We start from the raw sequence: 144,179 nt of genomic DNA, 5'->3' as shown, positions 1-144,179 counted from the left end.
TCTGTAGTTTCTGTTGTTATGACCCCCTTTTCATTTCTGATTCGGTTTATTAGGCTTTTCTCTCTCCCCTTCTTTGTGAGTTTTGCTAGAGGCTTATCGATCTTGTTAATTTTCTCAAAGAATCAGCTCTTGGTTTCATTGACCTTTCGGATTGTTTTTTGGGTTTCCATCTCGTTAATCTCTGCCCTGATTTTTATTATTTCCTTCCTCCTTTTCGGGTTGTGCTCCTTTTGTTGGTCCTTCTCCAAGCTCTTAAGCTGTGAGGTTAGTTTATTTATGTGGGCTCGCTCCTCCTTTTTGAGGAATGCTTGTAGAGCTATAAACTTTCCTCTTAAGACAGCTTTTGCTGTGTCCCATAAGTTTTGGTAACTCGTGTCCTCATTTTCATCCCTTTCTAGGAATCTTTTGATTTCCTCTTTGATTTCCTTTCTAAGCCACTCGTTGTTCAATAGCACACTGTTTAATTTCCAGGTGTTTGATTTAGTTTTCTTCTTTTGTGTGTGATTTACTTCTAATTTAAGCGCATTGTTGTCTGAGAAGATCTCTATCTTCTTAATTTTATGGAGGTATGTTTTGTTACTCAGCATGTGGTCTATCTTGGAGAATGTTCCATGTACACTTGAGAAGAATGTTTATTCAGCTTTTTGAGGATGAAGTGTCCTGTATATATCTACTAAGTCGCTTTCTTCCATTGTTTCCCTCAAATGAAGTATGTCCTTGCTAAGCTTGAGTCTGGTTGATCTATCCAGAGGTGACAAAGCGGTGTTGAAGTCTCCCACTTGTATTGTGTTGCTATTGACGTCTTTTTCCAAATCTATGAGTAGTTGTTTTAAGTACTTTGCTGGTCTCTCATTAGGTGCATATACATTTATTATTGTAAGTTCTTCCTGTTGTACAGATCCTTTGATCACTAAGAAATGGCCTTCACTGTCTCTTATGACCTTCTTCACTCTGAAATCGATGTGGTCTGATATTAAGGTGGCTACCCCAGCTTTTTTCTGGGAGCTGTTTGCCTGTAGGATTGTTTTCCAGCCTTTGACTCTGAGTCTGTGTTTGCTTTGACTATTGAGGTGTGTTTCTTGCAGGCAGCAGAATGTTGGGTTCAATTTTCTAATCCATTCTGCCACTCTGTGTCTTTTAATTGGTGTGTTTAGCCCATTGACATTGAGAGAGATTATTGTTATGCGATTTTGTCCCATTGTTCTGTTGAAATTAGGTGTATTTGAGGAGCCTGTCCTGTCTTAAAGTAGCCCATTTAGTTGTACTTGTAACCATGGTCTTGAGTCTATGAAGTTCCTGAGCTGTTGTTTGTCTGTGAAACTGTGTGTTGTTCCTTCTATTATGAATGAGAGTCTCGCTGGGTAAAGTATTTTTGGAGAGGCATTTATTTCATTGAGTTTTTTCACTATGGCCCACCACTGTTTTCGGGCCATGAGGGTTTCATCAGAAAAATCAGCTGTGAATTTTAAGTATGCTCCTTTGTAAGAGATTTCTTTCTTCGATCTTGCTGCTTTCAGAATTTTGTCTCTGTCTAAAGTTATGGTCATTTTGATCAGGATGTGTCTTGGGGTATTTTTGTTCGGATTTCTTCTAGCTGGTACCGTTCGGGCCTCCTGAATATGGTCACAAGTTTTCTTCAGCTCTGGAAATGTAGCAATGATGTCTTTTACAGTTTTTTCTTCATCAGGGTTTTCTTCCTGTCCCTCTGGGACTCCAATAATTCTTATGTTACCCCTCTTGGCTTCATCAAGATCTTCTCTTGCCATCTGTTCCCGAACTGTGGGTCTCTTCCATTTTCTGCTCTTTTCTGGCGAGTCTCTGAACTTCATCTTCGAGCTGGAGTGATAGCACAGCGGTAGGGCGTTTGCCTTGCACGCAGCCAACCTGGCCGACCCGAGTTTGATTCCTCCGTCCCTCTCGGAGAGCCTGGCAAGCTACCGAGCGTATCTCGCCCGCACGGCAGAGCCTGGCAAGCTCACCGTGTCGTATTCGATATGCCAAACACAGTAACAACAAAATCTCCAATGGAGACGTTACTGGGTCTACTCGAGCAAATCGATGATCAACGGGAGGGCCTTTACTTTTACTTTCATTATGCGGCAAGTTGTGAGATGAGAGTCCTGAGCGCTTGATGTGAGTGATATAACTGGGGTCGCGTTAGCGGCCACCGGCCGAGGAGAAGGCCACGCCCACTTTAAGAGGCCACGCCCCTTTCCTGGTGGCCACGCCCCTAGCCCGTCCCAGGCGACTCCCACCCAGGATCCTGGAATGGAGTAAGTGTGGTCGACAGTCTCCCCGCTGGGCTTCAGGCCGGAATCTGAGGCACGGCTGGGGGGCAGGAGCACTTCCTGGCTGGACGCCCCCTACCCACCTGGAGGGGAGGGGCCGACGGACTGGTGGGCCGTCCCACGGAGCTGGACGGGCACTCTCCCCACTGGGCTTCAGGCGGGAATCTGAGGCTTGGCTGGGGTCCAAAAGTTTCTTATAACACCATTCATACTTCACTTTTAAACTTTTTTAATGAATCACTGATATACCCTTACAAAACTGTTCATGATTATATTTGAGTCACACAGTATTCCAACAATCATCCCTCCACCAGTGTATATCCCAGTACTAGTGTCCCAGGTTCACTTCCATCACCTCCCACCACCTGCCAATATGGCAAATATGGCAGGCACTTTTCTTTTCTGTCTCCCTCTCTCTTTCCTTTTGAGCATTGTGGTTTTCAATAAAGGTACTGAAAAGTTATTGTGCATGTCCCTTTACCGAATTCTCCCACTCAAATCTTGTCCAGCGTGATCATTTCCTGTTATTATTGCCATACTATCTCTTCTTTATCTTACTTATCCTCAGCCCCACCCACTCTTGTGGTTAGTCCCAACCATTGACCAGTCCTCCTAGCTCCTGTTTTCCCTAGCCATGGATATTAGTCTTCTATTCTATATATTTTATATAGCACAAATGAATGCAATCATTTAATATTTGTCCCTCTCCTTTTGACCCATTACACTCAGAATGGTACTCTCCATGTCCATTCATTTATAGGCAAATTTCATGACTTCACATTTTTCCTAACAGCTACATAGTGTAGATTCCATTGTGTAGATGGGCCATAGTTTCTTTATCCATTCTTCTGTTCTTGGGCACTCAGGTTGTTTCCAGCTTCTGGCTATGGTGAATAGTGCATCAATGAACATAGGAGTGCAGATGGTGTTCCTGCTGTTTTTTTGGGCCCTCAGGGTATATTCCCAGGAGTGGTATTTGTGGGTCAAATGTGAGCTCAATTTCTAGATTTTTGAGAAATGTACATATTGGTCTCCATAAAGGCTGGTCTAGTTGTCATCCCCGCCAACAATAAGGAGAGTTCCTTTCTCCCACATCCCCTAGTACAAGCACTAGTTTTTCTTGTACTTTTGGATGCGTGCTGGTCTCTGTGGTGTGAGATGATATCCCTTTGTTTTTTGATCTGCATCTCCTTGATGATTAGTGATGAAGAGCATTTTTCTTGTGCCTTTTGGCCATTCTAATTTCTTCTCTGAGAAAGTTTCTGTTAATTTCATAGCCCCATTTTCTGTTGTGATTGAATTTTTTTTCTTGTAGAGTTCAACCAGAGCTTTGTATATCTTTGATATTAACCCCTTATCAGAAGGGTATTTGGTGAATATCCTCTTCCATTCTGTAGGCTATCTTTGTACCCTGGTCACTGTTTCTTTTGAGGTGCAGAAGTTTCTTAGTTTAAGATAGTTCCATTTGTTTATCTTTGTTTCCACTTGCTTGATGAGAGGTGTTTCATCTTTGAGATACCTTTAGCTTCAATATCATGGAGGGTTTTGCTAATCATTTTCTTCAATGTATCGGCCTATAATTTTCTTTTTTTGTGGTGTCTCTGTCTACTTTTAGTAGTAGGGTGATATGTGCCTCACAGAAACTGTTTGGGAGTGTTTGTTTCTTTAATTTCCTGGAAAAGCTTGAAAAGAACTCTTTAAATATTTGAAATAATTCACTAGTGAATCCTTCTGGACCTGGGCTTTTGTTTGGGGGAAGAATTTTGATTACTGTTTCAGTTTATTTGATAGTGATAGGTCTATTCAGGTATTCCAAATCTTCATGGTTAAGCCTTGTGAGGTTATAGGAATCTAGGAATTTATCCATTTATTCTAGGTTCTCTCGTTTAGGAGCATACAAACTTTCAAAGTAATATTTGATAATCATTTGAATTTTGTTGTTTTCTGTTATGACATCCCCTTTTCTTTTCTGATTAGGTTTGTTAGGGTTCTTTTTACCTCTTTGTTAGTCTCGCTAGTGGTTTATCAATCTTGTTCATTTTTTCAAAGAACCAGCTCTTGGTTTCATTGATTTTTCAGATTGTTTTGTGGGTTTTCATGTCGTTAATTTCTGCTCTAAGTTTTATAATTTCTTTACTCCTGCCTGGTTTGGGCGCCTATTGTTGGTCATTTTCTAAAATCTCTAAGCTTTGAAGTCAAGTTGTTTATGTGGACTCTTCCTTCCCTCCTGAGAAACTCTTGCATACCTATAAATTTTCCCATTAACACTGCTTTAGCTGTGTCCCACAAGTTCTGGGAGCTCGTGTCTTCATTCTCATTTGTTTTGAGAAATCATTTGATTTCTTCCTTGATTTCCTCTCTAACCCACTGGTTGTTCAAAGTTATGCTGCTTAATTTTCAGGTGTTTGAGTTGATTCTCCGTTTCTGTGTGCATAACTTCTATCCAGTGCATTTTGGTCCGAAAAGGTAGTTTATACAATTTCTATCTTTCTGATTCTATTGAGGTTTGTTTTGTGTTCTGTGTGCACTGGAAAAGAATATGCATTTGGTTTGGGGGGATGAAAAGCCCTGTATACATCTATTAACCCTTTTTATATCATTTCTTCCTTCAGAGCAATTACATCCTTGCTGAGTTTTAGTCTTGTTGATCTATCAAGAGGTGATATGGTGTTGTTGAATTTTCTGACCATTATTGTGTTGCTACTAATGTCCTCCTTGAAGTCTGTTAACGGTTTTTTAAAGTACTTTGCTGGCCCCTCATTAGGTGTGTATATGTTTAGGGGTGTGATTTCTTCCTGATGTACATATCCCCTTGATTATTAAAAAATGTTCTTCTCTCTCCCTTCTAATCTTTTTCAGCCTTAAATCTATGTTGTTGGATACTGATATTGCCACCCTGGCTTTTTGGGGGATTTGTTTGCTTGAAGGATTGATTTCCATTCTTTCACTTTGAGTGTGTGTTTGCTCTGACATGTTTGTTCAGATGTGTTTCTTATAGGTAACAGAATGATGGATTTATTTTTTAAACTATTTTGAACACTGTCGCTTAATTGGTGCATTTAGATAAATGACATTGAGAGAGATTATTGTCATGGGGTTTTGTGACGTCTTTCTGTAGTAGTTTGTTGTGCTTGTGGAGTTTATCTTGTCTTACAGTAGCCCATTCAGTCCTTTTAGGATTGGTTTTGAGTCTATAAAGTTCCTGAGCTGTTATCTATCCATAAAATAGGGTCTAGTTCCTTCGCATCTGAGTGAGATTCTAGCCAGATAAAGTGTTCTTGGTGATGCATTCATTTCAATGAATTTTTTCACTATACCCCACCACTGTCTTCCAGTTCGGATGGTTTCATCTGAGAAGTTTGCTATAAATATAAGGGATGCTCCTTTGTATGTGATTTCCTTCATTGACCTTGCGGCTTGCATTATTGTGTCTCTGTCTGTGGTATTCATAGTTCTGATTATGATATGTCCTGGAGTCTTTTTATTAGGTTCTCTTTTAGTTGGTACCCTTCAGGCTTCTTGGATCTGGATGCCTGAATTTTCCAGCTCTGGGAACTTCTCAGCAATGATATTTTTAACTGTTACTACTTCATTGGGGTTGCCTCCCTGTTATTCTGGTACTCTGATGATTCTTATGTTGTTCCTCTTGAATTCATCCCCTTGATCTCTTACTTGCCCTTGAGCTATTTTTTGTAGGAGTACTGCTATTTATTCAGCCACTGATCAACTGATTGAATTGGGCATGAATTCCACCTTAATTTATTAATTAATTTATTTTTTACTTTTTATATTTATTTATTGAATCACTGTGGGAAAAGTTACTAAGCTTTCAGTTTTAAGTATCTGTCATACAATGATCAAACACCTCTCCCTTCACCAGTACTCATTTTTACTGCCAAGAACCCCAGTATACCCCCTCCCACACCTCCAAATGCCTGTGAGGCAGATGATTTCTACTTAACTCTTCTCTACATTGATTACATTCATTATTCAGACAAAAGATGCACCATTATTATTTAGAATTTCCCCCCAAACATTCAGAATTGCTGAAAAGGCATTATGAAATATCTTGTTTTCTATAGCTGGTTATGAGAATCATATAATGTCACATGGCCATGATTTTGGATGTCTGCAAAGAGCCAGATAATTATGAGATTGGTTTCTGTGTGTCTGGCGTTATAGCTGTGCCGGAGAGCCGTTCGTGGGGGGTAACTCGTGATCTCGATATCGTTAGGATGTGAAGGACGTGCTGGTACCATCCCCCTTCCCATGAGACTGCAGTTGCCCCATCACTGCCGGCTTGTACCTGGCTTTCTTTTAAGGTCTGAGGCGGCGGCCACCTTGCTGACAGGGGGGAAAAAGGTGGAAGGGAGCAACACCCTTTCCCTCCTGGGGAGGCATGATGCCGTAGTTTAACGCATGGTCCATTCACTTTTCTGCCGCAAGCTGCCGGGTTCTGGATTAAGTCCTTTTGCCTCTGGAGCCATGGCCATGCCAGAGAGCAGCTTGTGGGGGGCAACTCGTGACCTTGGTAGGGCGTGAAGAATGAGCTGGTACTGCCCCCCTTTCCATGAGACTGCAGTTGCCCAGTCACCGCTGGCTCATACCTGGCTTTCCAATAAGCTCTGAGCCGGCGGCCACCTTGTATGCAGTCCAGATGCATTTCTGCCAAAAAACGCTGGGTTTCAAGATTTGTTTGAGTCTCCGGTATCCTGGCTATTATCAGCTTGATCAGAAGAGTCCGTTTGTAGGCGGCGACTCTGGGTCTTGTTGGGATGGGGAGAAAGAGTCGGCTCCACCCCCATGTGGTGAGGCCCCGTGTGTCTCATCACTGCAGGCCCAAACATGACTGTCCAGTGGCCTCTGGATAATGGTGGTCACCAGGCTGCCAGGGGGAACAGGCCAAGGCACGAAACCTATTCCTACCTGGAGTGGCCCAGCCCCAGTAACCTACTGCAGGAACAGGACACTTTTCTGCCAAAAGCCTTTGGGTTCCGAGATTCTTTTCTGAGACTCTGGGATCATGGCCATTAAGCATTCGATCAGGAACCAGAGAGGCCATGCCTCCAATTATATAGCTGAGCCAGAGATGGTTTGTGGGTGTGTCTCCCACATACCTAACTTTTGGTTGTTTACTTTCTTGGTAAACTTTCCCCCAAGTTTTTGGGGTGTGGCCAAAGGCACAGCAGAAATTTTGGGTATCTGAACGTCTGACGTTGCCATCAGGCTGCTGATGCACTCACCTCACAGGTACAGATTGACCTGCTGGCGGTACCATACCCCCGACCTTGAGCTATTTTTTTTTATTTATTTATTGAATCACTGTGGGAAAGGTTACAAAGCTTTCAGGTTTATGTCTCAGTCATGCAAATATCAAACACATTTCCCTTTACCAATACTTATTTTTTCCCATGAAGAACCCCAATAAAACCCCACCCCCCACCCCTCCCCGTCCCTGTGAGGCAGATGAATTCTAGTTAACACTCTATCCGCTTTGATTAGATTGTTTCAATAAAAGATTCACCACTATTATTTAGAGTTTCCCCCCCCCCCCCCCAAATCAGACATGCTGAAAAAGCATTGTGAAGTGATTTGCTTTCTACAGCTGGGTTCAAGAATTAAATGTTGGTTTTGGATTTCTGCTATTTTACCTATTGACCCTGGAAGTATTTCTACTGAAAGTCAGATAGTTAAGAAATCGGTTTCTGTGTTCTGGAGTCGTGGCCGTGCTGGAGAGCCGCTCGTGGGGGGCAACTGGTGGCCTCGGTAGGGCGTGAAGGGCGGAGCGAAACGCCCCCCTTCCCATGAGGTTTTAGTCGCCCCCACACTCCCGGCTCATACCTGCTGTCCACAAGGCTCCCATGTGGCCGCCATCTTTCTTTCCAGAGAGACCTTGAGCTATTTTAAGGTCCTTTTCCATTGTATATTGTTGCCTGTATGCTTTATTTATTTATTTATTTTTGGCTTCTTGGGTCACACCGGGCAGTGTTCAGGGGTTACTCCTGGCTTTGCACTCAGGAATCACTCCTATTGGTGCTCAGGGGACCATATGGGATGCTGGGAATCAAACGCAGGTTGGCTGCGTGCAAGGGAAATACCCTTCCCGCTGTGCTATCACTCCAGTCCCCGATTGCCTGTATGCTTTCTGCAGTTTATCTTTGAACTCACTGACTTTTTTCTTGGTTGTTATCATTCTACTGTTGAGGGAACTGACTGAATTTTTTATTTCATCTACCAAATTCTTTATTAGTGACTTTTTATTGTAACTTTCTTATTTCTGTTCTCATTTCTTCCTGTACATTATCAGCTGTCTTTTCCACTGTTTCTTTCATGTCCTTCTTTAATTTACTAAGTGTCTGTTCCACCATTTCTTTGAGCTCTTTGAACATCCTCAACATTTCATCTCTGTATTCGTTATCACGGAGATTTATATGTGGGTATTCCCTGTTGAGGTTTCAAGGCTCTTTTCTTCATCCACTCCTCGTGGTGAGTATTTGTGCTGTTTCGCCATTCTGCTCTAGTAGTATGGTAGTGGATCCCTCCAGTTCACTATCAGTGTTCCCCTCTCGCTGCGAGGGAGGAGTCTGGATGAGCTTAGTCGATGGTGGTTCTCCTTTTCCCCTTCAAGAATACTAAATTCTGGGGCTGGAGTGATAGCACAGTGGGTAGGGAATTTGCCTTGCATGCGGCTGGCCCGGGTTTGATTCCCAGCATCCCACTTGGTCCCCTGAGCACTGTCAGGAGTAATTCTTGAGTGCATGAGTCAGGAGTAACCTCTGTGCATCGCCGGGTGTGACCCAAAAAGAAAAAAAATACTAAATTCCTCTTTAGTGCTCCTGTGTGACTTCTGTGGGACCTCTATCCCAGCTTCAGGGGATGTGTTCTTTTACATTAGGCTTGTTCAGATTTTTGTGTTCACCATTATTTTGGGAGGGTTTTTTTTTTTTTTTGCTTTTTGGGTCACACACGGCGATGCACAGGGGTTACTCCTGGATCTGCACTCAGGAATCACCCCTGGCGGTGCTCAGGGGACCATATGGGATGCTGGGAATTAAACCCGGGTCGGCCACGTGCAAGGCAAAAGCCCAACCTACAGTGCTATCACTCCAGCCTTTTTGGGGGTATTTTGATTAGAATAGGATAGTGGATTATTTGCCTAATGTGCTTGGGATATCCTGGCTGTGGGAAAAGGACCCCACGTTGGTGCAGGTCCTGGGTTAGAATGCTATTTTTTATGTAGAAGTACTGCTATTTATTCAGCCACTGATTAGCTGATTGAATTGGGCGTGAACTCCACCTAACTTTTTTCATAGTTTTATTTATTTATTTTTCTTTTTATATTTATTTGTTGAATCACTGTGGGAAAAGTTACAAAGCTTTTAGGTTTAAGTCTCGGTGATACAATGATCAAACGCCTCTCCCTTCACCAGTACACATTTTTCACCACCAAGAACCTCAATATACCCCCCACCCCTCCCAATGCCTGTGAGGCAGATGATTTCCACTTAACTCTTCTCTACATAGATTACATTCATTATTTCGACAAAAGATGCTCCATTATTGTTTAGAATTTCCCCACAAACAATCAGAATTGCTGAAAAGGCATTGTGAAATACTTAGTTTTCTATAGCTGGTTATGAGAATCATATAATAATTTTGGATTTCTTCAAAGAGCCAGATAATTACGAGATTGGGTTCTGTGCATCTGGTGTTATGGCTGTGCTGGAGAGCCGCTCGTGGGGGGCAACTCGTGACCTCGGTAGGGCATGAAAGAAAGCCAGTACCACCCCCCTTCCCATGAGACTGCAGCTTCTCTGTCACCACTGGTTTATACCTGGCTTTCCTATAAGCTCTGAGGAGGCGGCCAGCTTGCTACCAGGGGGGAAAAAGGTGGAAGGGAGCAACACCCTTTCCCTCCTGGGGAGGCATGGCACTGTAGTTTAACGCATGTCCATTCACTTTTCTGCCGCAAGCTGCCGGGCTCTGGATTAAGTCCTTTTGCCTCTGGAGCCATGGCGGTGCCAGAGAGCCGCTTGTGGTGGGCAACTCGTGACCTCAGTAGGGCGTGAAGGACGAGCCGGTCCGCTCCCCTTTCCATGAGATTGCAGTTGCCTCGTCTCCGCTGGCTCATACCTGGCTTTCCAATAAGCTCTGAGCCGGCGGCCAGCTTGCTACCAGGGGGAAAAAGGCGGAAGGGAGCAACACCTTTTCCCTTCTGGGGAGGCCTGGTGCAGTAGTTTAACGCATGGTCCATTCACTTTTCTGCAGCAAGCTGCCGAACTCTGGATTAAGTCCTTTTGCCTCTAGAGCCATGGCCGTGCCGAAGAGCCACTCGTGGGGGGTAACTTGTGACCTTGGTAGGGCGTGAAGGATGTGCTGGTACTGCCCCCCTTTCCATGAGATTGCAGTTGCCCTGTCACCGCCAGCTTATACTTTTCAATAAGCTCTGAGGCAGCGGCCACCTTGTATGTGGTCCAGATGCATTTCTGACAAAAGCCACTGGATTTCAAGATTTGTTTCCGAGTCTCTGGGATCATAATCATTAATCAGCTTGATCAGGAGCCAGAGAGGCCATTTGTAGGCTGCGACTCAGGGTCTCGCTGGGATGGGGAGGAAAGGGCCGGTTACATCCCCATTTGGTGAGGCCCCGTGTGTCTTGTCACTGCAGGCCCAAACGTGACTGACTGTCCAGTGGCCTCTGGATGATGGCGGTCACCAGGCCACCAGGGGGAACAGGCCAAGGCACAAAACCTATTCCTGCCTGGAGTGGCCCAGCCCCAGTAACCTACTGCAGGAACAGGATGCATTTCTGCCAAAAGCCTTTGGGTTCTGAGATTCGTTTCTGAGTCTCTTGAATCATGGCCTTAAAGCAGTTCAATCAGGATCCAGAGAGGCAATGCCTCCAATTATATAGCTGAGCCAGAGTTGGTTTGTGTGTGTGTCTCCCACATACCTAAATTTTGGTTGTTTATTTTCTTGGTAAACTTTCCCCCAAGTTTTTTGTGTCTGGCCAAAGGCACAGCAGCAATTTTGAAGTATCTGAAAGTCTGACATTACCATCAGGCTGCTGATGTACTCGCCTCACAGGTACAGATTGACTGCTGGTGGCACCATATCCCCTAGAATTCTATTTCTGATGCACTCCTAAAACCGCAGAAGTGCCCTCTTGCCTAGGTGCTCATGTGGACACCTTAGCCAAGAAGGAGTATTCCAGTTCACTGTCGCTCTTTACTTGGCACACCGAGGCAAGGCCACATTCTTTACTGCAACTGTACATTAGCTAAGGAGAAGTCTTCCCATACTTCATATTTTTATTTTTCATGTATTCTCCGACACACTCCATTCAATCTATGCTGACTTCTATGTGTTGTTGGATATCTGCTCAGTGCTTAGCTCATTACTGAAGCATTACCTCCTTAGATAGGTTTTTTTTTATCATCCTTAACTATTTCAATAGGATTATCGTGCTATTATTCCCTCCTACCATGTCATGTATATTCCCTGCATGCTACATATAATCCCAGATGCCTTTGTTCTCTATATTCTTCCTCTGTAGTTGCACTCTTAAGGGAGATACATTTTAGCCATATGACTAAGGGAAACTAAGCATTTATAACCATTATAAAGTAATGGAAAAGGTATTAAATGCACACAGTCTATCCATGAGTTAAGAAAAAAAAGATGAAAGCTATTTCATTGGTAATTTGCTTATATAGATGACCTGGTGAAATGCTAACAGAATGCCTGTCTAAGTTTATATAAAAAGATAAAGAATGTTAACTTGTTAATGTATCAATTACCTGCTGGTGTAAATGCTGCGTTTAGAAGGTTTAGTAAATAATGACTCAAGTGTAGTGATTTTTTGTTGCAATGCAAGCAATCTGCAATTTTAAGAATGTATAGGAAAAATAGTGTCAGACTAGCACTTAGCACTGTCCTCCCGTTGTTTATTGATTTGTTTCATCAGGCACCATTAACATCTCACAACAAATAATGAGACTTATTGTTACTGTTTTTGGTATTTCGAATATGTCACGGGTAGCTTGCCAGGGTCGGCCATGTGGGCTGCTGGGCTGGAGCGATAGCACAGCTGTAGGGCGTTTGCCTTGCACGCAGCCAACATGGCCAACCTGAGTTCGATTCTTCGGCCCCTCTTGGAGAGCCCGGCAAGCTACCGAGAGTATCTCGCCTGCATGGCAGAGCCTGGCAAGCTCCCCGTGATGTATTCATATGCCAAACACAGTAACAACAAAGTCTCCAATGGAGACGTTACTGGGCCCGCTTAAGCAAATCGATGAACAACGGGAGGACCGTGACCGTGACCGTGAGCTTGCCAGTCTTTGCCGTGTGGGCAAGATACTCTCGGTAGCTTGCCAGGATTTCCGAGAGGGGCAGAGGAATTGAATCTGGGTTGGCCTCGTGCAAAGAAAATGCCCTATCCATTGTGCTACTGCTCTAGCTCAGTGTCAAAGTATGGACATTTTATTATTGTTTTTGTGTTGAGATGAAAATTCTGGCATTCCAAGGACTTGTCAAACAGATAATATTGTATTACTTCTACTTGGAAATGATAACAAGGTCACTTCAAAGTCTTAGACAAAAGACTATAAAATGATAAAATAGTAAATTAGTTGATAGTTTTTGTGCCACACCCAGCTGTACTCAGGGCTAATTTCTGGCTCTACACTCAGGGATCACTCCTGGCAGTGTTATGGGGACTCTATGGGGTGTTTGATTGAGCCTAAGTCAGCATGTGCAAGACAAGCGCCCTACCCACTGTGTTATCTCTCTGGCCTGAGAATTGTTCTTGTTTTCATTTGGTAACAACACTGAATTTCTGACTTAGAAAACAATGTTCAAATAATTAATATAAAATGGGTTCAATTCCTGGCATCACATATTTCCCCAAATCCCCTAAAGAGTGTTTCTTGACATAAACCTTGCACATTGTCAGCTATGGTTCAAAACAAAAGAATATAATTTATATATAAATTGCATTTATTTTATCGTTGACGAAATAACATAGGTCATTGGAAAGATTTTTTCAGAAAAAAAAACATGGTTTTTTCTTGAAACCTATATTTCTATATTTATATAAGAAATAAGCATTAAACAGTATTTTGGTTGACAAATAGAGAAAAAACAGCCATAATCTTTGACTTTAAGAGCGAATATGGAAAACAAATGTGCTATTATATATTCAAATTTCAACAATATTTAAATAGCAATGATTGAAAATAATAGCAATATTAAAATAGATGCAGCAAAATGAAAAATTACGTAGTGTAATATGAATTATGCTATAATTAATAAAACTTCTAGGCTTAAGACTAAGGTAAAGGTAAAGGCCCTCCCGTTGATCGTCGATTTGCTCGAGCGGGCCCAGTAACGTCTCCATTGGAGACTTTGTTGTTACTGTGTCTGGCATATCGAATACTCTCGGTAGCTTGCCGGGCTCTCCGAGAGGGGCGGAGAAATCGAACTCGGGTCGGCCATGTTGGCCGCTTGTAAGGCGAACACCCTACCCGCTGTGCTATCGCTCCAGCCCTATTAATATGTATATATATATATATATATATATACAAACACTGTGAGATACAGTTACAAAGCTTTTATGATTGAGTTTCAGTCAGACCAAACAACTGTCCCTCCACCAGTGCGCATTTTCTACCTCCAATGTCCCCAGTATCCCTCCCACCACCACCACCCCATTCTACCCCCTTGCCTCTGTGGCAGGCACCTTCCTACTTACACTGTCTCTAATTTTGGGCATCATAGTTTGCAATAAAGATATTGGGAGGCAATCATGTTTGGTTCTTAGTCCACTTTCAGCACACATATCCCATCCCAAACGATCTCTCCAACCATCATTGACGTAGAGGTCTCTACTCCATCTCAACTGCCTTCTCCCACAACACATGAGGAAGGCTTCCAAGCCGTGGAGCAATCTTCCTGTCCCTTGTCTCTACTGTCCTTGTGTGTGTTAGTCTCATATTATATTATTACATATTCCACAAATGAGTGCAGTCATTCTATATCTGTCCCTCTTTCTGAATCATTTCAATTAGCATGATACTTTCCATGGCCATTCACTTATAAGCAAATTTCATGACTTCATCTTTCCTAACAGCTATATAGCAGTCCATTGTGTAGATGTACCAAACTTTCTTCAACCAGTCGTCTGTTCTCAGGCACTCGTGTTGTTTCCAGATTCTGGCTATTGTGAAAAGTTCTACAATGAACATACAAGTGCAGATCTCCTTTCTTCTGTGCTTTTTTTGCATCCCCGGGACCAGAAGTGGTATTACTGGGTCATACAAAAGCTCAATTTCTATTTTATTATTTATTTATTATTATTTAAATTATTTTATTATTATATTATTTTATTATTTAAATTATTTTCCAAAAAGGCTGGACCAGTCGACATTCCCACCAACAATGAATGAGAATCCCTTTCTCCATGCGTCAGCACCAGTAATGGTTATTCTGTTCTTTTCGATGTGCACCAGTTTCTGTGGTGTGAGATGATATCTCCTGTTGTTTTGATTTGCATCTCCCTAATGATTAGCGATGTAGAGCATTTTTTCATGTGCCTTTTTGACATTTGTATTTATTTTTTGAGGTAGTTTCTGTTCATTTCTTCTCCCCATTTTTGGTGGGGTTGGAGGTTTTTTTCTTGTACAGTTCTACTAATGTCTTATATATCCTGGATATTAACAGCTTATCTTATGGATATTGGGTAAATAATTTTTCCCATTTTTTGGGCTCTCTCTGTATTTTGGTTACTGTTTTTTTGAGGTGCAGAAGCTTCTTAGTTTAATGTAGTCCCATTTGTTTATGTTTGTTTCCACAGGCTTGATCAGTGGTATTTCATCCTTAAAAATGCCTTTTGCTTTAATATCATGGAACGTTCTCCCTACATTTTCCTCCATATACCTTATGTATTCAGGTCTGATATAAAGGTCTTCAATGCATTTTGATCTGACTTTTGTTCTTGGCATTAAAAGGGGTCTAAGTTCATTCTTTTTGCATGTATCTGTCCAGTTTTCCCAGCACCACTTGTTGAAGAGGCTTTCCTTGCTTCATTTCACATGTTTTGCTACTTTATCAAAGATTACGTGATCATACTTGAAAGTCTGTGTCAGAATATTCATCTCTATTCGATTGGTCTGAGGGACTGTTTCTATTCCAATACCATGCTGTTTTAATTACTACAGTTTGAATTTCTGAAAGGTGATGTAACGCATCTTTTTTTCCCCAAGGATTGCTTTAGCTATCTGTGGGGTTTTATTGCCCCATATGAGTTTCAGGAGTGTTTTGGCTATTTCTTTGAAAATGTAAAGTGTATCCTTATAGGGATTGCATTGAATCTGTATAATGATTTGGGAAGTAAAACCATTTCACTGTCATCCTGTAGTTCACCAATGGCCTCGAGCAGGCCCCAGTAAGGTCTCCTTCGTCCTACCCCTGAGATTTTAAGAAGTGCCACATTCGAGCCTCTTTCAGTGTCAGGAGGATGAGACCCATAATTGTTACTGATTTTGGGCATATTGAATACGCCACGGGGAGTTTGCCAGACTCTGTCCTGTGGGCAGGATACTTTTGGTAGCCTGCCAGGTTCTCTAGAGTATCAACTAGATAATAAGGTGTCGTGTAGCCGTGAATGTGGTTGCACGCTCCCAGGAGCAGGGTTTTATAGTCTCTGGGTCTTGGCCGTTGATGAGATTACACAGCACTGGGGGCAGTTGGTGGGTGTAATGCCTACATACTGGAAAATGGGGAATCTGGGTGGAGGAGGCCCCAGTCCCAATTCGAGCAGGCTTGGAGATCTACACTCTGGGCCTCACACACCTGGGTTCCCCTGCCGGTTCCTTCATGCATGAGGCTCATCCGAACCTCATGTGTGGAGAGTGGTCTTAAGCATGGATGTGGCTGGAGCCGGAGGTCTTCAGCTGCCGGGGCTCTGCTCGGGGTGGAGAGGGAAACTCAATCCACCCTCCTCCAAGGAGCCCCGTTGAGAACAGCCAGGCTCAGAGTCAGGAGACTGCTCTGTTCTCTTCCGGGAGCAGGGTTTTATAGTCTCTGGATCTTGGCCGTTGATGGGATTACACAGTGCCGGGGGCAGTTGGTGGGTGTAACGCCTACAACTGGAAGATGGGGGATCTGGGTGAAGGAGGCCCCAGTCCCAATCTGAGCAGACTTGGAGATCTATGCCCCGGGTCTCACACACCTGGGTTCATTTGCCAGTTCCTTCATGTGTGAGGTTCGTCCAATATGTGGGTGTTACATCCACCAACTTCCCCTGGCGCCATGTAATCCCATCTGAGGTACTATTATGAACGGAATTGTAATTTTTAAATTTCTCTTTCATTATTCGTATATAAGAAAACCATGGACTTTTGCGAATTGATTTTGTAATCTGCCACGTTATTATACAAACCTATTATTTTTAGGATCTTTTTAGAGTCTTTCGGATTTTTTAAGTATAGTATAATCTCATCTGCCAATAGTGATAACTTGACTTCTTCCTTTGATATCTGGATGTCCTTGATATCTTTTTCTTGCCTAACTGCTATGGCAAGTGTTTCCAGTAATATATTGAATAGAAGTGGTGAGAGTGGGCACCTTGTCTTGTCCCTGACCTTAGAGGGAAGACTCATATTTTTTGCCCATTGAGAATAATGTTTGCCACGTGCTTGGCTTTGACTATATTGAGGAAAGTTTCTTCAATTACCATTTTTCTGAGACTTTTTATCATAAACAGGTTCTGGATCTTATCAAATGCCTTCTCTACATCTATTGATATGATCGTATGGTCTTTATCTTTCCTTTTATTGATATGGTGTAGTATGTTGATTGACTTTCTAGTACTGAATTATCCTTGCATTCCTGGGATGAATCCTACTTGGTCATGATGTATGATCTTTTTTTTTTCTTTTTTTTAATTAATTAATTTATTTATTGAATCACCGTGGGAAAGGTTACAAAGCTTTCAGGTTTAGGTCTCAGTCATGCAAATATCAAACACATTTCCCTTTACCAAAACTTATTTTTTACCATGAAGAACCCCAATAAAACCCCACCCCCCACCCCTCCCAGTCCCTGTGGGGCAGATGAATTCTAGTTAACACTCTATCTGCTTTGATTAGATTCATTGTTTCAATAAGGTTCACCACTATTATTTAGAGTTTACCGCCCCCCCCCCCAATCAGACATGCTGAAAAAGCATTGTGAAGTGATTTGCTTTCTACAGCTGGGTTCAAGAATTATATGTTGGTTTTGGATTCCTGCTATTTTACTTATTGACCCTGGAAGTATTTCTACTGAAATTCAGATAGTTAAGAAATTGGTTTCTGTGCTCTGGAGACGTGGCTGTGCTGGAGAGCCGCTAGTGGGGGGCAACTGGTGGCCTCGGTAGGGTGTGAAGGGCGGACCGAAACGCCCCCCTTCCCATGAGGTTTTACTCGCCCCCCAGTCCCCCGGCTCATACCTGCTGTCCACAAGGTTCCCATGCGGCCGCCATCTTTCTTTCCAGAGAGGAGAAGGCGACTGGGGCAACAACCTTTCCCCTCCGGACAGACCTGATGGCCTGGATTAACGCATAGTCCTTTCACTTTTCTGCTCCAAGCTGCCGGGTTCTGCATTAAGTCCTTGTGCCTCTGGGGCCGTGGCCGTGCTGGAGAGCCGCTCGCGGGGGGCAACTGGTGACCTCGGTATGGCGTGAAGGACGGACCGGAACGCCCCCCTTCCCATGAGGTTTTAGTCGCCCCCACACCCCCGGCTCATACCTGCTGTCCACAAGGCTCCCATGTGGCCGCCATCTTTCTTTCCAGAGGGAGGAGGGCGGAAGGGACCAACACCCTTTCCCCTCCGGGCAGACATGATGGCCTGGATTAACGCATAGTCCCTTCACTTTTCTGCTCCAAGCTGCTGGGTTCTGCATTAAGTCCTTGTGCCTCTGGGGCTGTGGCCGTGCTGGAGAGCCGCTCATGGGGGGGCAACTGGTGACCTCGGTAGGGCGTGAAGGGCGGACCAAAACGCCCCCCTTCCCGTGAGGTTTTAGTCGCCCCCACTCCCCCGGCTCATACCTGCTGTCCACAAGGCTCCCATGCGGCCGCCATCTTTCTTTCCAGAGAGGAGAAGGCGACTGGGGCAACACCCTTTCCCCTCCGGACAGACCTGATGGCCTGGATTAACGCATAGTCCGTTCACTTTTCTGCTCCAAGCTGTCGGGTTCTGCATTAAGTCCTTGTGCCTCTGGGGCCGTGGCCGTGCTGGAGAGCCACTTGCGGGGGGCAACTGGTGACCTCGGTAGGACGTGAAGGACGGACCGGAACGCCCCCCTTCCCATGAGGTTTTAGTCGCCCCCTCTCCCCCGGCTCATACCTGCTGTCCACAAGGCTCCCATGTGGCCACCATCCTTCTTTCCAGAGGGAGGAGGGTGGAAGGGACCAACACCCTTTCCCCTCCGGGCAGACATGATGGACTGGACCAACACATAGTCCATTCACTTTTCTGCTCCAAGCTGCTGGGTTCTGCATTAAGTCCTTGTGTTTCTGGGGCCGTGGCCGTGCTGGAGAGCCACTCGTGGGGAGCAACTGGTGACCTCGGTAGGGCATGAAGGACGGACCGGAACGCCCCCTTTCCCATGAGGTTCTAGTCGCCCCCACACCCCCGGCTCATACCTGCTGCCCACAAGGCTCCCATGTGGCCGCCATCTTTCTTTCCAGAGGGAGGAGGGCGGAAGGGACCAACACCCTTTCCCCTCCGGGCAGACATGATGGCCTGGATTAACGCATAGTCCCTTCACTTTTCTGCTCCAAGCTGCTGGGTTCTGCATTAAGTCCTTGTGCCTCTGGGGCTGTGGCCGTGCTGGAGAGCCTCTCGTGGGGGGCAACTGGTGACCTCGGTAGGGCGTGAAGGACGGACCGGAATGCCCCCCTTCCCATGAGGTTTTAGTCGCCCCCACACTCCCGGCTCATACCCGCTGTCCACAAGGCTCCCATGCGGCCGCCATCCTTCTTTCCAGAGAAGAGAGGGCGAATGAGGCAACACCCTTTCCCCTCTGGCAGACTTGATGGCCTGCATTAACGCATAGTCCTTTCACTTTTCTGCTCCAAGCTGTTGGGTTCTGCATTAAGTCCTTGTGCTTCTGGGGCTGTGGCCGTGCTGGAGAGCCACTCGTGGGGGGCAACTGGTGACCTTGGTAGGGTGTGAAGGATGGACCGGAACACCCCCTTCCCATGAGGTTTTAGTCGCCCCCACTCCCCTGGCTCATGCCTGCTGTCCACAAGGCTCCCATGTGGCCGCCATCTTTCTTTCCAGAGAAGAGAGGTCGAATGGGGCAACACCCTTTCCCTTCCAGACAGTCATGATGGCCTGGATTAACGCATAGCCTGTTCACTTTTCTACTCCAAGCTGCTGGGTTATGCATTAAGTCCTTGTGTTTCTGGGGCTGTGGCCGTGCTCCAAACTTAACTATGATTTTCAGAGAGAAACGTTGGGTGGTTTACTTCCCATGGATCACTTTGTATATAGAGAGATGTCACGCGGTCGCCTAAGCGGCTGCGCGGTTTTGAGGAAAAGTCCTAGTTCCCGCATACTCGAGCTGTGGTTGTAGAGGCTTCTGGTCACCGGGGTTCCATCTGGGGGAGGCGGGATGCGGTACCTACCCCATCTGGGGCTTTCCGATGATCTCGGCTCTTTTTGGAACCTGTTTTTTTTTTTTCCTTCGGGATCTGTGGATCCCGCACTCCATGTTGTCCTTCTCTTCGGCTGAATGCTGTAAATATGGCGCTGGGGGGCAGGCTGTGGGCGTGACTTCCGGAATCTGAGGTTACCTGGGAGTTGTAGTCCCGGCAGATTTGAGGAAAAGTCCTAGTTCCCGCATACTCTAGCTATGGTTGTAGAGGCTTCTGGTCACTGGGGTTCCACCTGGGGGAGGCGGGATGCGGTACCTACCCCATCTGGGGCTTCCCGATGATCTCGGCTCTTTTTGGAACCTGTTTTTTTTTTTCCTTCGGGGTCTGTGGATCCCGCCCTCCATGTTGTCCTTCTCTTCGGCTGAATGCTGTAAATCTGTATGATCTTTTTGATGAGTCATTGGATTCTATTTGCTAATGTTCTGTTGAAGATCTTTGAATTTGTGTTCATCAGGGATGTCAGTGTATAATTCTGTGAGGTCTCTGTCTGCTTTTTTTGTGTTAGGTTTTCCTCATAGAAACTGGAAGTTTTTCTGTTTATTCAACTTCCTGGAAAAACTTGAACAGGTTTGGGAGTGGTCCTTTTTAAAGGTTTGGAAGAATTCACTAGTGAATCCATTTGTGTCAGGGCTTTTGTTTTTCAGGAGACTTTTTATTGCTATTTCAATTCCCTTATAGTGATAGATCTGTTCAGTTATTCCAAGTCTTCTTGAGTCAGCTTTGGTAGATTATAGAAGTCCACGAATTTATCAATTTCTTTGAGGTTCTCTCGTTTTGTGGAATAAAGATTGGCAAAATAATCTCTGATTATCCTTTGAATTTCTGTGGTTTCTATTGTGATGTCCCTCTTTGCATTTCTGATTCTGTTTATAAGGGGTTTCTCTCTCTTTCTTTTTGAATCTTGCTAGTGGTATATCAATCTTGTTTATTTTCTCAAAGAAACAGCTCTTGTTTTCACTGATTTTTGGAATAATTTTTGGGTTTCCATGTCGTCATTTTCTGCTCTAAGTTTTATTATTTCTTTCCTCCTGCTTGGTTTGGGCATTTTTGTTGGTCATTTCCCAAGATTTTAAGCTGTGAGGTTAATTTACTTATGTGAGTTTTGTCTTCCTTCATGAGGAATGCTTGTAGAGCTATAAACGTCCCTCTTAGCACTGTTTTTGCCATTTCCCCAAAGTTCTGTTAACTCAATTTTTCATTCTCGTTTGTTTCCAGGAAGTTTTAAATTTAATTTTTGATTTCCACTCTAATCCACAGGTTGTTCAGCAGTAAGCTGTTTAATTTTCAGGTGCTTGATTTGAATTTCTGGTTCTGTTTGTGATTCACTTCTATTTTAAGCGCATCATGGTCTGAAAAGATCATTGATACAATTTCTATCTTCTTAATTTTATGGAGGCATGTTTCATGGCCCAACATGTGATCTATCTTTGAGAATGTCACATGCACACTTGAGAAGAATGTGTATTCAGCTTTGGGGGATGAAATGTCCTATATATATCTACTAAAACCCTGTCTTCCATTTCTTCCCTTAGATAAAGTATATCCTTGCTGAGCTTGAGACTAGTTGATCTATTAAGAGGTGATAAAGTGCGGTTGAAATCTCCAACTATCATTGTGTTGCTATCAATACTTTTATTTAAGCAGTTGTTTTAACTATTTTGATTGTCCTTCATGAGGTGCAATACATTTAGGAGTGTGAATTTTCCCTGATGTACAGACCTTTTTATAATTAAGAAATGACCTTCACTGTCTCTTGAAACCTTCAGACTGAAATCTATGTGGCATGGTACTAGTATGATCACTCCAGCTTTATTGAATAAGTTGCTTGATTGTAGAATTATTTTCCATCCTTTATCTTTGAGTTTGTGTTTGCTCTGACTGCTCAGATATGTTTCTTGTAGGCATTACAATGTTGGGTTCAATTTTCAGACCCATCCTGTTACTCTGTGTCTTTTAATTGGTGTGTTTATCCCATTAATATTGAGATAGATTATTAAGAGTTTTTATCCCATGTTTCTGTAGTAGTTTTATGTGTTTGGGGGCCTTGTCCATTTAGTTTTTCCAGCAGCCATGGTTTTGAGTCTATGAAGTTCCTGAGTTGTTTGTCTGTGAGGCTGTGTGCTGTTCCTCAAGTATGAATGAAAATCTATCTTGGTAGAGTACTCTTGGTGAGTCATTCATTTCATTGAGCTTTTCAATATATCACAGTCTTTGTACTCAGAGAGTTTCGTCAGATAAGTCTGCTGTAAATATTAAGGATGCTCCATTATAAGAAATTTCCTTATTTGATCTTGCTACTTTCAGAATTTTATCTCTATATTTTGGTTTTCATCACGCTAATAAGGATGTACCTTGGAGTATTTTTATTTAGATTTCTTTTAGCTGGTACCCTTCTGGCCTCTTGAATCTGCGTGCATGTGCTCTCCAGCTCTAGGATCCTCTCTACAATTAGGTATTTAACATTTTCTTCTTCATTAGGATTTTCTTCCTGTCCCTCTGGGATTCCAATGATTCTTATATTAATCCTCTTTGCTTCATGCCAAATTTCTCTTGACATCTGTTGGTTTATTTTGAGTCTCCTTTCCGTTTTCTGCTATTCTCTGGAGATTCTCTGCACCTCATCTTGGAGCTCATTGATCCTGTCCTCAATAGCTGTTACTCTGCTGCTGAGGCCTTCCACTGAGTGTTTCATTTGACCTAACAAGATTTTTAGGTCTGTCATTTCTGCTTGTATTTTAATTTGCATTTTCCTTATTTATGCTCTCATATCCTCTGTAACAGTAGTGCATTCCATTGCTTCTTTGAGTACCTTATGCATCCTTAGCAGCTCCATTATAAATTCCTTTTCTGAGAGGTTATATAGTTCATTATTAATGTTTGATTCATCTGGACTAGAGACTTCACTCACAGAGCCTGGTGAGTTTCTGCGTTGTTTTACCATTATGACCTTTGCACTTTGTAGTGTTTTTCCTGTGTGTTGTTGTATGTTTTGGCCCCTGCATTTGGGCTGTCTTTGTGTGTTACTATGGTTATGGGTAGGTGAAGAAATGTGAGGCACTTAGTCCTGTATTTCAAACCATAACACAGAAAAGGAGAGAGAGAGTGTAAAAGGGAATGTGCCTGCCACAGGGGCGGTGGGGGATAGGGTGGTGGTGGGAGAAGGGACACTGGGAACATTGGTGGTGGAGAATGGGCACTGGTGGAGGGAATGGTGTTCTATCATTGAATGAATGAAACATAATCACAAAAGTTTGTAAGTCAGTAACTGTACTCATGGTGATTCATTAAAAAATAAAGTTTTAAAACTCATGGCTTCATATAAAAAATCCCGAATTAGGTCTACCTGTGTATTTATTTATGAATAAATCTATCTACATATATATATGTTTTTAGAGAAATTTATGTGTAATATACTCCCACCCCCAAAAAAAGACATATGAGGCCTGGGTTAAGTAATGCCTCAAATGAAGTAATTTCATGCAGATGCTATTGTGTCTGCACAGTTTGGGAGTTAACGATTTTATTTACTTTATTTTATTTTTTAATTTTTTATTAGTGAGACACCATGAGGTACAGTTGTAGACTTACAAATTTTTGCGCTTGGGTTTCAATTATCACTTAATCACTTAATCACTTAACTTCCCGTTAGTCGTCGATTTGCTCGAGCGGGCGCCAGTAACGTCTCCATTTGTCCCTGTCACGTGCTAGTATAGCCCAATGGCATCTGTTCGCTCCGGGAACATGAAGGGCCTCAAACCGATCGTTCATGATCTTCAGGAAGAAGTCTGACCATCTGGTAGGTGGGCGGCCACGCGGTCTCTTGACATCCCGTGGAATCCAATCAGTAACAGCTCTAGTCCAACGGTCGTCTTTAAATCTCATTACGTGACCAGCCCATCTGATTTTCGACACCTTGGCAAATGAGACAGCGTCCCTGATCCTTGATCGTCGACGGATGTCAGAACTCCGGATTCTTTCTCTCATTTGAGTGAAACGTGATATTCCAAGCATAGCTCTTTCTATTCTTCTTTGGGAGACCTGAATGGCGTTCTCATCTTGTTTGCGTAGGGCCCAGGTCTCTGAGGCATATGTTAATGCAGGAAGAACAGTGGAATCAAAGAGATGTGCCCGGAGCCGGAGGTTCTTCGTCCTCTTAGCTATTTCTTCGACGTTCTTGAAGGCGTTCCAAGCTGCTCTCTTCCTCCTGCGCAGCTCGGGTGCCAGGTCATTTGTCATGTTGACCTCTCGACCTAGGTATACATAGCTGTTGCATTCGGAGATGGTCGTTCCATTGAGAGCGAATGGGGCGTCAGGAACAAGGCTGTTTCTCATAAACATTGTCTTCGTAAGATTCAATTATACAATGATCAAATACCCATCCCTCCACCAGTGCCCATAATGAAACACCATGAGGCACAGTTGTAGACTTACAAATTTTTGTGCTTGGGTTTCAATTATACAATGAACAAATACCCATTCCTCCACCAGTGCCAATTTTCCACTACCACAGATCCCAGTATCCCTCCCACCACCATCCCACCCATCCCACCCTGCCTCTGTGGCAGGGCATTCCCTTTTGTTATCTCTTCTTTTGGGTGTTGTGGTTTGCAAAAGAGGCATTGAGTGGCAATCATGTTCAATCTATAGTCTACTTTCAGCATGCATCTCCCATCCTGGGAGGATCCTCCCAACACCCTTTATTTGGTGCTCCCTTCTCTATCTGAGCTGCCTTTTCCCCTAGCATGAGTGGCTGGCCTGCAACCCATGAACTAAACCTCCTGGTACTTATTCCGGCTATTCTTGGGTGTTAATCTCCTATTTTGTTACTCTATGTTCTCCAGATGAATGCAATCTTTCTATGTCTATCCCTCTCTTTCTGACTCATTTCGCTTAGCATGATACTTTCCATGTAGTACCACACGTATGTAAATTTCATGACTTCATCTTTTGTAACAGCAACATAGTACTCCATTGGTTGGATGTACCAGAGTTTCTTTAACCAGGCATCTGTTCTCCGGCACTCAGGTTTTTTCCAGATTTTACATATTGTAAACAGTGCTGCAATGAACAAACAAGTTCAGATACCACTTCGACTATATTTTTTTGCCTCTCTGGGATATATTCCCAGGAATGATATTGCTGGGTCAAATGGGAGTTCAATTTCTAATTTTTTGAGAAACGACCATACTGTTTTCCGGGCTGAACCAGTCGGAATTCCCAACAGCAGTGAAGGAGGCTCCCTTTCTCGCCACATCTGCACTAGCACCGGTTGCTTTTGTTCTTTTGGATGTGGGCCAGTCTCTGTGGTGTGTGATGATAACTCATTGTGATTTTGATCTGAATCTCCCTGATGATTAATGATGTAGAGCATTTTCTCATGTGCCTTTTTGTCATTCGGATTTATTTTTTTAGAAAGTTTCTGTCCATTTCGTTGCCCCATTTTTTATGGGGTTGGATGTTTTCTTCTGGTGGCGTTCAGCCAGTACTTTATATATTCTTTATAACAACCCCTTGTCGGATGGATATTGGGCAAATATCCTTTCCCATTCTGTAGACTGTCTTTGTATTTTGGTCATTGTTTCTTTCGAGGTGCAGAAGCTTCTTAGTTTAAGATAGTCCCATTTGTCTATTCTGTGTTCACTTATTCAGCCAGTGGCGTGACATCTTTGAAGATACCATTAGCTTTAATGTCATGGAGGGTTTTGCCAACTTTATCTTCAATGTACCTTATGGATTCTGGTCTGATGTTGAGGTCTTTAATCCATTTTGATCTTACTTTTGTACATGGTGTTAGTCAGAGATCTGAGCCCGTTTTTTTGCAAGTCGCCATCCAGTTTTGCCAGCACAATTTGTTGAAGAGGCTTTCCTTACTCCACTTCACATTTCTTGCTCCTTTATCAAAGAGTAGATGATCATATGTTTGAGGGGAGATGTCAGTATCTTCAACCCTGTTCCATTGATCTATAGATCTGCTTTTGTTCCAGTACCATGCTGTTTTAATTATTACTGCTTTGTAGTAGAGTTTGAAGTTAGGAAGGTTGATTCCTCCTATTTTCTTTTTCCCAAGAATTGCTTTAGCTATTCATGGGGGCTTATTGTTCCATATGAATTTCAGGAGTGTTTGCTCCATTTCTTTGAAGAATGTCATGGGTATCCTTATAGGGATCGCATTGAATTTGTACAATGCTTTGGGAAGTATCGCCATATTGACAATGCTAATTCTCCTGATCCATGAACAAGGGATATCTTTCCATTTTCTCGTGTCCTCTTTTATTTCCTAAAGTAGCATTTTGTAGTTTTCTTTGTACAGGTCCTTTACTTCCTTAGTTAAGCTGATTCCTAGTTACTTGATTTTCTGGGGCACAATTGTGAACGGGATTTTTTTTTCATGTCACTATCTTCTTGCTCACTATTTGCATATAGAAAAGCCATAGACTTTTGGGTATAGATTTTATAGACTGCAACATTACTATACAAGTCTATTGCTTCTAGGAGTCTCTTGGTAGAGGTTTTAGGGTTCTCTAAGTATAGTATCAAATCAACTGTGAATAGTGAGAGCTTAATTTATTCCTTTCCTACCTGAATACCGTTAATATCTTTTTCTTGCCTTACTGCTATTACAAGTACTTCTGGTACTATATTGAACAGCAGTGGAGAAAGTGGGCAACCTTTTCTCGTCCCTGATCATTGTATAACTGAAACCCAAGCACAAGAATTTATAATTCTATAACTGTACCTCATGGTGTTTCACTAATAAAAGATATTTTAAAAGAAATAGCTAAAGTGGTTGGATAGGACTGTAAAGGGATGAGACATTTTTGGTACTCACAGAGGGTAGTTTTATTGATGTATACATAAATAAAATTGTAAAACTGAAAAAAAAACAACTACTCATAGCCTTGGAGAAAGACATTGATAGCAACACAATACAAGTGGGAGACTTCAAGACCGCTTTCTCACCTCTTGATAGATCAACCAGACTCAAGCTTAGCAAGGACATACTTCATCTGAGGGAAAAAATGGAAGAAAGGGACTTAGTATATATATTTAAAAGACACTTGATCTCGTCCCTTAGAAGGAAGGCTCTTAGTTTTTCCCCACTGAGGATGATACTTGCTGAAGGTTTGTGGTACAGGGCTTTAACTCTATTGAGGAAAGTTCCCTCTATACCAATTTTGGCAAGGGTTTTCATCATAAAGGGGTGCTGGATCTTGTCAAATGCTTTCTCTGCATTTCTTGATATGATTATATGCTTTTTATCTTTTCTTTTGTTTATATGATGAATTATGTTGATAAATTTCCGGATGTTAAACAATCCTTGCCTCCCTGGGATGAATCCTACTTGGTCATGGTATATGATCTTTTTGATGAGTCCTTGGATTCTATTTGCTAATAGTTTGTTGAGGTTCTTTGCGTCTGTGTTCATCAGGGATATCGATCTGTAATTCTCTTTCTTTGTGGTATATCTGTCTACATTTGGTATCAGGGTGATATTTGCTTCATAAAAACTGTTCGGAAGTGTTTTTGATATTTAAATTTCGTGGAAAAGCTTAAAGAGGATTGGGAGTAAGTCCTTTTTAAAGATTTGGAAGAATTCACTAGTGAATCCATCTGGACCAGGACTTTTGTGCTTGGGGAGACTTTTTATTACCATTTCAATTTCCTTGATGGTGGTAGGTCTGTTCAGGTATTTCAGTTCTTCTTGGTTCAGCCTTGGGAGTCTACAGGAATCTAGGAATTTATCCATTTCCTCGAGGTTTTCATGTTCCATGCCATAAAGCTTCTCAAAGTACTCCCTGAGGATATTTTGGATTTCTGTACTTTCTGTTGTATGACCCCCTTTTCATTTCTGATTCGGTTTATTAGGGTTTTCTCTCCCCCTTTCTTTGTGAGTTTTGTTAGATGCTTATTGATCTTGTTTATTTTCTCGGAGAACCAGCTCTTGGTTTCATTGATCTTTCAGATTGTTTTTTGGGTTTCCATCTCATTAATATCTGCTCTGAGTTTTATTATTTCCCTCCTACTGTTGTGATTGGGCTCCTTCTCCAAGCTCTTAAGCTGTTAGTTTAGGTTACTTATGTGGGCTCGCTCCTCCTTCCTGAGGAATGTATGTAGAGCTATACATTTCCTCTTAACACAGCTTTTGCTGTGTTCCATGAGTTTTGGTAACTCGTGTCCTCATTTTCGTTTGTTTCCAGGAATGTTTTGATTTCCTCTTTGATTTCCTTTCTAAGCCACTCTTTGTCCAAAAGTGAACTGTTTAATTTCCAGGTGTTTGATTTATTTTTCTGTTTCTGTGTGTGATTTACTTCTAATTTCAGCGCATTATGGTCTTAGAGGATTGCTGATACAATCTCTATCTTCTTTATTTTATGGAGGTATGTTTTGTGGCTCAGCCTGTGGTCTATCTTGGAGAATGTTCCATGCACACTTGAGAAGAATGTGTATTCAGCTTTTTGAGGATCAAGTGTCTTTTAAATATATATACTAAGTCCCTTTTTCCATTTTTTCCCTCAGATGAAGTATGTCCTTGCTAAGCTTGAGTCTGGTTGATCTATCAAGAGGTGAGAAAGTGGTCTTGAAGTCTCCCACTTGTATTGTGTTGCTATCAATGTCTTTCTCGAAGGCTATGAGTAGTTGTTTTTTTTTTTCAGTTTTACAATTTTATTTATGTATACATCAGTGAAACTACCCTCTGTGAGTACCAACAATGTCTCATCCCTTTACAGTCCTATCCTACCACTTTAGCTATTTCTTTTAAAATTTTTTATTAGTGAAACACCATGAGATATAGTTATAGACTTATAAATTTTTGTGCTTGGGTTTCAGTTATACAATGATCAAGTACCCATCCCTCCACCAGTGCCCATCCTCCACTACCACGGGTCCCAGCATCCCTCCCACCCCCCATAGCCCCCATCCCACCCTGCCTCTGGGGCAGGGCATTCCCCCTTGTTCTCTCTCTCTTCTTTTGGGTACTGTGTTTTGCAAGAGAGGCATTGAGTGGCAATCATGTTTGGTCTATAGACTACTTTTAGCATGCTTCTCCCACCCTGGGAGGGTCCTCACAACACCCTTTATTTGGTGCTCTCTTCTCTATCTGAGCTTCCTTTTCACCTAGCACGTGTGACTTGCCTTCAAGTCATGGAGCAAAATTCCTGGTACTAATCTCAGCCATTTCTGTGTATTAGTCTCCCTTTTTGTTGCTTTATGTTACCCAGATGAATGCAATCTTTCTGTGTCTATCCCGCTCTTTCTGACTCATTTCGCTTAACATGATACTGTCCAGATAAGTCCAAGTATCATCCACAATGTCCAGTCTCCTGCCCTCGCGCCTGGCTGTCCTTGCCGGGGCCCGTTGGAGGGGAGCGGGTTGAGCTTTCCTTCCTGCCCCGACCAGGGCTCCGGCAGCCGAAGACCTCCAGGACCAGCCACCACCCTGCTGAGACCACCCTGCTGAGACCTCTCCGCACATCTGAAGGTACCAGCAGAGGGACAAAGCCACGCAGGTTCCGGGGCCGAGATCTCCAAGCCTACTCGGATTGGGGCTGAGCATCCTCCACCCAGATCCTCCAAATTCCAGTAGGTGGGGGTCACACCCACCAACTGGCCCCCTGGCACCGTGTAATCCCATCAGCGGCCAAGACTCAGAGACTATAAAAACCAGCTCCCGGATCCGCTACCGAATGTAGCCTGCCCACAAGGCAGAGTCTGGCAAACTCCCCGTGGCGTACCCAATATGCCAAATACCAGTAACAAATGATGGGTCTCATTCTCCTAAAGAGCCTTGAATATAATCTCAGGGCTAGGATGAAGGAGACATTACTGGGGCCTGATCGAGGCAATCAACGAATAACAGGATGATTTGTGACTGTGATTTTGTGATATTTTTCATGTAGTACCACTTGTATGTAAACTTAATAACTTCATCTTTTCTAACAGCTATATAGTACTCCATTGTGTAAATGTACCAAAGTTTCTTTAACCAGTCATCTGTTCTTGGACATATGAGTAGTTGTTTTAAGTACTTTGCTGGTTCCTCATTAGGTGCATATACATTTAGTATTGTAAGTTCTTCCTGTTGTACAGATCCCTTGATCAATAAGAAATGGCCTTCACTGTCTCTCTTGTGACCTTCTTCAGTCTGATATCAATGTGGTCTGATACTAGGATGGCTACTCCAGCTTTTTTTTTATAGGAATGGTTTGCCTGTAGGATTGTTTTCCAGCATTTGACTCTGAGCCTGTGTTTGCTTTGACTGTTGATATGTGTTTCTTGCAGGCAGCAGAATGTTGTTTTCAATTTTATAATCCATCCTGCCACTCTGTGTCTTTTAATTGTTGCATTTAGCCCATCGATGTTGAGAGAGATTATTGTTATGGGGTTTTGTCCCATTTTTCTGTTGAAATTTGGTGTATTTGAGGGTTCTGTCTTGTCTTAAAGTTCTTGTGACCATGCTTTTGAGTCTATGAAGTTCCTGAGCTGTTGCTTGTCTGTGAAACTGTGTGTTGTTCCTTCTGTTATGAATGAGAGTCTCACTTGGTAAAGTATTTTGGTGAGGCATTTATTTCATTGAGTTTTTTTCACTATATTCCACCACTCTTCAGTGTCACCCTCGAGAACATCATGCGACGGCTGGAATGGGAAGGAATGGGAGTGAAGACAGATGGTCGGCAACTACACCACCTGTGCTTTGCTGATGACATCGTTCTAATAACACCAAACATCAGCCAAGCGACACAAATGCTGACCAACTTCGACCTTGAGTGTGGAAAGGTCAGACTACAGCTGAATCTTACGAAGACAATGTTTATGAGAAACAGCCTCGTTACTGATGCTCCATTCGCTCTCAATGGAACCACCATCTCCGAATGCAACAGTTATATATACCTAGGTCAAGAAATCAACATGATGAATGACCTGGCACCTGAGTTGCGCAGGAGGAAGAGAGCGGCTTGGAATGCCTTCAAGAGTGTTGAAGAAATAACCAAGAGGACAAAGATCCTCCAGCTACGAGCACATCTCTTCGATTCCACTGTTTTTCCTGCATTAACTTATGCCTCAGAGAACTGGACCCTACGAAAACAGAATGAGAACGCTATTCGAGTCTCTCAAAGAGGAATTGAAAGAGCTATGCTTGGAATATCAAGATTCACTCAAATGAGAGATAGAATCTGGAGTTCTGATCTCTGTCAACGCTCAAGAATCAGGGACGCTATTTCATTTGCCAAGGCGTAAAAAATAAGATGGGCTGGACACGTAATGAGGTTTACAGACAACCGCTGGACTAGAGCCATTACTGACTGGATTCCATGGGACATCAACAAATCGCGTGGATGTCCACCTACAAGATGGTCAGATTTCTTCTTCAAGACCCTGAATGATCGGTTTGAGGCTCTACATGTTCCTAGAACGAACAGATGCCATTGGGCTACGCTAGCACGCAACAGGGATGAATGGAGACGTTACTGGCACCCGCTCAAGTAATTCGATGAATAACGGGGGATCAAGTGATCCCACCACTGTTTTCAGGCCTTGAGGGTTTCACCAGACAAATCAGCTGTGAATCTTAAGGATACTCCTTTGTAGGAAATTTCTTTCTTTGATCTTGCTGCTTTCAGAATTTTGTCTCTATCTAAGGTTTTGGTCATTTTGATCAGGATGTGTCTTGGGGTACTTTTATTCTGATTTCTTCTAGCTGGTACCCTTTGGGCCTCCTGAATGTGGTCACATGTTTTCTTCAGCTCTGGAAACGTTGTATCAATGATGTCTTTGACAGTTTCTTCTTCATCAGGCTTTTCTTCCTGTCCCTCTGTGACTCCAATAATTCTTATGTTAACCCTCTTGGCTTCATCACGTTCTTCTCTTGCCATCTGTTACCGAATTGTGAGTCTCTTTTCCATTTTCTGCTCTTTTCTGGAGAGTTTCTGGACTTCATCTTTGAGCTCACTGATTCTGTCCTCAGCAGCTGTTACTCTGCTGCTAAGGCCTTCCACTGAGTTTTTCAATTCACCTACCAGGTTTTTCATGTCTGACATTTCGGTTAGGGAGTTAAAGATTTTAAAGGTATGCCATGAGGGGTGGATGCGGGGGCGATGCTGGAGGTCCACACACCTAGTTTGAGAAGTTAGATGGGCACCCTGAGGGTGACTACTGGCAGGGGATGGCAGTTCCTGGGCTAGATGCTGGGAGGCAGAGATTCTCTTTGGGTGGGGGGGCAGGGTTCGGGCTGGGGGACGGGCGTCACTATTTACTGGAGTCCACACACACATGGTTTGAGAAATTACATCAGAATGTTGTGGGCGACAACTGGCTAGTTATGATTTTAATTAGAAATATGTTCCTGATGCTTACATTTTAAAATATTGTAATTCAATTCAAAATATTAGCAAAAATATGAAATTAATTATATTATAGCTGTGCTAAATTATACATAATTTTGTTTTAATTAAAATAACTATTAAAATTAAGTTGCTCTTTTAGTAATGTTTCCTCTGTTTTTTATTTTTTTTTGATTCATGCTATATTTCTACTAGATTCAATAGAACTGGAATTATAAACTGGATTCAATAAGCTCCCTGCAAGCAGAAGCTATTTGTGTAGTTTGTGTAAAAATTGTGCCTTTTAATTTTTTCTCTGATATTTTCACATCAGGATACTTACAGACATTTGAAGACAGCTCCTCCCAAGATTTTCTCATTCGTAGAAGTAAAAAGTGTTTGAATCAGAGGAACTTGTAAATTTGCAAACAAACCAATTTTCATATGTGTTTTAGCATCATACCTGACACTACATTAACATTTAAATAATGTGAATGAAAATTAACCACTGTCAAAAATGATATACATATGCCTCCAATAGAGTGAGTGAGAATGTACACTATCTGCTTCTGTCCTATCTTCTGTGGGTGTTTGAGGTTTGCTATTACATCTATTTAAATGTTTGGTACAATTCTTTAATTAAGTAGACATAAAAGTATAAAATTGTTTATTTTTAATATATTTAAAGCTGCGAAGATTTAGATTTATACCAGTTCTGCTAACTTTTGTGTATTTAACTACTTTGAGGTGTAATTCAAATAGTAGTATATTATTCACCCATTCAAATGGTAAAATTCTCATGTTTCTAGTATGAAACTTATATTTACAGCCCTTAGTCATTTTTTAAAAAATTTTATTGAATCACTATGAGATAGTTACAAGCTTTCATGTTTTGGTTACAATCACACAATGATCAAACACCCATCCCTTCACCAGTGCACATTCTCTACCACCAATATCCATTGTATAACACCCCCCCCCTTTCCCACCCTCCCCCTGCCTCCATGACAGGCAGTATTCCCCATACTTTCTTTCCTCTACTTTTGGGAATTATGGTTTGCAATGCATAATAGTGAGAGTTTATTATGTTTGTTCCATTATCTACTTTCAGCACACATCTCCCATCCTGAAGGATTTCTCCAGCCATCATTTTCTTAGTGATCCCTTTTCTATTCTAGCTGTCTTCTTTCCTTTGCTCATGAGGCAGGCTTCCAGCTATGGAGCAATCTATCTGTCCCATGTATCCACTGTCCTTAGGTGTCAGCCTCATGTTATATTGTTTTGTGCTCCATAAATGAGTGCAGTCCTTCTATGTCTGTCCCTCTCTGATTCATTTCACTTCGCATGATACTCTCCATGTCTGTCCATTTATAAGCAAAGTTCATGACTTCATCTCTCCTGAAAGCTGCATAGTATTCCATTGTGTATATGTACCAAAGTTTCTTTAACCACTCATCTGTTCTAGGGCACTTGGGTTGTTTCCAGATTTTGGCTATTGTGAACAGTGCTGCAATGAACATATAGGTACAAATGTCATTTTTACTGTGCTTTTTTGCATCCTCGGGATATATTTCTAGAAGTTGTACTAGGGGTCATATGGAAGCTCAATTTCTAGTTTTTGAAGGACTGTCCATATTTTTTCCAGAAAGGCTGGACTAGTGGACATTCCCACCAACAGTGAAAGAGTGTCTCTTTTCCCCAAAATCCATTGCAGCACTGGTTGCATTTGTTCTTTTGAATGTGTGCCAGTCTCTGTGGTGTGAGATGATATCTCATTGTTGTTTTGATTTGCGTCTCCCTGATGGCTAGCGATGTGGAACATTTTTTCATGTGCCTTTTGGCCATTTGTATTTCTTTTTTGAGGAAACTTCTGTTTATTTCTTCTCCCCATTTTTAATGGTGTTGGAGGGTTTTTTCTTGTACAATTCTACTAGTGTCTTGTATATCCTGGAATTTAATCCCTTATCAGATGGGTTTTGGGTAAATATTCTTTTCCATTCTGTGGGCTCTTTATGTATTTTGGTTACTGTTTCTTTTGAAGTGATGAAGCTTCTTAGTTTGATGTAGTCCCATTTATTTATGTTTCCTTCCACTTTTATGGTCAGTACAGCCCTTAGTCTTAAGCGAAAACTAATCTTTGTCTCCATAGAGATCTCCATTTTGTCATTATATATGCAATAAATAATACGCTGTGGCTCTTAGCAACTGGCTTATTTCACTTAGCCTAATATTTAAAAATATTTAAATATTTTTAATTGAATCACCTTAAGATACAAAGTTACAAAGTTGTTCACAATTGGGTTTTTAGTCATAAGATGTTCCAAAACCTTTCACCAGTGTATATTTCTCATTATCCATGTCCCCAGTTTCCCTCCCACAACTGCTCCCACCAGCCTGCCTCCCACTATTCTTCTTCTTCTTCGTCTTCTTCTTCTTCTTCTTCTTCTTCTTCTTCTTCTTCTTCTTCTTCTTCTTCTTCTTCTTCTTCTTCTTCTTCTTCTTCTTCTCTTCTTCTTCTTCCTCTTCCTCTTCCTCTCCTCCTCCTCCTCCTCCTCCTCCTCCTTCTTTCTTTCTTCTTCTCCTAATCCTTTTTCTTCTGCAATGAACAAAGAAATGCAGATGGATTTTCTGCAGTATGTTTTTGGGTCCCGGTGTATATTCCCAGGAGGATGTTGCTGGGTTGTATAGCATAACATTTTGATTGATTATTCATGTTGTCAAATGTTACAGTAAATCACACCCTTCTATATCTGTGTAATATTTCTTAGTGTGGGTATGTCTTATTTAGTTTATGCTATAATGCAGTGGACATTTGGATTGTTTCAAATTTGGTCCTGATATGACTAATGCTCTCATAAAACAGTAACTTATTTTTCATGTGTGTATCTTTGCTCTAATTTGTGCAGCATATATATATGACTCAAGTGAAATATTTGGGAAAAGATGAAATTTCTTATTTTTGCATATAACTTCAAGGATTTGATAAGATCAGACTTTCAAACATCAATTCTTTGACTTATCTCACTGCAATTATGAATTTCTCCATTATCTAAATTATGATGATCATATTCATGTATGCCTCTTGTTCATTTTTACAATTTTCCTTTGAAAATGGCTTATTTGATTATTTTCTTTCTCTTTTTAAATACATGCATATGTATTATGTATATGATCATATGTATATGATTATGTATTTACTACTGAGTTGTGTTATTATAGTTATGGATGCAAGTTATTATGAGAAACGTGTTCTACCAATATTTCTCACTATTCTGTAGGTTCAATTTTCAACTTATTTGTGGGGTGTTTCATTATAAGCATTCAGGAGGGTCAGATAATGTTACCAGTATAAGTTGGCCAATCAAATATTAAGATTTTGTGCGTAGGCCCTGCTGTGCAGTACCACTGGGGCTTGCAGTGCTGGGGATTATCACTGTCACTCCTGAAGGTGCTTGGGGGCCATCTGGTGCTGGGATTCAAACGAAGTTAAGAAATTGTCAGGAATGGACTCCATACAACAAATGAGTCATCAATCTAGCCCTATTTTTCATTTAGATTATCTTTAAAGAATAGAATTTTTCATTTTTGATAAAAATTGAAATGTCCAAATATTCTTGCTCAAGTTTTTGTTGAATCAAAAAATCCTTTGTAAAGTTCACAGTCTGAATGTTCACTTCTGTTTACATCTGCAACTATTATTTAATTTTTATCCTTTACCTTATTTTTGTATATGGTGAAAAGTGCAGTACCAATGCATTCTTTCCCTCTCTAATTATTTCAGCACCCTTTCATAAAGTTTCCCTTCATTTAGGACCACGAATCTCTGCTTAAAATTTCATCAAACCAGATCAGGAGCATACTTCTGGGTGTGTCTCACACCTGGTTGACCCGTTTCTATCTCCAGTCCACACAGTCCCTGAAACTCCTCTGGGAATTCTTTCCAAACCAAACACAAACAATTCTGTGACTAAGGACACAATGCTTTGAATTTATAATAACAATTGCATGTAGAAGACTAAGAAGGGGATATTTTCCACAGCCAGGGTAAACAGAGTCTAGGAGGACTGGTCCATGATTGAAATCAACTACAAGTGTGTGTGGGGCAGAGGATAGGTAAGATAGAGAATGGACAGGGATGATAGTAATATCTGGAAATTAACACACTGGACAATAAATGAGTGTTAAAAGTAGGTAAAGGGATATACTGGATAACCTTTCAGTATCTGTACTGCAAACGACAATGCCCAAAAGGAAAGAGAGAGATGGAGAGAGAGACAGAGAGAGAAAGATAAAGAGAAAGAGAGAAGAAAAATGCCTGCCATAAAGTAGGCTCGGGGTGGGGAGGTGATGGGAGAGCATCTGGGGACACTGGTGCTGGGAAGTGGAAGGATGGGTGTTGGAACACTGTATGACTGAAAACAAATTATGAACAGCTTTGTAAAGACCTATCTCACAGCGATTGAATAATAAAACAAACAAAAACACTTTCCTCCCATCGTTCATGGATTTGCTCGAGCAGGCCCAGTAACATCTCCATTTTGAGACTTGTTACTGTGTTTGGCATATCGAATATGTCATGGGTAGCTTGCCAGGCTTTTCCGTGCAGCGAGATACTCTCGGTAGCTTGCCAGGCTCTCTGAGAGGGGTGAAGGAATCGAGCCTGGCTCGGCCAGGCCACCTGCGTGCAAGGCAAATGCCCTACTGCTGTGCTATCACTCCTATTTTAAAATACTTATAGATTAAAAATAAGGGAATATTTGGTCACTTTAATCATCTTACAAAGGTTTTTCCATAAATAATTCTTTCCATTCTTTCCCATTCTCTAAGAAATTTCATGAAACCCAACCCATAGAATCAATAAAACTTATTTAAAAAGTTATATAATTCATATAGTGAAGGTTTTGATTTCAACCATGTTATGAAAACAGGAGACCAATATCTAAACTGAAAGAAATGTAGCCAGTTGTTGAAACTTAAAAAATGAATATTTTATGACTTACAATGCTACATAATAATCTCTAATACACTTAATTCCAACACCACACCCATCAGCAATTTATCCCTTCTTTATCCCAAGGGTTCCAAGACCCCTTCTTACCAAGACCCTCCAACTCAATTGTGTGGACCAGTTCTCCCACTATATTGCATTTGGACCTTTGTAGCTACCTTGCTGTGTATATTTAAGTTCCATACATGAGAGGTATCATTGTGTACATATCCCTTTCCTTTTGACTGATTCACTCAGCATGATATCCTACAGCTTCGTCATTGTGTATATATCCCTTTCCTTTTGACTGTTTCACTCAGCATGATATCCTATAGCTTCATCATTGTTGCTATAAATTGTATGAGGGCCTTCTTCTTCTTCTTCTTCTTCTTCTTCTTCTTCTTCTTCTTCTTCTTCTTCTTCTTCTTCTTCTTCTTCTTCTATCCTCTTTTTTAGGCCATCATAGTATTCCATTGTATTCCATACATAGTATTCCATTCCATACTACAGCTGGTTGGTCCATTTGTTTGTAATTGGACATTTTGGGTTCTTCCATATCTTGTCTTTGTGCATATATCTTTTTATGCAAATCAAAACAAAGATAAATCATCTCATACTTATGAGAATCCTTCTCAACTCTTGAGCTTATTTGCCAAAGTGGTTTGGCGCATGCCTCAGGCAACCGCAAGCGAACGTCCGAGCTCACAAAGCAGTGCACAGATGCGATCAAGGAAGACCTCAAAGAGAGAAGAGCAGAAGTGCTGGTAGATGCGGCAGAAGCCGGGAAAAGTATTCGTAACGCCCGCTTGTCCGCCAACTACAAGAACAAGATGACTGCCCTCCGACGTGCTGATGGATCTATCACATCTTCCAGAAGTGAAATGGAGAAGATTATCCATGACTTCTACTCAAATCTCTTTGATAGCCATGTCCACTTGCCGACATACCAAATTCCACAGGATGGATATGTCATTCCCAATGTTCTCCCTTCCGAAATCTGACACGTCATTTCGTCAGTAAAGAAACGAACAGCACACGGCCCAGACAAGGTCAGACCTGAACACCTGAAGAACCTGCCGTCAGTACTCATCAATACACTGGCTCGGCTCTTCACACGCTACCTGTCTGAATGCAAGGTTCCATCCCAATGGAAAACCAGCAGGACTGTACTACTGTTCAAGAAGGGAGACATTCATGACATTGGCAACTATCGCCCGATCTGCCTATTGTCTGTCGTCTACAAGTTGTTCACTCGAGTCATCCTAAATAGGATTGGCAGAACACTAGATGAAGGACAACCATGCGAGCAAGCCGGGTTCCACAAAGGATTCAGCACCATCGACCATATGCACATGATAACCAAGCTCATTGATGTTTCTCGGGAGTTTAAGATGCCGCTCTGTCTAACCTTCATTGATTTAAAGAAGGCCTTTGATTCTGTTGAGACGGAAGTGGTCATTGAAACCCTAGCCAATCAGGGCATTCAAACTCAATACATCCAAATCCTCTGTGAGCTGTATTACGGATTCACTACCAGGATCTCACCATTCTACAAAGAAGTAATCATTGATGTCAAGAGAGGGGTTTGCCAGGGTGATACCATTTCACCGAAACTCTTCAGTGCCACCCTCGAGAACATCATGCAATGACTGGAATGAGAAGGACTGGGAGTGAAGATAGATTGTCAGCAACGATACCACCTCCACTTTGCTGATGACATTGTTTTAATAACACCAAACATCAGCCAAGCGGCACAAATGCTGGCCGACTTTGACCGTGAGTGTGGAAAGGTCAGACTACAGCTGAATCTTACGAAGACAATGTTTATGAGAAACAGCCTCGTTCCTGACACCCCATTTGCTCTCAATGGAACGACCATCTCTGAATGCAACAGCTATGTGTACCTAGGTCGAGAAGTAAACATGACTAATGCCCTGGCACCCGAGCTGCGCAGGAGGAAGAGAGCAGCTTGGAACACCTTCAAGAGCGTCGAAGAAATAGCTAAGAGGTCGAAGAACCTCTGGCTCCAGGCACATCTCTTTGATTCCACTGTTCTTCCTGCATTAACATACGCCTCAGAGACCTGGGCCCTACGCAAACAGGATGAGAACGCTATTCGGGTCTCCCAAAGAGGAATTGAAAGAGCTATGCTTGGAATATCACGTTTCACTCAAATGAGAGAAAGAATCCGGAGTTCCAACCTCCATCGATGATCAAGAATCAGGGACGCTGTCTCGTTTGCCAAGGTGTCAAAACTCAGATGGGCTGGTCACATAATGAGATTGAAAGATGACCACTGGACTAGAGCTGTTACCAACTGGATTCCACAGGATGTCAAAAGACCGCGTGGCCGCCCACCTACCAGGTGGTCAGACTTCTTCATCAGGATCATGAACGATCGGTTTGAGGCTCTTCATGTTCCTAGAGCGAACAGACGCCATTGGGCTACACTAGCACGTGACAGGGAAAATGGAGATGTTACTGGCTCCCGCTCGAGCAAATCGACAATTAACGGGAAGTCAAGTGATCAAGTGAAGTGATACTTATGAGAATGGCACATAACCTAAAGTATTAAAATAACCAATGTATGCAGAGTTGTGGTGAAAAAAGAAACCTCATAGTTGGTCAGAAAGTATTCTGTTTCACCTTTATGTAAAGTAATATGGATATATATCCAAAAAATAGGAATAGACTTATCAATAGATTCTGCTGCTGAAATTTTGATGTTCATGAATTTATAAGCAAACTAGACCAGACTTTTGAACTCGAATGTGTAGAGAAAACTTGGTTAGCAAAAGCTTGTCATTTACAACTAGAACTCTGTCCTTATTCAGAGAACAACTTTTTGAGAAAAAAGGTTTTTTTTGAGAAAAATAAATGTGTTCATCTAAATTGAACATTATACTTAAATCCTCAAAGTATAGAAAGTGGGCTTTTCTGCTGAACTTCAGAAAGTGCCCATCATGCATTATCGCAGTTCACGATTCAGGAAATTCTTGGAAAATCAAAGGAGTAGAAAGGTCAGAGAGATACTATGGGAGGTAGGGCATTTTGCTTATACAAGGCCTACACAGTTTGATCTTAGTACCCCATGTAGTCCCCTGAACACCAGGAGTGATTCCTGAGTGCAGAGTCAGGAGTAAGCCCTGAGCACCATAGGGTGTGACCCCAAAACGAAGAAAAAATGCAAGCTTGTTACATTTCTTATAAAGAAACAGCTCTTTTATATAGTGGTTGATCAGACCTTAGGAGAAATTGGTATGCCTGACAGACACATCAAAACACAATTCTTAAAAATCAATGTCCTAGAAGTTTTAAGTTCTGACACAGCTAATACTGTCACACATGTTCAATGTGCTCTCTCTACACAAAACGACACTAAATATGACATAGCAAACAACAAAGGGAATTTCAAAACAAGTAGAAAAGAAAAATGGACCAGTTAGTGCCTTCAGGACTTGAGCAATGACAGAATAGCAGTTTTCTCGGTTTTCTTGTTTCTTCCCAATCATGCCACATACAGGAGAGCAAAAACCTCCAGGAGAATAAGTAAAATTAACATTCACAATTCTAAGAAAAGTCAGTTCATGCAGAAAAGGAACCAGGCTATAGGTTGGTCAGTGTAATAGAATATCTTCCATACTTTCAATTCCGCTCCCTCCGATTCCTGTTTCATATAAACAAGAAATGGAAAAATATTGTCTACAACCAACAGAAGCCAACAGTTGAATGGTCCATTCACCTGTCAGTGTAGTACAGGGGTGAGGGTGAGAGGCAGCAAGTCAAACTTCCAAGTTCATTTTGAATGAAGAGTTCTGAAAAGACAACCCAGGTTTGGACTGTACTAAGCATTGCGTTTATATTCATCTATTATGTAATAGAAGTTCAGTGATAACTTGAATATTCACATGCATTCAACATCAATGAGGTGGGGTTTGTCGAAATCCCAATGTCTCTCTCACCATTTTTTGTAAACTCTATTGATGACTGCAACTTTGCCTCAAGCTTCCATTAATACAGAACAATGAGAGGCTCAAGCGAAAGCTCAGCGGGTAAGGCAAACTGGCCGACCCAGGTTTGATTCCCAGCATCCTGTATGATCTCCTGAGCACCACCAAGAGTAATTCCTGAGTGCAGAGCCAGGAGTTACTCCTGTGCTTTGCCGGGTGTGACGCAAAATAAATAAATAAATAAATAAATAAAAAATAAAAAGACAAATTTACAGCTGCAGATTACTGAGTCAGTTCTTCAATTCTCCTTGCGGTTGTCAGGAGGCCCAAAGGAGAAAGTGATTTAAAATCTCAGTATTGATGCAACAAAATACTGTTTTCCATTGGAAAGGTATCAACAGGTTTGTTTGCTTGGTGCATGGAGAGCTGAGCAGAATATTCTCTCAACCATGAAGTAGTGTTAGTAATTCACTTCTGCCATATACACAAGAATGTGAACATGTGCCATTCATATATCTTTGTTACGTATGAAACAACTGAAAATGGAGTTGAAATAGAATGTAAAGTATCATTATGTGTGGGTTAAAAAGAACCATCATTCACTGCTGGTGGGGATGTCGACTGGTTCCGCCTCTATAGCAAGCAATATGGACACTTCTCAAAAACTAAGAATTGAGCTTCCTTATGACCCAGAATTATACTGCTAGACATCTATCTCCTGGGTCCAAATATTCAACTTAGAAAAGACATTTACATTCCCAGGTTCATTGCAGCACTATTTGCAATTGGCAAAATCTATAAGCAACACAAAAGTCCATGATCAGATGACTGGATAAAGAAACTCTGGTACATATACACACTGGAAGAAACTTACTTGGGTGCAAGAAAAATAAAACTATGAAACTGCTGCCACATGGGTGGATCTGGAAAGTATCATGCTGAGTGAAGTCAGAAAGAAAGAGAGGGACAGACACAGAAAGATCTTTCTCATATGGAGGATAAGAAGAAACAGAATAAAGAAAAACCAAAGTCCAAATGTAACATAAATGGAGAACTTGTCTTCAATATGACGTTTTCATGGGGATGCAAGTGGTGGAAGAAAATAAACACGTGGATGGAGGGTATTGCAATCGTTTATGTATAAAATCCTACTGATGAGAGTTTGTAAAACACTGTGCCCAAAATAATTTTAAAGACGTATAAATAAATAAAAGCTAATCATGTGTTTTGTATTCAAAATGTTCAATTTACAATAGAAAATGGCAGTATCAAAAGTCAAAAGAAACTTCCAACTTGAACAATAAAAGACAATCTGAGATGTTGACCTCGTGAATGCTGATTCTTATTTGCAAATCTTTGAAGTAACCTTTATACTAATTAAAAAAGGTTTAGTGGCCAAAGAGTAGAGTGGGAAGGGTGCTTGTCTTTCAGGCAGCTGATTCTGGTTTGATCCCCGGCACCCCATATGGTCCCTGGTACACAGCCAGGAGTGGTTCCTGAATGCAGAGGGAGGAGTAAACCCTGAGCATTTTCGGGTGTGCCTACCCCCAGAAAAAATGTTTAAGTATTTGAAACAAAAATGCATAAAATACAAAACTACTCATTTATAATGAATATATTTATAATTTTTAAGTAGAAATACTTACCGGGGAAACAGGGGAAAAGAGAGTAGGATTCAGTTGCTAAAACACACTTTCTCTTAACCCTCTAGACATCCCATTTTCTTCAGTTGAGATTCTCTCAGTTGTATGGTTAATCTATTAAGATCTCAAGAAACAGTTTCTCTATGAAGGTTACCCAGTCCTGCTTTGTGTTTAAGTTTGCAGTTATTCAGACTGCTGTGAGTGGTCAGTATTGAATTAAATAATATGCATAAATAGATATTATTTTTCTTTCGCTGTATACTGGTTTTGTGCTAAAATGCTTTGCCCGTATGCAACATAAGTACATATTCACAACAAAGATGACTGCAGTAATTTCCTATGATGAGGTCGGTAAGGCAATTTGAAAACATTTTAGATTATAAGATAAATCTAGTTTTATGGATTTACTATAGATTTATAATGCTATAAACATTTTGGGAGTACAGTTTCATACATCTATCTGTGTATATGTCTCATCACACCTACCACCCAAATTATAGTTCCAGCTACATTAGCAAATTTATCACTTCTACTTATTTTCTATCCCCCTCTGTTTAAAAAAAGGGTACATAAATCTTAGACTCTGGTAAATATGGTAAATTCATTTGTAAATGAATATGATATATTTATCAATTTTTGAATTCAACCTTCTTAATAGATTTCAACTGACTATTATTGAACAGTGCCCTGTTACTAATGATTAATTGTATTATAATTACAGAAAAGTTAAAATAGTACTACAAGTATCCATCCAACTTTAGGCAACACCAAATGTTTACATAATATATGACCATAGAAAAATGATCCAATATGAAATAAAGTAGATGTACTACTAGTAAGTAATCTAGAGACTTTAAAAGTATTTGAATTTTCAACAGTTGTCAAGATGTGTCTCTTTGTCTATTTCAGGTTCTCATTCAGGATGCTGCACTACTTTTAACACATCTTTCTCCACAGTCTCCTAGAGGCAGAGAGAGTTCGGCGTCTTCACAACCTTTTAAGACACCTGTCAGATATTCTTATAGGATGTCAATTTCGGTTTATCCGATGTGCTTCTTACTTGTAATTAAAGGTACACATTTTGGGCAAGATTAGCTGCTTTATTCTTCCCTACCATCCACTTGACCTCAGTAGTGAGGGAGGGATTTCTTGCTTAGTGTCCTGGAGGTGGCTGAATTCCTGACATTGGATATTGTAGAGAAGAGCTCCACAGCAATTTATTAGTAACATTTGCCCACAGCCTGGGATAATGATACCAGATAGAGCTTCACAGGTAGTGCACTCCAGAAGAGGGTGAGAAAACAGGGACTGGTGCTGGGGCAACAATCTTTATAGGAAAAGGGGTTCTGTGGCCAGAATGGTATTACAGTGGTAGAGGTGTTTGCCTTCCATCTGGCCTACATGGGTTCGATCCCACGCACACTATATGTTTCCCTGAGCACTGGAAGTAGAAATTACTGAGTGTAGAGCAAGGAGTAATTCCCAAGTAATGCTGGACGTTGCCCCCAAACAAAAAGGGGGGTTCTTTGGGACTCGAGAGATATTGGATAGCAGGTAAGGTATAGAGTTTCAGAAGCTATTGCACTCCAGAAGAGGGTGAGCAAGCAGGGCCTGGTGTTGGGGGCAGAAATCTTTATAGAAAAAAAAATGAAGTCACACTATACTCAGATTTAATTGACTTGTTTGAGTAATTCTGTGGCTTGCTAGGAAACTGAATCCTGACGTTCAGGTATAAGCAAACACTGTGCCAAGTCCCACTTAAAAAGAGGTTCTTTGTAGCTGGAAAGGTATAGAATAGCAATTATGGTATTTCCCCTGCATGAGACCAACCCAGGTTGGAGACCTGGAACCACTTACAGTAGTGTACTCAAAAATAAAATTATCATGCTTATACCCTGATACTGCCAGGATTGATTTCTGAACACAGAGCACAGTGTTAACTCTGATCTCTGCCAGATACAACCCCCAAACAGAAATAAGGTACTGTTGAGAGTACAACAGTGAGGAAACGTGTGCTTAGGCCATTTAACTCCTCCTGGTTTTTCTCAGATGTCAAGGTGTACATGTTATTGGGCATTAACTGTAGGTTTTTGTCTCCAAGCAAATTGCCAGGGGCTACCCAGTGTTTATATGTAGTATTTCTGATTTTTTCATTTTTATCATTTGATTAATGTGGTGATAAATATGCAATTCCATTGTATTGTTACTATTTTTCACTTGTAAATAATAAACACTATCAGAGCATTCCTTAAGACCACAAAGATGACCTGTTTCTTCTCTGACACATTTTTAGAATCCATCTAGAAATTTTCCTCCAATTATTATTTTCCTCACTGCAATCAAATTTATTCATCTTACTTTCCCAAGGTATTGTCTCTTCTTATTTTTATATATGTTTTCAAATTGCTTTTTGGTCACATCTGGGGGTGCTCAGGGATTATTCCTGGCTTACTCAGGGATCATTCCTGGTGGTGCTTGGGGTATCATATGAGGTGCCAGGGATCTAACTCAAGTCTTCTGCCTGCAAGGAAAATGTCCTTCCCATTGTACTATCGCTTCATTCCCTGCTTTAAATCTATTTATAAAATATGTAATGAAATTTACTTTGTGATGGGTAAAACAATTTACTATTTATGTAAGCTCATAAACAATGATATAATTGTATGGGTAGGAATAAAATTATATCAACATTGATTTTGATAATTGAATTTCGCTCTTCCTTTTATATTTTTCTCATTTCTCACTTCTTTCTGTGCCTTTTCCACTCTGCTCCTGAAGATACCCAAAATGTCTTAGTTTCTGGTTCAAACTTTCCTGCATTTATTTATCACAAAAGAGTAGATGCACATGATTGATTTAATTCTGTTGTTTGTTTAAAAAGAATAAAAATGAATTCTATACAAAGTCCCTTTTACTTTTATCTTTTCATTTAACAATACTGCAGGAAATCTCTCTTTATTCTTTTGTAGAGAGCCTTATATTCCCTAAATAGTGCTCATTCAAGCACTCAGCAATGTATTTGTATTTTTGTAGATTTCAGTGTTTTGCAGTTACAAACAATACAGTTGAATAGCCTTAGGCATACATATTTTTGTATCAGTGGAAATAATCTACTGAAATTATATTTCTAACTGTATAGTTATTTGACAAAATGAAAAGTGCACATGTGAACTTGTTTTGTATTTGTAAATATTTCCCCTAAGCTTTGTAACTGGTTTGTATTCTCAGTAGCAATGTATGAGATTGACTGCTTCTTTACAGCCTTACTAAGAAAATATGTTGCCAACCCTTTTAAATATTTGATGGGGCCACAGAGAGAAAAGAGCATGCAGGCTTCTCATCTTGTGTGTGACTTACCAGATTTTGATCCCCAACACTCCCTTGAGCACTACCAGGAGTGATCCCTGAGCCTAGAGCCAGTAGTACCGAACTGTAGGTGAGTATGGCCCCCGAAACACACAAAAATCTTAAATGTGTTTTGATAGTGTATGTAAGAAATGGTATTTCAGTATTATTTACAGATACATATTTGTAGGTTTTGGCACATAGTTTTGAGGGCTGTTTTATATATATTTTTATGCATGATCTATTCGTTGTATTTTTATCATTGACATGGAATTTTTAGATTTTTATATTTGAATCCTGCATGTATTTGGTGTATGCTACAAATATTTAACCTCAAATTTCAGTTTACTTATTCTCTAATCATGCGACATCATGTGACGACTAGAATGGGAAAGAATGGGAGTGAAGATAGATGGTCGGCAACTACACCACCTCCGCTTTGCTGATGACATTGTTTTAATAACACCAAACATCAGCCAAGTGGCACAAATGCTGGCCGACTTTGACCGTGAGTGTGGAAAGGTCAGACTACAGCTGAATCTTACGAAGACAATGTTTATGAGAAACAGCCTCGTTCCTGATGCCCCATTCGCTCTCAATGGAACGACCATCTCCGAATGCAACAGCTATTTGTACCTAGGTCGAGAGGTCAACATGACAAATGACCTGGCACCCGAGCTGTGCAGGAGGAAGAGAGCGGCTTGGAACGCCTTCAAGAACGTCGAAGAAATAGCTAAGAGGACGAAGAACCTCCGGCTCCGGGCACATCTCTTTGATTCCACTGTTCTTCCTGCATTAACATATGCCTCAGAGACCTGGGCCCTACGCAAACAAGATGAGAACACTATTCAGGTCTCCCAAAGAAGAATAGAAAGAGCTATGCTTGGAATATCACGTTTCACTCAAATGAGAGAAAGAATCCGGAGTTCTGACATCCGTCGACGATCAAGAATCAGGGACGCTGTCTCATTTGCCAAGGTGTCGAAAATCAGATGGACTGGTCACGTAATGAGATTTAAAGACGACCGCTGGACTAGAGCTGTTACCGACTGGATTCCACGGGATGTCAAAAGACCGCGTGGCCGCCCACCTACCAGATGGTCAGACTTCTTCGTCAAGATCATGAACGATCGGTTTGAGGCCCTTCATGTTCCCGGAGCGAACAGATGCCATTGGGCTACACTAGCACGCGACAGGGACAGAGCAAATCGACGACTAACGGGAAGTTAAGTGAAGTGATTAAGTGATTAATTATTATGCATGCATTATATATAATAACATTTTGCACAGTCAAATTGATTCCTCTTTTCTTTTATTACCTTCAGCATCTGACTCAGATTATGTCATATTTTTCCAGAACATGTTATCACCTCCAGTTTCTTAATCCTTAGATCCTTAGCCCATTTGCAATATATTTTTGTATAATATGTGAAATAGATTTTTTTCTAAAATGTCTTCAGTAGTTCCAATGCCATTGCTTTCCCCAGATGGCTTCAATAGATTTAGCAACATTGATTTAAATTTTTTGTTCGTTTCCAGTTATTTTATCCATTTTGTTATCATACACAAAAATCTGTGTTTGGATATATTACTGGGTTCTCTGTTCTCTTCCATTTATCTGCTTTTCTATTCATGCAGCAATACCATGGTGGTGTCATCACATAAACTTTATGGTGTGCTTTATTGTCAGGTACCAACACTTTCATCTCCCAGATTTGCTTTTACCTATGTATTCCAATATTATGGCATTTTTCTAGAAAATGTATTTTCAGCTTGTCTAATCCCATAAAAATGTTTGATGTTAACTTGAGACTGTATTTCATTTACGTTATTATTTTAGGTATTTTATGTCTATATATTTATTGTTAATATTACTTTTTTGGGTACCACAGACAGAAGTGATTGGACTCTAGTCCTAGTTCAGTGGTTCAGGGTCACTCCCAAGAGTGCCAAGGGATCATGAGGTGCTCGGGATCAAACTTATGGCTCCCATATGCAGAACATGAGCCCCAGACCTTTGTACTAACTCCCTGGCTCAAGGTTTTTTCTTTTTCAAAATACTTACTTTTATTAAAGGACAGAGAATCTCTTTCCATGTATCGACATTTCCTTCTATGTTGTTCAGGGCATTTAAAATTTTTCCTCATGCATATTGTTAGTTTCCTCTTACACATTTCAATTTATTTGTTGCTATCATATGTAGCTTCCCACCCTCTCCACCAAAGTGTTCTGCAACTATTTGTGTTTTTATGTGTGTACAAAGACTATGGAACTTAATTTTCCATTTTCCATTCTCCTAGATGACTTTCTTTATCATTTTAGTTGATTTGTCACTATTCCTACAGGCTTTTTCAGGTATACCATATGATTTACACCTAGACATGGCTTGAATGATAGTTATCAGTTATTACAAAACTAATGTTTTAATCTAACTAGCAATATAATTGATAGTAGACTACCATTTACTGTAAATGTAAACTAGTATTTGGGCTGAAGCGATAGCACAGCAGTAGGGCATTTGCCTTGTGCGCAGCCAGCCTGGCCGAGCCAGATTCGATTCCTCCGCCCCTCTCGAAGAGCCCAGCAAGCTACCGAGAGTATCTCACCCGCACAGCAAAGCCTGGCAAGCTACCCGTGATGTATTCAATATTCCAAACATGTAACAACAAGTCTCAAAATGGAGACGTTACTGGGCCCACTCAAGCAAATCAATGAACAACGGGAGGACAGTGTTTGTTTGTGTTTTGTAAACTAGTATTTATAGTACATCAATGAATAGGATCATAGTACATGGCATATTTCACTTGCTCATTACCTTTAAATGAAAAGTCTAGTAGTTCCTCATTAAATATAATAAAAATATTTGGAATTACTTATATATTTTATTGTTTATTTGTTCACTGTATCACTGTCATCCCGTTATAACTCATTGTTACTGTGTTTGGAATATTGAATACATCACAGGTAGCTTGCCAGGCTTTGCCGTGCGGGCAAGATACTCTCGGTAGCTTGCCGGGCTCTCCGAGAGGGGCGGAGGAATCGAACCTGGCTCGGCAAAGCCTGGCAAGCTCCCCGTGACGTATTCGACATGCCAAACACAGTAACAACAAGTCTCAAAATGGAGACGTTACTGGGCCTGCTAGAGCAAATCGATGAACAATAGGAGGACAGTGTGGACAAATCACAGAATCTCGGCTTACTCTTTATGCCCATGTTCCCTCTTGAGCACATATTTACATATCTTGCTTCCTTTCTCTGTTTTTTTGCTTACCTATTTTCACTTGAAGAAGCCTGTGTTCTCTGTTCAGTGCCTTTCAATTTTTTCTAAGAAAATTTCATTCAATAGAAACTGCAGAGATTCACAGAAAATATCTCACAGAACCCCAATTTTAAACATGAACACAGATGAAAATATTTTTTTCTATTTTCTTTTAGTCCTTTCCCTTTTTTCTTGTCACAGTTTCTTTTTTACAACACAAAGCGCTTTATTGTTCCCACTTTGCCACCACCTTGATTTTAATATCGTATATGAAATACTTAACATCAGGGATGGTGGCAATGTTTTTCTTTGTCATCACATCTAGTTAATCTTTTACTGGATGGCTTGACAAAGAATGTGTATAGAGCCACATAGTAAATAGTTCTCATTTGTGAGCCACCATGTCTGTCAAAACACGCTCTGGCTTGCCACTGTAATGCAAATGTATGCATTGAGAATGCAGTAAAGCTGTTAAAAATTCTATTCCAATAAAACTTCAAATACCAAACCATGGGGAAGACTACAGTTGGCCTCATGGACTATTATTTGCAGCTTTATTCACTATTACATTTCATGGGAGGATTTAGGGTATAGAATCACTGTCACTGTCTTTCCACTGTTCATCGATTTGCTCAAGTGGGCCCAGTAACAAGGGTATAGAATATCCTTATTTACTTCATTTTTCCACAGCCTGGGATATTTTTTAATTATAAAACCATAATATGCAAAGTTGGTCATAATACAGTTGTTTCGGATATTCAGTGTTCCTTCACCAATTCCACCACATGTGAACTTCCCTTCACCAATGCCTCAATTTCCCAGCCCCTCAAGCCTGACCCCTTAAGCAAGCACAGACAAATTTATTTCTTATTACTTGTTACAACAACATGACAAATGTTATTTAAAATATCAGTAAAAGCCAATTTTGTGATAATTGTTATTTCACACCGGTGTTACTAAAGCCATTGCCATAGGATTTACTGAGCTGATTGATGCTAATTAAGCCTTCTGTTATTAATTTGACTCATTGAACTTGGTGGTCTTCTACACATTTTTCATAAAATTTGTTGTGCTCCAGCTCGGCTGTCAGTACATTTGGAGGTGTCGTGCAGATGCATATGTTACCACAAGCTCCAGGAGTTGTGGAGCTGGAATGTTTTGTTGGTTGGCATTTGTGGAGCTGAGTCATTTCTGTGTTAGAGGATGTCATATGTGGGTGAGAGCTGCAGGGCCTTCCAGCAGGGAAGGGAATGGCAGGATCTGTCTGTCCTACTCTGAGAAGGCCCCAGAATTCTGAATCTGGACACCAGACCACTTGGGATGATTAAGCAGCTTAGTGTTCTTTTAGGGTTTAGTTGTGTAACTGGGCCATTTCTATGTCAGAGTATGTCAGATGTGAGTTGGGGCTTTGAACCTTCCTGCAGAGAGGGGAATATGCCTGGTTCATCTTGAGAAAGCTTCAGAGTTCTCAGTCTGCACTAGTGTACCTGGGATGATTCCAGCCTATGATAAAGGATGGCTCATCTGTACTAAATGACAAGAAAACACTTCCAATTATTTATTTATATCCGTATAAATACTCTCATTGCAGCCAGGTTTTAATATCCTTAATTTTTTTATTTCTCAAATGTTATTTTAGGTACTATGTTTTACAATACTATTAATGATAAGGTTTCATCTACCACACCGTCTACTAGAGTGTCCACTTCCATTAACACTGTCCCATCCACATCCTATTCCACCTCTCCCTCTCCTGTGGTAACAGTGTCAATTATGGAACCTGGTTTGGCCATATGGAAGGGAAGCACCGTAATTCCTGCACTGTATTTCCAGCACTTTATCCTCAAATTCTTTTATATGTTATAAAAGATATATGTCCCTGCTTTTAACCCTCATATATCCTTATATATGTTAGTAAATAATTTCTCCTTGAAATGTAGAAATGTAGTTTCTTTCTGCTTCATGATTGTTTTAACTCACTGATCTTTTGTTTCCTCTTTGTTTCTTTTTTTGTTTAAATTTCCTGTGTTTTATTTCTGTTACTGACTTATTTAAACAATTCCTAGTTTAATGGTGTTATTTTCTACTGTAGCAAAATCCAGGCCTTTTACCTTTTTCTTATGCTTGGTGGTGGAGGGAGAAGTGACCAGTGTTAGAATTTTTTTTTCATATGCCTTACTTACAGAATCCTATTTTTGAACCCTTTATTTCTTTTTCCATCATTATCTAGTTGTTAGAGGATGCATTTCCCCTCTTTTAAATATTTTTAATATTTAATTTGTAGAGTATCACAAAGCTGTCAATTATTGAATTTCAGTCATACAGTAGTCCATCACCCATCCCTTCACCAGTGTCTATTTCCTAGCACCAATATCCCAAGGTTCCCTCCCATCACCCCGCCCCACCCCCACCCCTTGCCTGCCTCTTTGGCAGGCGCTTTTCTTCTCTCTTTCTCTCTGTCTCTGTCTCTCTCTCTCCTTTTTAATTTTTTTATTAGTGAAACACCATGAGGTACAGTTATAGACTTACAAATTTTTGTGCTTGGGTTTCAGTTATACAATGATCAAGTACCCATCCCTCCACCAGAGCCCATCCTCCACCACCACGGGTCCCAGTATCCCTCCCACCCCCTATCCCCTCATCCCACCCTGTGGCAGGGCATTCCCTTTTGTTATCTCTCTCTCTTTCTCTCTTTCTCTCTCTCTCTCTCTCTCTCTCTCTCTCTCTCCTTTTGGGTGTTGTGGTTTGCAAGAGAGGCATTGAATGGCAATCATGTTTGGTCTATAGTCTACTTTCAGCATGCTTCTCCCATCCTGGGAGGATCCTCCCAACACCCTTTATTTGGTGCTCCCTTCTCTATCTGAGCTCCCTTTCTCCCTAGCACATGTGGCATTCTCTCTCTCCTTTTGGGCTTTGTGGTTTGCAATATTGATACTTAAGGTTATCAAGAGTATCCCTTACCTGATTTTAACTCTCAGATCTTGTCCAAGATAGACCACATTTCCCTTCTTATTTGCCTTCATTTGTTGTCCAAATTTGTGTGTTTTACAGATGGCACTATTACATTATCAGTACTTATATAAATGCTCAAATATTGCAGTACCTGTCCTGATTTCTTGTGTTCATTTTTCAGATCCTCTTTTGGTATTTTTTTAACTTATTCTGTACCTAGACACTCTGGCAGTAATTTTATATTGACTATAACCCCTTGTCTTCATTCCTTTATATCTCTTGTAGTTTTTCTTGCTCTGTCTTTGTTGCTACAAAGCATTAGCAATGAGATTGTGACCTATTGTGAGCTGGAAGTTCATAGTTTTTCTCACAATAATTTTTGGTATTCTATACTGTTAGATAACTATGAGAGTTGACTTTTTTAAGATTTCAGTTTTCCCATGTTGGATTGAATGCTTTTGGGGGAGGACGGGAAACATGGTGTGAGGAAGGCAGCTAAGTGGTCAACACTCTCTTCTGCTAACTTACATTTAATAGTTTGTGTTAAATATATTAATTTTTTAATATATTAAAATTTTAATTCATTAAAACATCTTGATAGAACATAAAGTAATCACATATTTAGAAGTTTGGGTTTGGATAATATGTATTACTTGGTTCACCTGAGACTTGAACTAGAATAAAATAAATTAATAAATTAATTAATTTAAATCTAAAATAAATTAATTCACTTTGCAATGAGTATTTCTTACATTTTATTCTTAATGACATTTTATTTTACACAAAATGTACTTGCCTATATATCTATACTTATTTGTGTACACATATATACTTAGAAAGACTTTTCATTGTCTCTAGTCAAGATTAGCTGAAGTAACCATATGTCACCAAATAGTTTTTCACAGAGTAGAATAGGGTTATTGAGATTCTCAGGTTTTTGAAAGATTTCTCACCCTAAAACGGGTATGTGAAGGTGGACCAAAAGACCATGCCTACACTACTGGAGTCTGCTGAAAAGAGTCTGCTGAGTAATGATCCTGCAGATCTCCAGGCACTAGAAGTCCTCACTAAACAGGTCTTCATTCTGGTGTTCAAGGCTGCTTACTTGGGTAGTAAGAAAGAGGTGCTAGAGACAATGATGAGAGATTGGTCCTGTCACTGCCTGCACATTGGGGCACTGAATACACAAGAACCACCCTATGAAATATTGGAATCCAGGGTGGATGGTCTGTAGTTCTGATTCAGAGCACTTCTTTAAGGTAAGACAAATCCAATAGTGACATACTGAATAAACAGGCAGATATGTTGGATCCTGGAACAAAGAAATACCAAGACTCTCCCCAAGGTAATCAGTGATGTAAGTTTAGGATCTCTGTGTGTCTATTGTCCAGCACAAGGAATGATCTTAAGCACTCCAAAGTCTGACAGGGTCAACTTACAAAACAAAATTGATTGGCTGGATTTTGAGAGATAGTACAGCAGGGAGTGCATTGCCTTGCATGGTGCCAACCCAGGTTCTATCCCAGACATCCCATAAGTTTCCCCAAGCACTATCAGGAGTAATTCCTGAGTGCATAGCCATGAGTGTCCCTGAGTGTCACCAGGTGTGATTCAAAAAGGAAAAAAAAAAGAACAGAGTTGATTGGAGCTATTATGATGGATTTACTTCCTGATTGTGATTGCTCAGAAGGAGGGCATAATAGGCATCAAGACTGAGAGAACCAAAAATGAGAAAAGTGTGGGGAAAAGAGTGAAAGATGCTTACAGTTGTATTGAAATAACTTGTGTGTGAATGAGATGTGGACTGAAAACCAGGGACAAATGGTTCTGTCTCACTTCCATATCATTGAACTCGCTGGCTTATAATGAAACTTGCTACTGTTCACATGTTCTGTCTGCTTTTCCCCCTTCAGAGGCCCCAAACTGAGGATTTCAGATGTAAAGCAGGGTCTGACTGTGGAATAACATATTCATATAGAACAGAACACACTTCCTGTTTACACTATTGTGTTTATTCTCAGCACTCATCACTAAAGTAGAAGAAGCCCAGACTAGGGTTAAGTGCAGTGAAATGATTACCTCTGAGACTGAGACTGCCTGTGTCAACCTAGAAACCCATCAAATTAGTAGTCAACCTTTCCTTCAATTCTGCCTCGAGAACAAAGCAGTTTCTTTCTTTCCTTAAGAGTAAGATTGAGCAGAACTTTGGATCCTTGCACCTCTGTTGCAGATATTTACAAATTAATAAAAAATTTTGCGCACATAAGTATCCTGCAGATCCTGGACCCAGCATGCATTAATTGCCTGGAAGTGAACCAGATTCATCTGAGAGTCACAACACTTTTACCCCAGTTGCTTCATGTGAACAGCATTATGCTGACTAGCATTCCCGTTAAATCTTGTAATGAGCCAAACTTCGAAACTTTTCTTACCTGACTTGAGAGCTGCACATCCTTCAGGAGCTCAGCTTATCTTTCTTTTACCTGTCAGATCAACTGCACAAATTGTTCAGGTGAACTGGTGTGATAAGAATACTGTGCTTAAATACTGCTAAACTCTGTGTTTTCTTGTTGCTCACCTTGTGAATACTGAGAGTTTGAAACTTGCCAAAATAGAGAGAGGCACTTTGTGCCACGGAGAATAACAAAGATATATAAAGAAAGTCTGCTCATTTATTTGTTCAGTTCCTCAGACATCCTTGTGCAGACACCATGAGAAATCTGCAGATATATTGGTGGAAAAACCTTAGTCCTTGTGCTATTAGAATATACAGCTTCTTAGGGAAAACAAGTATTCAGCTGGAGAATTTTTTTGTCATAGAACTGATGCACATCTCCTTGAATTGAGCACAATAACGAGCACTGCCAAGTTATTTTTCTTGATAATTTAGTCAAGGCTTAGATCCTGTAGGAATCTTTGTCTCCTGGAGACTTATGAATAGGAGTGCTCAGTTTGCTGCTTTCTCAGACACATCTTCACCAAATACGTGAACAAAATCCTCTATTGATTATGTGTTGTATTTTCAGTTTTTCACTCATCATTCCCATAACCCACAAATTAATTATTATTGTGTACATTTTAAAGTAACGTCTCCATTGGAGACTTTGTTGTTACTGTGTTTGGCATATCGAATACTCTCGGTAGCTTGCCGGGCTCTCCGAGAGGGGCGGAGGAATCGAACTCGGGTCGGCCATGTTGGCCGCTTGTAAGGCGAACACCCTACCGCTGTGCTATCGCTTCAGCCCATTTTAAAGATCAAGAGACACTCTGAAGTTGGAATAGTCACTATCTGTGGATCTTAAATGCGTAAGTTCCAGCTCCAAAGCCCATATGATTAAAATTGCTATTACAATTTTTGTATGAGTTACTTTAGATACTTGAATAGTTATAACTCAGCGACCATTGAGCTGGTCTAATACTTCCATCTTTGAGAATAATTTTTCTTTTTGTTTACAGAGTCCTATCCATTTGACCTCACTGCCTTTCTGTGACCTTTCTAACAGAGATCTCACTGTGCTCTCACGTAGTTCTTAGGTCACCCACTTAAAGTCACTGAATCTGAGTTTAACAACCTGATATTCTGGGGAGGTCAAGAGCCCTTCCAGATCCTGCTGGAGAGGGTGTCTAGTACCCTGCAAGCATCTGGAGATAAACAGTTGCCAAATCACAGATTCTGCTCTCTTAGCTGTCATCCCGCCCTGATACACTGTTCGCACCTCTATGTCATCATCATGACCTTCAGTCCCCTCACAATGCCTGTGCTCCAAAACCTTATGCAAAGCATAACAGCCACGATGAATCTGAAGCATGTGATTTAGCCTGTCCCTATTCATTGCTGTGAACAAGGAAGTTATCAAGGCAGTTTGGATGGAGAGAAATTTGCTGTGGTGAAGGTCAAATTGAACCTGATGCTACAGGTAATACAGCGAAATGACGTGCACTGGAACACTTATCCTGACTGATGTTCACTGTACGAAGAATTGCTTCAGCGAGGATGATGTGTCGCCATTCATGTGTTGCTGCTGGCCTTTAAAACTGGTGCCTCACACTCAACTGGTGCCTTCAGTGCAGCCTAACTACCACACATTGTGGCACCAGGTTTTACCTCTTAAATCATTCATTGTTTTGACTGAAGTTAGAATTTGTAGAAATGCATATGTAATCTATTGTTAAGAACGCTCATCTCTATTTTTTAATTAATTAATTTTGACCTCTGTTTTATTTTTTATTTTATTTTTTTGTTTTCTAAATGTCCTTATGTTTAATTAGAAATATTCAAAATTTTCATATTAGTCATAATACTCAACATAGGTATAAAATTTTCAGACAAATGGAATATATTTGGAGTACCCATGATTCTGTTTAAAATTTCTCAGTGGATAAACAGCTATGCAAATCACAGTGTCTAAAAAGATTCAAATAAAAGTGAGAGAGTCATAGGCAGATGGGCAAATGATATGCTTCTATATGCTAAAGACAAGGGAAAAGACATATATTTAACATAACATTACCTCTGTTCTGCAGTGGTCCTTGTCAAGTTTTATTAATCTAATCTGTAAAATTATATTAAATATTTTCCAAATTTTAATAGTATTGCTTAGATAGCAAAATTTATATATATATATATATATTATGTTGGTGTACTGCTATTTATTCAACCACTGATTAGCTGATTGAATTGGGCATGAACTCCACCTTACTTTTTTTTATAATTATTTATTTATTTTTCTTCTTATATTTATTGAATCACTGTGGGAAAAGTTACAAAGCTTTCAGGTTTAAGTCTCAGTCATACAATGATCAAACACCTTTCCCTTCACCAGTACTCATTTTTCACCACCAAGAACCCCAATATACCCTCCTCCCACCCCTCCCAATGCCTGTGAGGCAGATGATTTCTACTTAACTCTTCTCTACATTGATTACATTCATTATTTCGACAAAAGATGCACCATTATATTTAGAATTTCCCTCTCAACAATCAGAATTGCTGAAAAGGCATTGTGAAAAACTTTGTTTTCTATAGCTGCTTATGAGAATCATATAATGATTTTGGATTTTTGCAAAGAGCCAGATAATTATGAGATTGGTTTCTGCCTCCACTCATGGGGGCAACTTGTGACCTCAGTAGGGCATGAAGGACAAGCCGGTACTGCCCCCTTCCCATGAGAGTGCAGTTGCCCCATCACCACTGGCTCATACCTGGCTTTCCAATAAGCTCTGAAGCGGCGGCCAGCTTGCTACCAGGGGGAAAAGGCCGAAGGGAGCAACACCCTTTCCCTCCTGGGGAGGCATGGCGCCGTAGTTTAACACACGGTCCATTCACTTTTCTGCGCAACCTGCCAGTCTCTGGATTAAGTCCTTTTGCCTCTGGAGCCATGGCCTTGACAAAGAGCCGCTCGTGGGGGGCCAACTCGTGACCTCGGTAGAGCGTGAAGGATGAGCCGGTACTGCCCCCCTTCCCATGAGACTGCAGTTGCCCCGTCACCCCCGGTTCATACCTGGCTTTCCTATAAGCTCTGAGGCGGCGACCACCTTGTATGCAGTCCAGATGCATTTCTGCCAGAAGCCGTTGGGTTTCGAGATTTGTTTCTGAGTCTCTGGCATCATGGCCGTTAATCAGCTTGATCAGGAGCCAGAAAGGCCGTTTGTAGGCAGCAACTCAGGGTCTTGCTGGGATAGGGAGGAAAGGGCCGGTTCCACCCCCATCTGGTGAGGCCCCGTGTGTCTCATCACCGCAGGCCTAAACCTGACTGTCCAGTGGCCTTTGGAAGATGGTGGTCACTGAGCCTCCAGGGGAAACAGGTCAAGGCATGAAACTTATTCCTACCTGGAATGGCCCAGCGCCAGTAACCTACTGCAGGAACAGGACGCATTTCTGCCAAAAGCATTTGGGTTCCAAGATTCATTTCTGAGTCTCTGTGATCATGGCCATTAAGCAGTTCGATCAGGAACTAGAGAGGCCATGCTTCCAATTATATAGCTGAGCGGGAAGTGGTTTGTGGGTGTGTCTCCCACATACCTAACTTTTGGTCGTTTACTTTCTTGGTAAACGTTGCCCCAAGTTTTTGGGGTCTGGCCAAAGGCACTTAACTTAACTCTTTCTACTTAACTCTTATTTTTCTTAGTGCCTGGGACACTACCTAGCTCATAACAAGTACTTAGAGAAGAGCAGATATGTGCAAAATAAAAAATAACAAGGTAGATGGCAACAAGTTGATAAAGATGCCAGTGGGCACAGCAGCAATTTTGGGGTATCTGAAAGTCTGACGGTGCCATCAGGCTGCTGATGCACTCGCCTCACAGGCACAGATTGAACTGCTGGCGGCACCATACCCCCACAAAATTTATATTTTGATGGCCATGTTTAGAGTTCCATATTACTCTGACTATAGAAAAAGGATAGAAAACATGTACTAGGTAAAATAACAAAGAAAAGATTCATAGTAATTTGAAAGTAATTTATAAACAAATTCCCCGGTCATTTTTGTAATAAGTACTTTACTGAATTTATTTAAATTCCCCTTATGCAAGAATATTCTGTTATGATCTACCAATTCAGCAAACATCAAATTTAATTTCACCGTTGATCTATAACAATCTATTATATTCCATGATGATCTATTATATTCCATGGTTTTTAAAAAAATTTTCGTGTAGAAATTTTTTTTAATTTTTATTAATGAAACACCATGAGGTACAGTTGTAGATTTACACATTTTTGTGCTTGGGTTTCAGTTATACAATGATTAAGTACCCATCCCTCCACCAGTGCCCATTCTCCACCACCACTGATCCCAGTATCCCTCCCACCTTCCATCCCCCTCCCATCCCACCCTGCCTCTGTGGCAGGGCATTCCCTTTTGTTCTGTCTCTCATTTTGGGTGTTGACCTCCATTTTAAAGGGTAATCTTTTGAAAGGTAATAGAGAAAAGTGAATGGTTCTTGGATGTCTTGCATGTTGCTTGCTAGCTGCAGCTTGTTGTTACCAACCACAGTGTTTGGCACTTAGAATAAATTGGCCCAATCATGGTATATGATTTCTCTGCTCACATTGATTGCTACCTTTATACACTACTCAGCAATTGATACAAGCCAGATCAATCAAAATTCCAGGTGCTCTAGTTATTGAAGCCATCATTATCCCCTCTCTTTAATCTTTCAAACATCTTGTACTTAAAATTGCCCCATGTTGCTTGATGAGAAATCAGTGGCAAATGAAAGAAAACAAACTTTCCCTGGCCCACTGGCATCTTTATCAACTTGTTGCCATCTACCTTGTTATTTTTTATTTTGCACATATCTGCTCTTCCCTAAGTACTTGTTATGAGCTAGGTAGTGTCCCAGGCACTAAGAAAAATAAATTCCCTGGTCTCATTTAACATGGCATTTAGACTTTGCTGATTTGTCAATTTCTCCACTCTCTTTGGAATTTTAAGAAAGTTCTTTGCTACCCCCTCATGCCCCAAGTTTTATTTTCCATGGATTCCCTTACATGTTCCACTCAATCCATGCTGATCTCCATTTCTTGGATAGCTGCTCAGCCCTCAGCTCATTACTTAAATCTTACTTTTTTGGATAGGCTTTTTTAATCATCGTTAACTATTTCAATAGTTTACCCTGCTGCTGTTCCCTCTTAACCTATCACGTACATTTTCTTTATGTTGCATATCATCCTGGGTGGTTTTAGTTCTCTATGTTTTTCCAAGTAGAGTTGCACTCTTCAGTAAGGTACTCTCTTGCCATACTTGGTTAAAGGACACTAAGCATTTAGGTCCTCTGAAAAGTGATGTGATCTAATTGTTTAATGCACACATTCTCCCACCCACCCCCTGATCTCAGAAGAAACAGAACATGAAGTCTACCTAAATTGTGATTTGCTTATATTGATGACATGTTGAAATGCTAATAGAATGCATGTCAAAAGAGAAAAAGAATACTAACTTGTTAATGTATCTTTTCCTAACTGGTTTAAGTGCTGCATTCCAAAGGTAAATAATTGTTAGGTGTAGTGGTTCCTTACTCCAATGAAACAGGCTAAAATTAGAAGAATTTGTAAGAAAGAAGAGTGTCAAAGTAAAGATATTCTTATTGCTATTTTTTGTTGAACTTAAACTCCATGGACTTGGCAAAAAATTATATTTTATTGATTATACCTTGAAATAATAGCAAAATGCATTTCAGAACCTGAGACTAAAGAACCTAAAATGATTTAATTTATAGTTGATAGTTTGTTCTTATGACAAATTATATTCCTAATGAACTTATTTTACAATTAGAAACTTGTGCCTTAAATGCTCATATCTTTAAAAATTACTCATATTTAAAATAAGGTCAAGGGTCACATGAGTATTTTAGAATCCCACATTGCTCATTTATCACTCCTACAAGTACCTAATAAAATGCAACTGGCCTCTCCAAATCAAGCATTCTTACACAATATCTAAAGTTTATTCTTGGAAAGTTTTTATTTATTTATTTATTTATTACTTTTTATTAGTGAAACACCATGAGGTACAGTTGTAGACTTACACATTTTTGTGCTTTGGGTTTCAGTTATACAATGATCAAGTACCTGTCCCTCCACCAGTGCCCATTCTTCACCACCACTGATCCCAGTATTCCTCCCACCCACCCCCAAGCCCCACATCCCACCCTGCGTCTGTGGCAGGGAGTTCCCTTTTGTTATCTCTCTCCTTTTGGGTTCTGTGGTTTGCAAAAGAGGCATTAATCCATTTTGATCTTACTTTTGTACATGGTGTTAGTCAGAGATCTGAGTCCATTTTTTTGCATGTAGCTGTCCAGTTTTTGCAGTACAATTTATTAAAGAGACTTTCCTTGCTCCACTTCACATTTATTGCTCCCTTAGCAAAGATTAGATGATGATATGTTTGGGGAGAGATGTCAGTATATTCAACCCTGTTCCATTGGTCTGCAGCTCTGCTTTTTTTCCAGTACTATGCTGTTTTAAATATTACTGATTTGTAATAGAGTTTGAAGTTAGGGAGGTTGATTCCTCCCATTTTCTTTTTCCCAAGAATTGCTTTAGATATTCATGGGGGCTTATTTTTCCATATAAATTTCATGAGTGTTTGCTCCATTTCTCTGAAGAATGTCATGGGTATTGTTATAGGGATCACAATGAATTTGTACAATGCTTTGGGAAGTATCCCCATTTTGACAATGTTAATTCTCCCGATCCATGAGCAGGAGATATCTTTCCATTTTCTCGTGTCCTCTTTTTTTCCTGAAGTACCATTTTGTAGTTTTCTTGTTTTTTAAGTACAAATTTCCAGATGGATTTTAATTGCCTCTCTTAAGACAAATAATTCATAAAGAGAGGCAAGTGACATTTCTTTTAGCACATGCACTGTAACTCTGGTAACAATAATGTTATCATGATTGTAGTCTCTTAAGAGTATCTCTAAAAACAGTCTGATGATTCTTGTAACTTGGCAGGTAAATCAAACTTTATAAAAGTATGATCAATTTGAAGTTCCTGGCATTAAGATGCTGAATTTGATTATGGACAAAAAAATGGTGTTGACTTTTAGGTATTTGGGGACTTTCACTTTTAATGTTTTACTCTGATATTTAGGCAAAATTTCAGTCTATGTAATAAACCTCATCGTTCTCAGTGCTGCCATGTTGGTGAAGCCTTCAGGGTCAGGTGAATGAGAGCCATTATAATTACTGGTTTTGGCATATTGAATACATAACGGATAGCTTGCCAGGCTCTGCCGTGCTGGCGGAATATTCTCGGTAGCTTGCCAGTCTTTCCGAGAGGGATAGAGGCTTTGGGGGCGACCTCTAATCGTCCTCGTATGTGATACCATATTTGAACCCTATCAAATATGGTACGGCAATTCCGGAAGATGGGTATTTAGTGTCTTATGATGTGTCGTGTGGCCGCGTCTCAGAGAGTTCCGCTTATCTTGTTCTGTGAGTCTTCAGTCGTGCGTGAGTCTCAGCCAGAACTGCCAAGTGGGTCCGGAAAGCGTCCTGGAGTGTGGCAGTGGCTGGGTAGTGGAGGTAGTGTCCCATTTCACTGAAACTCTTCAGTGCCACCCTCGAGAACATCATGCGATGACTGGAATGGGAAAAAATGGGAGTGAAGATAGATGGTCAGCAACTACACCGCCTCCGCTTTGCTGATGACATTGTTTTAATAACACCAAACATCAGCCAAGCAGCACAAATGCTGGCCGACTTCGACCGTGAATGTGGAAAGGTCGGACTACAGCTGAATCTTACGAAGACAATGTTTATGAGAAACAGCCTTGTTCCGGATGCCCCATTCGCTCTCAATGGAACGACCATCTCTGAATGCAACAGCTATGTGTACCTAGGTCGAGAAGTCAACATGACAAATGACCTGGCACCTGAGCTGCACAGGAGGAAGAGAGCGGCTTGAAACTCCTTCAAGAGCGTCGAAGAAATAGCTAAGAGGACGAAGAACCTCTGGCTCCGGGCACATCTCTTTGATTCCACTGTTCTTCCTGCATTAACATATGCCTCAGAGACCTGGGCCCTACGCAAACAGGATGAGAACGCTATTCGGGTCTCCCAAAGAGGAATTGAAAGAGCTATGCTTGGAGTATCTCGTTTCACTCAAATGAGAGAAAGAATCCGGAGTTCCAACCTCCATCGACGGTCAACAATCAGGGAAGCTGTCTCGTTTGCCAAGGTGTCAAAAATCGGATGGGCTGGTCACGTAATGAGATTTAAAGATGACTGCTGGACTAGAGCTGTTACCGACTGGATTCCACGGGATGTCAAAAAACCGCGTGGCTGCCCACCTACCAGATGGTCAGACTTCTTCATCAAGATCATGAACAATCGGTTTGAGGTTCTTCATGTTCCTAGAGTGAACAGACGCCATTGGGCTACACTAGCACATGACAGGTACAAATGGAGACGTTACTGGTGCCCGCTCGAGCAAATCGACTTAACGGGAAGTTAAGTGATTAAGTGATAAGTGATTTAATAAACCTATTTAAGAGTACAAATATGTAGAGTTGAAGTCCATGATGTGGAGACTTAATAAATGTACACACGAAAAGTTCTACAGGACAATGGAATTTAACTCTTTAATTCTGGCTTAAAGATGACCAAGTCTAATACTTCTAGTCTTTATCACAGACGACGTATTTATGTATCTAAGGTAAAATTGTATTAACAGCACCTGGCCCAGACAGGGTCAGACCTGAACACCTGAAGAACCTGCCATCTGTACTCATCAATACACTGACTCGGATCTTCACACGCTACCTGTCTGAATGCAAGGTTCCATCCCAATGGCAAACCAGCAGTACTGTACTACTGTACAAGAAGGGAGAAATCCACGACATTGGCAACTATCGACCGATGTGCCTAGTGTCTGTCATCTACAAGCTGTTCACTTGAATCATCCTGAATAGGATTGGCAGAAAACTAGATGAAGTACAACCATGCGAGCACACCAGGTTCCGCAAAGGATTTTGCATGATTGAACATATCCACACGGTGACCAAGCTCATTGAGGTTTCTCGGGAGTTCAAGATGCCACTCTGTCTAACGTTCATTGATTTAAAGAAGACCTTTGATTCGGTTGAGACGGAAGCAGTCATCCAAGCCCTAGCCAATCAGGGCATTCAAACTCAATACATCAGGATCCTCCATGAGCTGTATTACAGATTCACTACCAGCATCTCACCATTCTACAAAGAAGTGATCATCGATGTCAAAAGAGGGGTTCGGCAGGGTGATACCATTTCACTGAAATTCTTCAGTGCCACCCTCGAGAACGTCATGCGACTACTGGAATGGGAAGGAATGGCAGTGAAGATAGACGGTTGGCAACTACCCCACCTCCACTTTGCTGATGACATCGTTCTAATAACACCAAACGTTAGCCAAGTGGCACAAATGCTGGCCGACTTCGACCATGAGTGTGGAAAGGTCGGACTCCAGCTTAATCTCACGAAGACAATGTTTAAAAGAAATAGTCTCGTTTCTGATGTTCCATTCGCTCTCAATGGAACGACCATCTCCGAATGCAACAGTTATGTGTACCTAGGTCGAGAAGTCAACATGACCAATGACCTGGCACCTGAGTTGCGGAGGGGGAAGAGAGCGGCTTGGAACACCTTCAATAGCTAAGAGGATGAATAACCTCCAGCTCCAGGCACATCGCTTCGATTCCACTGCTCTTCCTGCATTAACATATGCCTCAGAGACATGCACCCTACGAAAACAGGATGAGAACACTATTCGGGTCTCCCAAAGAAGAATTGAAAGAGCTATGCTTGGAGTATCATGTTTCACTCAAATGAGAGAAAGAATCCGGAGTTCTGACCTCCATTGATGGTCAACAATCAGGGATGCTGTCTCATTTGCCAAGGGGTCGAAAATCAGATGGGCTGGTCACATTTTGAGATTTGGAGACGACTGCTGGACTAGAGATGTTACAAACTGGATTCCACAGGATGTCAAAAGACCGCGTGGCCGCCCACCTACAAGATGGTCAGACTTCTTCATCAATACCCTGAATGATCGGTTTGAGGCTCTTCCTGTTCTTAGAACGGATGACATTGGTTTACACTAGCATGTGACAGGGATGAATGGAGATGTTACAGGCGCCTGCTCAAGCAAATAGATGAGTTACATGAAGTCAAGTGATCAAGTGAAGGTAAAATTGATCCTCTGACATCATAAACTATATTAAAGATGATATGATATGCCACTATAATACTACAAGGTCAACTAATTGTAAATTGTATGAAAGTTGAATGGAATAAATTCAACTTTATGACATTGTTTTTCAAACTTGGTGACAAATACTTTGCCTCGAATTACTTTTAGCTCAGCATAAATGCTAAACTGGGTAGAATTTAATTTGAGTCTAAATTTTACTGTGTTTCCAAATTAGGAATATTTTGTCCAAAATATATATGAATCCCTATCAATATAGTAAGCATCTTTAAAAGTTAGCCTCATTTTCTAATCATTCTTTCAGCCAGTATTTTACTTTTATCCCTCATAACTCCATAATAAGGTATCCAGGTTATGTCTTTTAAAATAATGCGGGGCCTCAATTTCAAATGCTATTTTGAAGAATTCCAGCGTAGATAATTTTGGTAATCTGTAATACAGCTGCATGCAATGTGTACTGTATTATGAGAGCACCAAAACCTTTATAGAAACCAAACACTCCCTTCTCCTGCCTGATGGTTTTGATGCAGTCCCTCATGCCCTCATACTGTGTGTTGATTGGAAGCACCTCATAGCCAAGGTCTGTACTGTCAATTATTGTGCATGTTGCTTGAATGTGAAGGTGGTGCAAGACTGTTTACAATGAGTGAGGTATAATGTCAGAGCACAAACTGGCAGCAAATTTAGCAATAAATTCTGGAAAATAAGCATCCAACATACACTGTACAGGACTAGTGCTCTCAGCTAAGTGGCTACTGTAAGTTTTTCTCTTTAGAATTAGTAGGACCAACTTCTGAATGAGTGAACTGATGATGTAATGAAGAACCCCATGCAGCACGGTAGAGAAGATCAAGGAAAGAAGAGGAAGTAATCGTTTGCTGTGAGGCACTCCCAAGCCCAACACTCTCCCAAGACCTTCTCTGACACACTCTAAAATTCCAATGTTATCTCGAATGATCTCACTCTGTACGGTTTCAATTAGACTTGCTGAATAAAAGGGCATTGCTACCATATAAGTTAGGGATTTTAGTAAAAGGTGTTCTGCTATTTGTGTGAGATTCCATTTATGATTTACTCTAGAGCTATTTTGAGGTCTCTTGTCATTGTTTATTGTTGCCTGTTGGCTTGGTGCAGTTGATCTTCCAGCCCACTGATTCTGTCTTCAGCTGTGGCCATTCTACAGTTGAGGGCACAGACTGCGTTTTTATATTTCGTCTATGGAATCTCTTATTCGTGACATTTCTGTGCATAGCTTTCCAATTTCTGCTCTCATTTCTTTCTGTAATTTCTCGATTGTTTCTCTCATGTCATCCTTTAATTTATTGGATATCTATCTCACTGTTTCATTGAGTTCAATGAACTCATTATTACTTCATATCTGAATTCTTTCTCAGAGTGGTCCCTTAGGTGAGTAGCACCTACTGAGGCTTCTGGACTCTTTTCATCATCCTCCCCACGTGGTGGGGATTTGCATTGTTTCTTCATGTTGGTGTGGAGGTATGGGGACTGAGATGTTACACAAGATTTCTTGGTATGAGTAAACTAGCTGTGGCCGCATGAGCATTGACCAGCCCAAAATTAGCCCAAGCCCACTTTTACAGAAGCCACACCCACTTCCACAGAAGCCACGCCCACTTCTGAAGAGGCCACGCCCTCACGGCTACCTGGTGGGGGGGTTACTAACTGGGCGGGAGAAGACCCCGCACAGCGTTGGGGACGAACAGGGAGAGACTCAGGGATGCTGAGCGTCCCAGGGTCCTAGAGGACACCTTGGGCGCATGCATGGAGAAAGTCAAGTCCTGGGTTCGAATACTGCTTGATTAACTGACCTGCGGGGGGAAGAAGACTGGCACAGAGTTGGAGACGAACAGGAAGAGCTTAGGGAGTTTTTAAACAAACAAACAAAACATATGTATTTGTAGATGGATTCTACAATCCCAAATCCTAACAATAAATATTTTGCATTGCAAACAGAGCACAGCTCAACAAATGAAAAACAAAAATAATAAAAGAAGGACGTTTATTCTTGACCTAGAGCTGGGACAGTGAAAGTGAAAGCATTGCTTTATTTATTTATTTTTGCATTACTTTATTTTTTATCTCTCAGTAAAGCTGAAATAAGTAAAACTTGTGCTATGATTTGAAAAAAACATACTCAGTGGGGAAGCTCTTAACTGCATGTAAAGAACATGTAATGTTATAATTATGCTTAAGTAGAAAGTAATGCATGCAGTAGCATGTTAAAGTGGCCTTTTAATGTTGGATTATCTATAAAGGGAATGTTAAATATATAATTTCTGGGCACTCTAAACTTTCGGGCTAACATGAAAGCAATTTTGGAAAGTTAATGCTCTTTGCCATAAAATCTCACATGTAAAATTGAAAGGACAAAAAATCTCATTTTCTGAAAATAATAATTAGATTTACTAATTTTGCTATGGTAAAAGTGATATTTATGCCCTATTTTTAAGCATCTCAACAGTTATGGAACCTTACCTAATGTCATGGAAGAACAAAATATTTTGGGGATAGGAGATGCACACCTAGTGGAGTTCAGGGTTTCTCTCAGGTTCTCAGGGTACTATGAAGTTCTGGGAATTGAACCCAAGTCCCTTGCATGCAAATCTAAGCTTATTGAGCTATTTCTTTTGCCTAATAAAATATTTTGTCTTTTATTATTATTTTATATAAAACCCAGCTCCTGGAAGAGAACAGTGCAGAGTCTCCTGCCCCAGTGCCTGGCTGTCCTCGCCGGGGCCCCTTGGAGAGGGGCGGCTTGAGTTTCCCTCCCCACCCTGAGCAGAGCTCTGGCAGCCAAATACCTCCAGAACCAGCCACAACCATGCTGAGACCACTCTCCACACGCATGAAGGTACCAACAGAGGAGCAAAGGCATGCGGGTCCCTGGGTTGAGATTTCCAAGCCTGCTCGGATCGGGGCTGAGCATCCTCCACCCAGATCCTCCATCTTCCAGTAGGCAGGGGTCACACCCACCAACTGGCCCCCTGGCGCCGTGTAATCCCATCAACGGCCAAGACCCAGAGACTATAAAACCCAGCTCCTGGAAGCATTTGCATTTGCAGCCGTGCGATATCTTATTATCTCATTCTTACTTTGGACAACTTGGCATGCTACCTAATGTAACCTGCCCACACGGCAGAGTCTGGCAAACTCCCCATGGCATACCCAATATGCCAAGTACCAGTAACAATGATGGGTCTCATTCTCCTAACCCTGAAAGAGCCTTGAATATGGCACTTTTTAAAATTTCAGGGCTAGGACGAAGGAGACGTTACTGGGGCCTGCTCGAGGCAATGTCATAGATTCTTAGAAAAATGGTACTAATGGAAAGATAATGGACAGGAAAGATGTGATTGGGCTTAACAAATATAGTAAGTCCCAAATCAACATTTACTCCCTTTATTTTCCTTCCTGTAACAATTGCCTCTACTACCAATCTTTCAAAGCATCTCAAAATTTACAGCTTCAACTGCTGAAATTATTTTTATGGATTTAAGCCAGTTTCTAGTTTTCAAACAGAAGGCTGTTACTCTGGATTTATCTATAGACAGTTTGTACTAAGTATATTCATTACACTTTATTGTATAATTATACCAGCCCACTGCTAACTTCTTTTTCAATATTTAACCCTCAAAGCTTCACTTCTAATTGATTTCTTATAAGTAATCATATATAATATTTTAGAAAGAGAAAAAGGAAAGAAAAGTGTCCGATCATTGGCTATAAAATAATTTATTGCATTCCAAACATTCCAAAATAGATCATGTAATTAAAATACTCATATTTGCATTTGAATAACTCCATGAGGGCTGAGTCAGCAATCACCAATCTATCAGACAAAAGCTTCACTTGTCTTTTCCTCTTTACATTACACTTCACACACTCCACAGCCTGCTGGGCTCTCAGATAACACAACCACAGGGAGTGTGCTTGGTGCTTGGTGCATGTGGACAGCATCAGGGACCAAACTCATGGCCGCATGCTTGCCAGGCAGATGCTTTTTCCCCTGAGCATTCCTGAGCTCCTTCTCACAGCTTTGATTCAATTTTCTTTTCTCTCTTAAAGATCTTGTGTATGGTTCTTTATTTCACCTACAGTAGAATTATATGTTTCTCATGAGAAATAATTAAAATGATAATTTGCATTTTTCCAGTGATTTTTGCATTTTCTGTTATCTCATTTACACCAACCCATCGAGGTGATTATCTTGTTATCCTTATTTTTCACATAGGTACTGTAAAGTCAAGTTAAAATACTTTGTGTGGTTTACATAGTTAGCTAATGTTAGTTAGATCACAAGGCTCCTGTTTTTGGTTTTGTCTTTTAACCATACCATATTCTTATACTAGTTACTGTCACTGTCACTGTCACTGTCCTCCCATTGTTCATCAATTTGCTTGAGTGGGCCTAGTAACATCTCCATTGTGAGACTTGTTGTTATTGTGTTTTGCATATCGAATACGTCACGGTAGCTTGCCAGGTTTTGCCATGTGGGTGAGATACTCTTGGTAGCTTGCTGAGCTCTCCGAGAGGGGCAGACTAATCGAAACCGGCTCAGCCAGGTCAGCTGTGTGCAAGACAAATGCCCTACCCGCTGTGCTATTGCTCCAGCCCACTTATACTAGTAAGATCATCAATAATATAATAGCTGAGTACTTACTATAGGTGAGAAATTATGCTTTGTCCCATGTAAAGAGAATTAATTTTTTTCTACTATTTACTGGTTTTATCATTTCGAAAGAAAAAAAAACAGTAAAAGAAAGAAACAATCTGACACCTGAGCTATGCAGGAGGAAGAGAACGTGGAACGCACTTAAGAGCTTTGAAGAAGTTAAGAGTACAAAGAATCTTCAGCTCCGGGCACTTATTTTCCACTCCACCGTTCTTCCTGCACTAACATTTGCCTCAGAGACCTGGGACCTACGAAAGCAGGATGAGAATGTTATCCGGATCTACTAAAGAGAAAGCGAAAGAGCTATGCTTGGAGTATCACACTTCACTCAAGTGAGAGAAGGAATCTGGTGTTCCGACCTCCATCAATGATCAAAGATCAGGGACGCTGCCTCATTTGCCAAGGTGTCGAAAACCTGATGGGCCGGACACGTAATGCAATTTAGAGACAATCACTAGACTAGAGCCACTGCCGACTGGATTCCACAGGACGTCAAAAGAACACCTGGCTGCCCACCTATGAAATGATCAGACTTCTTTGTTAAGACCCTGAACGAATGTTTTAATGCTCTTTGTGTTCCTGGAACGTGCAGACGCCATTGGGCTTCACTAGCACGCAACAGGGACGAATGGAGATGTTACTGGCGTCCCCTCGAGCAAATTGATGAACAACAGGAGGACAGTGCTACAGTGCTACAGTATCCCTCGCTGAGAGTCCGGCAAGCTACTGAGAGTATCCTGACTGTATGGCAGAGCCTGGCAAGTTCCCCGTGGCGTATTTGATATGCCAAAACAGTAACAATAACAGGTCTTATTCCCCTGACCCTGAAAGAGCCTCCCATAAAGCACTGTTGGGAAAGATGAGTAAGGAGAGGCTGCTAAAATCTCAGAGCTGGGACAAATGCAGACGTTACTGGCACCTGCTTGAGCAAATCCATGAACAATGGGATGACAGTGATACAGTGACAGTTTGTTCTTAGTGTTTCCATTTTGTAACAACACATTGCATTCATGGTTTAGAAAAATGTTCAGATAATTCATATAAAATGCATTCAGTGCCTGGCACTATTTATTTTCCCAAGAGCCTCTAAGGAGTGTTCTGTAACACACCATGGTGTAAGCATTGCCAAGTATAACAACAAAATTAAAGTACTATATAATTGATATATAAACTTTAATTTTTCTTTTATGAAATAACATAGGACATTTGAACAATTTTGACCAAGAAAGTAACATATAATTAATTAATAATCTTCTTATTGTCCTATATTTTGAAATAATGCACTGCATTTCAAAAATTTGTTAAAAATATAAAAAGAATAATACTTTTCCATGTTTAATTGTACATATTCTTTCGTTTTAATTAAAAGAACTGTTAAAATTAAGTTTTCCTCTTGGTTTTCACTTTTAGATGTGTTTTACTCTGTATTTCTGTTGGACTCTATAGCACTGGAATATAAGCTCTCTACAGACAGAGTCTGTTTCTGTTTAGTTTGTGTATTAATTATACCTTTCTCCTTTTTAATTTTTTCACATCTGGATATATACTGGAGAGACAGCCCCTCCCAAGATTTTCTAATTCCTAGAGATACAGTCTTTAACCCAAGGGAAATCTTTTATCTGCAAGCCAAGCAAGTTTAATTTGTAGCAGTATTGCTGTTTATTCAGCCATTGATTAGGCTGATTGAAATGGGCATGAACTCCACCTTAATTTTTTGTCCTTTTTTATAATTTTATTTATTGAATCACCGTGAGAGAAGTTACAAAGCTTTTGGGTTTAAGTCTCGGTTATACAATGAAACAACTGTCTTTTCACTGTGCCCATTTTCCACCACCAAAAACCCCAGTATACCCCCCATTCCACACCCTCCCCCTACCTTGGGGCAGATGATTTCCACATTACTCTCTCTCTCTACTTTGATTGCAATCAATATTTTAACACCAGACCCACCATTATTATTTGGGAATTTATAGCACAGCGGTAGGGCATTTGCCTTGCACGCAGCCAACATGGCCGACCCGAGTTCGATTCCTCCGCCCCTCTTGGAGAGCCCGGCAAGCTACCGAGAGTATCTCGCCCACACGGCAGAGCCTGGCAAGCCACCTGTGATGTATTTGATATGCCAAACACAGTAACAACAAAATCTCCAATGGAGACGTTACTGGGCCCGCTCGAGCAAATTGATGAACAACGGGAGGGCCTTTACCTTTACCTTACCCCAACACTCAGATCTGCTGAAAAGGCAATAGTAGAGAATTTATTTTCTATTGCTGGTTATAAATAACATATGATTTTGAAATTCCGAAATTTTAGCAATTAAATCTGGAAGGATTTCTACCAAAACCTGCTGGGTTCTGAGATTTGTTCCTGAGTCTCTTGGATCGTGGTCATTAAGCAGCTTGATCAGGAGCCAGAGAGGCCGTTTGTGGGCAGCGACTCAGGTCTTGTTGGGGCAGGGAGGAAAGGGCCGGCTCCACCCCCATCCTGTGAGGCCACACAAGTCTCGTCACTGCGAGCCCAAACCTGACTGTCCAGCGTCCTCTGGAGATGGCGGCCACTGAGCCACTAGGTGGAGCAGGCCAAGGCATGAAACCTATTCCCACCTGGGGTGTTCTGGAGCCAGTAAACTACTGTGGGGACCAGACGCATTTCTGCTGAAAGCCTCTGGGTTCCGAGATTTGTTTCTGAGTCTCTGGAATCATGGCCGTTAAGCAGCTTGACCAGGAGCCAGAGAAGTCGTTCATGGGCAGTGACTCGGGTCTTGTTGTGGCGGGGAGGAAAGGGCCAGGTCCACCCCTATCCCTTGAGGCCCTGCGTGTCTTGTCATTGCGGGCCTAAACCTGATTGTCCAATGGCCTCTGGAAGATAGCGGCCACCGAGTCGCCAAGGGGGAACAGACGGAGGTACACACCCTTTCCCCCTTGCTGTGGTCTGGCACCGGTAACCCATTGCGGGGCCTGGACACATCTCTGCCAAAAGCCGCTGGGTTCTGAGATTTGTCTCTGAATCTCTGGGATCATGGCCTTTAAGCAGTTTGATCAGGAACCAGAGAGACCTTGCCTCCAATTATATAGCTGAGCCGGAAGTGGTTTGTGGGTGTGTCTCCCACATACCTAACTTTTGGCCGTTTACTTTCTTGGTAAACTTTACCCCAAGTTTTTGGAGTCTGGCCAGAGGCATAGAAGCAATTTTGGGGTATCTGAAAGTCTGAAGGCGCCATCAGGCCGCTGATGTACTCGCCTCACAGGCACAGATTGACCTGCTGGTGGCACCATACCCTCAAGCCAAGCAAATTTTATAAATTTTCTACTGATGTACCTTTCATTACATGTAAAATAAAAATAGGCAATGTGGATAAAAATTTAACCCCAGACTGTAAAAAATATTATAAAATGCCCACCTATGGTAGAAAGTCAATTGGAAATATGTATGAACATCATAATTTTAATTGAACCCTCAGGGAGCTGTAAATATTATTAGTAGTATTAGTAGTAGTAGTAGTAGTAGTAGTAGTAGTAGTAGCAGTATTTTTATTATTGAATCACCGTGAGATAGTTACAAGCTTTCATGTTTGGGTTGAAATTACAAAATGATCAAACACCCATCCCTCCACCAGTGCACATTCCCCACCACCAATATCCCCGGTTTACCTCCCCCCCCTTTCTCACTCTCCCCCTGTGTCTATGGGAGACGATATTCCCCATACTCTTTACTTTTGGGCATTGTGGTTTGCAATACAGAAACTAAGAGGTTATCATGTTTGGTCCTTTATCTACTTTCAGCACACATCTCCCATCCCGACTGGTTCCTCAAGCCATCATTTTCTTAGTCATCCCTTCTCTATTCCAGCTGCCTTCTCCCCCTTGCTCACGAGGCAGTCTTCCATCTATGGAGCAATCTTCCTGTCCCATATATCTACTATCCTTAGGTGTCAGCCTCATGTTATGTTGTTAGAGAGCTGAAATTATTAAAGGACAAACACTATCACTATCACTATCACCCCGCTGTTCTTCAATTCACTTGAGCTGGTCCAGTAACCTCTCCATTCATCCCTGTCACTTGCAAGTGTAGCCCAATGACATACTGGGGGCTCCTTTAGGGTCGGGGGAATGAGTACCATTCATTGTTATTGTTTTTGACATATCGAGTACACCATGGGTAGCTTGTCAGGCACTGCCGTGTGGGCGGGATACTCTTGGTAGCTTGCCGGGCTCTCTGAGATGGATGGAGGCTTTTGGAGTAGCCTCTAATCACCTTTACGGGTGTTCCTAGTCACGCATATAGGCGGGTATGATACTCTCAGTAGCCTGCCGGGTTCTCTGAGAGTGAGAACTAGAGAATAAGAGGTCGCGTGGCCGCAAGTGCAGCCTCGTGCTTCTGGGAGCTTGGTTTTATAGTCTCTGGATGGCCATTGATGGGGTTACACGACAGTTGGTGGGTGTAACTGTCTAGGTACTGGAAGGTGGGGGAGCTGGGTGGAGGAGGCCCAGTCCCAAACCGAGCAGGCTTGGAGATCTCAGTCCCGCGTCCCACACACCTGGGTTCCTCTGCCGGTTACTTGTCCAAGCATGTGGAGAGTGGTCTCAGCATGACTTTGGCTGGGTCCCGGAGGTCTTCAGCTGTCGGGGCTCTGCTCGGGGCAGAGAGGGAAACTCAACCCGCCCTCCTGCAAGGGGAGGCCCCGGGGTCAGGAAACTCTGCCTTGTTCTCTTCCGGGAGCTTGGTTTTATAGTCTCTGGATGGCTGTTGATGGGGTTACATGGCAGTTGGACAAACAAATAGACTGAATTTCAAGGAAGATCAGACCTCATAGAAAAAGACTGGATACAAACACACCTGTGGCAGAATGCAATAAGAAGGAGCATTAGCCACATATGAGTTATAAGGTATTGACTAAATTTTAAAAATAAATTTCTAAACATGAGGTACAAGTCTCTCTGCAATATTAAAACCCCACAAATAAATTCAGACATACCCATTGTAAAAGATTGAAATAATACTTTAATCCAGTTCCTGAGCAAAGGGAAATTCTGTTACCATTTTTAATACATTAAACTTTAGGTAAGAAATGTTTACAAGGGTCAAAGATATATGCTACACAATTCAAGGTAACAATCCCTCAAGAAGATGAAACTTCAATAGAGTGAATTAGAATGTACACCATCCCTCCCAGCACTGCAAGGAGTAATTCCTGAGTGCAGATTCAGGAGTAACCCCTGAGCATCGCTGAGTGTGACCCAAAAAGCAAAAATAAATAAATTAATAAAATTTTAAAAAAATGTACACCATCTGCTTTTATCCTCAGAAAAGTTGAGAGATGTACTGTCTGTCATATCTATCTTCAATACTTGACAAAATTTCCTAATTCATTCATCTGGACCTGATGGTTTTTTGTTTTGAAAGATTAATAATGACTTAAATTATTTAATAAATATAGATGTTTACAGATTGTCTATTTGAAATATATATAAGGTGTGAACATTTACATATCATTTCTACTTTCTTTTATCTATTTAGCTACTTAGAAATATGAATCTCATACCATATGATTCAGTCATTTAAATGGCCAAATTCCCATATTTTTATTTATTCACCAGAGTGAATTTTATATTATCAGACCAAGAATAATCTCTCAAGCCTTATACTTGTATTCCTTAGCTATAGCCTTTAGCAAGTAGGAATCTACTTGGGCTTTATATTTCTATATTTTATCATTATGTATACATGAAATCATAAACCATCTAGATTTTGGCAACTGATATAACACTTTAAATGTTCTCCGTTTGTCAGATATGTCAGTAAATCACGCCCTTTCATATCTGAGTAATATTCTTCAGTATGTTTATATCTTCTTTTGTATATGCAGGTCAGCATGTGGACATTATGACTGTTTCCATTTTGGCTCTTATGAATAATGCTCTGCTCTCATAGTTCAGTCATTTATAATTTATTTGTGTGAACATATGTTCTAATTTGGTAGTGTTATATGATTCAAGTGAAATTCTTTGGAAAGCATGAGGGTTCTGCTTTCTCCATATAATCACTAGTATTTGATAATATCAGACTATACTTGGAACCATCTTCATGGGTTTAAGTGGTGTCTTACTGCGATTATGAGTTTTCAGAATATCTAAATGATATTTATCATCTACTTATATGCCTACTGCTCAATTTTATAATTTTCATTTGAAAAAGAAAAAGGCCTATTCATATTATCCCCCCATATGTGTGCATTGTATGTGTATTTATTTATTTACTACTAAGTCATGTCATTTATAAGTACGGTTATAAGTCTCATATGAGATACATGCTCTACTAATATTTCCCTTTATCTGTGAGTTTCATTTTAACCTTATTGGGGAAGTTGCCTTGTAAGCACTTGTTTACGTGGGCTAGGGTACATTCCCATATAAGTGAGACCTGAATACTTGTTCTGGGATTCAAACAGGCTAGGAGATCCCCAGTATGCACCCTTGACGCAAATGTGCTTATCAACTTGACCCTGATCTTTTCTTTTGGATGCTAATTGAAGGGCAGATGCTTTCCCATTTGATAAAATCCTAAGTATCCATGTGTTCTTGTGTTGTTCTGAAGCATCCCTGTCTGGGCTCTGTCCTGCAGTGTCCAGGGTTCTCTAGTGGGATCGATGACAATCCCTCCAGCGAATGGATGAAGCAAAGCAATGGGGCCTCAGGCTGGTAATCAATGGTGGTAATCAGTGGTGGTTTATTCAAATCTCTCAGTGTTGTTATAGAGAAATCGTGAACGGTTGGGGGGGCAGCAATTACACATAAGTTTGGTTGAAAATTAACATAAACAATGAACATATGTAAAGACCATCCTTCAGGAAAAATCCTTCAAGGAGATCCACCTAAGGACAGAATATCATCCAGGGGGTTCACCACACTAGATTCCTACTAGGAGATCCATGCAAAGGTGGAATTCCATCTAAGGGAATATTTGCTCTCTCCTTTCCTTTGCTGGTAAAACATGTAAACAATCATATTAAATTTACTTCTTAATAATATTTCTGATCATTTTGTATAAAGACATTAGAGATATAGGCTTTTATATATACCCTAGATTAAGCTTAGAGGGTGGCTTTTACTGGGTACATCCCACTATATATCCCAGACTACAGTCCTCAGGCCAGGTTAGTTTTTTCTAACCCCAACAGAGTCCTTATTCAGTTATTTCTTCTGGGTCATTCAGAATTTGTTCCATGAATGTGCCCTTATCATACTTCTTATGGCGCTTAAGCAGTCCCTTCTTGAAGCCAGTGTAGCTAATACTTTGCCTTGGATCCATCCAAATCCCTCAGTGGGACCCACCTTTGAGGGTGTAAGGAACTAAGGAAAATCTAATGTCAGCTGAGGCTTAAGTTAGTTAAATATGACAGATGCCCAGAAGTAAATATTATTTGAAGTCAATTAACTCCCATGTTACAAAAGCATAGCATTTACTGTCTTCCTGAGTGTATAACAAAAGAAGACATTGCTCTAAAATACACTACGCAAAGGACATAGAGAAAAGAGAAAGCAGTATTTCACTTACATATACAAAATGCAGGGCTAGGAGGAAGGAGATGTTACTGGGGCCTGCTCGAGGCAATCGACGAACAACAGGATGGTCGTGATCGTGATTGTGATACAAAATGCAGAGCCATCAAAAAGTTTGACTTTACAAGTTACAGTGTCTGATTAGGAGATATTTATGACTAACAGAGAAAGAATACAAAGGTAGGTTAAAGATAAGCATGGAGGACTGGGAGTGCTCTGATGGAACTGGGTGTGCCTTGGGAGCACTGTGGTGGGTATCATTCAATTAACCTAAGCTCCCGGCAGGAGGAGAAAGGACAACCCAATGTTAATCCTAGAATGCTTGGAACTACAATCCAACATTCTTGCTCAAGCTTTTGTTGGATTTAAAAGTCTTCTGCAAAGTTCAAGATCTGAATATTCACTCCTAGATTTTATTCAATGAATTATATAGATTTAGTTCTTAATCTCATTATTTTTGTGTAATGCATATAAAGCAGTTTCAAATGTATCATAGATTCTTAAAGATTTAAGGTATATATGAGTATATTTTCTAAAAATATTTGTTTTCCTCCACTGATGGCCTTGAAATATTGTCAAAATATCAGTTAACCAGGTAAGTACTGATACCACATGGTTTAAAGTGTGTGCCTCCCATTGGGCAATGTGATTGAATTCCAGGTCACATGGTCCCTGAAGCACCTCTCAGCACATCCACAACCAGAAAACAAACAACTCAATTAAGAACAGAATATTTATTTTGATTACATGATAATAATTTCATGTAGAACACAAAGAAGGTATGCTTGGTCAATTAATCAGTTTTAGAAGGGCTTTCCACATGATTCATTATTTTCATTCTTCCCATTTACTTAGAGATTTCATAAACACCAACCAATGGAACAGAGAAAACTAATGAAACAGAGTTCTATAACTCACATTATAAAAGTTTTTAAGACTTTGGATCTAAACCATGTGACAAAATGAGGATACCAATCTCTAAATTGAATAAAATACACAGCAGTCTGCTGAGGAAATTTGAACTTTTAGGATTCTATCAGCAAACTGGACTAGATTTTTAACTCCAATTTGTAGAGAAAACTCAATAAAAGCATGTTGTTTATACCTAGCATTCTGTGATTATTAAGAAAACATGTTTAACAAATAAATGTGTTCTTCTTAATTATCATGATACGTGAACCCTGACTGAAAGCATAGAATATGAGGCAATTTGGCTCCATTTCAGAAAGTACCCATCATGTATATTACAGTTCAGGCACCTGAAAATTCCTGGAGTAGAAACAAAATAGAAAGAAAGCCTGTTGTATTTCTTATCAAGGAAATGCTCTGTTACAGTGAATGTTTAAGAAATTAGGACAAACCGATATGCCTTATAGATACATAAAATATTAATTTTAAACCCAGTATCCTGAGAAGTTTCAGTTCTGGCCCAACTAATGTTGTCACACAAATCTAAGTGCTCTCTCTATACCATAACACACAAGATATGATGTAGCAAGTAAGCAAAGGAATATTTCAAGGATGGAAAGAAAAGATGGACAGTTAATGCCTTCAGGATTCAGCAAGAACGCAATGGTACTTTGCTCAGTTTTCAAGTTTCTTCCCATCCTGTCAGACATGGCATGAAAGAAGATTCCAATCCCAAACCAGCAACATTCACATATTCACAACTCTAACGAAAATTAGTTTTTCTGTTGATCTATGAAACAAAATGTCTTCCATTTCTGTAATACTGCTCACTCCCACTCCCATAAAAATAAACAAGAAATGGAAAAACATTGTCCCTAGCCCCTGAAGTTTTAGAAGACAACATTGAGCTTATGATGATCCAATTTACCTGTTAGTGTAGTACCTATGTGGGGAAAGCAGCAAGATAACCTTCCAAGTTCACTCAACATAAAGGGTACTTAAAAAAGCATTTCATGTTTAGACTGCACTAAGCATTCAATTTATATTCATCTGTGCTATCAGAGAAGCTCAGTGGAAACTTGAGCTTCATCATCTATCCAACATCAAATGTGGTGGGGCTAGTCAATATCACACTGACTTCTATACCATTTTTTTCAAGCCCTATTCAAACCCAATTGATGATTGAATGTCCCCTCAAGAACCTATCAAGACAAACCTAGTAGCAGAAAGCAGGTTTCCTGATACACATGCATTCCTGTTCCTGGCACTGATGTTCTCAGACTACTGGAATTCTACCTAAACTAATTTTCCCAAATTTACAGCTACAGATTACTGAGTAGGTGCTTCACTTCTCCCTTACTGGTATCAGGAAGCCCAAGGGAAAAAGTGAGTTTACAATCTCACTATTGATGCAACAAAATACTGTTTTCCATTGGAAAAGTATCAACAGATTTGTTTGCTTGGTGCATGGGGAGCTGAGCAGAATATTCTCTCAACCATATGCCATGAAGTAATGTCAGTAATTCACTTCTGCCATATACACAAAAGTATGAACATGTGCCAAATACCTATCTTTGTTAAATAGGAGACAACTGAAAATGGAATTGAAACAGAATGTAAAGTTTCATCACGTGTGGGTAAAAAAGAACCATCATTCACTGTTGGTGGGGATGTCAACTGGTTCTGCCTCTATGGCAAGCAATACAGACTGTAGCACTGTAGCACTGTTCTCCCGTTGTTCATCTATTTGCTCAAGCAGACACCAGTAACGTCTCCATTGTGAGACTTGTTGTTACTGTTTTTGGCATACCAAATACGTCACGAGTAGCTTGCTAGGCTTTGCTGTGCGGACGGGATACTCTCGGTAGCTTGCCAGATTCTCCAAAAGGGGTGGAAGAATCGAACTCGGGCCATGTGCAAGGCAAACGTCCTACACGCTGTGCTATCGCTTCAGCCCAACAATATGGACACTTCTCACGTCTCGAAGTAGAATGCTGGGTCATAAGGAAGCTCATTTCTTTGTTGCTGTTGTTGTTGTTGTTGTTGTTGTTGTTGTTGTTGTTGTTGTTTTGGGAACAATATGGACACTTATCAAAAACTAAGATACCCTGGGTCCAAATGTTCAACTTAGAAAAGACATCTACATTCCCAGGTTCATTACAGCACTAGTTGTAATCTGCAAAATCTACAAGCAACACAAATGTCCATGATCAGATGATCGGATAAAGAAACTCTGATACATATACACACTGGAAGAAACTTACTCAGGTGCAAGAAAAATAAAACTATGAAACCGCTGCCATGTGGGTGGAGCTGGAAAATATCATGCTGAGTGAAGTCAGAGAGAAAGAGAGGGAGAGACGCAGAATGATCTCTCTCATATGAGGGATAAGAAGAAACCGAATTTTTTTAAAAAAAGCCCAAATGCAACAGAAATGGAGAACTTGTCTTCAGTATGATGTTTTTTCATGGGGATGCAAATGGTGGAAGAAAATAAACACGTGGGTGAAGAGTACTGGAATCGTTTATGTATAAAATCCTACTGATAAGAGTTTGTAAAACACTATACACAAAATAATTTTGAAGATGCGCATAAATAAATAAAAGTTAAACATGTGTGGCATTCAAAATGTCCAGTATACAATAGAAAAAGACAGTATCAGAAGTGAAAAGAAACTTCCAATTTGAACAATAAAAGACAATCTGAGATGCTGGCCTCGTGAATGCTGATTATTATTTGCAAATTTTTGAAGTAACCATCACCTCCCACAAGTTCTTTTGAAAGTAATACATATTTCCTCAAAAGAAATGAAAACTAAAAAACCTAGTCAATCAAAGAGAAACTGTGTAGGGAGTGGAGCAATAGCACCGCGGGTAGGGCATTTGCCTTGCACACAGCCAACAGGGATTCAATTCCCAGCACCCCATATGGTCCCCTGAGCACCACCAGGAGTAATTCCCGAGTGCAGTGAGCCAGGAGTAACTCCTGTGCATTGCTGGGTATGACCCAAAAAGAAAACAAAAAACAAAAAAAAGAGAAGCTGTGTAAAGAAAAGTTTTGAGTTACAGAGACCGAGATCATTAAAGGGCAAAATAAAAGTATGCAATGTGATAAATTGTAGAAATGCAAAAGCAGAGGATAGAATCAATGAATGTGAGAGTGGAGAACAGACTCACCCAACGTAAACAACAGAATTAAATGAAATAATAATATTCTTCACAATGGAAATATTGAGTTCTCTGGGAATTCGCAAACGTAACGTTTATGACACAAGATTCAGCTAGGAGAGATTTAGAAAGTGTGATGAAATGGTGTCTGGGAGCCAGAGAGGTAACACAGCAGCAAGGAGATTGCTCTGCACACTGCTCACCAGTATTTTATTCCCAGCACCCCAAAGGATTTTCTGAGCCAGCTAGGAGTAATATCTGAGCAACGCGTCTATAATAAACCCCAAGCACCACCAGGTTTGGCTCCAAATTTAAAAATGAATTTGAAGTAATAGTCGGTGAAAAATTCCCAAATAAGAACAAAATTGATCAAATTGTCCTTATCTGCAAATGACAAGCTTGACTACACAAGACTACACAAGATTGCCCAGACTCTTAAAAGATCATTAGTAAATAAAAAAGCCTGCCATCCTGGATTTATCTGTCGCCATCATAGGAGATAGAAGAGACATTTGAGTAAAGAAACGAGAAGCCAGACATTTAGTATGGAGGTTACTGTCCTTGCCTTGCAGTTAAAGACCCTGGCTGGAATCCCAAGCATTACAGATCCATTGCCCGCCTCCAGCAGGTATCCCTTAGCACAGAGTCAGGCAAAGTCACAAGCATTGTTGGGTGCATGACTTTGTAACTCACCCTCACTTTCCCCACCATGCCACCCCCAGCACCTTAAGAAAAAAAGTAAAACATACCCTATTCCACCCGCAAGCGGTAAGTAATATAGGAAGTAAAAGTATATAAACAGAAAGTGGTAAAATCAGGAGTGTTGGGTGTATGTTGGAAAGAGCTCTCACTGCAGAACATGGAGTCTTGTCCACCCCTCCCCCACCCCAAACACAGTATCTATGTTGGGGACTTGCTTTCTTGTTCATTACATCAGCGACCTAGAGACACCAAAATCTAATGCCGTTTTGTCACCAGGAGGACACTCATTTTTAAGTTAAGACCCTCTGCTGCATATCCAATAAACTTGGACATTAGTTGTCTGATTTTGAGGAGACACATGGTAAAAGCTATGACAAGGATGAACCTACATTGTATCTCACTTTCCGTGCAATGATACCCAAGATGGTGGGCAGTACTTTGTTATTCTGTTGCCCAAGGAACGTTCTGGACTTCTGTTCCAGTGGGCGGGACAGATCTTGGCCCCGCCTTCAAGGAGAAAGCTGATTGGGCAGTCTCGCGAGATCTAAGCTGAGCCAATCACAATGCTTTTCTGGTCCTCTTAATTCTGAGCGGTAGCCATTAAGACGCTCGGCGTCGACGAAGCTGGCCGTTTGAGGCCAGCTTCTGAGAGAAATTCTTGACGTTTTGGATGAAGTACCACGGTTTCCTCTATTCTTTGAATTAGGTAAATACAATTGCTTTTATATATCTTAGCGTTATTGGCGTAATTACACAGAGGCAAGGTTTGGGGATTAGAAAGAGAATCGGCTTTGACCCTTTAGTCAAATTCAAAACACCGTGACTAAAAAAAAAGTAACTTTAATCGTTGTGCTTCTCTAAACAACAGAAATTAAAATAGACCGGCTTGTTTGAAAAATAAAAGTTTATAAATATTTAAAAAAATTATGACCCAAATGGGTTTTTTTAGTATGAAGCATGCCACTTGAGGAGGCTCGAGGATAAGACAGGCGGGGACAAGTGGCGGTTGGAGTGGGGGGGGGAAGGTTCAACCGGGATGAGGAGGTTATGGCGAAAGGTGTTAAAGTGTTATGTATGAACCATTCTCACCAACAGTAGTATAAAACACAGTGCAAAACTTTATTTTTTAATAAAGGGAAGGAAAAAGGTGCCTCTTGGAGTAGCGAACCGGTGAGTGTGAGGCAATGCGGGTCGGGTGGGGGGATTGGAGGAGGGAAACGGACACTGGTGAAGGGAGCTGTGTTCAAACATTTTATTCCTGAAATCCAGTCGCGAATAACTTTGAAATTTCCCAGTGACTTAAAGTGTGATATACAAAGGTAGTCATCTATAATGAATATATGAAGAATAAAGCCGAAGTACTTACCAGAAAAATGGCGGGGGGGGGGGGGTGGGCGGGGCGGGGCGGGGGTGAAGTCAATCGGACTCAGTTGTTGAAAAGCCACTTGCACTTAACCCTCTAGACATCCAATTTTCCTCAGGTGATATTTGCTTCAGTTATGTGGTTAACCCTTTAAGATCTCTTGAAAACTACTGAGTCTCTCATCTTTAAAGATTATCCAGTCCTGCCTTGCGTTTAAGTTTGCAGTTATTCTAATAGCGCGTGCTGTGAAGGTAAATATTGAATCAAATATGTGCATAAGCAGATAACTTTTTCTTTGTGGTATTTTTATGCTACAATGCTTTTCTCTTACGAAAGGTAAGTACATACTACAGTTTGATTTTCTATGATTATGTCACTAAAGCAATTTGAAAATACTTGTAGTTAACAAGAGAAACCTAGCATTATAGATTTACCATAGATTTATAACCATATAGACTTTTTGGGAGTTCAACTTTATACCTGTACCGGTGTATATATCTCGCCACACCTACCACCCAAATTATAGTTCCGTTAGCAAATTTATTATAGTTACATTAGCAAATTTATCACTTCTACCTATTTTTAGCATTCCTCTCTGTTATAAAAGAGGGCACATACATTTTAGATTCTAGTAAATACGGTGAATTCATTTTTAAGTAAATAGGACATGAATCCAAGCGTCTTACTATATTTCAATTGACTATATTATTAAACAGCGCTGCTTTGCTTTAACTGCTGGTTTTGCATTTTTTTGTTACTAAGTTTTGGAGGTTAGGGGGCCATACCCGCTTTAAAATAATTTAAAGCACATTCTGTGCTATTGTTAATATTTTACTTTGGGGGCCTCAGGACCACCCCCAGAATCCCTAAAACCCAGGGTTTTAGGGGAGGCAGATAATGCTGGAGATTAAACCAAGTGCAGCATGTCAGCAAAACACATTAAGTCCTGTATTCTCTCTATGGCACCAGGTTTGGATTTTTGTTTTTTAGTGAATCAGGAGAGTTTTATTGAATGGAATTTTCTTAGAAACATATGAGAAATAAAGAAAGAATTTATATCCTAGAGGGAACACAGACTTCTATAGTGTGTATAAAGCGGAAAGAAATAGAGAAACACATATTTAAGAAAGACAAGGATCCTGAGCATAGCCGGTATAGCTCCATCAACACCCCTCAAAAAGTAATACAATAAAACTGAAGGAAATATTAAAGATGATTAAAAACATCTTTAATGAGCGAAAAGTTTTCAGGCTTTATTCTTCTCACTTTGTACATTCTCATTTGACTTGGAATATCTGTGGAAGTAAGAGGTGTAGGAAATTAAACTTGTAGTAGAAAATAATTATTTGGAAGTTTGCTTGGGATTTAAAGTTGAAAATTAAGAAGTTTTACAGTAAAATTTATATCACTTTTTAAACTTAAAAAAAAGAGGCTTGAAGAGAAAGTGCCCAGATATTAATTTTAAAACTTTTCAGAAATTAATTTTGAGGATAGATAGCTAGTACAGGAGGCAAGGCACTGCCGTTGCACAGACTGATTCCAGTTTCATACTGAACATTTTTAATATTCCTCCCAGTACTACAACGAGTGATTCCTGAATACAGAACCAGGAGGAAGTCCTGAGAACAGGTGCGTATGACCTATAATACTATTACCCCTATAATAATAATGTTACAAATGATTAATTGTATTATAATTAAAGAAAAATTAAATAGTACTACAGGTCTCCATCCAGCTTTAGGCAACACCAAAAATTTACATCACACATATGACCATAGAAAAATGATCAAAATATGAAATAAAATAGATGTACTACTAGTAAGTAGTCTACAGGCTTCTAAAATATTTGAATTTTCAACGGCTGTCAAAATGCATTTCTTTTTCTGTTTCAGGTTCTCATTCAGGATACTGAATTGTTTTTAACACAGATTTCTCCACAGTCTCCTAGAGGCAGAGGGAGTTCAGCATCTTCACAACCTTTTAAGACACCTGTCAGGTATTCTTATAGAATGTCAATTGGGTTTACCTGATGTGCTTCTTACTTGTAATTGTATTTGTACACATTTTGGGTAAAGGTTATCTGTAAAAAAAAGGTATTTTGGGTACTTGTAATTGTACACATTTTGGGTAAAGGTTATCTGCTTTATTATTCTTCTCTACCATCCACTTGTCCTCAGTAGTGAGGGAGGGATTTCTTGCCTAGGGTTCTGGTGTCCTGGTGGTGGCTGAATTCCTGACATTGGATATTATAGAGAAGAGTTCCACAGCAATTATTAGTAACATTTGCTCACAGCCTGGGATAGTGATGCCAGGTAGAGTTTCACAGGTAGTGCACTCCAAAAGAGGGTGAGAAAACAGGGGCTGGTGCTGGGGCAATAATCTTTATGGAAAAAAATGAAGTCACACTATACTCACATGTAATTGACTTGTTTGAGTAATTCTCTGGCTTGCTAGGAAACTGAATTCTGACGTTCAGGTATAAGCAAACACTGTACCAAGTCACATTTAAAAGGTGGGGGCGGGGAGGGTTCGTGGCTGGAGAGATATAGTATAGCAATTACTGTACTTGCCTTGCACAAGGTCAATCTGAATTGGAGACCTGGAACCACTTAAAGTGTTAAGTGGTTACCCAAAAATAAAATTATTAGTATTAGGGTATCTTATACCCTAATACTGCCAGGGTTGATCCCTGAGCACAGAGCAAGGAGTTAGCTCTTATCTCTGCCAGTTGCAACCCCAAAACAGAAATAAGGAACTATTGGAGCACAACATGGAGCGACCTTGTGCTTAGGCCATTTGAGTCCTCCTAGTTTTCCCCAGATGTTGAAGTGTACATGTTATTGGGCATTGATTGTAGGTTTTTGTCTCCAAGCAAACTGCCAGATGCTACCTGATGTTCAAAGGTCATATTTATGATTTAGTTCATTCTTTGTCACTTGATTAAGGTGGTGACAAATATGTAGCTCCATTGTAATGCTACTATTTTTCACTTGTAAGTAATAAATACTATGAGATTTTCTTAAAACCACAAAGATGACCTGTTTCTTCTCTACACATTAGTTTTAGATTCCATCTGGTGATATACTGCTTCCTATTATTAATAGCCAAACATCAATGTTGTATTTTTATTGCAATCACTTTATTAATTAGAATTTATTAATTCTAATAAATTGGAATTAATTTATTAATTAGAATTAATATTATAAATTAATTATAAATTAATTAGAATTCTTCCAAGGTGGTGTATCTTCTTATCTCTTTCTTTGTGTTTTCAAATTACTTTTTGGTCACATCTGGCGGTGCTCAGGGATTATTCCTAGTCAGTACTCAGGAATCACTCCTGACAGTGCTTGGCGGATCCAATAGGGTGCCAGAGATCAAACCTGGGTCAGTTGCATGCAAGGCAAATGCCCTACCCGCTGTGATATCGCTCCAGCCCCTTCTTTTCTTTCTTCTACTCTTGCTCTTCCTCCTCTCTTTCTCTTACTTTCCTCCTCCACACCTTGCTCCTGCTCTCTTCCTCTTATTCTCCAGCTCCTTCCATAATCCACTTTCTCTCCTCCTCCTCTTCCTTCTTCCCCTTCTCCTCCTCCTCCTCCTCTGCCTACTTCCCCATCCCCTCCTCCTCCTCCTCCTCCTCCTCCACCATCTCTACTTTGTGCTCATCCTCCACCATCTCCTACATCTCCTCATCCTTCTCTTACTCTCCCTCCTGCTTATCCTGCTCCTTCTCCTTCTGCACCTCCTTCTATTCATTCTCATCCTGCTCCTTCATCCTCTTCTCCATCTCAACCTTCTCACCCCCTTATTTCTTTCCTTCTCCTCCTCTTCCTTCTCTCTTTATCTTCATCTATTCATCCCCCTCTCTTTACTCTTTTGTGTTCTTCCTCTCCACCCCTTCCATAATCCTCCTCCATCTCCCTCTTTTTCCGCTTTCTTTTTTATACTTCTCTTTCCCCTCTTTCTACTCCTTCTCCTCTCCTCTCCTCTTCTCTGTCCTAATGTTACTTTTCTTCAAACTCTCTCTACAATTTTTACTACTTCTCTTCCTTCTCCTTGTTGTCCTTTTGCTCTTCTTCTCCTACTCAAGTCTTCCTTTCTTTCTTTTCCTTATCCTTATCCTCTTCCATTCTTCTCTTCATCATCCTCTTCCTCCTCCTTTCTTTCTCTTTCTCTCCACCCCTTCCATAAATGAAATAACCTATCTCTACCACCTTCCTCCTCCTTTTTCTCCTCCTCCTGGTCTTCCTCCTCCTCCTGCTCCTCCTCCTGCTCCTCCTCCTCCTCCTCCTCCTCCTCCTCCTTCTTCTTCTTCTTCGTCATCTTCTTCCATTACTTCTTCCTGTTCCTCTTCCTCGTCTTCTTCTACTTCTTCTTCCATTACTTCTTCTTCCTCCTCCTGCTCCTCCTGCTCCTCCTCCTCCTCCTCCTCCTCTTCTTCTTCTTCTCCTTCCATTTCTACTTCTCCTTTTCCTGTTCTTTCTCCTCCTCTTTCTCCTCCTGTACTTTCTCCTCCTCCTCCTCCTTCTTGTTCTCTATTCCTATTTCCTCCTAAAAGATCTCCATTTGCTTCTCCTCCTACTTCTCCATCATCCTCCTCTACTTTCTCCTCTTCCTCCTTTTCTTCTTCAGTTTCTACTTCTTCCTTCCTCTTCCTATCCAATTCCCCCTCTTCTTCCTCCTCTTCTTTTTATTCTTATACTTCTATATCTTCTACTTCTTATTCCTCTTTTTCTTCTTCTCCTCCTTCTATTTATTCTTCTTTCTCCTCCTCTTCATCCTCCTCCTGTTTGTCTTTTCTCTTTCTCTTGTTCCTCTTCTTCTCCTCCTCCTCCTTTTCTACTTCTTTTCTTCTCCTCCTCCTCCTGTTCCTCATTCTACTCATCCTCTTCCTCCTCCTCCTTGTTCTCTATTCCTCCACCTCCTACAACATTTCTATTTCCTTCTCCTCCTACTTGTCCTTCCTCCTCCTCACCTTCCTCTTTTCTTTGTCTTCCTCTCCACTCCCTTTCATAACGAAAATACCCCCTTTCTCCTTCCACCTTTCTTGTCCTCTTTCTCCTACTCCTTTCTCCTTCTTCTCTTCTTTCTTCTTTTTCTTCTCCTCTTATTTCTTCTTCTTCTACTACTTCTTCTATTTCTTCTATTTTTCTTTGTTTTTCTTCTTCATCGTCTTCCCCTTCTCCTACTCCTCTTCTTCCTCATACTCCTCCTTCTCCTCCTTGTTCTCTATTTCCAACACCTCCTACATCTCAATTTCCTTATCCTCCTACTTCTCCTTTCTCCCCCTCTCCTTTCATCTCTCCCTCCTTGTCTTCTTCGGTTTCTTCTTCTTCCTTCTCCTCTCCTTTCTCCTCCTCTCCTTTTCCTCCTCTTCCTCCTCCTCTTCTTCCACTTCTATATCTTCTTCTTTCTTCTTCTTTCTTTATCACCATCATCATCATCTTCTTCTTGTTCTTCTTCCTTTTCTCTTCTTTCTTCTTCTGCTCTTCTTCTTCCTCCTACTACTTCTCCTCCTTGTTTTCTATTCCCGCCTACTCCTACAACATCTCCCTTTACTTATCCTCCTACTTCTCCTTCCTTCCCCTCTCCTTTCATCTCTCCCTCGTCTTCTTCAGTTTCTTCTTCTTCCTTCTCCTTTCCTCCCCCCTCTTCTCCTTTTCCTCCTCTTTCTGCCCCTCCTCTTCTTCTTCTACTTCTATATCTTCTTCTTTCTTCTTTATCGTCATCATAATCTTCTTGTTCTTCTTCCTTTTCTTCTTATCCTCTTTCTTCTTCTGCGCCTCTTCTTCATCCTACTTCTCCTTATTTTCTATCCCCACTTACTCCTACAACATCTCCATTTCCTTCTCTTCCTACTTCTCCTTCCTCCTCCTCTCCTTCCTCCTCCTTTCCTTCCTCCATCTTTCTCTTCCTCTACACCCCTTTCCATAATGAAAATACCACTCTCTCCTACACCTCTCTTCCTCCTCTTTCTCCTCCTCCTCTGTCTCCTCCTCCTCTTTGTCCTCCTTCCCCTTCTTCTCCTACGCTTCCTCCTCCTCATTCTTCTTGTTCTTCTTTTCCTCCTCCTTCTCCTCCTCCTCCTCTTCCTCCTCCTCCTTCTAATTTTCCTCCTTGTTGTCTATTCCCCCCTCTCCTACAGAATCTCCATTTCCTTCTCCTCCTACTTCTCCTTGCTCCTCCTCACCATCCTCCTTTATTTCTCTTACTCTTCACCCCCTTCCATAACGAAAATACTCCCTGTCCTACCACCCCTTCTCCTCCTCTTTCTCCTCCTCCTCTTTCTCTTCCTTCTCTTCTTTCTTCTCCTCCTCCTTCTTTCTTCTTCTACTCCTTCCTCCTCCTCTTCCTTATCCTCCTTATTTTCCTCCTGTTCCTCCTCTTCCTCCTCCTCCTTCCTCTTCTCCTCCTCCTCCTTTTCCCCCTCCTCACTCTTCTCCTTCTACTTCTTATTCTAATATTTATTTCCCTCCTCCTTCTTTTTCTCCTTTTTTCCACTTCTCCTCCTCCTCCTACTTCTTACTCTCTATTTTTCCTTCTTTTCCTCCTTCCTCCTCTTTTCTTCCTCCTTCTCTCCTTCTCCCTACATTTCTCTTCTTCCTCTCCACCCCCTTCCATAATCTTCCTCTTTTATACTTCCTCCTCCCATTCTTCTTCCTCTTTTTCTTGTACTTCTCCTCCTCATCCTCAGTCTTTGTCCCCCTCCTCCTGTTCATTCTACTCCTCCTACCTCTCCTCCACTACCACCTCCTCCTCGTCCTCCTTGTCCTCCTTCTCTTCTTTTTCTCCTCTGCCTTCTCATCCTCTTCCTTCCTTCTCTCTCATCCCTCTCTGTCTTTCCTTTTCAACATTATGTTTTGTAATTCAGATACTGATAATCATATTTACATGTATATCCCTTTACCTACTTATATTTATCAATTCTTGTCCAGAGTGATCATTTCTATTATTGTAATACTGTCCCCCTCTTTATTCAAAATGCCCTTTACCCCCTGGACTCTTGTGGCAATCTTCCAACCATTGACCAGTTTCCCGGCCAGTTTTTCCTGGTCTTACACATTAGTCTCATACTATTTTTTTTATATCCCGCAAATGAGTGCCATCATTCTATATATGTTCCACGCTTTCTGACTCTTTTCACTCCGCATGACTGCTGCTTTTAATGTGTCTCTTAGTTCTGGTACTGTCAACATTCATTGTCATTCTTTACAAAATTTTCTATAATATTGGTTTGTATCTCTACTTTAACACAACACCTGTTTAACGGGGTTTTTCAAGTTTCTTCCAAGTGGAAGTAGATAGTTTCTGTTTTTATTACTGAGTCTGACATTGTCGTTCTTTCTTTTGAAAGGATTGTTTGGAATATTTCTCCATTATGGATATTAAAGTACAGTTTCTATGAGACAGTTACATATTGACAACTCTATGTTGAGATCATAGACTTTTGTTTAAATAGTGTTTCATATTGATTGTCATTTTAGCTTTTCTCTCCTCTATTTTATACCCTTCTTTGTTTATTATGATAGTTGTATATTTGATCTTCATTTATTCAGTGTTTTTCTTGCAAATTATGTTGATTTAGCTATATCTCCTTCCCTTGAGTCTCTAGGATGGCTACTCTGCCATTTTGAGTGTGTCTATTTCTACATGGAATGTCTTTGTTGGAATCTGTCTTTTATTAATTAGACATGTTCTTTACTCTCTTTAATATTAATTTAAAAATCATCATTCACTACCTGTTACATTACCACTCTAGTGCATTCGTCCCTGTTATCTTCACTATTTTCTGCATAAAATTTTATTTGGCTGAGTGAAGTCTGTCAGAAAGAAAGATATAAATATAGAATAATCTCTCATATATGTATTTAAAGATACACAGCAAGGTAATAACAAACAGCTAAAGTCAACTCAAAGGGAGAACTGATTCAGACAATTGAGTTGGTGGAGGGGCTGAAAGGTTTTTGCATTCAGCTGCCACTGTTAGGAAGGGAATTTGGTACACTGTTGTTGGGGTGGTGCTGGAATTATGTTCATGAGAAACCATTATTAATAGTATCATAAATTACATAATCTTGATTTATAAAATTAAAGAACAGATTTCAAAAGCAATTTTTTAAAAATTTCTTTTATTCAGCATCCTCATTTTGTTGCATAGTTTCTATCTTTTTTGCAACGAAACTCATTTATACTTTAGTATTCCCATTTTACCACCTCCTTGATTTCAATATTGAATGTGAAATGCTCATCATCAGGGATGTTAGTAATAATCATCTTTGTCTTCACGTACTGAATGATAACCTCAGCTCATCTTTTAAAGACTGGTTTGGAAAACAATGTTGTGAAAAACATAGGAAAATATTTGCCATTTGTGGGCCTCAGTGTTCCTCAGAACCACTCGGTCTTGTCACTGTAAGGCAAAAATATTCATTGAGAATGGTTGTTTTCTTAATTCTATTCAAATATAACTTCATATACAAATCAAATGGTGGATTACATTGGCCCTAAGATGCACAGTTTGCAGGACAGTATTCTGGTAATTTCTTAGGGGATAACTTAGTGCGGAATAATAATTAAAAATACTTCAGATTAATTATATTTGTATCAATATTCTGCTTCAGGATAGGTTTTCATACCCTCAAATTTTCTTTTTCCATACATTTTATTTTAGTCATTATGGTTTACAGTACTGTTAAAGATAAGCTTTTAAAAATGAAACAGTCCAGCCGCCCAACTCCATCATCTATCAGTGTCCTTTTCCCTTTACCATTGTACCAGTGTTCACCAACTCCCATTCTATTTCAACCCATCTTCTTCTGTGTTAAGCGTCCTACTAAAAGTATGTTCTAGGTTCCTATTCCCTTATCTTCAACTTCTTTATTTTTGGTTTGAATTGGGACCATATCCAGTTGTGCTCAAGGCTAATTCCTTGGTCTGTGTTCAGGAGTCACTCCTGGAAGTGATTAAGGGACCAATGCAGTGCCAAACATGGAACTTAGGGTAGGCCACTTGCAAGAGAAGCACCTTACCCCCGCCCCCCACACTGTCTCTAGTACTATCTCTCAGGCCACTTATTTTCTTATTCTTGTTGTATGTGTGTTAAATAATTTCTCTTTGGGAATTTAAATACAATATCCTTCTGCTTCATGATTGTGTACTACATGCTATTTTGCATCCTTGGAGAGGGGAGGGGTTCACTTTTTTCGTAAAATCCCTGCTTTTTTCTATGATATTAGCTTACTTGACCAAGTCCTAGCTTAATGGTGATATTTTATGTCACAGTAGCAAAATCCGTGTCTTTTAGGTTTTGTCTAGGTTTTGGTGGTGGAGAGAATTGGAGAACGTTCTAATTTTGTGTTTCTTTGATGTCTTCTTCACAGGATATTCTTTTTTGGCTTTTTTCCTTTTCCTGTCATTATCTAGATGTCAGATTTCTCCCCCCAAATTTATGTGTTTTAAATATTGCATCTTTTCACTATTGTTACTTCTCTATAAGTGCACATATTTTGGAGTTCCTGCCCTGAAATCATATGCTCATTTTTCTGGTCCTCTTTTTGGTATTTCCCAACTTATTATGTGTTTAGTCCTTCTGGTTGAAGTTTTGTTGTGACTATAAAACTCTCTATGTCTTCCTTCCTCTTTGTCTCTTGTAGCTTTCCTTCATCTGACTTTGTTGCTACAAAGCCTTAGTTATGAGGCTGTGACAGATTGCACACTAGGGTTTCATGTTTTTTTTTCCACAATTAATTTTGGTATTCTATACTTTAAGACACAGTTGATTTTTGTTAGTTTTTCCTCTGTTGATTTGAATTCTTTTGACAAAAAAATTGTGGGAGGAAGGCAACTAGGTGGGCAACATGTCTTATGCTATTATGGCAGTTTTGTCTTACACAAAATATACCAACCTATATGTTTGTTTATCTGTATATTTTTACTTATTTGTGTACATATCTAAACTTAGAAGTACTTTTCTATGCTTCTACTTGAGGTTAGCTGAAGTGACCATGTGACACACCAAATAGTTTTTTCAATGAATTTTTGGTTCTAACTTAATATGAAAAAGGGGTCTTTGAATGTCTTCTCTGTATTTTGAAAGATTCTTCACCTGAAAGCAAGGAAGATGGATAGAAACACTGCACCCACATTGATGGAGTGTGCTGGAAAGTGCTTGCTGAGCAATGTGCCTGCAGCTATCAAGGCACTGGAAATCCTCCCTAAACATCTTTTCATTCCATTGTTCAAGACTGCTTTCTTGGGCAGACAGAAGGAGGTGCTAAAGGCAATGGTCAAAGTTTGGCCCTTTCACTGTCTGCACATCGGGACACTGAAAATACAAGAACGACCATATGATATAATGGAAGCCTTGGTGGATGGTCTGCAGTTCATCCCTGCCCAGAGCTCTCCCTCAGGGTAAGACTACTAGAGACTTAGTTTTCAGATTGACATGATGGAACCTGTACCAACAGAATACCAACAGTATCCCCCAAAGTAACCATTGATGCATTGATGCATAGTTAGAATCTCCATGTGTTTATTGTCCAACACATGGGGTGACCTTAAGTACTTGAAAGTCTTGCAGGGCCAAGTACAGAATATAACTGATTAAGGATGTTCTTGATGGATTTACTTCCTGAATGGGATTATTTAGAAGGGCATAGACATCAAGACTTGTAGAACCAGAAATGATAAAAGTATGGGGAATAGAGTGAAAAGAACTTGTATGTGAATAACGTGGATTGAAAACCAGGCACAAACGGCTCTGTCCCATTTCCACATCATTGAACTTTCTGGGTTATAATGAAACCTGCTACACCTCACATGTTCTATCTTCTTTTATCCCTTACAGGGGACCCAAACTGAGAATCCTGGATTTAAGACAGAATATAGAGTGTAGAATAACATGCTCCTACAGAACCAGACGTGCTTTCTGTTTCCACTCATGTGTTTATTCTGACCGCTCCATCCTTGAAGTAGAAGAAGCCCTGAATGAGGCTCAGTGCCTTGACGTGGTTCCTTCTGAAACTGATCCTGGTGTCACCTGGAAAACAGCTGAATTATTAATCAACCTTACCTTCAATTCGACTTTGAGAACAAAGAGATTTCTTTCATTTCTTAAGAGTAAAGTTGAGCAAAGCTCTGGGTCCTTGCACCTCTGTTGCAGATATTTACAAATTAATCAAATTTCTGTGCACACAAATATGTTGCAGATACTTGATCCAGCATGCATTGACCGCCTGGAAGTGAATCGAGTTCATCTGAGGAGAGTCACCAGCCTTTTCCCTCAGTTGAAACACCTGGACAGCCTTAAATTGACTAGCATTCCATATCAGTCTTGTAATGGGCCAAACTTCGAAATTTTTCTCACCTGGCTGGGTAAACTGGACATTCTTCAAGAACTCAACTTGTCTTTCTTCTGCCTTTCAGATCGAGTGCACAAATTGCTCAGGTAAAAGGGTGGGGTTGTGAAAGAGCCATGATAAATACTGCTAATGCTCTATTTTTCTTTATTTCCCAACTTGGACATTTTGAGGGTTTGAAACTTCCCAGATTAGAGGTACCTAGTGGCAAGGAGAATAATAAGGGCAGAAAGGAAACTATTCTTATTCATCTGTTCAGTTGCTCAGTCAACTACATGCAGACACCATGAGAAGTTTGCAGATATATTGGTGGGAAAAGTTATAGTCCTTGCCCTTTTGGTGTGAACAGTATCTTAGAGAGGGGCATAAGTATTCAGCTGGAGAAAGTTTTGTACCATAGCACTGATGCACATCTCCATGAACTGAGCATAGTCATATGCTCATAATCCACTGCTGGATTATTTTGCTTTGATAATTCAGTCGAGGCTTAGACCCTGAATTGCCTCCTTGATTATTAAAGATAATAAGTGCTCTCGGAACTGGCACGTCCTTCACGCCCTACCGAGGCCACCAGTTGACCCCCATGAGTGGCTCTCCAACACAGCCATGGCCCCAGAGGCACACAAACCAATTTCATAATTATTTGGCTATTGGCAGAAATCCCTCCAGACTTAATTAGTAAAATATCAGAAATCCAAAATCACATGGCTTGAGGCTGCACAACATCATATGGTCTGCATAACCAGCAATAGAAAACAAATTATTTCACAATGCCTTTTCAGCAGTTCTGATTGTTGGGAGGAAATTCCAAATAATAATGGTGCGTCTTTTGTCAAAATAATGAATGTAATCAAAGTAGAGAGAGAGAGTTAAGTAGAAATCATCTGCCTCAAAGGCATCGGGAGGAGTGGGAAGGAGGGTAAATTAGGATTCCTGGTGGTGAAAAATGTGCACTGGTGAAGGGATGGGTGTTTGATCATTGTATGACCGAGACTTAAACCTGAAAGCTTTGTAACTTTTCTCACGGTGATTCAATAAGTAAAATTTAAATAAAATAAAATAAATTAGAATAAATAAAAAAGTAAAGATATTAAATGCTCAGTTGGCTGCTTTCTCAGACACATTTTCACTACATAATTGAACAAAATCCTCTGTGATTAAGTTGGGTGTTCAGTTTTTCTTTCATTATTTCCATAATCCATAAAATTATTATTTTAAATGTATACTTTTAAAGATTAAGAGACTTGAATGTGAGGTTGGAATAGTAATCATCTAAGGACCTTAAATGTGTAAGTTCAAAGTCCAATTCCCAAGTGGTTGAATGTCTTGTTGCAAATGTTGTAGAAATAACTTTAGAAACTTAGGTAACTGTAAGTCAAAGATCATTGGATATTTCCTTTTTTCTAGAATAATCTTTCTTTTCTTTGTTTACAGTGTCCTGCAGAGTCCTATCCATTTGACCTCCCTGAGCCTGCCTTTCTGTGACCTTTCTAACAGAGATATCACTGTGCTCTCACAGAGTTCTCAGGTCACCCACTTAAAGCGACTGAACTTGAGTAACAACCTGATATTCTGGGGAGGTCGAGAGCCCTTCCAGATTCTGCTGGAGAGGGTGTCTGGCACCCTGCAGCATCTGGAGATAAACAACTGCCAAGTCACAGATTCTGCTCTCGAAATTATCATCCCAGCCCTGACACAGTGTTATCAACTTCGTGCCATCGTCATGGCTCTCAATCCAGTCACAATGTCTGCGCTTGAAAACCTTCTGCAAACGCTAACAACCATGGTAAACCTGAAGCGTGTGGTTTATCCTATCCCTGCCCATTGCTATGAGGAAGGGAACTTTCCAGGCAGTTTGAACAGACAGAAACTTAATGCAGTAAAAGCCCAGCTAAACTTTCTGCTACAGATGGCACGACGTAGTGACATGTCCTGGACTACTTATCCTGAGTGATTTTCACTGTTGTTGGCCTATAACACTGGTGCCTAATACTTGAATATGAGTTAATTAGAATTGTGGCACCTCTTAATGCTTTGTTTTACCTGAGGCCAGAGTTTGAAGAAACACATATGTAATCTTCTATTGTTAAAAATACTGACCTCTAATTTACATTTTTTGTCTCCAGAATTTGTTTTCTGATTCTTGCGTCCTTGGGTATATCTATTAACTGCATCCTTACATTCATTCACTTGAAAAAATTATTGCTCCTTGGACATTTTGGCAGGGGGTATGGGTGGAAAAGGGATAGGTCTTGTCTGGGATGAGCCCCTTCCAGTCCGAGACAGAGACTGAATCACGATTCATGTGAGCATGTCCACATCACTTGCCAAACTCCCAAATCTGTCCCCTCCGTGCCCTAACCCCATCTCTGCTGGACACACAAACTAGGCAACTAGCAAAGACACAATGACTGCCCCAGACACTCACACTAGCTGCAGGTTCCCCAGAGCTGGCCCCAGTCACCCAAAGAAGGGACCATGGAACTTCTTCAGCCTTCTTCCCATACCTGTGACAAACACAGGGGTACACATGAGCCCTTGCCCCAGGACGGAGCTGTGCCAGGACTTCTGTGATCTAAGGACTCTCAGGGAGACAAGGTCATGGGAATCAGTCTCAGCAGCAGGGGGACTCGGCTGGTCTGGGGCCCACATTTTGGAAGACACATTCGCTACCCTCCCATTTTCTTCTAAAATGGGGAATATGAGCTCCCCAAGGGCTAGGGGTGCTGACTCCCATCAAAGGCATGCGTTGACAAGCATGATTTTTTATTTACCTCAAGCTGCATATTACACATGGGAAAATGTCAGGGATGGGAGGACAAGGAGGATTTTGCAGAACATGCTGACATGCTGTGTTTACTGCCATAGCTGGCTGGGAATTTCTTTGCAGTATAGACAGGTGAGGCTCTCACCACAGGGCCCAGCCACGTTTTTGCCCCAGGAGTTTATGGAAGAAGATCCCAGCTTAGGGCAGTCAGAAGACTGAGAGTGGGAACCAGGGTGGGCCTGGTATGGCTATTAGCAGAAAGGCAGCAATGGTCATTGTAGGCTCACACGTGCTTCACCCCAGGTCCACACACACATCCAGAACTCACTGCCTCTTTTAGAAACTGCAAAGATTTCATGTTCAAGGTGCCTTGGGCTGTATGTCCACCTGTGGTTTGGCTCCTATATCCAAAACCCTAACACTAAGGAAAGGGAGAGCAGGTGGGCATGGATAAGAGTCCAACGTATCTGTCCCCATTGCTTCAATCAGGAAGGTCCAGGGGCTGCAGTCAGGAATGACCAGATCTTTCACTAGCAGATTTTCCAGGTGCATAACGGCAGCCCATCCAGGAAACTAAGGGTTCATTCTGGAGGCAGAGCAGGGACCTGCCCCCAGCCCCCTGCATCCTGTCATCATCAATGAGGCTTAATGCAAAATAGTTGAGTGGTCAGAGGTCCAATATGCACCCCCCCCCGGTCCTCTTGTTCATGGAGCATTTAACAAAGTGGTCCCACCCTGTCTTCTGGCATAGCAGACCACAGAGAGGATTTAATGCTTCCCTTCAGGGGCAAGGGTCTCTGGGATGGTGAAACTGGAACGGGCAAAATCTCCACATATTAGGTACAGATACAGTTGCCCCGTCGTGAGATCCAGGAGAAATGTCAGAGCTGTGCGGATAAGACAATGGAGTCTGTTTCTTCCACCCCAGTGGCATCCTTAACTCTTAAGGTCTCATCAGGGGAGAGGGGGCACATCTGGCCATGCACACATTTCCAAAACAAATCCTGCTTCCTCTCCATGCGCTCCCCCTCAACAAGGCACATTCTGGATTTCCATCTAAACAGTGAACATTCTGGGAAATTCTGGTCAAGATCCAGCCTGAAAAATGTCTCAGAAAAATGAGTGGACTTTACAAAGGGGGTGTGGGTGGGCTGCAGATTTGCATTGGTGTCCCACTGGGGCCAAGGATTTGGTTGTTTGGGGAACAGGGAGATAGGCCAGCCCTGGCTCCACACTCAGAGGGTAGGGTAAGGTCTCTTGTCTCCAGTGGGGACACGGGGGTCGAGGACATTTGTTTGTGTCCCAACACAAGCCTTCAGCCCCTGCCCACCTATTGTGGCAACCGTGGGCCTAGGACATATGTGAGTACAGATGCTTGATGAGACAAGAGAACACCATGAAGGCCTTGCATCATTTCTCGAACTCATAGGGTCGCCCACCCATGTGCAAGCGCTTGTGGATGGTGAGGTAGGATGATCAGGCAAATATCTTTCCGCAGACTGGAGCTGCTTCTCACCTGTGTGTGAGTGGAATTGGTTGGTGAGGTGTGTGGAGGAGGTGAATGTCTTGCAGCACTTTTGTCGCAGATGTAGAGCTTCTTACCCATGTGGATCTTCATGCTCTTGATGAGCGCCTACGACTTGAGAAAGGCCAAATATGGTAAAAAGAATTGAATGACACTTGCAATACAAGGACATATGGATGTGGTTATGGAAATAGTGTTCTTCACCAGTTGTCATCAGGGAAAGTCAACTAAACCATAATGAGGTGTCACCACTCACCCATGAAGATGGCTTACATCAAAGTGAATAGAAGCAATCTGTGTTAGTGGTATGTAAAAAGAAAAGAATCTCTCACTGATGGTGGGAATGGCATCTTGTTTAGCCCTTCTGAAAAACTGTATGCATATTTCTCAAAATAGGAAGACTGAAAAACAGTATAACTATTTCTCAAAATAGGAAGACTAGCACTCCCACAGGACTCAACAATTCCACTACCTGCTATCTACACCCAAAACAAAGAAACAAGCAAACAATTTTTTTTAAAAAAATGCGCACCTGTTGTTACTGTGTTTGGCATATTGAAACAAGGCAAACTGGAGTGATAGCACAGCGGTAGGGCATTTGCCTTGCAGGCAGCCAGCCCGGCTGAGCGGGATTTAATTCCTCCGCCCCTCTTGGAGAGGCCGGCAAGCTACCGAAAGTATCTCGCCTGCACGGTGAAAGCCTGGCAAGCTACCCCTGACATATTCAATATGCTAAACGCAGTAACAACAACTTTCAAAATGGAGACGTTACAGGGCCCGCTGGAGCAAATCGATGAACAATGGGAGGACAGGGTTTGTTTGTTTGTTTGCACATCTGTATTTACCTGTTATGAAACAGAATTCCAAATCTCGGTCCAGATATGGAATGCTGCTGTGGAATGCTGACACTGGAATTGGTCCCGTCTGCTCTATTTTTTTCCCCTCCTGGAAAAATGTCCTTCTTAAAAAGCCCTTTACATTTATGATTATCCTGATAAATTAACATCCTCGGATATGTAGTAGTCTAACCCAAACAGATCATGATTTTTAGGTGTCTGAACATAGAATGCTTTTCTTCTCATTTTCATTGGGTCTAAGCAATAATACTGTTTATGGTGGATAGTCGGGGCTCTTAGTCCACGAGGCTGTTAGCACCCTGACCCCATGCTTTTTCTATTTCACTTCTGTCTCTTTTCTTAGTCTTCCAGGTGCCCCTGCTTCCAGCCTGTTCACATAGGTCTGATCCCCAGCAGATAGTAGCCAGGATATCAAAACAACCTAAATGTCCAGTGACAGATGCCTGGATAAAGAAGCTGTGGCATATATACACAGTGGAATATAGTGTGGCTGTAAGGAAAGATAAAATGATGCAGTTTGTTGAAATGCAAATGAAACTGGCAGGTTCCATGTTAAGTGAATTTTCAGTGAGAGGAACAAATACTAGATGGATATTTCTGCTGATCTTTGCTATATTGAGTAGCAAGGCAAGGGAATAGGAAGTATCAAATGTGGGCAAGCACGTGGGTCTCAAATGTAGAAATAATTACAAAAAGGAAAGAGGCAGAAGTGATCAGATAAAGAGGAGAGACTGATTATCGTAGGGGCGTTGGATATCAGCATTGGGTTTTTGGGTGAGGTAGAAGTGAGGTAATCATGTATATATTAAAACCAAAAGGTCCAAGAGTATTGGAGGTATTAGATACAGACAACAGTCACTAAATAAAAACACCAAAGTTCCTTAGGAGTTGGTTAGGGTGGAAGTGAAACTGGGGATATTGGTGGAGGAATGTTGGCAAGTTTCCAGTTACAACATTGCAAGCCTGAACTCTAGTCTTGAAAGCTCTATAATTCACAATCCCTAAATAAATATTTTAAAAACTATTCCTATTTAAAATTGACATACATAATTTGACAATTATGAAAATTAAAATCGTTTTCAGGAAGACAATAAGAAAAATAAATACAGACACAGACCAAAGGGATATCCAAAGCCAGTAACTGAGCAAAGGTGAGTAACTGCTGTTTCCATTTTATTTTTTATTTTCTTGGAGGGGATCAGGAGACTAAATATGGCCCTGGATCTAACCTAAGCCAGTGGTGTACAGCCAAGCAACCTATCCACTATAATATTACTTTGGCCCCAAAGATTCATTTTCTGACAGCACAGAGTAGACTCTGTAATTAGTACTCCAAAGAAATGATAAGATAGGCTTTAAGGGCTGGAGAGATAGTACAGTGGGTAGGGTGTTTGCCTTGAACACGGCCAAACCAGGTTCTAATCTTAGCATCCTATATGGTCCCCCAAACACCACCAGAAGGAATTCCTGAGGACAGAGCCAGAAGTAACCCCTGTGCATCGCTGGGTGTGACCCAAAAAGCAAAGAAAAAGATAGGCTTTAAAATGATGTATACGCACATGCCTTACTCTCTGTCCCAGTTTGATCCTCAGTACTACATAAGGTTTCTTGAGCACTCTGGGGCACTCCTGAGCAGAGTTAGCAATAGTGCCTGAACTCTGCCGGGTGTGGACCAAACTTGCCATCACCACTGGGAAAAAAAGGACAAGGGAGAGTTTCTCTTTTCCTTCTAATCAATTCTCCCTCCCCATTAGTCTTCTGGTAACTATTTCTGACCTATTTTATGTCACTTCACTCTTGTTTTAGTTTTTTTTTTTCAAAATAAATAAATGGGATTAAATGGTACCCCAAAAGATGGGGTCTCAATAGATTTAGTTAGAATGTACACGATCTACTTCTATCTTCTGGAAGTTTTTGATATTTACAATTATATCTACATTAAATGTTTGGTACAATTCTCTAATTATGTCTTCTGGACTTGATGATTTTTTGCACGGTTATTAATTATGGACTTAGGTTATTTAGCAGATAGAAATGTGTAAAAATGTCTATTTGAAATATATTTAAGCTGTGTAGATTTATATCATTTTTGTTTTCCTTTGTGTATTCAAATGCTTTGAGATATACATCACATAGCATAGTATTCACCCATTTAAATGGTAAAATTCTCATGTTTTTAGTATATCTATTGAGTGAACGTTACATTTTTTATCATATCAAGTATAAACTCTTAAATGTTATACTTGAATCCCTTAGATATAGTTTTAAGCAACAACTAATCTACTTTATCTTTACTGTCTTTATATAGTTCTTTATTTTGTCATTATATTTGCATGTAATAATACAATATTCAGTTTTTGGCAACTGGCTTATCTCACTTGGGAGAGCATCTAGTAAAGCACACCCTTTTTATCTGATTAAATTACTGCTGTGGATATGTCTTCTTTAGCTATATAGTACATGGAGATTTGGACTATTTACATTTTTGGTTCATATGAATAATGCACTCATAAAACAGTGACTTATTATTTTGTGTGGAAATATGTTCTCATTTGGGGGACATATATGAATGACTCAGCTGGAGTACTTGACAATGCATGAGGGTTCTTATTTTTCCATATTGATCACTTGATCACCTGATCACTTGACATTCCATTACTCATCGATTTGCTCGAGTGGGCGCCAGTAATGTCTCCAATCGTCCCTGTTGTATGCTAGTATAGCCCAATGGTGTCTGCTTGTTCTAGTAACACGAACAGCCTCAAACTGATCGTTCAGGGTCTTGACGAAGAAGTCTGACCATCTCATAGGTGGGAGGCCACGTGATTTTTTGACGTCCCATGAAATGCAGTCAGTAATGGCTCTAGTCCAGTGGTCATCTCCAAATCTCATTACATGTCCAGCCCATATGATTTTTGATGCCTTGGGAAACGAGACAGCATCCCTGATTATTGACCGTCGACAGAGATCAGAACTCTGGAATCTGTCTCTCATTTGAGTGAAACGTGATACTCCAAGCATAGCTCTTTTGATTCCTCTTTGGGAGACCTGAATAGCATTCTCATCCTGTTTTCATAGGGCCCAGGTCTCTGAAATATATGTTAATGCAGGAAAACCAGTGGAATCGAAGAGATGTGCCTGGAGCTGGAGGTTCTTCGTCCTCTTAGCTATTTCTTCGTTCGATGCTCTTGAAGGCATTCCAAGCTGCCCTCTTACTCCTGCGCAACTCAGGTGCCAGGTCATTTGTTATGTTGATTTCTCGACCTAGGTATACATAACTGTTGCATTCAGAGATGTTTGTCCCATTAAAAGTGAACGGAACATCAAGAATAAGAGACCGTTTTTCATAAACATTGTTTTCGTGAGATTCAGCTGTACTCCGACATTTCCACACTCACGGTCCAAGTCAGCTAGCATTTGTGCCGCTTAGCTGATGTTTGGTGTTAATTAGAAAGATGTCATCAGCAAAGCGGAGGTGGTGTAGTTGCCGACCATCTATCTTCACTCCCATTCCTTCCCATTCCAGTCGTTGCATGACGCTCTCGAGGGTGGCACTGAAAAGTTTCCGTGAAATGGTATCACCCTGCCAAACCCCTCTCTTGACGTCAATGATCACCTCCCTGTAGAATGGTGAGATCCTGGTAGTGAATCCACAATACAGCTCAATGAGGATCTTGATGTATTGAGTTTGAACTCCCTGTTTGGCTAGGGCCTCGATGACCGCTTCAGTCTCAACAGAATCAAAGGCCTTCTTTAAATCAATGAACATTGACAGAGTGGCATCTTGAACTCCCGAGAAACCTCAATGAGCTTGGTTATCGTGTGTATATGGTCGATTGTGCTGAATCCTTTTCAGAAACCGGCTTGCTCACATGGTTGTCCTTCATCTAGTGTTCTGCCAATCCTATTCAGGATGATTTGAGTGAACAGCTTGTAAACAACAGACAATTGGCAGATCGGACGATAGTTGCCAATGTTATGGATGTCTCCCTTCTTGTACAGTAGTAGAGTCCTGCTGATTTTCCACTGGGACTGAACCTTCCATTCAGACAGGTAGCGTGTGAAGAGCTGAGCCAGTATATTGATGAGTACTGATGGCAGGTGCTTCAGGTGTTCAGGTCTGACCTTGTCTGGGCCAGGTGCTGTTCACTTCTTTACCAAAAAAATAGCATGTCAGATTTCAAAAGGGAGAATGTTGGGAGCGACATATCAGCCTGAGGAATTTGGTATGTGAGTAGGTGGACGTGGCTATCAAAGAGATCTGAGTAATAGTCATGGATAATCTTCTCCATTGCCCTTCTGGAAGATATGATAGATCCATCATGATGTCGGAGGCCAGTCATCTTGTTCTTGTAGTTGGAGAAGGACAGGCAGGTGTTGCGAATGCTTTTCCCAACTTCTGCCGCATCTGCCAGCTCTGCTGCTCTTCTCTCTTTGAGGTCATCCTTTATTGCTTCTCTGCACTGCTTTGCGAGCTTGGATGTTCGCTTGTGGTTGCTGAGACTTGCGCCAAGCCACATTGGTGAATGAGCTCCAGAGTTTTAGAAAACAGGCATCTTTTTGTGGCTCGCTCTCTCTCTCTCTGCATTCCTCTCACAATCATGGAGGTGCTGATCCATTCTATCATATTCCTTGTCAATGTTGTCAAGGACGGCATCTTCCCATGTTGCCGCAATAGTGCCAAAGAGCTCCCAGTTGGTAGTCATTCTGGGAGTTCTCTTCTTAAACTTTGCAGCCCTTTCTCCCCACTCTGTGAAGTAGAATTTTGCAAGAAGGAGACGGTGGTCTGATCCCATTTGGAATTTTGGGATAACAGCGACATCAGTCAGGCAAGACCATCGATTGAATATGATGTGGTCTATTTCGTTGTGGAACCGTCCACTGGGAGACTCCCATGTCCAACGTTTAGATTCGGCCTTCTGGAATTGTGAGTTACCATGGATGGTCTTGGTCGACATGATGAACTCAGACAGTCTCTCACCATGTTCATTCCATTCTAGTCCATGGGTCCCAATGTAGAGTTCTTCGGCTGATCTTCTCAGTCCTATCTTGGCATTAAAATTTTTCCATATTATTACAAGTATTGATGATATCAGACTTTTCTGGCAAACGTTATCATAATTTTAAGTGTTATCTCACTGTGATTATGAATTTTCTGAATTTATAAATTATATTTATCACCTTCATGGATGGTTCTTGCTGATATTTACAATCTTCCTCTGAGAAAAGTCTATTAAATTATTTGCTCTCTCCCCTTGACCTATTTGATATGCCAAAAACAGTAACAGCAAGTCTCAAAATTTGTTGTGAGACGTTACTGGTGCCCACTTGAGCAAATTGATGAACAACGGAAGGACCATGCTACCGTGCTACCGTGTTTTCTCTATATATGGTCTGGAACAATAGCACAGCAGGTAGGGCATTTGCCTTGCATGCGGCTGACCCGGGTTCAATTCCTTCAACCCTCTCAGAGATCTTGGCAAACTACCGAGAGTATCTTACCTGCATGGCAAAGCCTGGCAAGCTACTCGTGACGTATTTAATATGAGAAACACAGTAACAACAAGTCTCACAATGGAGACATTACTGAGTGTGCTCGAATCGATGAACAATGGGAGGACAGTGTTATAGTGCTGCAGTGCTCTCTCTCTCTATATACATATGACTGTATATAACTACTGAGTTGTAAGAGTCATTTTTAATTATAGATGCAAGTTCCATATGAGTTATGTGTTTTACAAATATTTTTCTCTATTCTGTAGGCTCTATTTTTTCACTTTACTTCAGGTATCATTCCTGAACAAATAGGCATTTGTACTTGCACTCAGTACTTGCACCCCCCATGCAAGTAACTACTGAGGCTGACAGTGCTGCAAGCAACCAGTATATCTCCTGAAGGTCTTTGGGGGTCATCTGGTGATGTAATTCAAACAGAGCACAGGACATGCCAGACTTGCACCCATGACAACAAATCAGTCATTAATCAGTCATATGTTTCTCATATCCAGATTTTTTCTTTCAGATACTCTTTTAAGAACAGAAGTTTCCACTCTAGATAAAAATCTAAACTTCTCAGGCTGGAGCGGTAGTACAGCGGGTAGGGTGCTTGCCTTGCACGCGGCCAATCCGGTTTTATTCCCAGCATCCCATATGGTCCCCTGAGCACCGCCAGGAGTAATTCCTGAATGCAGAGCCAGGAGTAACCCCTGCAGATCACCGGGTGTTACCACCCAAAAAAGCAAAAAGAAAATCTAAACTTCTCATGACTAGTTTTTATTATTTATTTATTTGTTGCTTTTTGGGTCACACCCAGCGATGCACAGGGGTTACTCTTGGCTCTGCACTCAGGAATTACACGTAGCGGTGCTCAGGAGACCATAGGGGATGCTGGGAAGCGAACCCGGCTCGCCCGCATGCGAGGCAAACGCCTTACCTGCTGTGCTATTGCTCCAGCCCCAACTTCTCATGACTTTGTTTTATTGAATCACCGTGAAATACGCAGTTACAAAGTTCTTCATGAATTTCAGTCACACAGTGTTCTAATACACACCTCTTCACCAGAGTACCTTCCAACCAACAATTTCTCCAGTTTCTCTCCTACTGCCCAAGACTTCCTATCAGGTAGACACTTTTCTTCTCTTTTTTTCTTTTTTCCTTTTAGGTGCTTTGGTTTGCACTACTATTACTGAAAGGGTATGATGCATATTGCTTTACCTCTTTTCAGCTCCCAGTCCTTGTCAAGTTTTCATTCCCTACTATCATTGTTATAGTAGTTCCTTCTCTATCCTCACTACATACCCCTCACCCATCTTGTGGCAAACTTCCTACTAAATACCTGCTCTCAGGGCTCTTATTTATGTTGTCTTAGGGCATTATTATTAAACTATGTTTTTTTATATCCCACAAATGAGTGTGATCAGTCTGTCTGTCCTTTCCTCTCTGATTCATTTCACTCAGCATGACACTCTCCATGTTCATCCATTTATAAGAAAGTGTCATGATTTTTTTTTCCTAATGGCTGCCTTATAGCTTTCCATAGTTATATCCACCATCTGTTCTTGGACACTTAAATATTTTCCAGATTTTTGCTATCATGAATAGTGCTGCAATGAACACAGGAGTGGAGATGTCTTTTCTGAATTGTGTTTTTGGACCCTTGGGGTATATTCCCAGGAGTATAATTGCTGGGTTGTATGGAAGTTCAATTCCTAGTCTTTTGAAGAATGTCCATATTGTTTTACAAAAAGGCTGAACCAGTTGACATTCCCACTAGCAGTGAATTAGGGTCCTTTTTTTCCTGCATCTGCTTCAACTCTGGATGTTGTTCTTTGTAATGAGTGCTAGTCTCTTTGTTGTGATATGTATTTCATTGCTTTGATTTGCATTTTCCCATTAGTACTGATTTAGAGCATTTCTCCATATGCTCAAGATTTTTGTGAATATAAAAATACTTTGCTGAGTTCATAGTCAGAAGTTTCACTCCTCTGTTTTCTTTTATGAATTTTATGTGTTCAGTTTTCACATTGATTTTTTTAAATTTTTATTAGTGAGACATCATGAGGTACAGTTGTAGACTTACAAATTTTTGTGCTTGGGTTTCAATTATACAATGGTCAATTACCCATCCCTCCACCAGTGCCCATTTCCCACCACCACGGATCCCAGTATCCCTCCCACCCTCCATCCCCCCATCCCACCCTGCCTCTGTGGCAGGGCATTCCCTTTTGTTCTCTCTCTCTTATTGGGTATTGTGGTTTGCAAAAGAAGCAATGGGTGACAATCATGTTTGGTCTATAGTCTACTTTCAGCATGCTTCTCCCATCCTGGGAGGATCCTCCCAACACACTTTATTTGGTGTTCCCTTCTCTACCTGAGCTCCCTTTTCCCCTAGTATGTGTGGTTGGCCTCCAAGCCATGGAGTAAAATTCCTGGTAGTAATCTCGGCCATTCTTGTTTGTTAGTCTCCTATTTTGTTACTTTATGTTCCCCAGATGAATACAATCTTTCCATGTCTATCCCTTTCTTTCTGAGTCATTTTGCTTCCTTTAATCTTTTTTACATATGGCGGGAAGTGCAGTTTGAAGTACATTCATTCCTCTTTAGTTGTTCCAGCACCATTTACTAAAAAGATTAATTTTCTTTCATTTATGACCTTGAATCTCTGGTCAAAATATCAGAAGAGTGATACTGCCTGGGCTAAACTGTGTGCTTTACACATGATAAAAATGGTTCTCCCCTGGGCTACATGGTCATGGGAGCACCTCTGGGCAGTTTTCCCAAGCCCAACAAGTCAACTAAGCAAGGACACAATGCTTTGACTCTTTAACAGTCTCTTAGAAAAGACTTTTACACTCCTATGATCATTGTAACCCTAGTTACAATAGCACAAATCTGGAAATAGCTCCAGGCATGTTCTCTAAGCTGAACAAGTCAACTAAGAAAGGACACAATGCTTTGATTCTGTAATAGTGTACTCAGAACAGACATTTACACTCCTGTTTATTGCAAGACTAATCACAATAGCACAAATAAGGAAACAACCCAATTGTCCAAGAACAAATGACTAGGTACTGAAAGTAGGTTATGTATACACAATGGAATACTACTTTTCCCTAACAAAAATGAAATTATGCAATTTGCCATTACATATATGAAACAGGAGAGCATCACAAGCCAGGAAAGAGATAAATACTTCCTAAGTCTTTGGGGATTTTACTTGTTCTTCCCTTCCTTCAATATATTAATTTTTCTCAATGTAAACTGACCTTAGGACAGAAGGCAGAAGATAACAGTATAATGGTTGAAAACGCTCTGCCTTGGGAAAAAATGCATAGACTCCAAATTGTATAATGAACTGATTTATGTTATTAATCATAAAGCAAACAGATTAATGCTCAACTTAGTTTATTTTAGTATTCTCATACATATCTGTTTAATTATAAATATTTAATTTTAGCCCACTAGGCACAAAATTAGTAATAAAATTGACAAGATACTCACTGCTTTTGCTTATTCTTCAATTATGAGAGTGATACCTAAGGATATTCTATTTGAAACTAGTTTGCTTTTTCTGAAATCAACTATTCTCCTTAATTATATTAATTTTATAAAAGACTTTGTGCTTTATATATTAACAGCTTGTCTCAGATAAAACATTGGAAAATCTTTTCTAAAGAAGTTTAATTTACTCAGAATTATTAGGAATTTTTTGAGATGAAGTGAGAAGAAAAATTGTAATCTAGACATACACAATTGTCCAGGGATGGAAATAAGAAGCTAATACCTGCTTGAAAGGATTTGAAAGGTCAATGGAGCACGGAAAGCAAGTGCAAGAGTAGAATCAGATGATGTTAAAGAGAGATACAAAAGGTAGCATGTAAGAAAACCCTTGGTTGGGCCACAGTGTACTACTGGACATTTACTGAAAGGAGGTTATGATATTGTCAGAGACATCATGGTAGGGAAGACATGGCATGGCAGAAGTCTCCAACGCATAACCAGTAATCTTCACTGACCCAAACCTCAAAAAAAAGTCAGTTGCGATAGCACAGCGGTAGGGCGTTTGCCTTGCACGCAGCCAACATGGCCGACCCGAGTTCGATTCCTCCGCCCCTCTCGGAGAGCCCGGCAAGCTACCAAGAGTATCTCGCCCGCACGGCAGAGCCTAGCAAGCTCCCGGTGATGTATTTGATATGCCAAACACAGTAACAACAAAGTCTCCAATGGAGACGTTACTGGGCCCGCTCGAGCAAATCGATAATCAACGGGAGGACCTTTACTTTACTTTTACTTTATATAAGGGACCAGGATAAGTCTTGGTCTATGAAGCAAAATATCTTCCCTGTGTGCAGTACTGCTCTCCCATCCCATATAAACAAGAATTGGATAAACATTGTGCCCAATGCCTGGTGTTTTAGACCTGATGGTGATTCAATTCACCTTTCAGTGGAGTACGTGTGAGGGGAAGCAACAAGTTAACTTTCCACTCTTACTCCTCCAACCTTAATGGTGCTGAAAAGGCAGTGTAGGCTATGACAGCCGTAGAAATAAGCAAGCATTTCATTTATTTCCTACTTTGCAACTAGTAAAGCTCAGTGGTAACTTGAATCTCCACATCCATCTAACATCAATGACATGGGGCTAGTCACCATCTCAATGTCTTTTTCACCTGTCTTTGTAAACTCTATTGAAGATTGAGACTTCTCCTCCAACGTTCATCAAGATAGAGCAAAGTAATGGGAAGTGGGGTTACTAGCATACTGCTTTCCTCTTCCTTGCCCTGATATTTTGAGACACGCCCTCAAATTTGCATCCACAGATTACTGAGTAATTCTCTCCTCTTCTTTGGTGTCAGCAGGCCCCAAGGAAGAACTGAGTTCTCACTCTCTCTGTGAGGCAACAAAATACCTTGAGTTGATATTTTGTTTCATTGAAAAGGTATCAAGAGGTCTGTTGGCTGGAACCTGGGAATGGGGGGCAGGGGAGAGTTGAGCAGAATATTTTTTGTCGGCCATCAGCTATGAGGTAGTTTGTCAGTAACCTACTTGTGTCAGAATGGTATCAGAAAAAGAGTTGAAAATGTGTCCCACATCAGCCTTTGTGACACATGATATTCTTGCAAAGATGAGATTAAAATAACATCTAAAGTCTCATCATGTGTGTGTGGTATCAAAAATGTCCAGGATACAATAGAAAATCATAGTATCATTAGTCAAAAGAAAATTCCACTTTATACAATCAAAAACAACCTAGCTTGCTGACCTGTGTTAATGTTGTTATTATCTGTCACTAATTTAAAAGTGTCCATCACACAAGTGCTCAGCAATGATGCCGATAAGGCAGAAATGGCAAAGGCAGATTTCTGTGTTCATTAACAATTCTCCGGTTCTTCAACATTTTCAAGAATGAAAATATTGAGTAATAAAGATGCTCAGAGTCAGAGTTGGAAAATAGAAAAGTTTATTGGACAGTAGAAGAGAAAAAAAGGAGCTCCCCAAATGGGGAGGAACTTAGTATAGGACTAAGTTAAAAGAGAGTTTTGTGTGTGCCCTTTAAAGATTCTGTGCATTCCTTATTGATTGACAAGGATTTACAAAAGATGCCAGAAAATTGCAAGGATGTCTAGCTGGTCCAAATATCCCCAGGCACAATTTCCCATTATCTTTGTTTCCCTGTCAGCCTAGGCTCCAAAGCAGAGTTTTATGTTCCTGGAAAATCTCAGGAATGCTGAGACAGAACTCTTGGAGTGGAACGTGTTTCAGTTTGATAGGGGAGACATGAAACATGTGGAGAAAGAAAATTGTGGCTTTCTCTCAAACAGGCAAGGGGAAACTGAGGCTTCCTCATTCATTCCCCCCTCTCTGACATGAAGCCCCAACTGCAGTCAGGAAATGAGACATAGAGTCTACCTGGCTTCTTTGTGCTAACATTGGGGCATAGTTTAGGACCAGAGAAATCAAAGTATCTTAGGAGGGGGATGCCTGGATGTCTGCAATACCACACTGCAGTCACCAACATCCATGTTTCCATACTAGTCACCATCTGCAGTATGATGTATTCAAACCTAGAGGAAACAAACCTGACATGGAGGTTACATGGCCAGGTCATTTCAGCTATGACAAGCAGAGGACCACCAAGGGACCAAGAAGGGCAGGACCCAAGTGAGCCAAGACCACTTATTTTCCATCAAAGCAACTCATGAGAACCCAATTCCCAGTATTGGAAGGCCCACTTTGTAGGTCTAAAATAGATCTGGATTTATCTAGACTAATTCACAAAGACACAATGTTCTCTTCCAAGCATAGTACACACATGATGGGCTGAAATGACCTCGTGTCCAGGGAATTAGTATAATAATTGAAGGTCAAAGACTAATTGTGTCCCAGTTTAGTGGGTCCTTTCAGAGCTGGCACTGAAACACAGCCATTGAAATAAAGGATAGGGGGCTGAGATAATTATCTTCTGGTGTCTGGTCACATAGATTATGCGGCTTGGCCTTGGACTTCCAGGTTACCAAGCATTATTTAGTCCACCCTTGTGACATTTCACACCAATGTTTCCTTCTCATAAGGATCATTTTTTAGCTTGCCCTACCTGTTCCCCTTGTTATTTTGCTTAGAGAATGGGACAAGAGTGTTGATATCTCTTTAGAAAAAAAAGGGGGGAAACATGCAAGACATTGGAAGCTATTAGAGGTTATTCTTGTCCTTTCTGAGAGATCTCTTTTCGTAAAGCAATTAAAGATTAGGAAGACTACAATTAAAATAACTTTGAACAGAGCCTAAGTTCCTAGAGCCAAATCCATAAGCCAAATCCTTAAAGGGTGTGGATGATTTTAGTCTGGATTCTAACTAGAAGTTTTATTTTCCCTTCATGGACCAAGAATATGGTTTTTACACAAAAACCATATCCCTGAAATGAAGTATGTTTTTTCCCACCTTTACAATTAACATAAAATATCATTTGTCTTTAATAAAAATGACTGTTATTTTGCATAGGCACAGTAAGAACTGGGATATTAACTGTTAGATTTATTTAAATTAGAGCAAGATGGCTTTTCCCAAGAAGCATTTGGTCCAACTGCAGGTCTCAGGTCAATCTGTTTTAGTTCACCTGACCTCAGAGGGTCCTTCTCCTAGGTCTTGGAGGAGATAGAGGTCCCACTACCACCGTTAGTGACCATTTCTTTAAGACATTGATCTTGTACCAATGTGTTTTAGAGCTCTTGGACTCTCCCATGTCATGGCCAGGGTGGCACAAAGCCTGCCTCCTGATCCATCTGAGGCCCTAGGTGGAACCCACATTTTGAGGTGTTAGGATTTAGGGCCAATCTTAGAGAAACTGAAACATTTGTATTTGGGGGTTCATATTTCTCCAATTGAGATTTAAAACATATACTAGTGTTTACTTTGTTACTCTCTTCGTCAAGTAACAATGGGAAACCCTTTATCATCTGTCAGTAAGATATCCCATTTTACTGGATCTATGCAAACAATAATATTGCCACAGAGAATTAAATATGTTAAAAAGTGTTAAGGAGAGAAAAACACGCTATCCATTCTTACCATACATGCGGTTTACCTGTTTGCTACGGGCCATAGATCAAAAGAAATGCTATTAAAACCTATAGAGGTAGAACATAGAGCTTAAATAACAGTATAACATTTGTCTGGTTCTAAAATACACATATTATTCACGTAAGATAAACATTTCTTTTTATGGGTCAGTGCTTCCCATGAAGTACTAACATACTAAACAAGTATTTATACTTTTATTGTTACGTTTCAAATACTTAAGACCCTTATTTTAAAAGTACTCAATGAAACTCCTTTTACTAAATTTAGTACAACTCAATTTCTCAAGAGATTTGGAGACTAGTTGCTAATAATTTTTTATTTACCATGACAAAATTGCAGTTTTTTCTGCAGACGTCTCTAAACAAAAATCAGTTCTAAGATATCCAAAGGTTTTGTGATACTCACAATCAAAAATAATTATCTTAAGGCCAAGACATGGATGGGGCCTGGTGAAAAGATTGGCATCTAATAAAGCTATCTCAATAACATGTATTTTCATGTACTGTGCAGATTGGCCACATAGTCTGAAAAAAAGCTTATTGATGTCATTCCCCACATTTGTCACCCAACTCTCCATATTCAGGAGCCACTAAAGCCCCTAAAGCCACAGGAACTATGCTAACCACTTTACAGTGGTTCACTTTTTTCAGTAAGAAGCCCTGAAGTTGCTCTGGAATTCCAAAAGGAAAGCCTGATATCTTTTTAAACACTTGTAGGATAAAAGTTTTGCAACCAATTTTATAACTCTAAAAAATTCATGCTTTAAACTAAACCATTACTCTTTGAACATGTTTTTATGTACCACAATTATTTCAACCCTCAAGATTTTCTAGGTCAGATCTTCTAATAATCCAATGCAAACAAGACAAATATGTATGTTTAGACATAACAGCATAAGAAAATATTTGAACCATCAATTTTTATGAAACATGAAAATACATTCTTTGACTTAATTTTCATATTTCTTGTACCTTAATTATTTGTAAAAGAAAGCCTAATTTTTTGTTAAAATTGGCTAAGACATGTAAGATAAAGCTCGGCAGTCTCACAGAGCTCTTATTTCACTTTAGCTTCTGGCTCTAGTTCCATAGCCCGTTCTAGACAGTGCAGATTCTGAAGCTCAAAGAATTTCAGCTGTTAGGAATCATTTAACATTCTCAATAAGAAATTTAGATTGAGAACTTCTATTTCTCTGTAGGATCAACATTCTGCTTAGAAACCGTTCAGTTTAATCCTGGTCTAACAAGGTCCAAATGCACCTAAACTTTTTAAATTGTTGCGTTATGTATCACACTGACCTCTAGTGATGACTTGCCCAGGTCTAAGGATTTCTACTTCTAATTTTAACCTGGCGCTAAGTGTTTAAAGTGTTCCACATAGAGACAGAGAGGCAATTGACTACAAAGGGGTGACCACAGACCACATACAGGTATACACATATACAGTTGACTCATCGGTCTATCGGTCTGCTCCAGTTGTTATCTGACACTTTGAGAGTGGCAGAGAGGAAACTGAAGGACTGAGAAATGAAGCGACAGTCCCCAGGGAAAAAAATAGCCCTGACGGCTGATTGTGGATCTTGCCCCACGTTTCTCAGCCTGCACCAGCCTCTATTCCCTGCCTGTTATTAATAGGTCAAGAAAGCCCTATTGTTAATATAAAGCTGACAAACTAAATTATACCAACTTGCTGTACACCTAAGGCAGTGAGACATTACTGTTTTTTTAACTTTCCTAGATCTAAGGTAGACAATCAACATTTTCTTACTAGGCAAGGAACATATCGAAAGCAACCGGGTAGAGCTCCAGTAATGAAAAGCTCTGGGGAAGTGCCTCCCTACTGCACTTGACAAAGTGGAGTCTATGAACTTGCCTGGCTAAGGCCCCCTGAGAGGGGGCAGGGCACAGGTATAGAGGCTGCCAGGGGAGAAGATTCCCCAGGAAGTGATGGTTACTGGGATGAAGGTGCCCACCTATCAGGATGGGGACTAACAAGAGCCACTTGAGAAAGAGGAGCTACTGTTGGTGGTCCCCATTCCCAGTGGGAAAAATACACAAGTCGCAGGGAGTAATGGGGCCATTTCCCACCCACAATCAGAGACTGGCTCAAAAGAATGTATCAGAGAATTTAATGAGGCAAAAATAGCTCAGTAATGAGAGTTCACAAGCTGGAACTAGTCCATGGGCTTGGAACTCTGATTAGAGTTCAAGGTGAAACTTTTATAGCCATAGAAGAAGTATGTAATTTTTCAAAAAAACTGGATGCAGATTCCTTACCTAAACCAGAGCAAGCAAAGTGTAGTACAAAAAGCAGGACTTGCAGTTATGCTAACATACCGCTACAGTCTGTTATTTCTCCTCATACGAGTAATTTTCATAATTAGTTTGAGTCTGCCTCCCCCAAACACATCCTGGTGTTCTGTAAATTCACACAAGTGCAGCAAAGCAAGAACTATTATAGAAACCAGAAAGGATGGTTATAGCAGATGTAACCGAAGCAAACCATTAGTCATCTTTAACCATATCCCTTTAGGGCCCTAACTCATTGTTCCTGTTTGAAATATGTGACAAGCTATTTTGGCCTTTGGGGGAAGTTCAGTGTACTCAAGAAATAACACAGTTAAATCAGCCAAAAAATAAGCTTCTTAAAACTAAACTTCTTACTATTGTCTTTTAGTCTCCCCTTCAAAAGGGAACTAAGAGTAAGGCCACCAGTTTCCTTTTTGAAAACCTCCTTCCAATGCCCATTGTTCCTCTTCTGCAGAGTTTTCTGATTTAGAGGAAATATTCTCTGAATGGGATATTAATCCTATGATGGACAAGAATTAAGAGCTGTTTAAAAAAATTCTTGTTCTCTCCCAAATGACTGTACATGCACTTAGAACTACGAACAAATATTTAGAACCAGTTTAGGTGTTTACTTAGAAGTACTTTGGCCTATTAGCAAGCTCAAGAGAATACCTGCCTTTTCTCTGACATTCTCCTTGGTAAATGTCTGGTTTCAACGATCTTGGTCAGACTAGTGACAGCATATGCAGCTGTATGTTTCTTTATAGACTAGACTGTTTACTTTCAGTCAGTAGACCAAATTTTATCTGAAATACCTAAGAGGGTTACCTTTAAAATCAATCCTATTACAAAAAAGTATAGTAGAAGTGACATCTGCACTTGTTTGTTCATTGCAGCACTGTTTACAATAGCTAGAATCTGGAAAAAGTGCCCGAGAACAGATGACTGGTTAAAGAAACTTTGGTACATCTATACAATGGAATATTATGTAGCTGTTAGAAAAGATGAAGTCATAAAATTTACATACAAGTGGTACTACTTGGAAAATATCTTGCTAAGTGAAATGAGTCAGAAAGAGAGGGACAGACATAGAAAGATTGCATTCATCTGGGGAATATAAAATAATAAAATAGGAGACTAACGCCCAAGAATAGCCGAGTTAAGTACCAGGAGGTTTACTACATGGCTTGGAGGCCAGTCACTCATTCTAGGGATAAAGGCAGCTCAGATAGAGAAGGGAGCACCAAATAAAGGGTGTTGGGAAGATCCGCCCAGGATGGGAGACGCATGCTGAAAGTAGACTATAGACAGAACATGATTGCCACTCAATGCCTCTTTTGCAACCACAGCATCCAAAAGGAGAGAGAGAGAGAACAAAAGGGGATGCCCTGCCACAGAGGCAGGATGGGATGGGGGGGATGGGGGGTGAGAGGGATACTGGGATCAGTGGTGGTGGAGAACGGGCACTGGTGGAGGGATGGGTACTCGATCATTGTATAATTGAAACCCAAGCACAAAAATTTGTAAGTCTACAACTGTACCTCATGGTGTTTCACTAATAAAAATTTAAAACAAACAAGCAAAAAATAAAAACCTTTAAGCATAAAAAATAATAAATCAAGCCCATTAGAATACATTTATTCAATCACCTTTGTAGAACTAGAATCTGATTCTTATGAAAACCAACTTACAGAAACATGCTTTTCTCTACACCCTCACTTTAAATTTGCCAGATGGCTTAACAAACAGGGCTTGTATTTTTGTATAAACACAGCAACATTAGAGAATTCTCTGTTTGGGGAACCCCATTATTTACTGAAAGGTGCTGGGAATTGGCTGACAGAGCAGGAGACACACCAATAACAGCATTTAATATTTTACCTGTCTTATCAGTACTGCACTCAAGCAATAGCACAGCGGGTAGGGCGTTTGCCTTGCACGCAGGCAACATGGCCAACCCTAGTTTGATTCCTCCGCCCCTCTTGGAGAGCCAGGCAAGCTACTGAGAGTATCTCGCCCACACGTCAAAGCCTGACAAGCTCCCCGTGACGTATTCGATATGCCAAACACAGTAACAACAAGCCTCACAATTTGTTGTGAGATGTTACTGGTGCCCACTCGAGCAAATTGATGAACACGGGAGGACAGTGCTATGTCAGTGCTACCCCAGGCTCAGCCAGTGTGAAAATGTGAAGATCTGGTCCCACGATGAGATGAATGTAGCCTTGAGCCTGCAGATGAGTTGGAGGTGGCCTTAGGACTCTCATTTTCTGTAGGAGTGTCCTGGAAGAAAGGAGTCTATCCCGTCCCTTCTTCAGAGCTGGGAGAAATCCTGGTTTCCAGGTTTTTCTTGTTGCCGGAAGCAGGCCCAAGCTGGGTCAGTCATTGCAGACCTGCAGATACCTCCTTTTCCATAATAGAGACAATTTCCAGTCCTTTCTTGAGCTGGCCTGCCTCTAGGGTCACCCTGAGGTTTGTAGGATACTGGTAACAGCACCTGTTAAATGTCTGCTCCTGTCATCTAACTAATTCATTTGACTCTGTTTCCCTGGAAGTGGGGTTTGAGGTCCCATATGTGACTTTCCTGTCTTCATGAGATGTAGACCCTATTACAGAGAGGAAAGACTTTTATCTGGATTTATGCAAACCATGAAGCATCAAAAACCTACTAAAGGTGCAAAGAAGAGAGAAAAGCAAATACTTCGCTTGACTCACAATGAGATGCAATCCACCCATTTGTTGTGTGTCTTAGTCAAAAGCAGTACTATGATCTGTAGAGATAGAATATACAGTTTAACATGATGTGTGGCTTATTTAATTCCATGTTGAAAACCTTGATTTCCAATTTTCTAAGAGCACTGTAACAAGAGTCCACCATTAATATGTGTAGAAAAAGAGCATACAGTTTAGCATAATGTCTAATTCATTTAATACCATGTTGAAAAACCTTGATTTCCCATTATCTAAGAGCACTGTAACAGGAGTCCATCATTATGATCTGTAGAGATAGCACATACAATTTAGCTTTATGTCTAACTCATTAATCCCGTGTTGAAAAATTTTATTTCCAGTTATGTAAGAGCACTGTAACAGGACTCTGTAATTCAGGTCTGTAGAAAAAGGAATCATGTCTAATTCATTTAATTCCATTTGAAAAACCTTGATTTCCAATTATCAAAGAGCACTGTAACTGGATTCCATCATTAAGGTCTGTAGAGATGGAGGATACAGTTTAGCATCATGTCTAATTCATTTAATCCCATTTGAAAAAGCTTGATTTCCAATTATCTAAGAGCACTGTAACAGGAATCCAGATCATCCATCTAATATCTTTCCCATAAATCTTGCCAAAAAGGTACTAGAACAATCCTGCAGATATAATCTAAAGATTTTCTTATAAACAATACAGTTTGATCTATTCCTTTCTTTAAAACACAATCTCAAACTTTTTTTACATATTTCATTTATTCTGTCCTGCAATTTTCCTTTATTCCATTTCAAATCCAGCTTCACTATATTTTTAGTTAATTGAAAATGTTCTTTTATTTTATTTATTTATTTATTTATATTTAATTTTATTGAATCACCATGAGATAGTTACAAGCTTTCATGTTTGGGTTACAATCACACAATGATCAAACACCCATCCCTCCACCAGTGCACATTCCCCACCACCAATATCCCCGGTATACCCCCCTTTCCTACCTTCCCCCTGCCTCCATGGCAGACATGATTCCCCATAATCTTTCTCTACTTTTGGGCATTATGGTTTGCAATACAGACACTGAGAGGTTATCATGTTTGGTCCTTTATCTACTTTCTGCACACATCTCCCATCCCAACCGATTCCTCCAGCCATCATTTTCTTAGTGATCCCTTCTCTATTCCAGCTGCCTTGTCCCCTTTATTCATGAGGCAGACTTCCAGCTATGGAGCAATCTATCTGTCCCATGTATCTACTGTCCTTAGGTGTCAGCCTCATGTAATGTTGTTTTATACTCCACATATGAGTGCAGTCCTTCTATGTCTGCCCCTATCTTTCTGAGTCATTTCACTTAGCATGATATTCTCCATGTCTATCCATTTATAAGCAAAGCTCATGACTTCATCTCTCCTGAAAGCTGCACAGTATTCCATTGTGTAGATGTACCAAAGTTTCTTTAATCACTCATCTGTTCTAGGGCACTTGGATTGTTTCCAGATTTTGGCTATTGTGACCTGTGCTGCAATGAACATATAGGTACAGATGTCATTTCTACTGTGCTTTTTTGCATCCTCAGGATATATTCCCAGAAGTGGTATTGTGGGGTCATATGGAAGCTCAATTTCTAGCTTTTGAAGGACTTTCCATATTGTTTTCCAGAAAGGCTGGACTAGTGGGCATTCCCACCAACAGTGAAAGAGTGTCCCTTTTTCCCCACATCCACACTAGCACTGGTTGCTTTTGTTCTTTTCAATGTGTGCCAGTCTCTGTTGTGTGAGATCCATAAGGTACATAGAGGAAAATGTAGGCAGAACTTTCCATGACATTGAAGCTAAAAACATCTTTAAGGATGAAATAGTACTGACCATGCAAGTGGAAGCAAACATAAACAAATGGGACTACATAAAACTAAGAAGCTTCTGCACTTCAAAAGAAAAAGTGACCAAAATACAGAAAGAACCCACAGAATGGGAAAGAATATTTCCCAATACCCAACTGATAAGGGATTAATGTCCAGGATATACAAGACACTAGTAGAATTGTACAAGAAAAAACCTCCAACCCCATCAAAAAATGGGGAGAAGAAATGAACAGACGATTCCTCAAAAAAGAAATACAAATGGCTAAAAGGCCCATGAAAAAATGTTCCACATCGCTAGCCATCAGGGACTAAAATTTAGTCATGAAAGCTTTGCAACTGTATCTCATGGAGGGTCAATAAAAAATAATTTTTTTAAAAGAGAGAGTATTGTGTGTGTCCTTGTAAAGGCTCCTTGCATTCCTCATGGGTTGACAAGGATTTACAAAAGTTGCCAAAAAATTGCAGAGATGTCAGCTGTTTTAAATCTTTTCAGGCATAATTGCCTGTTATCTTAGTTTTTCTGTCATCCTAGGCTCCAAAGCAGAGTTTTATGTTCCTGGGAAATCTCGGGAATGCTGAGACAGAACCTCTGTGGTGGAATGTGTGTCAGGTTGAAAGGGGAGAGATGAAACATCTGGAGAGAGAAAAATGGCTTTCTCTCACTGGCAAGGGGGGAAACTGAGACTTCCTCTTTCACAAGCAATCACAAATTTACTCAAAACAAATAAAAGTAAAATTTAGGCAAGAAAATGATGTTATAAAATGGAAATTATACAACTCATTATTAAGAATAGCAAGATGAGATAAAATGTGGCATGGAAAAGGCAGAAGGGAGAATTAATGAATTTGAACCTGAAGAATGGAAGTCACCCAATGCAAAAACAAAGCCAAATGAAATTTCAATAATCATAAAGAAGAGACTGGGACTTGCTTAGGCTGATTCTGAGAGAAATTAAGGGGCTTCTATTGTTGAGGTTTTGGATGGATTATAACATTTCCTCCAACTCCTCTTCCAATTAGGTAAATTATGACAGTATCTCTTTTATATATTGAAACTTTATTGCTGTTAATTACTCAGTGTCAAGGTTTAGGGATTAAGAAAGGCAATCTGCATTGACAGTTTGTAAAACTCAAAATTGTATCGACTAAAATGTTATTTAAGTGAACTGCTTAAATAACTGCTTAAATTTTTTAATTTTAAAAAATTAAAAATATATCCTCCTAACCATATTTCAACTGGCTAAACTATTATTAACCAATGGCAGTTTGCTCTAAACTACTGATTTTGTGGTTTATTTTTAAAATGATGAAAACATTTCTTCTTCTATATATTTTTTCATATTTTACTTTTGGGGATTTGGGGAACACACTCCTAGTTTTGAAGGGGACTAGGTGGTGCTGGGGATTAAACCAGGTCTGCAGCATGTCAGTCAAGTACATAATGTCTGTATTCTCTCTGGCCCCTGATTTTGTCTTCTAAAATTTTTTTTAAAGTTGGGGGAAGGGAGACAGAAAACTAGTACAAGAGGTAAGGCACTGACCTTGTGAACACTGATTCCAATTAAATCCACCAACATTTTATATAAGTCCCTCCCTGTACCGCCAGTTGTCTTCTCCTGAGGACAGAACCAGGAGTAATCCCTGAACACAGATGGTTGAGCCCCCCATAATTACTATTATAGTTACATAAAAGTTAGACAAAATAGTACTAAAAGTCTTCACTCAGTATTAATGTTTGTATCATATAAACCAAATGTCTGTATCGTATATATTAAACATAGAAAATAATCAAACGCATTAAATGAAGTAGACACAGTACTAGTAAGCAATCTACAGACTTTAAATTTTTGAATTTTCAACATCTGTCAAGCTGCACCTCTTTGTCTATTTCAGTATTTCATTCAATATCCTGCATTGATTTTGGCCCATAATTCTCTGTAGTCTCCAAAAGACTGAGAGATCCTCAACCCCCCAGTGTCTTCACAACCCTGACTAACACGTTTGAAGATACCAGTCAGGTATTTTTATAGAATTTCAATTTGGGTTTATCTGTTGTTCTTATGAGTAAATTTATATAGTATTTTTTAAGAATAGCTATTTTTCCCTCTCCTCCATACAGTACTTCACCTCATTGGTGATGGAGAGATTTTCCCTCTACTGATCTGGAGGTATTTGAACATTGACATTTGACCTTGGACAGAACCCAATAGCAATTTATTAGTAATAATTGCTCATAGCCTGGGGGTAGTGATGTCAGGTACAGACTTATATGCATTGCAATCTAGAAGAGGGTGAACAAGCAGGCGCTGGTTCTGGGGGAAGAAGTCTTTATAGAGAAAATGATGAAGTGACACATGTAATTTACTTATTCGAGTAATTCTGTGGGTTGGTAGGAAACTGAATCCTGATGTTTATGAGTAGGCAAGCACTATGCCAAGTCCCATTAAAAGAAAGATCTTTGGATAGTGGATCTTACTCATGAGAGCACAAGAGGGAGGGAACCTGTGCCAGTTGAGTCTTCCTGGTTTTCTCTAGATGGCAAGGTATTCATATTATTGGGTCTTAACTTTAGATTCCTATCTCCGAGCAACCTATCAGGAGCTACCTGGCATCCATGTTTGTTGTATTACTAATTACGTTTTTTGATCACAGTTTAAGGTGGTTATCATTACATAGTTTCATTGTTACGCTACTATTTTTCATTTGTTAATGTAAAAGTACTATAAGGAAATTACTGAAAACCATTAAGACCACCTCTTTCCTCTCAGAGACACTAGTTTTTAGAATCCATCTAAGAAGCTTGCTTCCAGTATTTTTATGTAACAGTAGCACTGTAGCACTGTCCTCCCATTTTTCATCAATTTCCTAGAGTGGGCCCAGTAATGTCTCCATTGTGAGACTTGTTGTTACTTTGTTTGGCATATTGAAGACGTCATGGGTAGCTTGCCAGGCTTTGCTGTGTGGGCAAGATACTCTCGGCAGCTTGCCGGGCTTTCCGAGAGAGGCAGAGGAATTGAACTCGGGTTGACCATGTTGGCCACAGGCAAGGCACCCGCTGTGCTATCATTCCAGTAACTTTAGATTATTCTCTCTCCAATTATATTTATTACTGGAATTCTCCTCTTCTGCACATTTACAAAATGTTTATAGCATTCTAAATGAAATTCATTTTGTAGTGGATTGAAATTCTTTAAATTATTTTTTTAACTTTTTTATTGAAACACTGTGAGATAGACCATTACAAAGCAGTTCATGATTGGATTTCAGTCATACAGTATTCCAACACCCATCCCTCTACCAATACACATTTCCCAGAACCAATGTTCCCAGACTCTCTCCCATCACCTCCCACCCTCCAACCCCTGCCTGCCTCTCTTACAGACTGTTTTCTTCCTCTCTCTCTCTTTGTCTCTGTCTCTCTGCCTCTCTCTCTCTTTTTGGGCATTGTGGGTTGCAATATTGATAGTGAAAGGTTATCAAGAATATCACCTATCTACTTTTAACCTTCAGACATTTTCTAGCATGATCATTCCCAGCTATTATTGTCATACTGATCTCTTTCCTATCTTTCCTACCCTCAGCTCCACACACACTTGTGGTTAGTTCCAACCATTGACCAGTCCTCCTAACCCCTGTTTTTTCCTGGTCATTGATATTATTCTTCTACTATATGTTTTTACGTATCACGAATCAATGCAGTCATTCAATATGTCCTTGTCCTTACATTTCACTCAGCGTGATACTTTCCATGTCCATTCATTTATAGGCAAGTTTCATGACTTCATTTTTCCTCACAGCAGCATAGTATTCCATTGTGAAGATATGCCATAGTTTCTTTATCCATTCAAAAGTTCTTGGGCACTCAGGTTGTCTCCAGCTTCTGGCTATGGTGAATCATGCTGCAATGAATAGTGCTGCTGCTATGTGTTCTTGCACCCCCAGAGTATATTCCCAGGAGTGGTATTACTGGGTAAAATGGGAGCTCAATTTCTAGTTTTTTAACTAGTTTTTTAACTTCCATATTGTTTTCCAAAAAGGCTGGACCAGTCAGCATTCCCACCAATAGTGAAGGAGAGTCCCTTTCTTCCCCTATCCACGCCAGTACTGGTTGCTTTTGTTCTTTTGAATGTCTGCCAGTCTCTGTGGTGTGAGATGATATCTCATTGTTGTTTGATATGCATCTCTCTGATGATTAGTGATGAAGAGCATTTTTTCATGTGCCTTTTGACTATTCAAATTTCTTCTTTGAGAAAGTGTCTGTTTATTTCATCGCCCCATTTTCTGATGAGACTGGATTGTTTTTATTGTAGAGTTCAACCAATGCCTTATATATCTTTGATATTAACCCCTTATCAGAAGGGTATTGGGTGAATAACCTTTCTCATTCCATAGGCAGTCTTTTATCCTGGTCATTGTTTCTTCTGAGGTGCAGAAGTTTAATGCACTCCCATTTGTTATGTCTGTTTCCACTTGCTTGGTCAATGGTGTTTCATCCTTAAAGATCCCTTTAACTTCAATATCATGGAGAGTTATTCCTACATTTCCCTCCATGTACCTCATGAATTCAGTTTTGATATTAAGGTCTTTAATCTATTTTGATCTGACTTTTGGGCTTGGCATTATACAGAGGTCTGAGTTTGTTTATTTATTTATTTATTTATTTATTTTGCATGTAGCTGTCCAGTTTTCCCAGCACCACTTGTTGGAGAGGATTTCCTTGCTCCATTTAACATTTATTTCTACTTTATAAAAGATTATATGATCATATATTTGAGGGTATGTTTAGGGATATTCAACCCTATGCCATTGGTCTGTAGATCTGTCTTATTTCCAATACTATGCTGTTTTAATTATTACCGTTGGTATCACAGTTTGAGGTTGGGAAAGGTGATGCCTCCCATCTTTTTTCCCCCCAAATTGCTTTAGTATTCATGGGGGCTTATTATTCCGTATGAATTTCAGGAGTATTTGATCAATTTCTTTGAAGAATGTCATGGGAATCTTTACAGGGATCGCATTGAATCTTTATAATGCTTTGGGGAGTATTGTCATTTTGACAATGTTTAATTCTCCCAATCCAAGAGCAGGGCATGCATTTCCATTTCCTCATATCCTCTTATATTTCTTGACATAGCATTTTGTAGTTTTCTTTGATATTTAAATTATTTATATCACTATTAGCTTATAAACAATGATGGAATTCTAGGGATTGAAGTCACATTAAATCACCATTTATTTTGTTCATTGAATCATTTGAACTTTGGTCGTTGAAAGTTCCTTTTGTCGGTTTCAGGGTCTTTTCCATAAGTCTATTATTTTAAACATTTCTTCTCTTACTATTACCCTGGGCTGGAGCGATAGCACAGTGGGTAGGGCGTTTGCCTTGCACGCGGCCTACCAGGGTTCAATTCCGCTGCCCCTCTCGGAGAGCCCGGCAAGCTACCAAGAGTATCTCACCCGCATGGCAAAGCCATGACATATTCAATATGCCACACACAATAACAAGTCTCACAGTGAAAACATTACTGGGCCTGCTCAAGCAAATCGATGAACAACGGGAGGACAGTGCTACAGTGCTACTATTACCCTGAGATATTCACATTCTAGTTTCACCGTCACTGCTTTAGTTTGGTTATGAAATAGTTATAAATCTAGTTGTGTGAATGTATTTGCATTTGTTTTCCCTTCACGTTCTGTTTGATTTTTTTAAAATTCAAGTTTGATGTCTGGGTCCATTAACGGTAGTGAGGTGAGGAAACTGTGTACAACAGAACCAGAATTGCCAACACCATTGTAAACACATTTCCTTAATTATAATTATTGAAAAATAAATAACTTAAGGAAAAATATAATAAAATGTAGATATTTGAAATACCTTTATGGTGTAAAGAGTCATGGTCCTATCCTCAACAAATTCAGTTAGAGAAGTAAAACTCTTTCACTCTTTCCCTCATTCCTTTTGCCATTCCTTACTTTTTTCCATGCCTTTCCCACTCTCCTACTGAAGATACCCGAATGTCTCATTTTCTGATTTAAACTGCCCCACATTCATTTTTTTCACAATTGGGCAAATATATATATATATGATTTTTTCCATTTCCTGTTTATGAAATAGGAAAAAATTATCCTATACACACAGCCTCTTGCATATTTCCTTTTCCACTTAATAACAGTCCATGAAATCAGTCCTTTTCCTTCTATAAATAACAACCTATGTTTCACAGATGCATTGGGCACCATTGTGGGGCTGTATCACATTCAACAACTAAGCAATGCAAGTGTTTAAGTGTTTTCGGTCTTTCCAGTGTTTCAGTATTTTGCTGTTACAAACAATATTGTTGAATAAACTTGGACACAAATATTTTAGCATTGGTGGAACTATTATTGAAGTTTTATTCCTAGCAGTTCGTTTACTGGGAAAAATTCTAAGTGCATATGCAGATTTGTTTGGTATTTCTAAATTTCTTTTTTGTGGATTATAACTGGTTTGTGTTCCCAGTCACAATATATGTGAGTGACTGTTTCATCATAGTCTTATTAAAAATCATATTGCCTTTCCCTTTCAAATATTTGTTGCTATGGTAGATTTCAGTTTTATTTTCAAATATGGATTGCTAAATTTTGACACATTTTATGCTTGAGGACTGTCATATATTTTATGCACCATTTGTTTATTCCACCTTTATGACTGATGTGGAATTTTACCTCTTTCTCCTTCAATATTTGAATCCTATGTGTATTTGGTATATGTTGCCAATATTTGACCTTGGTTTTTTTAATGACCTCATTGTTCATTTATCATATTTCCACTATAAGTATTAATGTTTTGTACAGTCCATTTGATTCATCTTTTCCTTTTTGCATCTGTAATCTGATTCACAATGCCTTTCCTTGCACTGAAGTTCAAAAAATGTTGTCATATTTTCTCCAAGAACTTAATATGTTTTGTTAGTCTTTAGATACTTAGCACATTTCATTATATTTTTGTATGTTGTGTGACATAGGTCTTCATTAATATTTCCCCAAATGTCTTTAATAGTTCCAAAACCATTGATTTATTTTTAATTGAGATTCTGTTTTACAATACTATTAATAACGGTTTCCCATGCATGTAATTCATCACCATTGTATACATCATCTTCTTACAAGTAACCCAACAACCTCCCTCTCACCTCCACCAATTCAATTGTGTGGATCAGTTTTCCCATTAATATTTTCTTTGTTTTTTTTATTTTTAAATACTCTTTTACTTTTCAATTTTAAACATTTGAAGTTTTATTTTACTTTTAATCTTCTAATTAAGTGTTTTAATTTTTAATTAGATTTGGTGGTTTTACAATTCTAGTAATAATGTTTTTTCAAGCCCCATTATGTTGCCTTTGAACTTTTGTTGATACTTTATGGTGTTTCTTTAAGTCCCATATATGACAATTCTGTATCTATCCCTTTCCTCCTGACTTCACTCAGCATGGTATTTTCTAGTTCCATCCATGTTGCTGCAAATGGTATGATTTTTTTCTTTCTTAGGGCTGCATAGTATTCTGTTGTGTACATATATGTGCCACAATTTCTTGATCCATTAATTTGTAGTTGGGCATTTGGGTTGTTTCCATATTTTGTCTATTGTACTAATTGCAGTGATAAACATAAGCATGTTATAATTCAAAAGGAACATAATACTTTTGAATTAGTGTTTTTGTGTTTGGGTTATATATGCCAAGAATTCAGTACTATTGACTTTTTTCTAAGAGGGAAAGTTCTTGCTCTCAGTGATTTTGCCTGCTCTGTTATCATATACAAAAAATTCCATGTGTGCTTGGGTGTATTTGAATTCTCTGTTATAGTCCAATGGCCTGTTTTTCTACTCATTCAACAGTAACATGGTGGTGTAACTGCATAGGTTTTTTTGTATATTTTAATGTCAGTTACCAACACTTCCCTCTCTCATATTTACTTTTGCATATGTATGTATTCTAATCATAACTTTATTTTTATACAAATTATATTTTCAGCTTCTCTAACTTCATAAAAATGACCATAACTTGAGATTGTATTTTATTTATGTATAACTTTAAGGTGAAATATACACATATATACATATATGTATTTGATAGCACAGTGGTAGGCGTTTGCCTTGCACGCAGCCAACATGGCTGACCTGAGTTCGATTCCTCCGCCCCTCTCGGAGAGACCGGAAAGCTACCGAGAGTATCTCGCCCTCACAGCAAAGCCTGGCAAGCTCCCCGTGATGTATTTGATATGCCAAACACAGTAACAAGTGTCACAATGGAGACGTTACTGGGCCCGCTGGAGCTAATCGATGAACAACGGGAGGACCGTGACTGTGATATATATAGTTGCTGTTTGGGGCCAATACCTGGCAGGGACTGGGATCTAGTGACAGCTTACAAGATCAGAGTCACTCCCAGCAGTGCTTAAAGGTGAATTCCTAAATAGCTTTCTCTATTTTATAAAAATTGTCTAATTTAATTTTATATCAATAGTTTGAATGCAGGATCTCTATTTAACTAAAAAGATATTGTATCTTGTAGATTTTTAAATATATTTGAATAGAGGTTTTACAAAGTAATCTTCACATTTTCTAGTTCATGTATATTCATGCTTTGCCATTTCTTATTTTCTTTATGTTCTCCTTCCTTTGTAAAGCTACATATTGGTTTGCCTGTTTCTACCAATAGAAATCATCCTAATTCTTAATTTCTTCAGTTTTTTTATAAATATGAACTTATGTTGCATTTTCCAATGTGTAGTCAGCATCTATGATGATAATATTATATTTTGTTCTTAACTGTAGTACTATAGTGAATTGTATCAATGCAATTCCTAATAAACAATAAATTCAAATATTAATTTGAACTTTGCAGTAAGATCTACGTGAGCACAGAATGTTCAAACCACAGACACATCCTTTATTTATTTATTTATTTATTTTCTTTTTTAAAAAAATTTTATTGAATCACCGTGAGATAGTTACAAGCTTTCATGTTTGGGTTACAATCACACCCATCAAATACCCATCCCTCCACCAGTGCACATTCCCCACCACCAATATCCCCTGTATAACCCCCCTTACCCACCCTCCCCCTGCCTCCATGGCAGACATGATTCCCCATAATCTCTCTCTACTTTTGGGCATTATGGTTTGCAATACAGACCCTGAATGGTTATCATGTTTGGTCCTTTATCTACTTTCTGCACACATCTCCCATCCTGAACGATTCCTCCAGCCATCATTTTCTTAGTGATCCCTTCTATATTCCAGCTGCCTTCTCCCCTTTGCTCATGAGGCAGGCTTCTAGCTATGGAGCAACCTTCTGTCCTACAGACACACCCTTTAAAATTCACTTCTTGAAGTGAAAGTTGCAAAATTCATTTTTTTCCTTCTATTTCTCCCCCTTCTCTCATTTTTCATTGTGTAATTCTTGTTTTCTCTCAAAACACAGTGGATTTTCTAATGTATTGTTATATTTTATCTCAATCTTCTGTAGTGTGTTTGTCTCTACAATTTTCTTTCAATGCCATAGTTGCTTCATAGAATAAATTTTGGAACTTTCCATCTTTTCATTGACCCTTGGCTAGTTTATGGAAATTTTTCACTGTCTGATTTTTGGTAATTTATTAATGTCAAGCTTTAAAAATCATCTGCCTGAGGTGCTTCTTGGGGGACAACTCTTTAATTTCTTTCTCTCACTGTCACTGTCCTCCCGTTGTTCATTGATTTGCTCGAGCGGGCCCAGTAACATTGTGAGACTTGTTACTGTGTTTGGCATATGGAATACATCACGGGTAGCTTGCCAGGCTTTGCCGTGTGGGGGAGATACTCTCGGTCGCTTTGCTGGGCTCTCGGAGAGGGGCGGAGGAATAGAACTCGGGTCGGCCATGTTGGCTGTGTGCAAGGCAAATGCCCTACCCGCTGTGCTATCGCTCCAGCCCTTCTTTCTCTATTTGAGGAAAAATTTGCAATTTAAATTTTATATTAATGCAATATGTACATATGATTTCTGTATCACAAGGATATTATTGTTTCTTATTATTCTTCACATGTAGTTGAATAGAGATTTTGCAAAGTAATTTTCACTTCTTATATTTGTGTATCTTCATGATTTGTCATTTACTATTTTATGTATTTGTGCTCTCTTTCCTCCTTTAGAAAGGGAGCTATTGGTTTATCTCTTTCTATCAGTAATAGTTTGATCTGAAAAAGGCAGGCACACTTTCCCTTATTTATATCTATTTTGTGTTCTTTTTTGCTTTGTTTTTATTTTCCCGCCTCATACTTTCTTTGGGTATACTCAGCTGTTTTGGTGTGTTGAGTATTATGGGGCAATACTTTAATTCATTAATTTTTATCCTTTCAGGTTACTTAAAAGTACTCAATGCTCTGAATTACCCTCTGATTTTTGCTTTCAATATATACCCTAGATTCTAGTTTTCCAATTTTAAGTATTTTAAGCTTAAGTTTTTAAACTTTACTTAACACTGTGCTTTACAAAGTTGTTCATAATACAGTTGTTTTGGGTGTTCAGTGTTCCAATACCAATCCCATCACCTTGTGACTTTCTTGTCACCATAATCCCCAGTTTCCCACCCACTTCCAAACCTACCCACATGCAGGCACAAAATAATTTATTTTATACTGCTTATTTTGGAAAAATGGCTAATGGAATCATCAAAAATACTTCATTAAAGAAAACTTGTGAAAATTGTTACATCTCACAATGGGTTCATGAAAGTCATTGTCTGAGGGTTTACTGAGTTGTTTGCTACTAGCTGAGCTTTCTGTGTTATTGTTTTTCTTATTGAGCTTAGTTGGCATCTATGTTACTTTTGCATTAATTTGTTGTGATCCTGCTAGGCTGTCAGTATTGTGGAATTTGAAGATACAACACAGCCTCCTATGCTACACCCAGAGTTTTTACCCCACAACCGGTGTACCTGAGTTTTCGTAACTGGGCTTTTATATCTTCAAATATAAGTTGTGAAGCTGGACTATTGTTTACATGACTGTGGCTCTGATTTTTTTTAATTTTTATTAGTGAAACACCATGAGGTACAGTTGTCGACTTACAAATTTTTGTGCTTGGATTTCGGTCATACCATGATCAAATACCCATCCCTCCACCAGTGCCCATTTTCCACCACCGAGGATAATATCCCTCCCCCCCCCATTCCCCCCATCCCCCCCTGACACTGTGGCAGGGCATTTCCTTTTGTTTTCTCTCTCCTTTTGGGTGTTGTGATCAGCAAAAGAGGCACTGAGCGGCAAACATGTTCAGTCCAGTCTACTTTCAACCTGCATCTCCCCTCCTGGGAGGATCCTCCAAACACCCTCCATTTGGTGCTCCCTTCTCTATCTGAACTGTCCTTTCCCCTAGAATACCCGGCTGGCCTCTTAGCTATGGAGTAATCCTCCTGGTGTTGATCTCAGCTATTCTTGGGTATTAATCTCATATTTTGTTATTTTATATCCCCCAGATGAATGCAATCTTTCTATGTCTATCCCTCTCTTTCTGAATCATTTTGCTTAGCATGATACTTTCCATATTGTACCACTTGTATGTAAAGTTCATGACTTCATCTTTTCTAAGAGCTACATAGTACTCCATTGTGTAGATATACCAAAGTTTCTTTAACCAGTCATCTGTTCTTGGGCACTCAGGTTTCTTCCAGTTTCTGGCTACTGTAAAGAGTGCTGCAATGAACAAACAAGTGCAAATGTCACTTCGACTATACTTTTTTGCCTCTCTGGGACATATTCCCAGGAGTGGTATTGCTGGGTCAAATGGGAGCTCAATTTCTAATTTTTTGAGAATCGTCCATACTGTTTTCCAGAAGGGCTGTACCAGTGGACATTCCCACCAACAGTGAAGGAGTGTCCCTTTCTCACCACATCCACGCCAGCATCGGTTGCTTTTGTTCTTTTGAATGTGGACCAGTCTCTGAGGTGTGAGATGGTATCTCATTGTGGTTTTGATCTGCATCTCCCTGATGATTAATGATGTAGAGCATTTTCTCATGTGCTTTTTTGCCATTCAGATTTCTTCTTTGAGAAAGTTTCTGTTCATTTCATTGCCCCATTTTTGGATGGGGTTGGATGTTTTCTTCTTGTGGACTTTAACCAGTATTTTGTATATCCTGGATATCAACCCCTTGTCAGATGTGTATTCGGCGAATATTCTTTCCCATTCTGTAGACTGTCTTTGTATTTTGGTCACTGTTTCTTTGGAGGTGCAGAAGCTTCTTAGTTTAAGATAGTCCCATTTATCTATCTCTGTTTTCACTGCTTGGCCAGTGGCGTGGCATCTTTGAAAATACCATTAGCCTCAATGTCATGGAGGGTTTTGCCAACTTTTTTTTTTTTGGCTTTTTTTTCTTTTTAATTTTTTCCCTTTATTTTATTTTTTTTTTTACAGTTGTAGATTTACAATTTTTTGTGCTTGGGTTTCAATTATACAATGAATAGATACCCATCCCTCCACCAGTGCCCATTTTCCACCACCATGGATAATTTCCCTCCAACCTCCATCCCCCTATCCCCCCTGTCTCTGTGGCAGGGCAATCCCTTGTGTTCTCTCTCTCCTTTTGGGTGTTGTGGTCTGCAAAAGAGGCATTGAGTGGCAAACATGTTCAGTCCATAGTCTACTTTCGACATGCATCTCCCCTCCTGGGAGGCTCCTCCAAACATCCTTTATTTGGTGCTCCCTTCTCTATCTGAACTGCCCTTTCCTCTAGGATACCCGGCTGGCCTCTAAGTTATGGAGTAATCCTCCTGGTGCTGATCTCAGCTATTCTTGGGTATTAATCTCATACTTTGTTACTTTATATCCCCCAGATGAATGCAATCTTTCTATGTCTATCCCTCTCTTTCTGACTCATTTCGCTTAGCATGATACTTTCCATATTGTACCACTTGTATGTAAATTTCATGACTTCATCTTTTCTAACAGCTACATAGTACTCCATTGTGTAGATGTACCAAAGTTTCTTTAACCAGTCATCTGTTCATGGGCATTCAGGTTTCTTCCAGTTTCTGGCTATTGTAAAGAGTGCTGCAATGAACAACCAAGTGCAGATGTCACTTCGACTATACATTTTTGCCTCTCTGGGATATATTCCCAGGAGTGGTATTGCTGGGTCAAATGGGAGCTCAATTTCTAATTTTTTGAGAATCATCCATACTGTTTTCCAGAAGGGCTGTACCAGTGGACATTCCCACCAACAGTGAAGGAGTGTCCCTTTCTCACCACATCCACGCCAGCATCGGTTGCTTTTGTTCTTTTGAATGTGGACCAGTCTCTGAGGTGTGAGATGGTATCTCATTGTGGTTTTGATCTGCATCTCCCCGATGATTAATGATGTAGAGCATTTTCTCATGTGCTTTTTTGCCATTCAGATTTCTTCTTTGAGAAAGTTTCTGTTCATTTCATTGCCCCATTTTTGGATGGGGTTGGATGTTTTCTTCTTGTGGACTTTAACCAGTATTTTGTATATCCTGGATATCAACCCCTTGTCAGATGTGTATTTGGTGAATATCCTTTCCCATTCTGTAGACTGTCTTTGTATTTTGGTCACTGTTTCTTTGGAGGTGCAGAAGCTTCTTAGTTTAAGATAGTCCCATTTATCTATCTCTGTTTTCACTTGCTTGGCCAGTGGCGTGGCATCTTTGAAGATACCATTAGCTTCAATGTCATGGAGGGTTTTGCCAACTTTATCTTCAATGTACCTTATGGTTTCTGGTCTGATGTTGAGGTCTTTAATCCATTTTGATCTTACTTTTGTACATGGTGTTAGGCAGAGTTCTGAGCCCATTTTTTTTGCATGTAGCTGTCCAGTGATGCCAGCACAATTTGTTAAAGAGGCTTTCCTTACTCCACTTCACATTACTTGCACCTTTGTCAAAGATTAGATGATCATATGATTGAGGGGAGATGTCCGTGTATTCAACCCTGTTCCATTGGTCTGCAGTTCTGCCTTTGTTCCAGTACCATGCTGTTTTGATTATTACCGCTTTGTAGTAAAGTTTGAGGTTAGGGAGGTTGATTCCTCCCATTTTCTTTTTCCCAAGAATTGCTTTAGCTATTCGTGGGGGCTTATTATTCCATATCAATTTCAGGAGTGTTTGCTCCATTTCTTTGAAGAATGTCATGGGTATCCTTATAGGGATTGCATTGAATTTATACAATGCTTTCGGTAGTATTGCCATTTTGAAAATGTTAAGTCTCCAGACCCATGAGCAGGGGATAGCTTTCCATTTCCTCATGTCCTCTTTTATTTCCTGAAGTAGCGTTTTGTAGTTTTCTTTGTACAGGTCCTTTACTTCCTTAGTTAAGCTGATTCCTAGGTACTTGATTTTCTGGGGCACAATTGTGAACGGGATTGATTTTTTCATGTAACTTTCCTCTCTCTCACTGTTTGCGTATAGGAAAGCCATGGACTTTTGCGTATTGATTTTATAGCCTGCAACTTTACTATACGAGTCTATAGTTTCTAGGAGTTTTTTGGTGGAGGTTATTGGGTTCTCTAAGTATAGTATCATATCATCTGCGAATAGTGAGAGCTTGATTTCTTCCTTTCCTATCTTAATGCCCTTAATATCTTTTTCTTGCCTAATTGCTATTGCAAGTACTTCCAGTACTATATTGAACAGCAGTGGAGAGAGTGGGCATCCTTGTCTCGTCCCTGATCTTAGAGGGAAGGCTCTCAGTTTTTCCCCATTGAGGATGATGCTTGCTGTAGGCTTGTGGTAGATGGCTTTAACTATGTTGAGGAAAGTCCCCTCTATACCCATTTTGGCTAGGGTTTTCATCATAAAGGGGTGCTGGATCTTGTCAAATGCTTTCTCTGCATCTATTGATATGATCATATGCTTTTTATCTTTTCTTTTGTTGATATGATGGATTATGTTGGTTGATTTCCGAATGTTAAACCGTCCTTGCATCCCTGGGATGAATCCTACTTGGTCATGGTGTATGATCTTTTTGATGAGTAGTTGGATTCTATTTGCTAGTAGTTTGTTGAGGATCTTTGCATCTGTGTTCATCAGGGATATCGGTCTGTAGTTCTCTTTCTTTGTGTTATCTCTGTTTGCTTTTGGTATCAGTGTGATATTTGCTTCGTAGAAACTGTTCGGAAGTGTATTTGATATTTCAATTTCGTGGAAAAGCTTAAAGAGGATTGGGAGTAAGTCTTCTTTAAAGATTTGGAAGAATTCACTAGTGAATCCATCTGGGCCAGGGCTTTTGTGCTTGGGGAGACTCTTTATTACCATTTCAATTTCCTTGATGGTGATAGGTCTGTTCAGATATTCCAGGTCTTCTTGGTTCAGCCTTGGGAGTCTGTAGGAGTCTAGAAATTTATCCATTTCCTCGAGGTTTTGATGTTCCGTGGCATAAAGCTTCTCAAAGTATTCCCTGAGTATCCTTTGAATTTCTGTAGTTTCTGTTGTAATGACCCCCTTTTCATTTCTGATTCGGTTTATTAGGGTTTTCTCTCTCCTTTTCTTTGTTAGTTTTGCTAGGGGCTTATCGATTTTGTTAATTTTCTCGAAGAACCAGCTCTTGCTTTCATTGATCTTTCGGATTGTTTTTTGGGTTTCCATCTCGTTAATCTCTGCTCTGAGTTTTATTATTTCCTTCTTCCTGTTAGGGTTGTGCTCCTTTTGTTGGTCCTTCTCCAAGTTCTTAAGCTGTTAGGTTAGTTTATTTATGTGGGCTCGCTCCTCCTTTCTGAGGAGTGCTTGTAGAGCTATAAACTTTCCTCTTAAGACAGCTTTTGCTGTGTCCCATAAGTTTTGGTAACTCGTGTCCTCATTTTCATTTGTTTCTAGGAATCTTTTGATTTCCTCTTTAATTTCCTGTCTAAGTGTGGCTCTGATTTTAAAATCTCATTTTAGATATTCAGCCTTAGTACAAGTTGATTGAACATATTCGAAGAAATCAATGTAGACAATTTCATCAAGCCAATGACTCCAGGTGACTGTAGGTTTTCAATACCACCTGTACTCTGCTCATCATCTAAATGTTGCCACTCTTCCCAGATGAAGTTCAAAGTTACCTTGTTAAACACAACCTTAACAAGATCTGTTCATTGTCTTAGCTCTTAAATACACAGAAGATTCTGGAAATTAAACTGCGAGAGGTGGAGGGAGGAGTCTGGGCTTGTTCCTAGGCCTTAGAGTCTCATGTCCAGGGCTCTCTACTGCTTCCTCATGAGGATCCTGTATCCAGTGAACAGGTGCCTAGTTAATTTCTATATTCCTTATATCTTATATTGTAGCCAATATAACTGTCATTACTTACAAAAATTTTTGCTATGTTAGATTATATCCTTATTTTAACACAACATTTGCTTAACAGTGTCTTTCAATATTTTTCCAGTGGAAATTTCCGTTTCTTTATTTTGTTATTTAATCTGACATGTTACATTGTGATTAGAGTATTGTTTTCAATTTATCTATTATGGAGATAAAAGATAGTTTCTGTGAGATGATTTGGTCATATAATAACAAATATATATTCCCCATTTTCAGAATATAGATGTTTGCTTATATCATGCACCAGATTGCTTGTTTTTAGATTTTTCTATTTTTATTCTTTTTTTAAATTTGAGTCACACTCTGAAATGCCCAGGACTTATTCCTGACTCTTTGCTCAGAGATCACTCCTGGCAGGGTTCAGGAGACAATACAGGATGCTGAAGTGTAAACTGTACTATCTCACTGGCAGCTACACTTACTCCATGTTATACCACTTGCTCCATTTTGTCATGATAGTGGTATATTAAATCTTCTTTTACTACTGTGTTTCTTTTAACATATTATGCTCATTCTAGCTCAATTCTCTTGCCTTTCTTCTCTAAAGGTGGTTACTGTGTCATTTTGATTGTGACTATCACTACATGTTATATCTTCATTGAGAATTTTGGCTTTTTTCACTATGACTTTTCTTCACTTGATTACTTGATCACTTGACATCTCATTAATCATAGAATTGTTCGAGCAAGTGCCACTAATGTCTCCTTTCATCCCTGTCACGTGCTAGTGTAGATCAATGGCATCTGCTCGTTCTAGGAACATGAAGTTGAAGGACAGGTGGACGTTGCGAATGCTTTTCCCAGCTTCTGCCACATCTGCCAGAACTGTTGCTGTTCTCTTTTTGAGGTCTTCCATTATTGCTTCTCTACACTGCTTTGCGAGCTCAGACGTTCGCTTGTGGTTGCTGAGGCTTGCGCCAAGCCACTTTGGCGAATGAGCTCGAGAGTTTTCAAAGACAGGCGTCTTTTTCTGGCTATCTCTCTCTCCGCGTTCCTTCCACAATCTTGGAGGTGCTGAACCAGTCTATCATATTCCTCGTCGATGTTGTCAAGGATGGTATCTTCCCATGTTGCTGCAATAGTGCCAAAGAGCTCCTAGTTGGTGGTCGTTCTGGAAGTTCTCTTCTTAAACTTTGCAGCCCTTTCTCCCAACTCTGTGAAGTAGAATTTTGCACAAAGGAGATGGTGGTCTGATCCTGTTTGGAATTTTGGGACAACAGCGACATCAGTCAGGCAAAACTGTCTATTGAATATGATCTGATTAATTTCCTTGTGGAACCATCCACCGGGAGACTCCCATGTCCAACATTTAGATTCGGCCTTTTGGAATTGTGAGTTACCATGGATGGTCTTGGTCAACATGATGAATCAGACAGTCTCTCACCCTGTTGATTCCATTCTAGGCCATGGGTCCCAATGTGGAGTTCTTGGGCTGATCTCTTGGTCCTATCCTGGCATTAAAATCACCAACAGTGATCTTCTAGGTGTGGTCTTCTTTATAGAACTTCTCCAGCTCCATGTAGAACTTCTCAATTTCTCCTTTATCAGAATTGGATATTGGTGCATAGACACTGAAGATAGAAAGTGCTGGCAATGAGCCACATCTATTCAAGCATAATCATCCGATTAGGGTTGTTAAGCATTCGAATGAATCAATGCTTATGGCCAAGTTCGTGTTGACAAGGACACCAAGAACATCGATGCCTCTTTTGTCGCATGTTCCGAGGAAGAGTTCTTCTCCAGTGTCAAAAATGGCATGATGTGATTGATGCCTTCTCATCTCGGTCAGACCAATGATGTCGTACTTGATCTTTTGCGCTTGTAGCATCAGGTACTCAATGGATGCATCTGATGCCAGCGTATGTACATTGAAAGTACAGACAGTCATTTTTGTCTTTTTTCATTTTGGCAACCTAGTTCGGTCTTGAGATTTTATCAGCCTTTCCTTCCTCATTCTTCTTAATGCTGCCATATTGGTGGCTCTTTCAGGGTCAGAAGAATGAGACCCATTGTATTTACTGTTTTTGGCATATCGAATACGCCATGGATAGCTTGCCAGGATCTGCTGTGCGGGTGGGATATTCTCAGTAGCTTGCCTGTTCCCACCAATCTCCGGCGACCAAGGGATTAAAACCAGAAGACCCACCGTACCCTGCCCTGTCTGCTTCCACCAACTTCCGGCGACCTAGAGATTACACACAGAAGACCCACCCTACCAGTACCAGCTAAATATCTCACTGGCAGACCTCCACTACCTCCACTACCTAGCCACCACCATGCCCCAGGACGCTTTCCGGATGCTCTGACCGAGACTCACGGACGAGTGAAACCCCACAGAACCAGGTAAATGGAACTCTGTGACCTTGGACACCAGGCTGAATGGACCCGGGAACAGAGATCCTCTGCCTGCTCCCACCAACCTCCGGCAACCCAGGGATTACACACGGAAGACCCACCCTACCAGTACCAGATAAATACCTCATTGGCAAACCTCCACTACCTCCACTATCTCCACTACCCAACCGCCGCCATACTCCAGGATGCTTTCCGGACACATCATAAGACACTTAATACCCATCTTCCAAGATTACCACACCATATTTGATAGGGTTCAAATATGGTTTGAACCATGGGAACACCTGCAAGGCAGATTAGAGGCCACCCTAAAAGTCTCTATCCCTCTCGGAGAGCCTGAAAAGCTACCTAGAATATCCCACCAGCATGGCAGAGACTGGCAAGCTATCCGTGGTATAATCAATGACTTTTCTTAACCCAGTTTAATGCTTTTTTAAAAAAATTCCATGCTATCTGTTATTATAACACGCTAGTGCTTTCATTCCCACTCCCCACCCTCTGACAATCTTTAACACACACTCCTACTGTGTTATGATCAAAATTTTATTCTCATTTCTTCTATTCATAATCTTCCTTATCTCACTTCCATTTGCATTTTTTCTGTGTCTTCCACAATGCAACACATTTGTACTTTAATATTCCCAACTTGCCACCACATTGTATTAACATTACATGTAAAATGCTGACTAATCTGTACGTTGGCAAAGTTCTTGTTATCACATCTAGAATGAAAATTCAAGTTTATCTTTTAGAAGATAGCTTGGCAAATATATGTAGAGCCATATAGTAAATATTTCACATATATGGGCCACAGTATCTCTCAGAACCACTCAGCCTTGCCACTGTAATGCAAAAGCAGACATTGAGAATGGGTTAATCATCGCCATGATTCTGTTGCAGTAAAATTTCACTTACAAAACCAAGCTGTACACTGCATTTGGTCCCATGGATCAGTTTTCAGGTCCCTGTTTTAGTGTGTTATTTGAGGAGGATTCAGCAAATAGAATATACTTATTTCTTTTATGTCAGCAACAGTTTCCAACATGCTATAATATTTGATGGATGATCTACCCAGAATAAACAGCAACATAAACACATATTTCTGACATTAAGTTTATACTTGTATAAATATTCTGATTCAAATATTTTATATCCTTGAGGTCTTTTTGTGATTTTGGACTACATTCAGAGATGCATAAGTATCTCTGAGCACATCCTTGCTTTTTGTTCAGGAATGACTCTTGACACTGCTCAGGGGACCATATGTGGTGCTAGTGATGCAACCTGGCTCAGCCATAATCAAGGCAAACAATTTTCCCTCTATACTATCTCTGATTTCCTATTCTCAAATCCTTTTCTTATGCATATTTAATGATTTCTGTTCACAGTGCTGTAATACAGTCTCCTGCTTCATGATCTTTGACATGTGTGAAATATTGTTCCCTAGTTGCTTTCTCACTGTTTTGGTGTGGAATTCCTGTTGTTTATTTCTATAATATTGGTTTATTATAGCGATATCTAGTGTAAAGATTTTTTGTGTGTCAGTGCAACAATATCCAAATTCTTTAGCAAATTTTTGGTTGGTGGTGGAGAGATAAGTGGTGAGTAATTGTAATTTTCTGTTTCTATGATGTCTTCTTTACAGAATTCTAATTTTTCCACTTCTTTTCTCAGTATTACCTATGTGTCAGAAGATGCTCACCCCTTCATTTTTGCCTTCATTTCCCCAGAATCTATATGCTTTAAAGATGTTAGCTTTATGTTTTACTCTTTCTCTGTAAATGCTTATATTTTGGAGTCCCTGTGCTGAAGTCTTTGTGTTTCTTTTGCATTGTATGTTTTAGTATTTTCAGATTTACTCTATGCTTAGTCATTCTGGTTGTGTTTTTATACCAACTATAAGATCATCACTCTCTTCCTTCCAGTACCTCTCTTAAAGCTTCCCTGTACTGACGAATTAGACTTTGTGATGAAATTGTGTGCTGTGATTTCATGATTTTCCTGTTTATATCACAATTATTTTGGAAGAAGGGAGATAGGTGGTCAACACTGTCTTTTGTTAACTTACATTTTATTCCTAATGGCATTTTATTTTATACAGACTCTTCTTAAACATTTATCTCTGTGCATATTTACACATATATGTTAAAATAAATATATACTTAGACACCTGGCTATTTTCATCCTATACCTCTAATAAAGACCTCTTGTGGTGACTGTCTTTTCACAAAAGTGTTCCAAAGAATTTTTTGTTTCTAAGTAGTCCTGTACTCAAACAAGAAACTAAAAATCTCAGGATTTCTAAATTTTCCTCACTCTAAAGGAGGTTCATGAAAATGGACCAAAAGACCATACCCACCCTATAGGACCTTGTTACAAAGAGACTCCTGAGTAATGAGTTTGAAGGTATCCACACCCTGTAATTATTCCCTAAACACCTCTTCATTCCATTGTTAATTATGGCCTTCTTAGGTAAAACCAAGCAAGTGCTAAAGGTAAGGGTGAGGTTTTGGCCCTTTCAGTGTCTGCACATCAGGGCACTGAATATACAAGAATCACCCTATGATATTTAGGAAGCAATAGTGAATGGTGTTCAGTTCCTCCCCACCCAAAACTCTTCCTCAGGGTAAGACAAATTTAATAGAGATATAGGGAGTTAGCAGGGAGGTTTGCTGAATTCTATGGCAGAGAGTACTAAAGTATCCTCAAAATAACCAGCAATGTTTAAGATCTCTATGTGCCTACAGTTTAACATGTGGAATTATCTTAAGCACTCCAAAGTCTTCCAGGTCGACTTATAGAATAGAGTTGATAGTGCATAGTATGATGTATTTACTTCCTGAGTGTGATAGCTTAGACGAATGGCAAAGGCATCAATACTGAGAACTAACCCAGGGTCACAAATGTGTCAGTTCTGGCCACAAAGCCCTTTCTGTTTAAACTTGCTGTTTCAAATTTTGCAAAAATTACTTTATTTTAGAATCTTGGGAAACTATAACTCAAGGATCACTTCTATGGTCAATCTTTTCTTATTCTGGAATAATGTTTATTTTGTTTACAGAGTTCTGCAACCTGAGTTGGAAACATTGTGTCTGTCTTTCTCTAACCTTTCTAACAGAGGTCTCTTCACTGTCCTATCACAGAGCTTTCCAGTCTCCCACTTAAAGGGAATAGAGCTGAGTAACAACCACAGATTCTGGGGGGGTTATGAGCCCTTCCAGACTGCTGCATAGGGTATCAGGAACTCTGCAGCATCTGGAGATGAACAACTGCCAAGTCACCAATTTTGTTCTTTCTGCTATCCTCCCAGTCCTGGGCCACTGTTCTCACCTCCAAGACTTGAGCTTGGCCTTCAATTCACCACAATGCCTGCACTCATGAAACTTCTACAACACTTAACAGGATTGACAAAGCTGAAGTGTGTGATTTATCCTGTCCCTGTCCATTGGTACAAAGAATGGAATTTTCAAGGCAGTTTGAACAAACAGAAACTTGCTACTGTGCAGGCCCAACTGAAGTTGATGCTACAGATGGCAGAGCAGAATGACATGCATTGGATCACTCATCCTGAATGATGTTCACAGTACAAAAAATTTCTTCAACACAGATGCACAGCCATTAGCAGGTTGTTAATGGACTTTCTGGTTCATAGTTAACACTTGGGTGTGTTTGAAGTAATACACTTTGTGGCACCAGGGCACATCTTTGGAAGAACTCATTGTTTTGCTCAAAGCCAAAGTTAAATATATATATGTATATATATATATATATGTAGAAACACATGTATGTGTTTACATATGTAGAAACATATGTGTGAACTTTTAAGGGCTGGAGCGATAGCACAGCGGTAGGGCGTTCGCCTTACAAGCGGCCAACATGGCTGACCCGAGTTCGATTCCTCCGCCCCTCTCGGAGAGCCCGGCAAGCTACCGAGAGTATCTCACCCGCATGGCAGAGCCTGGCAAGCTCCCCGTGACGTATTCGATTTGCCAAACACAGTAACAACAAAGTCTCCAGTGGAGATGTTACTGGGCCCGCTCGAGCAAATCGACGATCAACGGGAGGGCCTTTACCTTTACCTATACTATTTAAAAGAAAAACTGACATCTATTTTCAAAAACAATTTCCAAAAAAAGTAATAGAAGAAAGCAAATGGTTCTGAGATGTCTTGCTCATTGCATAATAGCTACAATTCTTGAGTACCTAGAATAAATTGGACCAATCTAGGCATATGATTTCCCTGCTGACATTTATTGTTCCTTTTATAGACTAATCATCAATTGGTATAGTCAGATAAATCAAAATTTTTCCAGATTCAATAGTTATCGAAGTCAACAAGTTTTTTCTCTATCATTAATCACTTAATCACTTAATCACTTAAATATTTAATTAAATTTAATTAAATATTTAAATATTAAATATTTAAGTGATCTCTAAGATCACTTAAATATCTTGTATTATGATTGTGTTGTGTACCTTAAAGAGAAACAAATTGCAAGTGAGAGAAAACAAAAATTATGCCAGTACCTACTGGTGTCTTTATCAACATGCTCCTTTTTCTTTTTATTTCACACACATACTCATCACTGAATATCTGAAGTGACTTAAGTCCAGTTATAGGTACTAATAAGGGTAAACTATATGATATCATGTCACGTTAGGTATAGACATTCTTATGCCTTGTCACTTTTTTTAGTCTTTCCTTGAGCATTTGAGACAGTTACTTTGCTACCCCTTTAAAGGTAAAAGGTAAAGGCCCTCCCGTTGATCGTCGATTTGCTCGAGCGGGCCCAGTAACGTCTCCATTGGAGACTTTGTTGTTACTGTGTCTGGCATATCTGAATACTCTCAGTAGCTTGCCGGGCTCTCCGAGAGGGGCGGAGGAATCGAACTCGGGTTGGCCATGTTGGCCACTTGTAAGGCAGACGCCCTACCCGCTGTGCTATCGCTCCAGCCCTAGCTACCCCTTTAATGCCCCATATTTTCATTTTTCATATAACACCCAACAAAGTCTGAACAGTCCTCCTTAAGCTGTTGGATACTGCTCAGCCCTCAGATCATGGCTTAAATCTGACCTCCTCACTCTGTGTTGCTCTCTCTTAATGAACCACGCGCAGTTTCCTCAGGTCACATATCATTCCAGAAATCATTGTTCCCGTGTTCTTCCACTACAGTCGTTCTGTTCAGTATGGTACACACTAGCCATACGTTGCTAAGGGACACTCAAAATTTGGGTACTTTGAAAAGTGATGTGATCTGTTAAATATACATGGTCTATCAAAGATTTACTATCATACAAAGAAAGCAGAATAATTGGTTATTAACATATTATGATGAGATGTTGAAATGACAACATACTGCATGTCAAATACAGTAAAGAAAAAGTATGTTAGATTGTTAATATATTGAATATATTAATTACATGTTGCAATGAGCACTGTATTTCAAAGGCTTAATAAAACGTGGCTCTGGTATAGTGTTTACTTGTTGAAAAATGAACAGACTGCATTTTTAAGTTTATAAT

At 40.2% G+C, this 144,179-nt stretch overlaps 1 protein-coding gene, 1 long non-coding RNA gene and 1 pseudogene across 2 annotated transcripts; 1 reads left to right on the top strand and 2 right to left on the bottom strand.

The window, feature by feature from the left end:
- Positions 1–61,729: 61,729 nt before the first annotated feature.
- Positions 61,730–63,610, bottom strand: LOC130032650 (uncharacterized). Its single transcript, XR_008793848.1, has 2 exons — positions 63,439–63,610; positions 61,730–62,070 (listed from the first exon to the last, which is right to left on the bottom strand). It is a non-coding gene; the product is annotated as an uncharacterized LOC130032650 (long non-coding RNA).
- A 1,891-nt stretch (positions 63,611–65,501) lies between these two features.
- On the bottom strand, positions 65,502–72,781 carry LOC130032576 (mitochondrial outer membrane protein SLC25A46-like; annotated as a pseudogene).
- A 20,872-nt stretch (positions 72,782–93,653) lies between these two features.
- On the top strand, positions 93,654–96,844 carry LOC130032575 (leucine-rich repeat-containing protein 14-like). Its single transcript, XM_056124129.1, has 3 exons — positions 93,654–93,943; positions 94,380–94,979; positions 96,325–96,844. Exons 1-3 carry the CDS (start codon positions 93,654–93,656, stop codon positions 96,842–96,844), a joined length of 1,410 nt encoding a protein of 469 aa, XP_055980104.1.
- Positions 96,845–144,179: the final 47,335 nt, after the last annotated feature.

This window comes from Sorex fumeus, unplaced genomic scaffold (assembly GCF_029834395.1).
Source record: "Sorex fumeus unplaced genomic scaffold, SorFum_2.1 ptg000050l, whole genome shotgun sequence".
Taxonomy (NCBI): domain Eukaryota; kingdom Metazoa; phylum Chordata; class Mammalia; order Eulipotyphla; family Soricidae; genus Sorex; species Sorex fumeus.
Note: the sequence above shows the minus strand (reverse complement) of the source record. Positions and strands in the feature narration are given on the sequence as shown.

Coding starts and splice junctions, on each gene's coding strand:
- LOC130032575 (XM_056124129.1), top strand. CDS start 93,654: ATGGATAGAAACACTGCACCCACATTGATGGAGTGTGCTGGAAAGTGC. Junction 93,944..94,379: donor GCCCAGAGCTCTCCCTCAGG/GTAAGACTACTA, acceptor TATCCCTTACAG/GGGACCCAAACTGAGAATCC. Junction 94,980..96,324: donor CGAGTGCACAAATTGCTCAG/GTAAAAGGGTGG, acceptor CTTTGTTTACAG/TGTCCTGCAGAGTCCTATCC.